Genomic DNA, 125,413 nt, shown 5'->3' on the forward strand with positions numbered 1-125,413 from the left:
ATTGAGAAGATTTTTGTTGTTTTAAAATTTTCTTTTTATTTTTTTATTATATTTATTTATTGGATAGAGACATCCAGAAGTTGAGAAGAATGGGGAGATAGAGAGGGAGAGAGACAGAGAGACACCTGAAGCCCTGTTTCACCACTTGTGAAGCTTTCCCCCTGCAGGTGGGGACCAGGCACTTGAACTCAGGTCCTTGTGCACTGTAACATGCGTGCTCAGCCAGGTGTGCCACCTCCTGGCCCGTTTTTTAATTGCTATTAGCCCTTGGAATGTTTTTCCCACCTCTGTTTGTTTATTTCTCTTATTTGATAGGACAGATAGAACTTGAGAAACGGAGAGGAGATGGAGGGGGGGGGGGAGAGAGAGCTGCAGCACTGCCTCACCAATTGTGAAGCTGGCCCTTTACAGATGGGGACTCGGTCCTTGTACATGGTAATGTGTGTGCTTAACAGGCTGCTCCACTGCCTGCTCCCCTGTTTATGAGGCTTTAAGAAGACCCTCTTCCCTTACTGTCTTTGCAGGTGAGAAGGCAGTAAGAGTAGTACATGGTGGCTAAGCTTGATTATTTAGGCAGCAGGTGTTAGAACAGGGTTGGCTTAAGAATATTGTAACATCTGGTGCCAAGGGCCTCAAAACTGGTAGATCCTCAGACCAGCAGTTCTTTGTCAGGACAAAACCTCTGATTCTGCTAGGACTGAAGGCTATACAAGTATGGCATGTGGACTGCTTAGTAAAGAACTTTGGATTATAGAGTTCACTGACTGTTATAGGTGACCATGAAGATTAGTTTCTGCAATGGAGAATAAATGCAATATAGTTCATATGCCTTAAAATTCACTCTTTCAAAGTAGATTTGGTGATTTTTAGCATGTTCACAGAGTTTGTATAACCATCTCTACTGCCTAATTCTAGTGCACATCCATCATCTCTGTAAGCAACTCTGTACCCACTAGTAGTCATTGCCAATTCTCTCTTCCCCCAGCCCCTAGACACTACTGGTTTCTATCTCTGTGATTTGCATATTTCACTTGACTGTTTTTTTCTCTTCATTTGAGCCTCTGAGTAACTCCCTTCAGTATTCCCCACCTCACCCCCCCACCAAACATATAAGTCAACTTAATTCTGAGACTTTCTACCTAGAGATAGTGTCAGATTCTAACTTTAGACAGGAATTGCTAAGCTCAGGTTGTCACTTTCGCCTCTGACAAATTAGAGACCAGAGGTTCCAATGATCCCCTCCTTGGGCTTGATTAATTTGCTAGAATTAGAAAGTCCAGAGAATTCCAGAAAACATTTCAGTCACTCTATTAATGTATTATTATATACATTTACATAGAACAACTTAAATACTATACTATATACTATATAGTACTATATAGAGTATATATTATACTCTCTATATATTATATATACTATATAGATAGTATACTATACTCTCTATATATTATATATAGTACTATATACCACAAATGATAATATATTATTATATATTACATTTATATAGGATACCTTAGAAACAAAAAGAGCTGATGGAAGAGATGCATAAGGCCAGGTGTGGAGAAGGAAGGTGTGCTCTTTCTGGGCACATCTCTCTCCCAGTGTCTCCATGTAGTCACCAACCCAGAAGCTCACCATTATGTTGTCCTTTGTGCTTTTTTAAATGGCAGTTTCACTGCACAGATTAATTAAATTATTAGGTATTGGTAATTGAACTTAATCTCTGGTCTCCAGGTGAAAGGGCTGCTGAACAAAATAACAAAAGACACCTGTATTGCTCGAGTCCAAGGATTTTAGAAGCTGTGCCAGGAATGAGGCTGAATATATATATATATTAAACCACAGCATCGTGTATGGCAATTCTATTTCAGTATCTCAGCCAGTCTGTGTCCTGCTTGTGACTCTGAGGTTATCTAATGAGGAAACATGTTCTAAGTGAAGCACATGCTTGTTAAAAACAGACATGCTTTCTTTTTCCCAGCTGGGCCTGATTTTTGATAATTTGATTATAGATAGGCTCAGAACATCAAGAAACTCAGAAAACAACCAGCAGGGCTTTTTGTTATTCATCCAAAGCCATGTTGTACATATCACCATGCTGGGCTCAGACCAGTCTGTCAGTCTGTGAGAATATTGCTATTTCTTCCATTTTGGATACCCAAGCATATCTGGAACAATTCATGCTTTTATTTTAGTGTCTGTGTTGGTGTGGGGGATAAAGTTTTTCTTCTTAGTGTCTGTTTCCAAGAGCTTCCACAGCTACCTGCAGTGAGAGCCAGGCATAATTCATTATCTAGTCTGAGGCAACTTCACTGGGGAGAGACAGCCCCCCCTCTGTGGTTTGTAAAGTGTCTGCAGCTGGCACAGGTCTGAACAGAGCAGAGCCCTCACTGGAGTCGTTCAAGTATTCATGTACCATTTTCTGCAATACTGTGAGATTTACTTTTCTGAGAAAGATATATACAGAACTGGATGTTACTTGAAAATAAAGTCATCCCTCTTCAGTTGTTTTTGTTTGTTATTTCCATCTTTTTCTAAAGATATATAAAAGAGACACTAAACATGTGAAGAATGTTAGGGGCTTGAAACCCTATACATGGGGACTCTGATCAGAAGTCTAGTGCAGCCTTCAGTGAACAAGCATTTCCCTACCGGCAGTGTACTGCACGCCGTTCTGGCTGTTCCAGAAGTCACGTTCTCATCGGCCTCTCACAGATCCACTATGTCCTAACACCTTGCCTAAGGAGTATTTTCTGCCCAATACCTCCCCACAATCCACTTGTACCTCCCAAATCTCCTTTTAAAGTTTTTAATTTTTCTATAGAGACAGAGAAATTGAGAGGGGAGGGGCAGATAGAGGAGACAAATAAAGAAGACAGCTGCAGCACTGCTTCAGCGCTAGTGAAGCTCCCCCCACCCGCCAAAGGTAACATGTGCACTCAATCCGGTGCCACCATAAAACCCTCAAACCTCTTATGCCCTCGCTCATTCATTCAGTCCCTCTGGGAGGCTAACAGACCTACAACAGACCCAGACCAAGCTGCCATTCTCTCCACCCAGGGACTGCACCCCCATACACACACACCCGCTCCCATCAGCAGCAGCCAGACCCTGCCACGCATCTGATTCTTATTTCACCAAAAACTATTTGCTTTAAGTCCCAACGGCTTCTCTAACTCCCTTCTTCCCCCATTACTCTTCACTCCCCGGCCACACTGGCCTCTCCTGCCCTCAAACACTCAGTGGCGCCCTTGCTGGGCCTGCATTTACAGTCTGTTTTCTGTGGGCCTCTGTTTCCATTTTATCTGCAGGGCTCACTCACTTTATTCAGGTTCTGCTCATTTGTTTTCTTCAGGTAGATCTTCTCTGATCACCTTTTAGCAAACAGTTCTTGGGGGCCGGGCGGTAGCGCAGCGGGTTAAGCGCACGTCGCGAGAAGCAAGGACCTGCGTAAGGATCCGGGTTCGAGCCCCCAGCTCCCCACCTACAGGGTAGTCGCTTCAAAGACGGTGAAGCAGGTCTGCAGCTGTCTTTCTCTCCCTTTATTTGTCTCCCCTCCTCTCTCGATTTCTCTCTGTCCTATCCAACAACAACGACAGCAATAATAACAACGATAAACAACAAAGGCAACAAAAGGGAAAAAATGGCCGCCAGGAGCAGGGGATTCATAGTGCAGGCACCGAGCCCCAATGATAATCCTGAAGGAAAAAAAGAAAAGAAAATAGCTCTTTCCAGTCCAAGTCAGTCTCTCTCTCTCTCTTTCCCTTCCTTCCTCCCTCAGCACCTATCATACCTGTTAACACACTGCATAATGGGTCTGTCGGTGCATTACCTGTCAGCTCGACCAAAAGTGAGCCCTTTGGCAGCAGGACCCTTCCTGTTGTTATTATTTTTCACGGCTGTGTCTTCATCCATTATTATTATTATTTTCACGGCTGTCTCCATCCCTTAGAACACAGCAGGTGCTCAAAAATATTTGTCAAAAAGGACAGACGAGTAAACATAGCATTTAACGTATCTGAATTTGTTTATTCACTTGAGGAACTCCATTGTTCTCATCTGATCATCCAGATGTCGGGGGTGATATGATGCGGCGAATACCCACCACCCTCGCGAAGTTGACAGCTTGGCTTTCAGCCATGGGAACTGGAGGACGGGTCTGGGAGGCGGAAGACTTCCGGTTCTGTGATGTCATTTCCGAGTCTGAGTGTCTCCCAGGTGTTGAGCCCCTTACTCTTGCGCCATCTGTCGGTCCGGAGGAGGAGCTGACTTTATCCGCGAGAAGAGACGGTAGAGTCCACCGGCTGAAAGACAACAGTCTGGCATCTCCACCTATGGAAAACCGAACCTTCGCGGAGGACCGGGCTTTCATAGAAGGATCCGGCGGGACTGAGGCTGCGTGGAAAGGGAGAAAGACCCCCAAGTAACAACGGAAGTGTGCTTCGTACCCACCAGCTACTTCCGTTTCATCTTACAAAGTTGAGGAATTCTTGACTAAAAGGACAGGGGACCTAAGGAGGCGTATCCTTCTCTCTCCCGTTTAATACCCTCTAGGAAACACCTAATGAAGTCACACAGAAAATCAGGGCTTTAAACAAATTGGGAAGGCCAGGGTGTTTTATATTAAAATAAGAAGGGGGCACTTATCTACAGGAATGGACAGCATGACCCAGATTTCGTTCTGACCCTGTTCTGCCTGTGCTGGCATCTAGTTATACCAGCTACTTCCTGGTGCAAGTTACTATCTATGCTATAGTTCCTGCAGCTGTGGAAGGAAAGAATTGTACCTACCTATTATCAGGGTTCTAAGGGTTAAATAAATGAACATATTTGGAGAGTTTAGAATAGCACCTGAACTATAGTAACCACGAATTAGAAAAAATGAGGTATTAGGGGGTCAAGCGGTAGCGCACCAGGTTAAGAGCACGTAGTACCAAGTGCAAGGACTCGCACAAGGATCTCAGTTCAAGCCCCCAGTTCCCCATTTGCAGGGGAGTGGCTTCACAAGTGGTGAAGCAGGTCTGCGGGTATCTTTCTCTCTCCTTCTCTGCCTTCCTGTCCTCTCTCAATTTCTCTGTTCTATGAAGAAGAAGGAGAAGGAGAATGAAGAAGAAGAAGAAGAAGAAGAAGGAGAAGGAGAAGGAGAAGGAGAAGGAGAAGGAGAAGGAGAAGGAGAAGGAGAAGGAGAAGAAGAAGAAGAAGAAGAAGAAGAAGAAGAAGAAGAAGAAGAAGAAGAAGAAGAAGAAGAAGAAGAAGAAGAAAGAAGAAGAAGAAGAAGAAGAGGAAGGAAGAATGCCGCCAGAAATTCGTAGTGCCAGCACCAAGCCCCAGCGACTGGAGGAAAAAAAAAAGGCATAAACATGGAATAGATTACATCTGGCAGATAGTTACTAGTGGAGGTAAAGTCAGGAGGCGTTTATGCCTACTTTGGAAGAACCTCTCAGTTACTATTATAGCCTCTTACTAAGAAGAATTGGGATGCATTGGATCGACCTTCCTGTGGTGCATCCCGTGAGTACCCATTCATTGGGGAAACTGACGATCCTTCCTAGCCGACTGAATCCACATGGATCCCAGTCACTTTCAAAGCCAGCAACAAGCAGACACTGTTGACTGGCTATGGAAGAAGGGCAAACGCTAGAAGAAGAACTAAGAAGAAGCCACTGGTTACCACGCTAATTTCTAGAGTAGCATATACAGTTGTTTAATAGGACTCTACTACCAAATAACTGCTCTCTGGGCTCTTAAATAATGCCATTTTTCTTCCACTTTTTCTTTCTCTCCCTCTCTCTTTTTCTCACTCTTTCTTTCTTTCTTCTTTCTGCCTCTCGCCTCCAGGGTTATCGCTGGAGCTCAGTGCCTGCACTACAAATCCACTGCTCCACTGCTCCTGGAGGCCATGTTTTCCATTTTGTTATTGTTATTGTTGTTGGGTAGGATAGAGAGGGGGAGAGAAAGATAGACACCTGCAGACCTGCTTCATCAGCTGTGAAGCGACCCCCCTGTAGGTGGGGAGCCAGGGGCTCTAACTGGGATCCTTACAGCAGGTCCTTGCTTCGTGCCATGTGCACTTAACCCACTGCGCTACTGCCTGGCCACCAGATAATGCCAGTTAAGATGTTGGTGCTCTATAACTTGACCCTCAAACCAGGCATAAGGCTTCTTGAGAGAATTTAGAATAGATGGCTTCAGCATCCATCTTTTGCTCAATTCTATTGATATAAAAACAGAAAATAACTTATCAGCATGTTAAATATGAGAATCTGTGAGCTATCCAGGTAAAAATCCTTGTGACTTGTTGTGGTAAGTGCTGTGTTTATGGAAAACATGATGACAAGGGAGGTCTGATTAAGAATTGATGTAATTATTGGCTAGGGTTAGGCAGAAGCAGCAGGCCTTGATGAATGCATGGGACTTAGGTAGAAAAGTCTGGGAAGTTTGAGGGGGTGCATTCCAAACCAGAGAAATGGCATAGTACAAAGAAACATCTTTCTTTCAAGCCACCAAGTTGCTGACACCATCCTGACTTCCTGGAACTTCACCTCCCCAAAGCCCTGCCCCACTAGGGAAAGAGAGAAACAGGATAGGGGTATGGATCAACCTGCCAACATCCATGTTCAGTGTATAAGCAATTGCAGTAGCCAGACCTTCCACCTTCTGCACCCCATAAAGAATTCTGGTCCATACCCCCAGAGGGATAAAGAATATGGAAACCTCCAATGAAGGGGATGGGATACAGAATTCTGTTGTTAGGAACTGTGTGGAATTGTACCCCTCTTATCCTATAATCTTGTTAATCATTATTAAATCACTAATCAAATTTCAAAAAGGAACAGTATTATATAAGTCAGACTCATGATTTGCAAACTGAAGCACAGTATGGAAAATGAGAATGAAATGGTGGTTAGAGCATGTAGTGATGAGTTATGCTCTGGATGTAGCAGTATGTCATCAGAAGTGTCTGAGCAACAGAAAGAAGAGGTAAGCTAGGAGGAATTAATGAAGGTGTGGTAGGTATTTCCTAAGATGTTCTCAATGATCTTGTACCATGGAGTGGGCCTATTGATTCTATTAATGAGAAGAATGTGTTGGAAGTAATGGACTATTTCTGAGATGAGTTACTAAAAGATTAGCTTCTGTCTTGGGTATCCTGTCTTTTTCTTTCACTCACTTGCTTTTAGGGAAAACATCTGACGTGAGTCATCTGATCTATGGAGAGACCCACAGCTCAAAGAACTGATGTTTCTGCCCAATAACTAACAAGGACTTGAGGACTTTTAACAATAACTTAAGTTATCTCAGAGGTGGATCCTCCCCTCTCCCCCCAAATGAAATTTGAAATGACTCTGGCCCTAGTAAATACCTGGTAGCAGGCACGCTTGACTCCGGGTCAGAGATACCCAGCTAAACCACAGTTAGATTCCTGACTTATTGATACTGTGAGATAATAAATGCTTGTGGTTTTAAGTTGTAACAAAACATTAAGGTAGTTTGTTATAGAACTACAGACAGTTAATATAATACAGCTATACTAGAAACAAAAAGAGCAAGGAGATTAGGGAGGAGACTACTATAGCCCGGGAAGAGATGAGAATATGAATTAGGGCAGTGGAAGGGTTGAGATAGAGTGGGGGTGGGTGAATAGTAGGATATGAAGATAAGCTATGTTGGAACAAATAATGAACATTTTGCAATGAAGGTGGATGTGGGAATAGGGAGAAGGCAGAGTAGAGAATATTGCCAGTGTTTTGGTAACATTGGGAATTGTATTAGCTAGGCCACTGGGGATGAGTTTAAAGAGTAGCTCCTTAAGATTTATGGCAACAACAAGATAGAACAAGCAGATGCTAGGCTAAGCAAAGAGAAAATAGCCACTGTGGTCTGGGGGAGGAAATACCATATAAAAATAGAATCAAGATAGTAATTGGAGGGAACACTTCCTTAAGTTAGATTTACTTGCCTAGGTGTGTGGAGCATGAGTCTCTTCCTCGTCCAGCCATCCATTCAGCAACTATTGTTAAGCAGCTTCTCTGACTATTTACACTGAGGCACAAAGATAAGCACAGAAGTCCTGTTCTTCTTCATACGTAGCATTCACATCTGACTGATGGGAAGAAAATATTTTTAGATTCTGACTGTCACTCTCTTCACCACTGTTTCTGTCTTACCCTCTGCTGATTACGGTAGATACAAAGATAGTCCTTCCAAAATCCTGTTCTCTCAGTTCTTGGCCTCCTTCAAAGATGTTGTCTTCTTTCCACTCAGTCACTCACTCACATGGCCATATACAACACCTTACCATGAATATAGTTCTCGAAGCAGAATGACTTTCTAGTTATTCTTCCTTCAATTCTGACTCCATCAGTCCTTTAGTGCTAGGAATTGAAATCTGTTAATCCTATATTTTGCATTCTCTCCCTGTTAATGTTTTCCTTTCCACCAATATCTGTCAGACTTATCTTCGTGGTACTGTAGTAACAAACAATACTAAGATTTCAGATCTCTATTTAAGAGTTACACTTTAAGCCTAAATACAGCAAAGATTCATTCGTTGCTTATACAACTTGAAAATTTAGGTCAGCATGGACCCTTTCACATCACAGCTAGACAGCCAGGTTGACTAAAGCCACAGTCTCTTAATAAAGCTGGTCATGGGGCCCAGGTGGTGGTGTACCCGGTTAAGCACACATATCAGCATTCACAAGAATACAGGTTCAATCTCCCACTCCCCACCTTCAAAGAAGATGCTTTATGAACAGTGAAACAGGTCTTCAGGTGTCTTTCTCTCCCCATTTCTATCTCCTCTGTCCTCTTAATTTCACTCTGTCTTATCAAATAAAAAAATAAAATAATAAAAGGAAAAAATGGCTGCAGGGAGCAGTAGATCCATAGTGCAGACACCAAGTCCCAGTGATAACCCTAGTGGGGGAAAAAAAAACTGGAGGGAAATAGAACTCTGGAAGGTCTTGTTGACAAATGCTCTAGTCAGGATCTGTTTTCCTCTGTGGCTAACACTAGTGACAAGACCACAAATAACTCCAAGTAGACATCAACCTCAAGTGCCTTTCCACTTAAGGCCAAAATGAAATGGAGAGGTGGGGTTGGAGAACTGGGGTATTTTTAAAAAATAAAATGGAAGCACTGACAAGTCCATAGGATAAGAGGGGTACAATTCCACACAATTCTCACCACCAGAACTCCATTTCCCATGCCCTCTCCTGATAGCTTTCCTATTCTTTGACCCTCTGGGAGTATGGACCCAGGATCACTATGGGGTGCAAAAGGTGGATGGTCTGACTTCTGTAGTTGCTTCCTCGCTGAACATGGGAGTTGACAGATTGATCCATACTCAAGAACTGAGGTATTTATGAACAATATTTAGATTCCCATGTCAGTCTAAATTCCATGAAGAATATAATCACTACTCCCTTCATTCACACTTAGCACCATGTACCTTTTTTTTTTTTTTTAACCAGAGCACTGATCAGCTCTGGGTTATGGTGGTCTGAGGGACTTTGGAGCCTTGGGCATGAAAGATTCTGCATAACCATTATACTATCTACTTCCACCACTCCCTTTCATTTGTTGTATTCTCATAACAGAACCACAACACTGGTTAAGTACAACTCTCCACGCTCATCTGTGCAGCTGAAAATTTTTGCTCCCCTTGAAGTTGCCAATACCACCCCAAGACAGGACCCTGTAGTACATCCTAGATTGGGGTGGGGACACTAATATTTCTGGTTTTTTATATTTCAGGATTGTGGGCTAGGTAAAGGAAGAAGCCTTCACAAGAGAAGGCTTTCTTTTTTTCTATCTCTCTCCTTCCTTCTTCCCTTCTTCCCTTCCTTCCTTCACTCCTTTCTTCCTTCACTCCTTCCTTCCTTCCGTCCCGTCCCTTATTTTATGTAGATAGAGACAAAGAAGGCTGAGAGAGTGAAAGGAACCACAGCACTGAAGCTTCCTTAAATGTGGTGGGGGCTGGGCTGGAGCCTCAGTCATGCACAGGGCAAAGTGGTGCACTATTTATGAGAAGACTCTCTTTAGAAAGAAAAGGAACATTTATTTATTGATCTACTACCATAGACTGTGGACCATGTCTTAAAAGTTGGGGATGATTTGTTTCTTTGGTCACTAATCAGAAAAAAGAAGTTAGTCAATAAATGAATGTTTTTAAAAGAAAAGGAAACTATACTTGAGGGGGGCAAAGAGAAATCTCCCCAGCTAGGGCACATGTCTTACCTCCAGGCAACACAGTTTCAAACCCTGGCACCACATGGAGGTTCTGTGGCACCAGAGAAAACCCCAGTACTATGGGGGGAGGGGTGTCTCTTTCTCTCTCTCTCTGAATTCAAAAAAAATAGTGGTGAGGAGTGGTGTAATTGTGAATATGTGAGGCACTGACTGCCACCTACCTCCTCCCATAAAAAAACATTTGGGAGTGGTGGTGATGGGAAGTGGATATACAAAGTTGCACAGATGGGAAATAGCTCCAGTGTCTGGAGGCAACAATTGTGATAAGTATGTTGCTTCTACCTTCGAAGTTATCTTCTGCACTCAACTATGGTCACTGCCTAAACCCATCACTGTTGTTTCTCAACTCTCACTTGCCTTTCTTCAACTCCTCTTAGCTGATCTCCCCAAATCTAGTCACAAATCATGTGCAGTCTATTCTTTAATAGAAGTCAAAGAAATTTTCTTCCTGAAATGAAAATGTTCTTTTTCTTTTTTTTCTCTTTTTTCTTTACTGGGGGGGGTTAATGATTTACAGTCAATAGTCCAGTAGTTGGTACATGTGTAACAACTCTGTTTTCCACATAACATTCTAACCCCCCATCTAGGTCTCCTCCACCATCATGTTCCAGGATCTGAACACTGCCCCCCCCCCAAAGTCCTTTACTTTGGTGTAACACACCATCTAGTTTGATTTTCTACTAATTTTCAGAATTAAGCCAGGATATCTAAGGGTCTAAATATACTGTCCAGATGTTAGTCTCCAGTCTTGGGTGACTGTGAGACTCTTGAAATGTGACTAGTCTGAACTGAGGTGTGATATATTGAAAGTATAGCTCAGATTCCAAGACATGGTTCAAAGAGATGTAAAACAGCCATTAACAGTTAAGGAGTGCTGACCACTCGTGGGAACAATGTTTTTATATATTCAACGAAATATATACATTACGAAAATGTATTTCACTCTTTTCTTTTTACCCTTTAAGATATGGCAACTAGGAAATGGAAAATTACATGTATGGCTCACATTATACTTATACTGGACCATGTTGACTAAACCTGTATACCCCACCAACTCTTTCTTCACTTTCTTCATTTTAGTTAAAAATATTTTTCTCAATTAAAAGTAATAGAAACTCTGGGTTTTCACACACACACACACACACACACTCATACACACACACACACACATACACACACACGAGAAACTATGAAGGGACGTGAGAAACTATGAAGGGACGTGAGAAACATTTAGGGCCCCCCCACTCCCCACCTGCCGCAGGGATGCTTCACAAGTGGTGAAGCAGGGCTACAGGTGTCTGTCTTTCTCTCTCCCTCTCCCCTCCCTTCTCAAGTTCTGTCTGTCCTATCAAATATAAATGAAAAAAAAATGGCTTCCAGGAGTAGTGAATTTGTAGTGCACCCCAAGATAATCCTAGAGAGAAAAATAAATAAATAAATATTTGGAGAACTGAATGCTCAGGTCTTCAGATTCAATACAAGTATTGATTATCAAGTCTGAGAAGGAGCAGGACAGCTCTAGGGACTTAAGCAGCTGAGGTTCACAGGCAATTATGTAACTCAGCTCCATTTCTGGGTCTTAGAATTTGCATTTCAAATTCCCAGGAAGAGAGAATCCGATAAACTCAGTTTAATTCATGTGTGTCTACTCCAGGATCAATCTACTTCACCTTGCAAATGACTCACTCTGAGCTGCCCATTACATTTCCCACCCCTTACCCTCCAGCCACTCTGTTCCTAAAAGGCAACATGAGCTCTCACATTTAGGGATCAGCAAACATTTTCTGCCAAGGGCCAGGTAGTGAATATTCAATGCTTGGCAAGTCATAACCTGTCAAAACTAGACTATCCAGCAGTGTGGAGAGCTAAAGCTGGTTCAGTAGAACTTCATTTATAAAACCAGGAAGTGAACCAGTATGCCAACTCCTATACTGAAATTTCTGTTTTCTCTGCCTAGACTATAAGATTCTAGGCATCCTGTGATGGATCCAGGAGGTGGTACAGTGGATAAAGTGCTAGACCCTCAAGTATGAGGACTTGAGTTTGATCCCCAATATTGTATGTGCTAGAGTGATGCTCTTGTTCTCTCTCTCTCATTAATAGATATGAGTGGTGCACCTGCTAGGAAGAAAACTTCACAACTGGTGAAGCAGTGCTGAAGGTCTCTCTCTCTCTTCCTTCTAGCTGATCTCTCTGTCTCTATCCAATAAGTAAAGCTAATAAATAAATAATTTCTTAATAGATCCTAGTCATTGTTTGGGTCTTGGTTTACACTACTGTAAACAAACAGAAGAGACTACATTTTAATTTTTGACTTAGCCACCATGTACTTATCACTGCTCTTCACTTGGGACCTTGCTAGTTGTTTCTACTTTGTCACAGAAGTACTCTCTAGGGAGTTGGGCGGTAGCTCAGTGTGGATTAAGCGCATGTGGCTCAAAGCACAAGGACCAGAATAACGATCCCCCAGTTCGGGCTCTGGCTCCCCACCTGCAGGGGAGTCACTTCACAGGCGGTGAAGCAGGTCTGCAGGTGTCTATCTTTCTCTTCCCTTCTCTGTCTTCCCCTCCTCTCTCCATTTCTCTCTGTCCTAACAATGACATCAATAACAACAACAATAATAACTACAACAATAATAAAAAACAAGGGCAACATGAGGGAAAATAAATATTTAAAATTTTTTAAAAAGAAGTACTCTCTAAAATTAAAAAAAAAAGTCCCCTCTATAGCCCTCTGTATATCTCTCATGTTATTTCTACTTAGCTATAGCTACTATTTAAAATTTTTCTCCCCTCTCTCTGTGTCTTAAACCAGGGTCCAGCTGTAGACAGAAAATAAACGGTAGACAATTATCCTTGATGCCCAGCCCCAAGACCCACACAGGCAAAGCTGGGGATGTGTGTTCTCGGGAGGGAAGAGAGCAGTGGATGGCCACAGTCATCCAAGATTACATTTAAAGAAGCTTCAGAATGGGCTTTCTGGACCTAAGAGAGTGGCGAATAATAGAATAATAGAATCCAGACAAGGGAAGAGAAGATTTGTGGCCACTCAGAGTGACTGTGGCCTCTGCTAGTTTTTTATTTATTTATTTATTTATTTATTTATTTATTTATTTATTTATTTATTTATTTTAAACCAGAGCACTGCTCAGCTCTGGCTTATAGTGGTGCTGGGGATTGAACCTGGGACCTTTGGTTGCTCAAGCAAGAAACTCTTTTTGCATAACCACTATGTATCTCCCCAGCACCTCTGCTAGATTTTACCCAGTTCAGTTTTCCTTGTTTTACCCTGCCCTTTGCTACATGCTTTGTTATAAGAGCTTCCCATTTTGAGTAAGTGTTAACAGTTCATACCTCTAGGCAATGCAGACTCAATGGGGCTTTTCCTTTTCCTATTGCGCCCTTTTTAAAGGACAGAGATGTTAGGGGTGGGGCAGTGGCGTACCCACTTAAGGTCACATAGTACCATGCTCATGGAACTGTTTCAAGACCCCCACAACACACACACACCTGCAAGGGGAGCCATGATGCAGATCTACCTGTGTCTTTCTTTCTCCCTCTCTATCCCCCTCTTCTCTCTCAATTTCTCTTTGTACTTGCCAATAAGATAGAAAAAAAGAAAAAGGAAAAAAATATCCTTTAGGAGCTGTGGATTCATAGTGCCCTCACCAAGCCCCAGCAATAACTCTGGTGGGAAGCCAACAGAGATGGCACACGCTGTTCTAAAGTCTTTGAGTTTCTTACCTGAGCTCCTCATGGGGATGGTGGGCTGGGGTGGGTGGCCCGAGACAGCCGGCGACATGTCTTCCAAATGATACAGCTGACAATGAGCAGGGTGCTCGAGCACAGCAGGGTGGGGATGATGATGATGGCCGAAGCCTGTAAGCCATCCACATCTGGTCAGAGAGATGGAGGCGTCAGGGCAGGGTTAGCAGAATGCTCCCAGGGGCAGGCTGTGCACCCTGCCCTCAGCAACTGTGGCCCACAAAAGACTGGGGTCCAACAAGATAAGAAAAGACTTGGGAGACCATGGAATGACTCACCCAGCGTAGTGTACATTTCACCATGAGCAAGGACCCAGTTTGAGCCCCTGGCCACTACTTAGAAACACCATGCAAAGGGGGAGTTTGATGAGTGGTAGAATGGTACTGTGATCTCTCTCCTTCTTTCTGTTTCAGTCTCTCACCCTCTATTTAGATAAAAGGATTCTTCTGGGACTGGTCATATAGGTGCAAAACCTCAGTGAAGCTCTGGCAGCATGAAAGATAGAAAAAAATAAAGAAAGAGAGAGAGAGAGAGAGAGAGAAAGAGAGAGAGAGAAAGAAGGAAAGAAAGAAACAAAGAAAGAGAAAGAAAGAAAGAAAGAAAGAAAGAAAGAAAAAGGAAGAAAGGAAGGAAGGAAGGAAGGAAGATAGAAAGGGAGAGAAAGAAAGGAAGGATGAAAGAAAGGGAGAGAGAAAGGAAGGAAGGAAGGAAGAAAAGAGGAAAGAAAATGCCTGGAGGCAAAGTTTGAGTGACCTTGGGCAAATGGCCTTCAGTTCCTTTCCTCAGTGTTTTAGTCCCTGCTCCCACCTGCAGGGGGAAATGCTTCATGAACTATGAAGCAGGCCTGAAAGTGTCTCTCTGTCTCTCTGTCTCTCTCTATCTTCCCCTCCCATCTCAATTTCTTTCTGTCCTATCAAATAAAATAAAAGGGGGAAATGGCTGCCAGGAGCAGTGGATTTGTAGTACCTCTACTGGGCCCAGAAATAACTTTGGTGGCAATAAAAACCAAATGTATTATTATTATTATTATTATCATTACCATCATCATCATTTTGCCTCCAAGGTTATTGCTGGGGCTCAGTGCCTGTACCACAAATCCACTGTTCCTGGAGGCTATTTTTTCCCTTTTGTTGCCCTTGTTGTTTTATCATTGTTGTTATTGATGTCATCATTGTTGGATAGGACCCAGAGAAATGGAGAGAGGAGGGGAGACAGAGAGGGGAGAGAAAGATAGACACCTACAGACCTGCTTCACCGCTCGAACCAGGATCCTTACGTGGGTCCTTGCGCTTTGCGCCATGTGCACTTAACCCACTGCGCTACCACCCAACCCCCCCAAATGCCTTATTTTGTCCAACCTAACAGACTATTTAGCCGATGGAGAAGTTGAGATACAAGGCTGGATCGTCCAAGGTTAAAAAGGGAGTAACAGACAGAGGTAGGATTTAAACTCAGGGCTGAGTACTGCAAGGCCTTTATGCTATCCACATGCCTCCTAACAAGCATGTCCTGAACACTCATCATGGGTCAAGGATGTGGCTCATCCTAGTAAGACAATATCTAGTACTTAATAGTCACTCAGCTGTTATTAGTTTGATCCATGTGGTTCCCATAGAAATCTACAAGGGCAGATTATTATTATCTTTATCTTACAGATGGGAAAATCGAGGCTAGCAATGCACAGTATCTAGCTTAAGGTCACCCAGCTGGTAAGTAATGAAGCCAAGATTCAAACCCAGGCCCACTCCCCTTTTTCCATATCAACAAAGGTGCTGAGTCAGCAGAGAACTCTAATACTCTCAGTTTATTCACATGAAGAACAGGAAGGTGACCTTGGTAAAAGAATACACAGAAGAACCTGTAAATGGGTGTTCCATTAGAAGGCGACACCCAGAGGACGGAGGTGGGGCTGGTTGAGATATGGACAACCTCGTAAGCGAAGATCTAACTGTGGTCCAGTCCTGGGATGGACTGATGTGCAGGACGTTCTGATATTCTACTTGTACTAGGAACAAAAGTAGGGGCTCCGAGTCTTGTTCTGCAGAACTGCCAGCTTACTGTGCCTATACTCTTTGGGGCCTCGAAAGAGGGGAGATTAGGGCCAGCAAGTTAGCCCATTTGGTTAGTTTACTGTTTGCCATGTTCATGACTGGGTTTGGACCCAGCCTGCAACCACACTGAAGGAGAGAGACAGAAAAGAAGAGAACACAGCCTTTAGTCAGCGTCGCCTCACCCATGACTCACCCTTGTGTCATCAGTATTCTCTCTTTTTTTTTTACGTTTTTACAAATTCTTTATATTTATTTATTTTCACTTTTGTTGCCCTTGTTTTTTTTTTTTCCCTTGTTTTTTCATTGTTGTTGTTATTGATGATGTTGTTAGATAGGACAGAGAGAAATGGAGAGAGGAGGGGAAGACAGAGAGGGGGAGAGACACCTGCAGGATTGCTTCACCGCCTGTGAAGCTACTTCCCTGCAGGTGGGGAGCCGGGAGCTCGAACTGGGGTCCTTAGTCTGGTCCTCGCACTTTGCGCCACGTGTGCTTAACCCGTTGCACTACCACCTGACTCCCAATTTTTATGTATGTTTATTTATTTGTTGGATTGAGAGCCAGAAATTGAGAGGCAATGGGGGGGGGGAGGGTAGAGAGGAAGAGCGACAGACACCTGCAGTACTGCTTCACAACTAATGAAGTTTTCCCCTTGCAGGTGGGGACCAGGGACTTAAACCTGGGTCCTTGAGCATTGTAACATTTGCATTCAACTAGGTGTGCCACCACCCTGCACCCCCCCCTTTTTTTTTTTTAACTTTTTAAACTTTACTTATTGCCTCCAGGGTTATCACTGGGGCTTGGTGCCGGTGCTATGAATCCACTGCTACTGGTGGTCAATTTTTCCATTTTATTGAATAGGACAGAAAGAAATTGAGAGGGAATGGGAAGATAGAAAGGGAGAGAAAGTTAGACACCTGTAGACCTGCTTCACCACATGTAAAGTGACTCTCCTGCAGGTGGGGAGCCGGGGGCTTGAACTGGGATCCTTGTGCTGGTCTTTGTGCTTCGTCCTATGTGCACTTAACCCAGTGTATCACCACCCAACCCCCTTCACTTTATTTTTTTCTTTTGGCTTCCAAAGCAAATACCCAACTTCCCAGCCCAAGGCTGAGCTCTACCTAGGAATTTACTGTAGTAGTTAAACATTGTGAATTGAAGTGTGATCTTGGGCACAACTGGGCATGTGGAGGGGGGTAGAGGGTAGAGACTGAGTGTCCTAATACTCCACATATGGCATCAAAGTTACCTTCCCAGTTTTGGGGCTTGATTACCCAATTCAAACCCATGCATATATATATATATATATATATATATATATATATATATATATATATTTTTTTTTTTTTAATGCTTTCCTTTCTCTCAGAGTCTCTGTACACCATATGATTTTCAAATTGGTTGTGCTCAACTGCTTATGAAGCTTTCCCTTGGTCCTTGCGCATTGTAGCAGGTGTACTCAACCTGATGCATCACCACCTGGCCTCACTCAGTATTTTCTGGCTCCCCAGTTTTTCTGTGTCCCATCCCTCATCTTCCACCCTAATCCTTCAGCCTTCCCAGCTTTGCAGCCTTCTCTCCGGACCCCCTGCCTCCAGCTCCTCCCCTCTCCCTTCCAAACACAACCTTACTCTTCTTGGCTCAAAACCTTGTATATTCTCAGGGGTGAGCTTGGGCTTGGGCTAGGAAGCTGGGTATTTGCTTTGGAAGCCAGGAAACTTGCAAGTGGCTCAGCCCCGCTGCTACTCACCTCCCTGCTCTTGTTTATTCTCCAGCCCCTTCAGTGCCAGGGAGAGAATGGCTGAAGCACAGGGATTGGCTGTACCCCCAACACAAACATACCTGAGTCCAGACGCCTTTGCTCCCTCAGTCAAAACCACCACACCTCCCACCACCTACCGGGGCCACTTTGCCTCTTGGGGTGGGCAGCAGGCTCAGAGGAACCCAGGGACAGACAATTAGCAGAATACTTACAGCAGCGGTAGACAGCAGTGGAGAAGTTGCAGGGGGACTGTGTGCCCATCAGATGGTGCTGGGGCTTCAGTTCAGGAGGGGGTGAAGGCTCAGGTACTCATGGTCTTCTGGGGTACCCCATTCCTGAAAGTGAGGAGGCAGTCTGAGACTATATCCTGAAACAGTGGGGTTCCAGGCAACTGTTGGAATCTCTGCTTATTCCCACTCAGGAGGAGTCAGAAAAAGCCAGTTTTGGGGAAGTGTGTGTGGGCTGGGGGTGGGGTGGGGGCGGTAGGCAGACCTTTTATTGTATTAAAGTGATGTTACAGAAGTTTATCTAACAGCACACACACACACATACACACACACACACACACACACACACTGTTATTAAGTGGTAGGAAGTGGGAACAGGTAGTTATAGAACAGTAATTGTGTGTTCTTCATTTCTTTATTACATAGAGAAAGAGAAATTGAAAGTATAGAAGATAAGAAGGGAGAGAGATAGAGAAACACCTGCAGCCCTGCTTCACCACTTGTGAAGCTTTCCCCCTGCAGGTGGAGACAGAGCGTGTGTTCTGATTGTTGTAAATAAGCATAGTCACATGAGGAAAAGACTATAAATATTATCACTAGAATCCCAGCTGTCTTTATCTCTGAACAATGACTAATGTGAGTTTTGTTTTTCACTTTGCGTGCCTTCACTGTGTTTTTCAGATTTTCTACAATAAGACTGTAATAAGAAAAAAATTATTGGGATAATGATACATTTTAAAAATTGTTACCGGGGCAGTCGGGCGGTAGCACAGCAGGTTAAGCACACATGGCGCAAATCACAAGGACCGGCGTAAATATCCTGGTTCGAGCCCCCGGCTCTCCACCTGCAGGAGAGTTGCTTCACAGGCAGTGAAGCAGGTCTGCAGGTGTCTGTCTTTCTCTCCCCCTCTCTGTCTTACTCTCCTCTCTCCATTTCTCTCTGTCCTATCCAACAACAACGACATCAATAACAACAATAAAACAACAAGGGCAACAAAAGGGAATAAATAAATATTTTTTAAAAATTAAAATTGTTACCAGGGTTATTGTTGTCTGCACAGCAAATCCACTGCTACTAGTGACCACTTTTTTTCTCTTAATCTTTAGAAAAAATTTTATAGAGGCAGAGAGAAATTGAGAGAGAAGGGAGAGAGAAAAAAAGATGCTTTCAATATTGCTTCACCATTTGTAAAGCTCCACCATTACAGGTAGGGACCCGGAGCTTGAACCCAGGTCTTTGGTAATGTGTGTTCTACCAGGTGCACCGCCACTTAGCACTTTCTTTCTTTCTTTCTTTCTTTCTTTCTTTCTTTCTTTCTTTCTTTTTTTTTTTTTTTTTGCCAGAGCACTGATCAGTTTTGGTGCAGGGGGTTGAACCTGGGACATTGGAGCCTCAAGCATGAGTCTCTTTGCATAATCATTATGCTATCTACCAGTGCCCTTAGTTTATGTTTTTTTAATTTTTTAATTTTTTTAGTCTCCAGGGTTATTGCTGGGGCTGGGTGCCTGCACCATGAATCCACTGTTCCTGGAGGCTATTTTTCTCTTTTGTTGCCATTGTTGTTTATTGTTGTTGTTATTGCTATCATTGTTGTTGGATAGGGCAGAGAGAAATCAAGAGAGGAGGGGAAGACAGAGAGGGGAAGAGAAAGATAGACACCTGCAGACCTGCTTAATCACCTGTAAAGCGACTCCCACTGCAGGTGGGGAGCTGGGGGATCGAACCAAAATCCTTACACTAGTCCTTGAGTTTTGTACCATGTGCACTTAACCTGCTGCACTATGCCCAGCCCCCAGTTTATGTTTTTAAGATAGAGATGGAGAGACAGGCAGAATGAGAGTGAGAGACCACAGCACCAAAGATTCCTTCACTGCAGTGTGGGCCAAGCTCAGACATGGGTCTTATGCATGGCAAAGCAGCATGATATCCAAGCGAGCCATTTCACTATCTCTGATATATTTTAAATAGTCAGACCTCTGGCCAACAATTTCATTATAGGGAGTTTACTCCACAGAAAGAGGATGAATGACTATATTCTTTTTAAAAATTTTTTTAAAAATATTTTTATTTATTTTCCCTTTTGTTGCCCTTGTTTGAATGAACATATTCTTTTTTTTTCCTTTTTGTTGCCCTTGTTGTTTTTTATTGTTGTTGCTGTTTTGGATGTCGTCATTGTTAGATAGGACAGAGAAGTGGGGAAAGACAGAGAGAGGGAGAGAAAGAAAGACACCTGCAGACCTGCTTCACCGCCTGTAAAGCGACTCCCCTGCAGGTGGGGAGCCGGGGTTCCAACCGGGATCCTTATGCCGGTCCTTGCGCTTCATCACATGCGCTTAACCCTCTGTGCTACCGTCTGACTCCCGAATGATCATATTCTTATAAAAGAAAATTCTTTTTTTTTTTTTTGGCTCCAAGGTTATTACTGGAGCTCAGTTGCCTGGACCACAAATCCACTGCTCCTGACAGCCATCTTTTCTTTTCTTTTCTTTTCTTTTCTTTTCTTTTCTTTTCTTTTCTTTTCCTTTTAATAGAATTTATTTATTTATTCATGAGAATGAGAGAGAGAAAGAAAAGAACCAGATATCACTCTGGTACATGTGCTGCCAACTCAGGATCCCATGGTTGAGAATCCAATGCTTTATCCACTGTGCCACCTCCCGGACCACCAGCCATATTTTCCATTTTTTGTTGGTGTATAGGACAGAGAGAAATTGGGATGGGGGGGAAGAAAGAGAGGGGGAGAGAAAGATAGACACCTGCAGACCTGCTTCGCTGCTTGTGAAGTGATGACCTCCCCCCCTCCCCCGCTCCCTGCAGTTGGGGAGCCGGGGGCTTGCACTGGGATCCTTGCGAGGACCCTCGTGCTTCTACTATGCGTGCTTAACACAGTGCTCTACTGCTCGGAACTGAATATCCTGTTTTTTTCTGTGCACAAGTAGGCATGCCAGAGGAACCTCTCTCAAACTGTTGACAGTTACTGATTTCTGGAAATTGATTGAGAGGACTTCCTGCTGTTTAATCTTACATTGATTGAATTATTTATAATGAACATAAATTATTTCATTGTTTTTAAAAAAGGCAAATAATCAAGCAGTATTCCTAGTGTTTGCCAGCTTTCCTTGATTCTCTATGTGCAGAATCTGACTGGGTGTAGGTGGGTAGTGGTGGTCCATGGACTCATCCTGAGTATCTTTAGGGGGGAGCTACTCTGGTCTCAAAGACAGTCCCAACTCGGACATGGGATGGTCTCACATTTTTAGTTATAGCACTAGTCAGGTACAACCAACAGGCACTTTCTGAGCACCTCTCTTCACCTAGAGGCCAGAATTGTGGGGCACAAACCCTGTCTCAAGACTCTCAGGCTCTAAGTATACTGGGAGACAACCAAGTACTACTGGGCACAGATCACAGTTCTGCTGGCCCTCAATAACCAAAACAACCTTGCCTTGAGTGGGAAATTAAGAGTAAGATTTCAACAGGTAGGGGCTGGGTGGTAGCACACTCGGCTGAGTACGCACATTACCATGTGCAAGGGACCCAGGTATAAGTTCCTGGTCCTCATTCAGAGGGGAATCTTCACATATAGTGAAGCAGGTCTGCAGGTGTCTCTCCTTCCCTCTATCTCCTTCTCCCCTCTCAATTTTTCCCTGCCCATAGCAAATAAAAACAAAGGGGAGAAAGGAGGAAATGGCTACCAGGAGCAGGGGATTCATCATGTAGGCACTGAGCTCCATCACCTGGTGGTGGGGCTGGGCGGTGGTGGTGGGGCTGCGCTCCAGGTTGAGTGCACATAGTGCAAAGTGTGAGGACTAGTGCAAGGGTCCCAGTTCGAGTCCCCTGCAGGGGGGAGTCACTTCACAATCAGTGAAGCAGGTCTTCAGGTGTCTATCTTTCTTTCCCCCTCTCTAGCTTCCTCTCTCAATTTCTTGCTGTCATATCCAGCAGCAAGAATAACACCAACAACAACGATGGGAAAAAGATGGCCACCAGGAGCAGTGGATTCATAGTGCAGGCACAGAGCCCCAGATAACCCTGGAGGAAAAAAAAAAGAAAATAATAATAATAACCCTGGTGGCAATGATAAAAAAAGGTTTCAGTAGAAACCAAAAGGAAGGCAAAGGCTTTCAAGGAGAAGGTCAAATACTATAGAACTGAAGTGTGAAAGATCAGAAATCTCTGGGACTCTAATACACTGACTATATTGATCCTAACATAATATGCATAGCCTCTCCTTCCTCTTAAAGAAGCCCCTGGACAAAGAATGAATGCAGTGTCTCCAGTAGCCCATATCAATGTGTTCATGAGAGGGTGAGGGCTAGTGGCTGGGGGACTGTGGAGGTGACTCAGTTGCACAGTGAGTGACTTACATATGACCCTAGGTATAATCACTGGCACCACATGAGAGAAAAAGACAAATTTGCCCTCCCTTTCTTTGGAAATAATAAAATGAAAATAGGGCCAGGGAAGTGGCTTGTTGGTAGAATGCTTGCCTTGCTTATATAAGGCTCCAGGTTTGATCCTGGGTGCTGCATTAAAAACACAATGAATAGGAACGGGGGCCATTGCTGCTTCTAGGCAGCTGCAAGTCCACATAGAAACTAGCGGTTGTTGCTGTGCTGTCGCATGGCATCACGGTCTGCTCTCCCTTCCTGTCCTCCCTATTACCTTTCCCCACCTGTTTGGTGGGCTCCTAAAGTCCCACCACTAGCTATTTTCTGGAGTTGGGTTCTTCTGTAAATGTGTATAGGGGATGGCGGTGGCACATTGGGTCGAGCACACATAGTATGAAATGCAAGACCTCGCATAAGGATTCTAGTTTGAGCCCCAGGCTTTCCACCTGCGGTATGTGAGTGGGGGGTCACTTTACAAGCTGTGAAGCAGGTCTGCCAGTGTCTGTCCTTCTCTCTCCCTCTCTATCTTCCCCTTCTCTCTCAACTTCTCTCTGTCCTATCAAAAAAAATTTTTAAAAAAATTGCCACAGGAGCAGTGGATTTATAGTGCAGACACTGAGCTCCAGCAATAACCCTGGAGGCAAAAAAAGTGTTTAAGGCAGGAAGGGATCAACATTTAGATCCAATTGGAGGAACACAGGATAGAAAACTGAAAATGTGTGTCAGCTTACCAGTGTGTCCCAAAGTCTCACCACTCCAGAGCCCTAGCCCACAATGAAAGACAGAAAAAGGCTGGGGGTGGGGGGAGTCAGGAGGTAGTGCAGTGGGTTAAGCGCAGGCGGCGCAAAGCACAAGGACCGGCACAAAGACCGACATAAGAATCCAGGTTCAAGCCCCTGGCTCCCCACCTGCAGAGGAGTCACTTCACAAGTGGTAAAGCAGGTCTGTAAGTGTCTATCTTTCTCTCCCCCTCCCTGTCTTCTCCTCCTCTCTCCATTTCTCTCTGTCCTATCTAACAATGACGACAACAACAATAATAACTACAACAATAAAAAAAAACGGAAACAAAAGAGAATAAATAAATATTTTTAAAAAAGAAAGAAAAAGGCTGGGGGTATGGATCGAACTGCCAACATTCATGTCCAGCAGAGACACAATTACAGAAGCCAGAACTCCCACCTAAAGAATTTTAGCCCATATTCCCAGAGCGATAAAGAATAGGAGAGTTTCCAATGAGGAGATGGGACATAGAACTCTGGTGGTGGGAACTGCATGGAATTGCACCCTTGTTATCTTATAATCTTGTTAATTATTATTAAACACTAATAAAAATTTTTAAAAAAAGAAAGTGTGTGTCTGAGGGTGGCCCCCAAAGAGGAAAAGGGAGGGTGATGGGGTGGCTCTATGGGGCAAAAAGTTTGTTGTCAAGCTCAAGCCTGAAAACCTGGAGCTGCCCCAAGACCCAGGGTCATTCATCCCTTTGGCTGAGCCGATGAGGAATGGACACCCTTAAAGTGGAGAAAGGGGGGTTGTTTGGAGTCCCTGGTGAGTTGGGAAGAAACTGGGTCCCAACCCAGGTTTACCCAGGTCCTGACCCACAGCCCTACCTCTGTAAGACACACACACACCCCTTTGCCAGCTTCTGCTTTTTCTAGGACATCCCAGGACCCTTGTCTGCAGACGCCTTCTCCCAGTAGCAGGAACAGAGTCAATGAACCGTGGGACCTAGTTCCTAGTTTGTTGATTTGACAACTTGATCACGGAGGGTCACTGGCCTAAGATTTGAAATGGGCAGAGGAAGCTGGTCCAAGAACTCAGCCTACTAGTAAGAGCCCCTTCTCTGGGCTCCCAATCCACCTGTGGCCCCTGGACAAAGCTGAATCTAGGGAACCCTTCAGGTCATCGCTCTGGTACCCTTACTTACCAGCTGTCTCTGCTGCGACTGGTGCTGGCTCTGGACTCTCTTTCCAGTGAGGCAGGTAACAGGTAAGGGCAGGCATCACTGGCTTTGCCCTGGAGGAGGGGCTCCTGGGATCTGAGCCAGTTCTCCTTTCTCCTTGGGGAGAGAGGCTGTGGATTGCACCCTAGTGCCTGGCACTGTGGGGGCCCTGGCCACTCCCCTCTTCTGCTCAGGCTCCAAGCTCCCAGGGGGTGGGAGGAGGTACTTGAATCCACAGGGGGAGATTAAAGGTTGTGATTAAAGACTCCAAGACTGGGGATTCGAGAGACCAGGGTGTGGGCCTGAGTTTGCCCCATGGGTTGTTCCCCCAGCCCCTCCAGCTGGGGCTCAGTGTCCTCTGTAAATGATGAAACTAGGTTCAGTGGTGTCTAAGGCACCATCTTGGAGTCTGTGACACCGTTGTGCATGGTGGAGCTGTTTCCACCCCAGAATGGACACCCCGACTGTGACCTGTTGTCCCCTCCTCCTCTCTAGAGAGCTGTTGCCCCTGACTTTGAGGGCACCCAGACTATAAGATCTTATGCTTTGAGCCTCACCCCTGCACCCATGCAGCCAGCCCCCTGGCCTCCTTTCCCTCATCCAGTCCAGGCTGCTCTCAGCTGGCCTGCTCTTCCCCATTGCTGCCTGGGGACTGCACAGCTGGGCTCTTGTCCTGCTCTGTCACATGCTGCTAGAAATAAATCATCTCTGGGCCTCAAGACTGAGCAGGGGAGGAGCCCTCAAGCACCCCATGTCAGCTTTCAGACTTGATTGCAGTCAGACTCAATTTGGGGGAGCTTACCAGGACCTGGGCTTTGTGCTTTGACTCTGGCCTCTTTAAAGTCTCTCCCTTGTGACATCAGTGTAGAAAGTCCTTGGACCTCCTGTCTAAAGGAGCGACTCTTTCCCTGCTTCAGTTTATTTTTTAGGGTGAGGAGGAGTCATTTTGTAACAGAAATATGATGCAACTGTCAGCATTCTGAGAGAAGACTAGTTTACCTAGGTTAAAAAAAAAAAAAAGGTAGTCAGGGGCCAGGCGGTAGCGCAGTGGGTTAAGTGCATGTGGTGCAAAGTGCAAGGACCGGCATAAGGATCCCGGTTTGAGCCCCCAGCTCCCCACCTGCAGGGAAGTCTCTTCACAGACAGTGAAGCAGGCCTGCAGGTGTCTATCTTTCTATCCCCCTCTCTGTCTTCCCTTCCTGTCTCCATTTCTCTCTGTCCTATCCAACAACAATAATAGTAACAACAACACCAATAAACAACAATAAAGGGCAACAAAAGGGAAAAAAATGGCCTCCAGGAGCAGTGGATTCGTAGTGCAGGCATCGAGCCCAGTAATAACCCTGGAGGCAAAAAAAAAAAAAAAAAGAAAAGAAAAGAAAGGCTGAACTAGCTGAGCATCAGACTTGCATGAAGGAGGTTCCTGGTTTGACCTTTGGCACCACACGTGCTCTCTCATCTTCTCCTCCTTCCCCTCCCCGTACCCTTCCCCTTCTCTTTCTCCTTCCCCTCCTCCTTCCCTTCTTCTCCTCCTCCTCCCCCTTTCCATTCTTCTTCTTCCTCTTCTTCTCCTCCTCCTCCTCTTCCTCCTCCTTCTCCTCCTCCCCTTTCTTCTTCTCTGTTGTATGTGAAACTCACATATTCTCTCATATGTAATAAATAATTTTTTTACTGGTGGGGGTAGACAGCATGATGGTTATGCAAAGAGACTCTCATGCCTGAGGCTCTGAAGTCCCAGGTTCTATCCCCCGCACCACCATAAGCCAGAGCTGTGCAGTGATTTGGTATTTCTCTCTCTCTGTCTGCATCTCTCTCAAAAATAAATAAAAGAAATATTTTTTTACTATACTATATATATACTATATATATACTATACTATATATATACTATATATCTCTTTGTATCTATCTGTAGCTACATCTGTGTATCTCTTTCTCCATATATATACTCATGTAATTTCATATACAGAGAAAAGAACAATGGAAAACAAGCACATTTAAAAATAAAAGTATCATCCCATGACTTATTCTGAAAGAGACCACATCTCTATTTCTGTCTTCATCTCTAGCTGTTTATACTTTGCTTCCCGCCACCCTCTCTCCCTTATGTGGTTCAGGATTCCTGGGGAGACTAGAGAGTCTAGGGTGGTCCAGAGCAGGGAGGAATAACCAGGCCCGACTGTGTTGGCACAGACCATTCAGCATTCTGTCCTGCACCACACCCCCACCCCGGCCAGCTTTTAGCCCCTTGTGCTATAATCTGCAATATGACCCTAGGCACTGACCTCCTAGTGAAGAGCTTGGGGATGGTAGACAGAGCCAGGACCTGAGCAGGAGGGGAGGAGGCCTAGAATGCTGGCCCAGGTGTGAGCAGTCAGCCTCCCGAGATGGCCTCTCTGGCAGAAGGGAAAGCCTGTCCCCTGGGCCCCTGAGTTGAGCTCTGTGCTGCCAAGAGACCTTATCTTTGTTGTTTTCTATTCCTGCTGCCACCCCAGAGAGCAGGGTCCAGAGCTATTGGTCTTGTTAGATTCAGAGCAAGCCAAGCCCTGTGACCTGTTTGAATTATCTGGATCACAGGAGCGAGGACCCTACCAATCAGTGAATGAAATCCCCACATGCTCCCCAATAGATATGGGGAAACTGAGGCTCAGGTACCTGCTCGGGGTCACACAGTGTCTTCATGAGTCCACCCCTGATGGCAGAGACACAGGTTGATTGGCACTTGAGGGCTCACCTGCAAAGATGTGGAGTCTGGGGCTAAACTCCCATAGGGACCTCAGTTCTGATGGCTGCTACCCATCACTGAAGTGGTCTCCAAAGTTGAGAAGCATTTGTAGGCAGCTCCAGTGAAGAGTTTGGCTTTAGCTTTGGATGGACCTGGGTCTGCATCCTAGCTTTACTGAGTACTGGCTCGAAAGTTCCCTGGAAAGCACCATTTCCCCACACAAACACTGAACTAGTAATACCAACTTCATGGACTCCAAAGTTAGAAAAGATGAGGGACCAGGTGGTGGCACACCTGGTTAAGCGCACACACATTACAGTGTGCAAGGAAGCAGGTTCAAGCCCCTAGTCCCCACCTGCAGGAATTGAGAGGAAAGCTTCACAAGTAGTGAAGAAGGGCTGTTGGTGTCTCTCTGTCTCTCTCCCTGTCTTCGCTTTCCTCTCAATTTCTCTCCGTCTCTACCCAATAATAAATAAAAATAAAAAGTTAGAAAAGATGTAATGGAAAAAAATGCCCTCACTGGAGCCTGGGAGGTGATACAGTGGGTAAAGTGTCGGACCCTCAAAGCATGAGGTCCTGACTGTAATCTCCAGTAATGCTCAGCTTCTCTCTGCCCCACTCTTTTTCTCACTAATAAATACATAAATTCTGGGGATCAGGCAGCGGCACACCTGGTTGAGTACATCTGTTACAATGCACAAGGACCCGATTCAAGCCCCTGGTCCCCACCGGCAGTGGGGAAACTGCTCAAGAGGTGAAGCAGTGCTGCAAGTGCCTCTCTGTCTCTCTCTCCCTTTCTATCCCACCTCCTACTTCCCCTCTGGATATCTCTGTCTCTACACAATAAATACACAAGGAATCTAAAGAATAAGAAAGAGTAATTAAAATACATAAATCTTTTAAAAATCTTATTTATTTTCCCCTTTCTTGCCCTTGTTGTTTACTGTTGTTGTAGTTATTATTGTTGTTGTTATTGATGTCGTTGTCGTTGTTGGATAGGACAGAGAGAAATGGAGAGAGGAGGGGAAGACAGAGAGGGGGAGAGAAAGACACCTGGAGACGTGCTTCGTGCTTCACCGTCTGTGAAGAGACTTCCTTGCAGGTGGGGAGCTGGGGGCTCAAAACGGGATCCTTACTCAGGTTCTTGCGCTTTGTGCCACGTGTGCTTAACCCGCTGCACTACTGCCCAACTCCCAAAATACATAAATCTTTTTAAACAAGTGCCAGTACTTTTCTTACTGACCCCAGTGAGAACTCCAGACAGGATCACTGTCATCCTCTGCATTCCTTCCTGCCCTGGGTAGGACCTTTGCTCACTCCTTCTTCCCCCAAGGAAGCCTTTGTATTCCTTTTCACTATTCTGCATAAATGTAGTTTCCTGGTATCAGTTTGACAACTCCAGACTCTGGATGCTTCATACCTCATGGAGGTGCTCTGATCTCCCAGAGCCTTCAGGTGTGCAAATTAGACCCCTACTGTTACTCCAAGACACTCAGAAACTGGGAGTGAAGTCTGGGAAATAACAGATATTTCTTGCACCTAGTGCAGAACCTAGGGGAGAAGGGCAGGAGGGACCATGGAGGGGGTGCTCTCCACCCACACCCCCAAACTCCCTACACACAGGGAGCTGAGCAAGAAGAAATACACTGAGCAAAGGAATGTGGTTTGGAGGTAGTAGCCTTGGGAATCTGAGAACATGGGGTGGGTGGGACAAGGGCTCTGAGATACTCTAACTTCAACATACTCCCGCCTGGGCTGAGGAGAGGTAGCTCACCAGGTAGGGCATGTGCCTTGCCATGCCAGCAGCCCAGCTTCTAGCCGTGGCACCACATGAAAATGTCATGGCAGGGGAAGCTTTAGAACTGTGCTCTCTAGCTCCCTGAATAGTACGTATGAATACACACACACCTTGAGGTGGTGAAGTTACACATGTGTGAGGCCCCTGATTAGCAAAAAAGGAGGAAAAAAAAAGAGAAAAGAGAAACAAAATCCTCTTTTCTGTAAACTGGGGTACTCTCCCTCTGTCCCTGTTAACACCTCCCCATCTTTGTTCACCTCCCCTTCTCCTTAGAAGCCCTAACTGATCACTGGCTGGGGTGGTTGTCTCTTCTCTACCCACTTCCCCACCTGGCGACTCAGAGATAAGTCACTCAGTAGGTGAGGAGACTGAAGGTGAGAAGGACCTTGGGGACAATATAAGTCAGTGTTTAACTAGGACGAGGTCCAGGATTCTGGTTTCCAGGGCTGCTGCACTGCACAACTGCAGAGGGGCTGGTGGTCTTCTCTGTGTGCCCTTATGTGCAGGGTCCTGACTCCTGGACAGGCTGCTTCCCTATCAGTTGGAAGTGGGATGGCCCGGCCAGGAAGGTAGCATAAAGGTTATGCAAAATAACTTTCATGCTTGAGGTTCTGAGCTCCCAGCTTCAATCCCTGGCACCATCCTAAACCAGAGCTGAGCAGTGCTCTGGTAAGAAAAAGAAGAAAAAAATGGGATGGGACCAGGCAGTGGCGCACCTGATTAAATGCACACATTATAGTGTGCAAGGACCCAGGTTCAACCCCCTGGTCCCCACCTGCAGGGGGAAAGCTTCACGAGCAGTGAAGCAGGGCTTCAGGTGTCTCTGTCTCTTGCCCTCTCTATTTCTCTCTATCTCTAGTCAATGATAAAATAAAATTAAGCAAAATTTTGAAAAATGGGATAGGTCTTGTTCTGAAAAGCAGACCTGAAGGTATTCCAGGATGTGGTTCATATTCTTCACAAGCCACTGGGAGAAAGATAAAGTCTACAGGGTCAGAGTTAGCCTGAAGACCAGAAAACTTACACAGCTCTGGATACTGATTTTAGGAGGCAGCTGGAGTGAGAGATCTCTCTGTAAGTGCATTGTGATGTGAGTACTTATTTAGAACTCGGTCCTTCTTTAAATTTTTTTTTAAAAAAATTTGTATTTATTTATTCCCTTTTGTTGTCCTTATTGTATTATTGTTGTAGTTATTATTGTTGTCATTGTTGTTGGATAGGACAGAGAGAAATGGAGAGAAGAGGGGAAGACAGAGAGGAGGAGAGAAAGATAGACACCTGCAGATCTGCTTCACCACCTGTGAAGTGACTCCCCTGCAGGTGGGGAGCCGGAGGCTCGAACTGAGATCCTTACGCCGGTCCTTGTGCTTTGCGCCACATGCGCTTAACCCGCTGCGCTACAGCCCGACTCCCCAGTCCTTCTTTTGTTCATCAGGACCTTGTGTTTGAATGATTGTTCCCAGTGGACTCTTTTTACAGGCAGAGAGGAAGAGAGAGCAGAGACACTGCAACACTGCTAAACTGTCCACGGAGCCTCCTCTTGTGCTGCGCCATTGTCTGATGCCCAGCACTAGAACCTGGGTCCTCACACATGGTAAAGTGTGCATCTAGCAGGTAAGCCATCTCATGGCCCCAGAACTCAGTTGTTAATTCAAACTCCTTCACTTACCAGCACGGGGCATAAGATTGCAGACAAGTCATACCTTTTGCCTAACATCCTTTTTCTTGCTCTGTAAAGCAGGTATACTACCTACCCAGTAGGGCTGCTTTGTCAGTTAGCCCTGATACTGTATTATATACACATTACTTGGGACCGGACTGATGGCTTTTCTAAAATGAATGAACTGACCATTGACACCCTGTAACTTTAATTTAATACAAATTCATAACTCACAAAAAATGGGGAAACATTTAAAATAAAAATGCTGCGGGGGTGGTGGTGGCCCAGATTCTAGTGGCCAAGTGACTGAGGGGTAGACTGAGGATTCCTCTTGCCTAGAGGTCCCAGAGAGCAGGCAGTTGTGATATGGGAGCCCCCCAAGTTCTTCTGCTGTTGTGGGTCCTTTGGGATAGGTGTTATCTGAGACACCAAGTTCAGGATCTTGGGCACAGGACTAGAAAGAATATTCACGGCTAGGGAGCCCTCTGGGCTCTGGCTTGTGGACCCTATGCCTGAGCTCTCGCTCCTGCTCCTGCTCCCAGGCAGGGGAGAGTCTCAGAGAATGCCTGGAAGCTGTGTAGTGTCAAAGTCAAGGTCTAGAGGTTGATTCTTGTGACAAAAACCATGGGTGGACTTGTTCAACATCCATTCTAACTTATGCATAGCATTCCCTTTTTGTATAGATGTGGCTAGAAAGAAGAAAATTACATTTCTCAGATTCCCTTGTAGCCAAAGCTCTGGGTTTGGTTTAAGTTTCCTCCAACAGAGTCCCTTGGGGAGAGATCTGGATTTGGGAATCAAACTGAATGGGAGGGAGGCCAGGCTCAGGATATCCAGTTGCTGGCACACATGGTTCTATAGCCAGTGGCTTTTCTGCAGAAGGGAGTAGCATTCTTGGTCACAGACACAATGAATCTATCTCAGTTTCCAAGCCCTTCCTGGAAATTTAGCAGTCTTCCAGTCTGTCCAATGATTTTTCAAAGCCAAAGGGACTTAGTAATAAATCCTTGTCTAATTAAACTTGTTAATGCAGATCTTCCTTCCTGCAACAGGATTCTGAGTTTGATTCCAAGCCTGGTTAAGAAGTTCCAGTCAACAGCCTATCCCAGTGCTCACCTTCTGTCTATAACAACTGTCCCCAGTAGTCTTTTCTACTCTAGCCTTGTCCCAGAGATCTGGCTGTGCCCTGATCTACAGATACTGGGGAGCTACATCATCCATGCTTGCACTAGCCCAGCTTTGGATGACTGTGTTATTCATCAGTCTTGAGGCGTGTCATTGCCCTGCTTTAGATCTGGGGGCAGAAAAGTAGTGGCACAGTGACTATGACATCCTTAAAAACCAAGTGTCATCCATAGGCTGTAGCAACACCTCTACCTAGAGATAAGTGGGAAAAGCAGGAATTATAAAGATCTCAGTATGGGGGTCAGGAAAGAGCCAACCCTATCATCAGCTACTGCCTGGGTCCACTGTGGGAGTGGTTAAAATTCTCCATCACTGACTTAGGGCATGTCTTGAACCTGGGAACTTAAAAGGGTTCTATATATTTTCTGGGTTGCTAAGCACTGCCAACACTCTGATACACCCTGACATCAGGGCATTTGGGCAGAAGGGATGCACAATGGGGGGAGTCCCTTGTCTTTGAGAGGAGGGGGATGAGGGCTGGGAAGAGGCTGTCATGAGGAGAAGCAATGCCACATCCTTAGACCAAAGCTATCTCCCCCTTCAAGGTCAGAGCTACAGAACATCAACACTGAAAGTGTGGGAATTAGGGAACACAACCTCCATCCCACAGATAGGGAAATGGAGGTTGGAAGGTAAACAATTGGCCTGATATCTCAGGGTGGCCAAGCAAGTCCAGACTCCCCTCTTCTGGGCAGGGCTCTTGCCGGTGGCCTCACTCGGCCCAGGCACCTGTAGTCTCACGGGGCCACACTAGATGCGGACGGTATTGATCCTAAGTGGCTGCACATTTTTGCCATTGGCATGGCTTTGCCCAGGGCTGAAGTACGAGCAGAGTTTGCCTGGGAACTTCTCCCGGAAGGTGTAGAGCCAGGACATGTCATCGGCATTGTAGAAGATGAGCAGGCCTTGGTCATAGTCCAGGAAGACGCCCACCTTGTCAAGCTTGTCGCGGACGTTGAGCCGCGTCCAGGGCTCAGTGCAGGCACTGTACTGGTTGCCATCGTGCATGACGATGCAGTAGAAGCCTCGGCTGGGCTGGATCTGGATGCTGCCCTTGCGGCTAGCGGCCTCATGGGCCAGCCCAATCACCCACTGGGTCTTCTCTGCTACCACCACCTCCCAGTAGTGGACACCGCTGCTGAAGGCCTCAGAGCCCAACACTGACACCTCCACGTCAAAGCGCTTTGGTGAGTCTTGCAGTGGCTGTGGGTGCAGGTTGCCGTAGGCCACAATGGTGCAGTCATCCGACAGGATGAGTCGCTGATGGGCAGTGCCCGGGTCCAGGGTCAGGGCAGCCGGCACTGCAGGGGGCGGAGGAAGGAGAGAAGATGAGTGGAGAGAAGGCTGTGCAACCCACTCTGGCAGGCTTCTGTGAAGGCTAATTTCCAGCTGTTCCTCAGGTCTGTGCGACTGCTGACTAAATACAAGCCTGCCCTTTCCAGGCCTCTGCTTCCTTCTCAGTCATATGGAAGGGTGACAGTTAAGGTCCTTCCAGATTTAAACTTGGCTGCAGGGGAAGAAGGGGCTGCCTGCTTACTGCTGATGCTTCAGACAAGGCATGTAGTGGGTAGTTTGTTAGTTGGATATGCCAGAATTAGGTCCAGTATAAGGGAATTTCAGAGCTGGGAGGGAGCTTAATGATAGGGACTAGAGAACCAGCTACAAGGTGAACTGAAAATCTGTGGGGTGGTGAGCTGTCTCAATAGATAGAATCCAGAGATGCTAATTCCACTCAGCAAAATGCAGAGGCAAGTCCTACGTCCTACCACCAGTGACTTTCAAACGACCCATTAGATATTTGTATGAATGGAAATCTTTTTCTTATAACTATCTAAAATGAAAGCTTAACTTCACTTTATGTATAAACATGAAATTATTTTTGTACAGTTTTAACCTACTTAAAATATTTTGGAATGCAACTACTGTATTAACGGGAGGAAGACTGACTTTGTATTGGAATGTTACTGGACACTGCTCACTTTGGGGGATGCAGAGCCCTAAGAACAGTGCTATTGGCCAACATAAATTACCTATTTGATACTATGCTGGGACAGGATGGTCTTACCTATTGGCACATGCAACTATTTCATTATGTTTTTTTTTTTTTTTATCTTGTCATTGGGGCTTCTCTGCTCCAAACTGACTTATTCGATTCTAGATAGAAAGAGACAGAGATGGGGAGAGAGGGAAAGATGCCACAGCACCAAAACTCCTCTGGTGTGGTGGAAGCATGGCTCAAACCTGGGTTACGTGCATGACAAGGCAGGTGCACTATCCTGGTGAGCTGTGCTCTCTGGTGTGGTTATGAGGGAGCATCTACAAATTGGCACACACAGTATTTCAATGATAAATAACTTCCTCTACATCCTAGTAGAATATGACAGACACAACTGAATTGTGAAAGGGCATATTCTCTTTGAGAGATTGCTAATTTGTTATGAAATACACAGGACTGGTCTGAAAATGTTGAAAACCACCAACTCCCTAGGTAAACTCTTATCCCAGAAGGAAATTGAGATTTTCACAGCAGACATAACTTTTTTATTATTATTATTTAATTGCCACCAGGGTTGTCGCTGAGGCTCTATGCTGGTACTACAAACCCACTGCTCCCAGTGACCATTTTTTTCTCTTCTTTTTTCTTTTTCTTTATATTATACTGATAGCACAGAAAGAAACTGAGAGGGGAGGGGAGACAGAGAGGGAAAGAGAAAGATAGACACCTTCAGGCCAGTTTCACTGCTTGTGAAGTTCTCCCCCTGCAGGTGGGGAGTAGGGTCTAGAACCCTGGTCCTTGTGCATGGTGATATGTGTGCTTAACCAAGTTTGCCACTGACTGGCCCTGAGACATGACTTTTTAAAAAATTTTAAAAAATATTTATTTATTTATTTATTCCCTTTTGTTGCCCTTGTTTTTTTAATTGTAGTTATTGATGTTGTCATTGTTGGATAGGACAGAGAGAAATGGAGAGAGGAGGGGGAGACAGAGAAGGAGAGAGAAAGATAGACACCTGCAGACCTGCTTCACCATCTGTGAAGCAACTCCCCTACAGGTGGGGAACCAGGGGCTTCAACTGGGATCCTTATGCCAGGTCATTGCGCTTTGCGCCACCTGCGCTTAACCCGCTGCGCTACAGCCCGACTCCCATCATGACTATTTTTTAAGTCACCTAGCAAACACAGTTCAGACAGGACTAACAAGACCATGAACTATCTGACCCCACCCCCTCTTCCAGCTTCTTTTTTTTTTTTTTTTTTTAAATCCAGAGTACTCTTCAGCTCAATTTATGGTAATGCTAGGGACTGAACCTGGTACCTTGGAGCCTCAGGCATGAGAGTCTGTTATATAACCACTATGCTGTCTCCCCAGCCCATCAGCCTACTTTTCATTCAACATTCCCCATCTTCTAATTCCACTCAAGTCCAAAGTCCTTTCTCAGCCTGTTCCCTCCACAGCCTCCTCGCTGATCATTATAACCATTCCCCGTGAGGTTCAATACCAGGATTCATCCTCTGGGAAGCCCTCCTGGTTGCCCAGTGAGTGAGTTCACTCTTCCCTGAGATTTCTTAGCTTTGGTCTCCTCTCTTACTATACAATATATTCTTCTGTGCCTATAGCTCACACCCTGTTGCAGCAGAAAGACATAAACATTTCTACCTAATGAGGCTCTTCCTTGTATGCCCAGTGCCCAGTGTAGAGCTTGGCATGGGGAAGGCATCCAGAAAGGTCTGCCAGGTTAAACTGACCCTATTTGGGTTGCTCTTTGGGCAGGTAGCATAGGAAGGTCACCTGGTCTGGGCTGGCCACACTGGCTCAGCAGGTCTGACTCTTAAAGGCTCATGAACTCATGTCAAGGCCTCCACTTATCCCTTCTCTCTGAGGGAGCTAACGCTAAGTCAGAGGAGGAACTGCTTCTCCTTAGCCTTGTTGACCACTGCTAGGCCAGAGCAAGATAAAAGGGAGGAGAAGGGGGTAAAAGCTACCAGCTCCTTGGAACAAGGGAAGGGTGCTTCCATCTGGCTTTCTGGCATTTTCCTTCTCTAGTGGAGAAGGAACATGATGACACTTAGCTGGGGCATTAGCTGATGCTTCAGTCATATTTGTTATTTATATACATGCACAGAAACAAAAGTGGGCACAACCTACATGTCCACTGGCGGATGACTGGATAAAGAAGTTATGGCATTTATACTCAGTGGAATACTACTCTGAAATTTAATAAGATATCGGACATAATGAATGCAACTGGAGGTGAATTATGATTAGTGAATATGTAAGGAGTTGAAGGACAACTACCAGATGATTTTACTCATGTGGAATATCGAAAAGTAAATAATATGAACTTGTGTGGAGAGAGAAAGATTGAGAGAGAGAAAACCAAAATGTTTCTAAGACTTTGTGAAAACTACGGTGGTTATTGTTGGGGGGTAGGCACAGAACTTTGGTGAGTACAATATGGAACTACAAAGCTGTAATTTTATAATCTTTTAAATCACAATTAAGTCACTAATAATTTTTTTAAAAAGCAGTCAAATGTCTCAAGCCAGGAAAATAGCATAATGGTTATATAAACAAATGTCCTGCCAGATGGCCCAAGGTTCCAGGTTTAAACCCTAGCTCCACCATAAGCCAAAGCTAAGCAGTGCTCTGGTTAAAATTATTACTATTAATAATAATAAAGTAAATGAAATGCCTTAACAAATGACTCTTCCCAACAGAGAGCAAGTGCCAGTTCCTGAGTTGTTTTCTGCGTGGATACTCACTAACAAAGCTGACCATGACATACATAGTTCCTCCCATTTCTGTTCTTAGAACTCAGAGGGTTGTAGGGAAACAATCTGCTGTGTAAACAGAAGAGTCAGTAGCTACATAATCAAGAGATCTAGAAGAGACAGAGCTATGAGAAGGATGACACTGAGTCAGTGGTAGACATCACCCCATTGTCTCGCTCTCAAAGCACAGCTCGTCAGACCCAGAAGTTCTCCTGCCACAGGAATGTGGGAATTCCCATAGTATGGTCAGAAGGAGGACGTAAAATGGGTGGTGTGTGTGTGTCTGTGTGTATGCATGCTAAGGAGAGAAGAAGAATTTAATCAGATACAGATGGGGCCACTCATCCTTAGGGAATGTGGGTTATAGTCAAGGTGTCTGTCTACAACAGAGAGAGGGGAGTAGGCACAATGGCAAGGTTCTGAGTTCACAAAGTGACTGAGGCCTTGTGGGGAGACCAGTATGGGTAGGAGGGTTCAGCTCTTGGATCTTTTTTTTTATTTATTTTTAAATTTTTCCTTTTGTTGCCCTTGTTTTTTATTGTTGCTCTAGTTCTTATTGTTGTTATTGATATTGTTGTTGTTAGATAAGACAGAGAGAAATGGAGAGAAGAGGGGAAGACAGAGAGGGGGAGAGAAAGATAGACACCTGCAGATCTGCTTCACTGCCTGTGAAGTGACTCCCCTGCAGGTGGAGAGCCGGGGGCTCAAACTAGGATCCTCATGCCGGTCCTTTGGTCCTTGTGCTTCCTGCCACGTGTGCTTAACCCACTGTGCTACCGCTACCCGACTCCCTAGCTCTTGGATCTTATACATACATACATACACACACACACACACACACACACATATACACACACACACACACACACACACACACACACACATATATACATACACACACACACACACACAGAGAAAGAGATAGATTCACTTCTGGTTCCGCAGATGAGTGGGGAGGGATGAGTTTAATAAATAGTTCTGAGGCTGGGCCCACAAAAGTGAGTCGCCTACAGGATGAAGGAAAGAAGCCCTTGCTTCTTAGCAGCAGCTCCTGAGTGTGGCTCAGTACTGTTTGAAGTCGCAGGGTCTGAAAGGTGGAAATACCATCAGCTATTTCTTCTAGTCTCTCAGGCCTCCCACCCGCTCAGGCTCTCAGTTGGACGGTATGAACATTAAAAAAAAAAAAAAAGCATTTCTATATTCTCTAGTTGAACTCTGGGACCCCAAGTGTATGGGCCTGGAGGTGGGACCTGCCCCTCATGGGACAGTGCTGGCAGTAGAGGTAAGCTGGGGCAAGGTCTGGTGTTCTTACAAAGACTTCACTATTCTGGGAGGACCTTTTCAGATAGAAAGAGGGAGCCAGAGAAAAAGAGACACCACAATACCAAAGCTTCCTCCAGTACAATGAGGGCTGGGATCAAACCTGGGGCTGCAGGTGTAGCAAAGCAGGCACCCTTGCAAGTGAGCTACTTTGCTAGCATGACCCTTAAGATTTTAGATCCCAAAGGGTCAGGATGGAACAGGGTCTGACACACTGGCTCAAGTCCCAGGGCCTCTCACTTCATCATAAACAGAGGTTTTGTTGTCTGGGGTACCCTCTTGCCTTCTGTGAGCTGACAATCTGATGGGAGTAATAGCCTTAAGACCAGAGAGAGACCCAACCCAGGGCCTGGCAACATTTTTTCCCCTTCTGAGAAGTCACTCTTAGTACAGAGACTGAAATTCCTTCACTCTCCACCCCTGCAGCCTCCCTACCCTAGGTGAGATGACAGGCTCAGGCAAACAAATCCAGAGTATTTTCTTTTTCTATTTTATAGGTCAGAGCTCTCTCCTAATTCTTTTTTTCTTTCTTTATTATGGGGGGGGGTTGTCTCCTAATTCTTAGACACTGCTTTATAAAAACATAGAGGAGGTCTTGAGACAGCCCATCTGATCTCCAGGTGTGTTCTCAGCCCATGTTTGAGGGCAAAAGATACTCAGGAAGGGACTGTCAAGACCCCAGGAAGTGTCTCTTGGGCTTCACCAACCACACACAGCAGCAGCCCAAGCAGCAGAGACCCCCCCCACCCACCCCAGCCACCAGCACCAGCACTTAGCAGCCTGTGGCATGTGCCTCTTTGTTCTCAATGAAGGCGGTAGGACCATCAGCCCTTTCCTCTGGCTGGGCCTTTACAAGACTCCCGTCCTTTAGGCCTCCCAACCCTCAAAATGAGAACATTCAAGAAAACATTTGCACCATCTCCAGTTCCTGGGACCATCATTGCCGCCTCAGGAACACAGATTACTGTGCCTGATTTTCAGAAAAGGAGACCAAGGTTCTAAGGAGACTTCTCTGAGTTGGGTGGTTTCCTTAAGCAGCCGCTTGGGCAGCAGAGTTAGAACCTCAACTGAACTCTTCTCCTACCACCTTCTTTCCTTTTTTTTTTTTTTTATTAAAATTACTTTCTTTTTTAATATTTATTTATTTTCCTTTGTGTTTCTCTTGTTTATTGTTGTTATAGTTATTACTGTTGTTATTGGTGTTATCATTGTTAGGACAGAAAGAAATGGAGAGAGGAGGGGAAGACAGAGAGGGGGAGAGAAAGACACCTGCAGACCTGCTTCACCGCCTGTGAAGCGACTCCCCTGCAGGTGGGGAGCTGGGAGCTTGAATCGGGATCCTTACACGGTCCTTGTGCTTTGTGCCACATACACTTAACCCACTGTGCTACCACCTGACTCCCCCACCTTCTTTCCTGATTCCAGAAAGCTTGTTCAGCAAGACTGAGGAACCACAGGCTGAGTCACATATGGAAGAACAAACAGATGATCAGGACAGCTAAGTCCCAGGTCTCTTATCACAAATAAATAATGATACTAAATTCTTATACCTGTCCTCGGAGGTGAGTGTAATTGTCCCTGACATGCAGATGAGGTAACAGACTCAGAGAGGGCAGTAACTTGCCGTGCTCTACACAACTAGGCAGTGAGCACACTAACCCCTAAAAGATTGGAATCAAATAATCAAGGGGGGGTGGTGAGGAACAGTCCAGCAGATGGAGGGGGTCCCAGGAGTGAGGGAGCAGCATCTGGTGTCTTTAGAACAATGAGCCACCTGTCTTGGATGGGAAGGAGGTTTGTGCCCAGGAGCTGGGAGATCAGGCCAGGCGCTGAGAGAGTTTCCTGTGTCAGCTGATCCTGTGTCAGCTGAGGGGTGGGGCAAGGGTGTGTGTGTTGAGGTGGAGAGCGGAGGTTCCATGCAGGGGAGTGACAGGTGCTAGATGGGGGTTGTTAGGTAAGCCAACAGGAAGCTAGGGGGGAGGCAGGCAGGAAGCTTGGGGAATCCCTGGGTGAGTCCTCTGTGGCACCCACCATCTGGACAGAAAGGGCCTCAGTGCCAGTAAAGGAGTCAGAGTGATTTCCCAGGCCCATAGAGAAAGGAAGGGGCCTGGCTAACCAGGTCACTGTTCTTTAAGGTCCCCTGTGGCCTATCCTTGGTGGGACACAGGCACACGCTGCCCCCTTGGCCTTCTTGTACAGCAGCTTTCCCTGAAGAAAAGCTCTCAGCGGGAGTGACATCATCTCCTGAGAGACATTGGGCATTGTCTGGTGGTCATTTTGGTTGTCACAGCTGCCTGGGAGGGCATCCAGTTGGGTAGAGGCCAGAAATGCTGCTAGACACTCTGACAGGGGGAAGGGGTGGGTATAGCTCAGTGGTAGAGCATTTGACTGCACTCTGACGCACAGGAATGCCCCTTGCACAAATGTCAACCATCCCCAAGCGTCACTAGTGCTGGGCTCGAGCAGCCTGATCAGGGGATAGCAACAAGTGCCCATATCTGTTTCCTCAATTGGGAGGGAGGGAGAAGGCAAGACTAGAAACTCAAGGATATTTTGGTTTTCGTTTTGTTTTAATTACTTTATTTATTCATTACTATTTATTTATATAATAAGAGGGCAGAGAGAAATTGAAAGGGGGAAGGAGGGAGAAAGGGAGAGAGAGAGAGAGAGAGAAAGACTTGCAGCACTGCTTCACCATTTGTGAAGCTTTCCTCCTGCAGGTGGGGACTGGGGTTTTGAACACGGCTCCTGTGCGCTGTAATATATGTGCTCAAGTAGGTGTGCCACCAGCCATCCCTCTCCCCCTTCTTTTTTACATCATCACTGGAGATTCATTCCTCCAGGCTAACTTCTTCAGGAAAAGCAGAGGGAGGCAGGCAAGGATGCCACAGTACCAGTGCAGTGGTGGTTGGGCTGGAACCTGGGTTGCATGCATGAAAAAGCAGAGGTACTATCCAGGTGTGGGTCCTGATAGTTTCTTCCTAGTTTTACTGAGGAAGAAACCAAAGCTCAGAATTAACTAACAATGTGCACCAAGTGTCTTCATTCAACCAATGTTGACAGAACACCTACTTTGTGCTAAGCACTAATGTAGTTGCAGAACTGAGGCTAGGACTCCTTTCTTTCTTCATTCATCAACATGCACTGTGGTAGCTGCTAGGAATCCACAGAAATGAATCAGACTCACCCCTGCTCCTCAGAGCTTACAGCTTAGTCAGCTGCAAGCAACACAGACATTAATAAAAGAGTGAGACCAGGATAGCTCAATGCTACCTGGGGGGACATGTAAGAAGACTTCCTAGAGGGACTGTTTATAAACCAAGATGTGGAAAAGAGTAAGAGAGCGCCACCAATGACTGGAGGTGGCACAGAGTTCTAGACAAAGGAACAGCATATGCAAAAGTATGGAAGAGGGAGAATATGACTCATTTAAGAGTGGAGATGGTTCAGAGTGACTGAAAATAATTTGGAGGGGCGAATGAGAGAATGGCAGAGCCTAGATTGGGTGAGGCCTTGAATGTCAAGAGTGATGTACCTGGAGTGCCTCTCCAAGCTGTAACAGGGACATAAATGTGGCAGTTGAGACAAGTGGAGCTCCTGAGACCACCTGCCTGCGGGGCTAGTTGGGCTTGTGTCTGAGAGGGACTAGGGTTCCTTGTTTGCTTCATTTATCCTGACTCACCCACACGTGTCTCTCCCCCCACTGGGTCCCAGTACAGCTGTTTTCCAAAGCTGGAGGCACACAAAAACCTTCACCTTAGGAGGAAAGCCCAATCTGCTGGAAAATGGTCTAGTCCTCAACTACTGTCCTTGTCAACAAGGACACACATCCAGATTTATGAGTACTAGGAGGTGGGTCCACGCTGTATCATGGACTTGATCCTCAGTGCCACATGGGGACTCTATAGACAGGACCAAGGAATTTTTTATTTCTACTAGAGCAGCACCAAGCTGTAGCCTATGGTGGTGTTGGGAATTGAACCTGGGACTTTTGTTGCCTCAGGCATGAAAGTCTTCTAGCGTCACCACTATGTTATCTCCCTGGTTGCTCAAGGGGACTTAATGGATGATGAATTGGCGCATTAGTGTCTCCTTACCATCCCCCCCAAATAAATAAATAAATAAATAAATAAAAATAAAAACAGATGGATAGCAAGGTAGTTGACCTGGGCAGTACACCTGCTTTGTCAGCCACATGACCCAGTTTTGAGCCTGGCCCCCATGGCATGGGGGAAAGCTTTGGTACTATGATCTCTTTCCCTTTCTGCCTTTGTCTCTGCCTCTTACTATCTAAAAATTTCAGCCCAGAGCAGTGAAGCCCCAGTAATGACAAAAACAACAAATCACAAAATTGGGCCTACTAGGTAGCTCAATGGAATTGTGCAAGGCCCTGGGTTCATTCCCTGCATGGAACTGCATAAAAAAAAAAAAAAAAAAAGAATACTAGGAGGTATCTCCTTGCTCCTATGGATGAGTTAAGATGTACCCAGTGAGGTCTTCAGACCTTCAGTTCCCTACAGTGGACATTGACTTTTGTGCAGCTTTCACCCACAGTGCTTGCCCTTGGTCCCTCTCCATCCATACCTAGCTGGCCCAATTGTGAAGATCCTGGGGTCATTATGTCCCTGTTCTTCATCCTGCTTTTGACTCAGCTCCTCACCCTTCTCCACTTGGCAAACCCTTCGGCCTTTAGCGCTCCACTTAACTACCATCTGTTCTGTGTTTACTGGCCACTCCCCTGGCCCACTCACAGCCTCCTGAAGCCACTTCTGGAGGCTGGGGGGAGTTATGGTACTGTGTAAATCCATTATCCCAGGACTGCCAGAGTCCACTTGTCCACCTCTCTCCCCTTGAAGTGCCTTGAGGGAACTGCAATGTCTGCAGACTAAAAGAATGACTCCTCACAGGTGGGAAGAACTCTGAATACTGTGTGACCATGGGAAAACTGTGAGTCTCTCTGACTCCTGGTCTCCCCAGCAACCTTCCTGAGTTGGTGTGAGGCCAGGGAATAGCTGGTTAATTCAGTAAGTAAGGGCACAAGCTCTGGGGTTTGAAAGATGTGAATTTACATCCTTGTTGTTGCCATTTAAAGATTGTGATCATGTTTCTCACAGCTCTGTGTCTCAGTTTCACCATAGGAAAAGTAAGGGTAACCGTCCTAACCTCTTAGAACTCTCTAGATCCATGGCCTGCCTCTAAAAGATATCACTCCTGACTCCAGACACACAAGGTTCTCTGCTGCCAACAGGCTAAAATCTGAAGCCCCTATGTGATTTGAGGAAGATACTGAACTCCCAGGGCCAGGATCGATGGACTCTACTGGAACCCACAGACCTTGTCCTCTCTTGGCACACCTCCCATTGCATTCTCTGGCCCAGCTTCGTCTCAGCTGATGATCTTGTTCCCTACTTTGCTGGGGGAGGTGGATATGACCCCCACAAACCCTTCTGCCCCAGCACTCACCTTATTTTGCTTTCTCTGGTCCCCCAAAGATGAACTCTCTGAGGTGTCAGAAGATGCAGCAGCAGATCCCGCCTTCTCTTGCCTGTCTTGCCAGCAAATCTCTTAAGCCCAACTTCTCCTTCTCCTTCTGCTACTGTTCCCTTACCACCACCCACAATCACACAGTGCTTTCTGCTGTCTTGAACAAACCACCTCTGCCACGTTCTCTCACCTCTCCTTAAATTCCCCTCCTTAAAGACCTTGTCCCCACTTGCTGACTCGATTTCCTCTTCTCATCTCTCTCGCATGGCCTCCCATCAGATTTTTCCCTCTCCCTGATTATTTACCTTCATCAGGGTTATTATCTCTGGGGCTCAGTGCCTGCAGGTTGGATCCACCACTGCCCAGTGGTCATTTTTTCCATTTATTTTCCTTTGTGATAGAGACAGAGAAACTGAAAGGAAAGGTGGAGATAGGGAAAGAGAGAGAAAGAGAGAGAGAGCTGTAGCACTGCTTTATATCTTGTGAAGCTTCTCCCCTGCAGGTGGGGACCGGGGACTTAAATCCAGATCCTTGTGCATGGTAATGTGTTCTCTCCACCAAATATGTCCCACTGCCCAGCCCTGTACTATACCCCCCCTTTTTAAAAATTGTACTTATGGGAGTCGGGCAGTAGTGCAGCGGGTTAAGCGCAGGTGGCGCAAAAGCACAAGGACTGGCATAAGAATCATGGTTCAAGCCCCCAGATCCCCAACTACAGGGGATTTACTTCAAAGGCGGTGAAGCAGGTCTGCAGGTGTCTATCTTTCTCTCCTCCTCTGTCTTCCCCTCCTCTCACCAATTCTCTCTGTCCTATTCAACAACAAGGACATCAATAACAACAACAATAAAACAACAAGGGCAACAAAAGGGAAATATTTAAAATTGTATTTATTTATTTATTTACTTACTTTTAAACAGAGTACTTTTCAGCTCTGGCTTATGGTGGTATAGGGGATTGAATCTGAGACTTTGGAGCGTCAGGCATGAGAGTCTCTTTGCATAACTATTATGCTATCTGCACCCCCCTATTTTTTTGATAGAGACAGAGAGAGTGAAATCGAGAAATACCACAGCACCAAAGCTTCCTTCAATGCCATTGGAGCCAGGCTCAAATCTGGGTCATGTACTTAACAAAGCAGTGTACTTTTTTTTTTTTTCCTTTTTTACCACAGCACTGCTCAGCTCTGGCTTGTGGTGGTGCAGGGGATTGAACCTAGGACTTCAAAGCCTCAGGCATGACAGTCTCTTTGCATAAATAACCATTATGCTATCTACCCCCACACACAGCAGTGTACTATTCAATTAGCTATTTCACTGTCCCCTCTGCCCCTTTTGCTGAAGCTCTTGTCAAGGACACTAAGCACCACCATGACGCTAAATCAGGAGAATCACCAGTTCTGGCTACTTCCACATTTAGCTTAGCAGACTTTGCTGCGACCAGCCAATCTCTTCTCCTGGAAATACTTTTTGTTTTTTTCTGCTTGACCTCCAGAACATAATCTTTCTTTCTTTCCCTCTCCCTCTCCCTCTCCCTCTCCCGTCTCTGGCTGTTCCTCCCTCCTATCCTTGGCTGAATTCCCTTCTTGTCCCTGACTTCTAAGAGTGCCCTCAGGCTCTAAATATTAAAGTGGTGCTTTCTGTCTTTACTTCCTAGTGATCTCATCTAGGTTCATTAAATATATCCATGCACTGATGATGCCAGCCCTGACCTTTCTCCTATAGTGCAGGCTTACAATCGCAACTATCTACCCCACACAAGAAATTATATACCTCATTGGCAGCGAGAACTTTACATCCAGACAACGCCATCCTTCCAGTCACCTTGGCCCAAACTCCCATAGTCTTCTTTTTTCTCACACTAGAGAGTTAGTCCTTTAGCAAATCCTGTTGGCTGTCCCTTCAACATTTATCTTGAATCTGATCACTTCTCACCAACCCTCCTGCCACCACCCTGCTCCAGGCCACCATCACCCCTTACCTGGAGCCTCCTAGCCAGTTTCCCAGCCTCCACCCTTTGTCCCTTCCAGTCTGTCCTCAATTCAGTAGCCAGGGGGATTCTTTAAAATCTTAAACCAGCTCATGCCATCTCACTGTTCCAAACTCTTCAGTGGTTCCGCTATCACAAGTTTCCACGCTGCCTACATATCCTTATAGCCTGGCCATCTCTCTGACGCCCCCCCCCCCCCATATCTCCACTCTTCCTCTCTCATTCTATGCCCTGAAAAGTATTTTTAAAAGTCATCATGAGAAATGCTGGCAAGACATCTCATCTGGGAGAATACCTGTTTTGTCATGAGCAAGACCCAAACCTAGCTCCCACAACAATGGAGTCTTTCCTACTCTGTTTCTTGATATCTGAAGAAGTTGACCCAGAGTAAATGAAGCCCCAGGGATGACCAAAAAAAAAAAAAAAGATAAATGCAAATTAAAGCCACAATGAGATGCCACCTCACACCTGTGAAAATGGACCACATCAAAAAGTGTTTGTGAGGATGTGAATGAAAAAGAACTCTGATACACTGTGGGAATACAAACTAGTGCGGCCTCGCTCGGAGATCAGTATTGAGAGTCAATAAGCAAATGAAAATGGAAATGCCTTCTGACCCACAAATACCACCCTTAGGCATACATCCAAGGGCATAAAATGCTAATTCAAAGGGACACCTGCACCCCTATGCTCACAATGGTGCACTATTCACAATAGCCAAAAGCTGGAAGCAACCTAAATATCCACTGATAAGTGACTGGATAAAGAAGTCTTGGGGGAGGGTTGGGCGGTAGTGCAGCGGGTTAAGCGCAGGTGGTGCAAAGCACAAAGACCGGTATAAGGATCCCGGTTCGAACCCCTGGCTCCCCACCTACAGGGGAGTCACTTCACAGGTGGTGAAGCAGGTCTGCAGGTGTCTTATCTTTCTCCCCCCCCCCTCTGTTTTCTCCTCCTCTCTCCATTTCTCTCTGTCCTACCAACAATATCAAGGACAATAACAATAACAAAAACAACAAGGGCAACAAAATGGGGAAAATGGCCTCCAAGAGTAGTGGATTCATAGTGCAGGCACCGAGCCTCAGCAATAACCCTGGAGGCAAAATAAAATAAAATAAAATAAAAAGACATCATGGGACATACATTTAATGAATGCTACTGTGCAATTAAGAGATGATATCATGTTTTTCAGGTCAAAGTGGATGGACCAGGAGATGATTATGATCAGTGACATAAAGAGATAAAAGACAAAGACCATATGGTTTTGTTCCTGCTTAGAAAACAGCTAACTAAAGCCAATAACTTGCAAAAGAAAAAAAATACAGTTACCGACCTGTGAGCAGCTATGAAGCGAACTATGATAGTCATCAGAGGGAATAAGGGGCACAGAAACTTTGGTGGTGTGTGCAGTGAGTTGCATATACCTGTATGGGACATTTACTTGAGAGAGTATTATGCAGCAATAAAAAGGATGATGTTGTGTCCTTTGGGATAAAGTGGATGGAACTGGAGAAGATCATGCTCAGTGAAGCAAGTAAGGAGGTGAATGACAACTACAGAATGGTTTTACTCATATGTGGAATACACACAATTGAACATACAGATGTGGGGGGAAAAAAGTCAACCTATTTTCAAGACTGTGAGAGAACTACAGTGGTTATCTGTGGGAGTGGGGATGAGGACACTGACCTTTGGTGATGAAAGTGGTGAAGTAAATGAATAAAATAAAACTACACCTCTGAAGTCTTACAATTCTGTAGGCCAATGTTAAGTCATTAATAATAGAAATTATTCATTTATGTGTCATTAAAAAGAATGAATGAATGAACAAACTACCTAGGCCCTCATTCTCTTCAGCTGGAGAATGAGTACACTAATAGAACCTATCTTGTTGGGTTGTACTAGAATTCACTGAGTTGTTTGATTGTGTAGGTATCCAGCAATCCCTGGGGCACAGCAGGTACTCAGCAAAGCACTCTGCCCCTCTCTTCCTTGCTCCCGTGTTGCCTATAGAGCAGGCCAGCTTGGGATGAGCCCTGCCAATCTGGAGATCACAACAAGCCTTGCCTCTCCTGGCCCTTCTTGGTAAGTGGGAGCCAGCCAGGGCCTTACCTGGGTGGATGTCCTGGAACAGAGACTTCCAGATGGTGTACTGCAGGGGGCCCGTGTACTTGGATGTGGGGAAGTCTTCATACGTCAGGTTGGTCTCGTGGATTTTCCCTTTGAGCCTGGAAGGAGAGAGCGGGAGAGCCACCTGCATTGGGCGCCCGATCCCTTCAAGTCCCAGAGCTCTACAGCCACCTCCAGACACGCGTATGAAGCCTGCTGGGTCCAGATTCATGTGCTTGTTTGTGCCACTCCTGCTTCTTTAGCTACTAGCTACAGTTTGTTTTAATTTTTAAAGTATTTGTTTATTTACTTATTTATTTATTTATAGAATGAGAGAACTAGAGCATCACTCTGGCACATGTGGTGCCAGGGCTGAAACTGGGACCTTATGCACACGTTTGGCATACTACCTGCTATGCCACCTCCTGGCTCTCCTCCTCTTTAAGTATTTTTAATTATTTCTTTTAAAAGATTTGCTTATTTATTGTAGAGGAGAGGAAAGAGAGAGAAAGAAACCACTGTTCCACCATCCGTAGAGTTTCCTCAGTGCTCTGTGTTACGAGGGGTGGAGCCTAGGGTTTGACATGCACTGTACATATTGAGCCATCATCTCTGGGGCTAGCAGTACATCTTTCAAATGGGCACAGTGTGTGTGTGTGTGTGTGGGGGGTCTGGGAGGTAACTTAGTAAGTAAACTTACCATGGTTGAAGTTCTAGGTTCAATCCCTGATACCATACGGGAACACCAAAGCAAACTTACGAGAACTCCATGGGTGGCACAGTGGTGTTCAAGCTTTGGTGACTCTCTCATTCTCTCCTTGCTCTCTGTCCTTCCTTTCTTTTTTGCATATATATGTATATATATTTCATTAGGAGGTTAATGGTATATAGTACAGTTCAGTATAGTTGTTGGCACATGGATACAATTTCTCATCTCACCAACATAGGTATCTGCAAAACACTCTCACCCTCAAATTAGATCTATCATCATGTTCCAGGACCTAAAAGCCCCCATCTCTCCACCCCTCTCCCTCTCCTCCTTCTCTTCTATATATCTCTCTTTTCTCTTTCCATCTCTCTTCCTCTCTAAGGATGTAGACTAAAAAAACTGGGCCAGAGAATATGTTCAGCAACGCTGTGTGTATGCAAGGCCCTCAGTTCATTTCCCAGTTATATATTACAAACAACAAAAATAGCCAGCAGGGGACTCATCCAGTAGAGTACATGTTAGAACGTGTAAGGGCCCGGGTTCCAACCCCAGGCTACCACATGGGAGTCATGGGGGGGGACCTTTACAAGTGGCAGAGTGGTGCTATGGTGTCTCTCTTTCTCTCTCACATACACACTCTAAAGAAAAAAAAAGAAAAAGAAAAATAGCTGCTGGGAGTGGTGCAATTGTGGAGGCATCAAGACCCAGATATAAACCTGGTGGCAATAATAATAAAATAATAATAATAGCAACAACAAAACAAAGTGGGGACTGTGGTAGCACCTGCCTTCCAGGATTTCTGTGAGGATTACATGGTGTGATGGCTGTATCCTCTTAGCATAGCACTTGACTCTTAGTCAGCATATGATACATGAGAATCAACAAACCAATAAAAGTGTTATTAGTATTGTTAAAATGGGCCTGGGACTAGAAAGACCTGAGATTGAATCCTGGCTCCTTCGCATATGGGATGAAGGGCCAGGACAAGTAGAACTCAGTACCTCAGTTTCCACATCTGTCATGGGTTTGACCATGGTAACTACCTCTAAGGATAGCAATAGGGTAGCAATAACATAAACATGATTATTTATCATTTATAATATCAGCTATAATATAATACCATGCATGCATTTTTACTACTTAAACATTGTATTATTTATTTACTTTTACTAGAGCACTGCTCAGCTCTGGCTTATAGTGGTGCTGGGGATTGAACCTCAGGCATGAAAGTCTTTTGCATAACCACAATGCTATCTCCCAGCCCCATGCATTTCTAATATAAGTAACATTGCAACACAACTAATATGTGATTATAACTATTATATATATATATATATATATAGTTATGTATAGTTATATAAGTACTTTAGCCCAGGTTGTGGTACATAGCAGCTAAGCGTATGTTTGATGAAGATGTGACTGACTGAATTCTCTGCTAACCATTCCATCTGCTTCCACTCCCATGACACCACATGAGCTGAGAAGATGCCTCCAGTCAGGTAAGTAGGTGGACACTTACCTCTCAGAGAGTGAAGCCACCCCAGCCAGGAAAGTGTGCCGGTCGGTTTCAGCCAGCCGCTCCTGCAGGATCTGGGCCCCCTCCTGCACCTTGCGCAGCTGCTGGCTGTAGCGCTGCACTTTCTGCTCGATGTCAGTCAGCGTGCGGGCCGTGTCAGCCTCCAGCTCCTCCAGCATGGCCTTCTGCCGCTCACGTAGCAGCCGGTGCAGGCGCTCGAAGGCCTCCCCGATGGTGGTCCGCAGGCTTTTGGTGGAAGACTATAGGGAGAGACATGTGGGCTTAAGTCAGAGAGAGGAGATGGGTGATGCCTAGGTCAGAGAAGGAGCCCCCTGGCATGCTGAGAGAACAGGCACAACAGATGGGGAGAAAGGCATATGCAAAAATCACAGTGGCCTGAAAGGACTAGCATGACTAGGAACGGGAAATGATTCTATGTGGCCCATTCAGAAGCTAATAAAATGGCCCAGGTGATAAAAGCAGGTTTGAACCAGAGGAGCAATAGATGCTACCTGAAAGACATTTAAGGGTGATCCCTCTCCAGCCCTGGTGACTGACTGTAGGGGTGCAGGAGATAGAGCTATTGAGGAAGATGCCAAATTTCTGGGAGAAGAAGTGATAGGGATGGGAGTCAGGGAGAAAATTTTAAGCTCAGTCTGGATACAGTTGCAGTCTTTATCGTAAAAAAAACAGTCATGTGGGACCAACCAAGCAGGGAAGCATTCAGTAGACTACATACACTACCATGTGAAAGGACCCAGGTTCAAGTCCCAAGTCCCCACTCCCTACCTCTGGGGAACAGTGGAGGTAATCTCATAAGTGGTGCTGCAGGTGTCTCTCTTTCTCTCTCCTTCTATCTCCCCCTTCCTTCTCAATCTCTCTGGGACACTATTAAAAAAAAAAACCACTCACAGGACTTAAATGAAAATGACTAGATAGAAACCACAGATATAGAAGGGCTTTTACAAACTGCCATGTGTTAGGCAGATCCTGACAGCCACTTGCCTTGCCTCACCATTATCACAGGAGGCAGGCAGGACTTTGGGGAGTTGTTCCTTGCCCTGAGGGCACTATCAGACTCAGGAGGAAGCTCAGGGGTGAAGACCACAGGCACCTGGCACTCAAAGACTAAGAATCCTGGCTCTAGGAGCTCTAGCTGTGGCAACCTCAGTCACCTACCATCTCTCCACTTGAGTTTCTTTTTTCTCTTTGCTTACTTTTCATTTTATGAAAGTAAGAGAGACCACTTGGTCATGAACTCAGGGCATTGTGTATGCAAGACCAGTGCTCTATCTCTGTTCCACCTACTCGACAGCTCTTAAACTTGAATTTTTTAAAAGTAATTTATTTATTTGTTTATTTATTTTGTACAGAGAGGTTGAAAGGAAAAGGGAGACAGACGGGAAGAGACACCTACAGCCTGCTTCACCAATCATGAATTCCCCTCCCCCCAGCAGGTGGGGACTGGGAGCTTGAACTCGCTCCTTATACACTGTAATGCATGCACTTAACTAGGTGCACCACTACCTGGTTTTATGACATGTGAGAAGGGTAACATAATTCCATTGCAAGGTTATAATTCAATAAGGGAGAATTCACAAAAACATCAGGCAGGCATTGTTCAAGGACAATTGTTCAAGGAAACAGTCAGCCTACTGCAAGCAAAGACACCAATTCTCACAAGCATGTCCTACAGTCTTTGCTGAGATATGATTTCTGAACTGTGGGCCCAAAGCATAGGCAGGGTGTCAACTTCGGATGCAGGGAATAGACCAGAACAAGAGAATCAGAACAACGGGTACTGAAGTGCGGCTGCAGCCACGTGTGGGGCCTGCCTTTGCAATTTAACTTTGTGGGATTTGGCTGGGAGTTCACGGAGTCAGGGACCCTGCTGTGTTCAGTGTCCAGGACTCTGTGGGAGGCTTTGACAAAGGCTCAATTAGGGCCTGTTCCCTTTCCATCAGCTGCTGGACTGCAGGAAGAGCTGCTGGCAGTGGGCCAGCCTCCCAGCGCATGCCCACCCAGCACGGCAGGCAGACAAAGGGGGTGGATAGGCTGGGGACGAGCAACTAAGCTGCCTGGGCTTCCCTGAGCCCCCTCACTGGGGAGGGCCCCGATGTCTGCAGACGAGGATCACAGGTGGGACAAATGTGGCCTGTCTTCCCTGAATCATCTGCTGCTGTCCTCCCCAAAGCCCCCAAGTCCCACAGTCAGCCCTGCTGCTTCAACCTTGACCACCCTGCTGCAGCTTTTGGCTCACTGGCCACCTCCTACCATCTGCAAGCTCAGGCCTGCTTCCTGCCTATATGGCTGCTGGCTCTCTACCACCTGCGGCACCCATGATGCCCCAGCGCTCTGTTAGGGGAACCCTTTCATTCTCCCCCTGCACAACTTCTCTCCTCTCCAACTCTCACTGCTTTGAGAATAGCCCCCAAGTTCATACTCAAAGCCTTGCAAGACCCCTGAGCACCACACTGGTCTTCCCAACTGCCTATTCCACATGTCCCCCTGGACTCCCCTCCAACTCACTTTGGTACACAAGTCAATTCTGTGCTTGGCCCACAAACTTATCACCTGAGTGATCCTTCTAATGTGTAAATCGAGTCATTGTGAATCCTGAGTTTAGACACATTTCTTGGTTCCTTGATGACTTGTAAAATGCTAAATCCCTTAACCTGGCAGTTCAAACTTTTCAATTGGATCCCAGTTTATTCCCTAGTGCCACTGTATTATAATCTACCTGCCTAAAATGACCCCTCCTGCCGGCACTAATCAATCCTTTATTCAACTGGCAGACTCTTGCTCATCCTAGAAGACCTAGTCTGAAACCTTCCTTCTCTGCAACACATTCCCTGACTTTTGTAGACACTTAAATGTCCCACATCTTAGGTACTTCCTGGCTTGCAAAGGAGAGTCTGTCCCAGGTAGGAGTGGCATTTCCTTGGCCCTGCATGTTCTTAGGGTCTGGCATAGGCTGAGAGGCAAAGGGAAAGGTCAAGACCAAGATTGCTCTGCAGAGGTGGGAGCCCTCTAGCTTTCTTTGTGACACCAGGATTATCAGCAAACCTACTGTTTCTGGAGGCTTTTCCCCCTTTCTTCCTTCCCTCCCTCCCTTCCTTACTTTCCTGATAGAGAAAGAGATACATTGAGAGGAGGGGGGTATCTAGATAAGGAGAGAGACAGAGACACTTGCAGACTTGCTTCACCTCTTGTGAAGCTTTCCCTCTGCAGGTGTGGACCAGGGGCTTGAACTTGGGTCCTTGCGCACTGGCAATGTGTGTATTCTGCCAGGTGTACTACAGCCTGCTCTGTGCTTTATCTTCTTTTTTTATATAAGCTTTTAAAATTATCTTTATTTATTTATTAGGTAGAGACATCCAGAAATTGAGAGGGAAGGGATTGATAAGAGAAGGGAGAGAGACAAAGATACCTGCAGCACTACTTCACCCCTGGCAAAGCTTTCCCCTTGCCAGTGGGGATAGGGCTCGAACCCAGGTTCAAACCCAGGTTCTTGCGCTTTGCAACAGATGCGCCCAACCAGGTGCACCACCACCCGACCCCCTATCTTCTTTCTAGTTGGGAGTCTAGTGGCCTTAGGACAAGGAAAGACAGGCAAGAACAGGAGAAAAAGCAGCTCAGAAAGTGAGCATCAGGGTAACAGTCACCCAAGAGCTCCATGTATGTTCTCAATGGGTCCCCCGGACCTGCCTGTCCACAAAATTAGAGACTGTGCTGAGGACACTCAGCTAAGGCTCAAACACACAAAGTTGGGCCACACGCTCTCAATAGGATTCTTACAAGCTGAGGGTCCACAGGTCAGTCCCTCAAGCTCCATGTGCCTCAGCTTCATAGATGATAAAATAGAGTTCCCACCTCAAAAAATAGTCCCCCCAGGGGGTCAGGTGGTTAAGCGCACATGGTGTGAAGTACAAGGACTGTGTAAGGAATCCAGGTTCGAGCCCTGGGCTCCCCACCTGCGGGGGGGTGGCTTCACAGGCAGTGAAACAGGTCTTCAGGTGTCTGTCTTTCCCTCCCCCTCTCTGTCTCCCCTTCTCTCTCTCTTTCTCTCTGTCCTGTCCAACAACAACAACAGCAATGACAATAATAACAACAAGGGCAACAAAATGGGGAAAATGGTCTCCAGGAGCAGTGGATTTGTATTGCAGGTACCAAGCCCCAGCAATAGCTCTAGAGGCAATAAATGAAATAAAATAAAATAAAATAAAATGTAGTCCCCCCCCCCCCATGTAGTCTACAAGTATTGATAATGTGGTAGCACAGTTCTGGGTTCAAGGAATCTCTGCCACCACAGAGAGACAATCAATGGGAGACTCAGTTCCCATCACAGAGAAAGAGTCAGCCCCATTTACTGTAGTCCTTTCTAGGGCAGAGACACCCCCTCCCCCAATCCCAATCCCTCTGGTTCTGGAGCTGGAAAAGCAGTTCCTCCACCTTCTCAGCCCCCCTCCCCCCCCCCCCAGCTCACCCCGATGTCCCTGGGAACATGCTGGAGCTTAGAGGAGCTGGGACCATTTCAGAAAAACTCTGCCAAGAATGCATCACTCCACAGGGTCGACCAAGGAAAACACTGGGCCTGGGGAGGGAGATCAGACAGGCGAGTTGGCTGGCCCTGCTGGAGGGGCAGGCACTACAGGAAAGTGAGTCAGGCACCAGGTGAAATATGACCTCCAAAGCATCCATAGGCATTTCTTGTATAAACACCCCAGTCCCGACAGGAAGTGGAGCTGGGGGGCTTGGAGGGGAAAGGTGGCCCCATAGGACCCCCCCACCCCCACCCCCAGAAGTAGACAGATGGACAGGAAAGCAGGGGAAGGAGAGGTCAGTGGAGATAAACAATGAGGGGGTGGTTAGGAATGCTGAGGAGAAGAAACAGACCATAATATCTTTCTCGCATTCCGCTAGACATCTCTATTTGCTTCTCTTCACCTGAGAGGAGCAGGATTAGAAGGCAGATAGGGAAACTGAGGCTGTGAGAAACACACAGGCCAGAGTCTAGAGACTGTTTCTCAGCTGTTGCCTGCTGAGGGCTCTGCCTAGAGTCACTCAGGAATGTTTTCTCAAGAAATGCTTGCCAGGACCTTCCTGAGAGGCAACAGCAGGGTTAGTGGCCAAGCTGGGACGCAGATATGGACCCCTGATGGCTGGTTACAGGCCCCAGGGTAATCTCCAGAGAACAGAGCATTCCAAAGGCCTGATTCCAGCTACTTCTGGCAGTGCCATCCTTGCTAATATCATGCCAGAGTTTAGCAGCCAGGCCTGGATCCCTAGTTCTTGGTCCCAGAAAGACAGGGCAGACACTGAAGCAAGCCTTCCAGTTAATGAGGTATCTATCTGGTGATGGTGGGGTGGGGACAGGAGTAGGGAAGCGGAGACTGAGAGGGAGCTTCTTGGAAGGATTCTTGGATCCAGAAGACCTAGAAAGAGGCCTGGCAGTCTCTACTATCTCAATGTAAATATTAGGGGCCCACTTTGAATATTAAAGTATTTAATTTACTCAGTCACACAGCAAGTCAGTGGCTGGATCAGAACCCACAACTGTGAACCCAGAGCTTCCTCTCTGATCAAGAAACAAGACTTTCAGCCCTACTCTGATGTATCTTTCCAAAGAACACAAATTCCCTCATTTGAAAAGAAAAATGCACACCTATGTTCACAGCAGTGTTATTCAAAACAGCCAAGATATGTAAACAAGTCAAGTGTCCAGTGACAGCTGAGTAGAGAAAGCAGATGTGGTGTATTTACACAAGGGAAAACTACTCAGTGATACAAACAGATGAAATCTTGCCTTTTGCTACACAGAGAAAGAACTGGGGGGGGGGGGTATCTAACCAAAATAAGCCAGAATGATAAATACCAGATGATCTCACTTATATGAGATATGAAGAAACAAAGTCAAACAAAAATAGACTGAGGGTTTTTTTTTTTTTCTTTGTGCCAGACCTCATCAGTCCTCATCAAAGTTCCAGCTTATAATGGTGCTAGGGATTGAACCTAAGATCTTTGTTGCCTCAGGCATGAACAATATTTAACATAATCACTATATTAACTCTTCCCATCTATGATTCTGGGGGTGGATATTGAATGTGCAGTGCAAGAGAGAAATTGCAGCCTTGGTGGTGTACATGTGGTCTGGTATCATAAATATTTATTTTTAGCATTTACTTATTTACTTACTTATGATAGAGAAGAAGAGAAGTGCATCATTCTGGCACAGGCAATGTCAGGAAATAAAACCCAGAACTTCACATTTAGGGCACACAGTAATATACAATTTAATGCATATAGTCTTGCACACCTCAATAAATGGCCAACTAAATGAAACAGGAAACCCAAACCCCTTCTAATTATTGCAGGGTTGTACTCCCAGAGGCCCTTTCTACCTGGCCTGAGCTTCAGAAGGGAGATGTGGTCAAGGGTGAGGCCACAGTCATTCACAGGGCTGAGAGGCAACAAGTTCAAAGTGAGCTCCTTAGGCAAGACCCCATTAAACAAAAGGCTTCTCCCTCCCTAATTTGAGGTCAGATCCCATAAACCCATTACTGGTTTGGATACAACAAATGACATTCAATGATGTAACAACTGGGAGAAAGTCTAACCTCACTGGATAAACAAAGGACTACAAAGCTAGATAAGAGCAAGAGATTCCCTCACTTTAATGATGGCCTTTTTGGTTAATACCAAGCCACACCATTATCTGGAGTTCTAGGCAGGGAATCCTTGGATTCCCACATAGATATGATGGGCCTGGTCCTCTAATAGATCATTCTCACCACCATCACTGGTCACTTCCATCAGGAACATCATCATAAGCCCTCTTGTGGGCCTCTCCAGAACCTTGTCCTAAATGTAGAGCAGCAATGGTAGGGATGGCCTATTCTCTGAAGGGAGGCTGGTTAGCCTGCTCTGCCACTTGAAGAAGACTGGTCTTGAAATCAGTGCAGCCTAGAATGTTCCCATCTGTGACCATGGACTGTGAGCTCAAACTGACATGGAATCAGAGGTTACACAGGCTCCTGTGCTAAATATGAATATATATATAGTGTCCTAGGTCAGATCAGTGGGGTTAAGTTAATGGTATTTATATAGTTTCCTCATGTTTGGGAGCTACTCTCTGCCCTAATCCAGCTTTCTAGCCCTATTCTCAATTCTGACACCATCTAACCAGACAATATTCTTAGTCCACCTGTGTGTTAACTATCAGGCTCAGGTAAAAATGACTAAAGTCATGGCCCCCTGAAACATACCTAAAGTAGACTTTCTAGCTTCTTCCCACTCAAAGACCCTTACTTTCATCTGTTCTATTCCTACCTTCCTGCTTATTAAACAATTTGTCCTGCTTTATATCTTACTGCCTTCAACCACCATGTTGCAGCTGCTACTATGATTCCATCCTGAACTCCCTGGGCAGACAATGGGCAGACAACCTCACAATATGTTTTGAAGTCTCCCCTCTCCAGAGCCCTACCCCACTGAGGGGGGGGGGTCTTCTGAGAGAGCCCAGTTCTCACCTCAGCTTCTATCCAAAGTAGGAAGGGAAAAGGTGGAATGACAATGAACCCAAATCTTCACCCCCATCCACCTTTGAATGGAACCTACCCCATCTGCCTTTCACAGAACCCCATGTCAGTCTGGGCTCTTGACACCCTGCCCCCACAGCAGGACTGCAGCCTAGTCCCTCTTACCCAGATAGGTGTTTTCCCCCTCCCCCTCCCCCCACCCCCCACCGCGCACAGACACATACATGCACCGGCTCACCTTGGTCTCCGCCAGCTGTCTCTTGAGCAGCTGCAGTGCCTCGGTGTGCTCCCGCTCGCTGTCTTGCAGAGCTTGAAGCTGCTCCTTCAGCTCCCTCTGGAACACACAAGGCTGGGGTGGAGACAGGCCAGCACCAGGCCAGGCCTGATCACAGCTGGTGCTGGGCACCCTCCAGTCTATCCTCATCCCTACCTTCACCCCTGTCTCCATCTTTCACAGCTCAAAACCCACTGAGTCCTGTGGAGTCTCCTAAGTATCTTCAGGATCTGTTACCATCTTCTCACCATTTTTTACATTACTTACTTACTTTTAAAATATTTCTTTCATTTTGAATATAGACAGAGAGATCGAGAAGGAAAGAGGAGAGAAAGGAGCTAGAGAAAGAGAGACACCTATAGCACTGCATCACCACCTGTGAAGTTCCCTCCATGCAGGCAGTGAGGGACCAGGGGCCTGAACTGGGTCCTTGTACCTGGTAAGATGAGCGCTCTTTCAAGTAAGCTACCACTAGCCCCTGAAGGCTACATCCCACTGTTGTTGTTGCTTTAACTTTTTTATTTTCCCATTTTATTGGGGTGGTATTAGCTTTATAGTATAGTTGTTGACACATAGGTACAACCTCTCATCTCCCCAATGATAGATGTATACAAGATACTCTCTCTCCCAATCTAAGTTCTTTTTCATCTTTCTGCCTTTTGCTGGGAGTTTTCCAACAGTCTCCTCTCTGGTCATTCAAGGAGTTTGCCCTAGGCTGACCTGTCCTAGGCTTCTGCTTTTCTAGACTCAAGCTTCTGAAGGAAACCAAGGTTGTAACCCCCACTGTCGCTATGACCAACAACCAGTATTCTCTGGGCAGTTCCCATGGGCTTGGTGCAGCTCCCAGCCCTTTCTTTGCTTACATGGGTTCATTTCACCCTTTCAACCACCTTATCATTTCAGCCTTTCAACCACGGCTATCATCATCTCCATTTTCCAGTGGAGAAATCAAAGTCAAGATGCTGGCCCCACCGCTGAGCTGAGCTTGTGAATGCACAGCAGCATCAGAACTCTGGCTGGTGGTGGAGGCCATGATGTTCACTGCAGATGACACACTTTCTGCCGTGACGGTGTCCACAGTAAACAGCAACAAGAGTCCAGGGAAGACAGCATCTCAACATTTCAAACAAGATCAGGATTCCCGATTTGCCCTTTGCCTCAGGCCTCTGCCTATGGCTCAGCACATCCCTGCAGGTGATCCTGTCTTTATTTAAAAGGCTGATATTTAGTTTATCATGGAGGGTAGTTTGAAGAACTGGATTAATACTACTCATCTTCATTCCTGGGTGTGGGGACCCCTGCTGCTATCCTGTGCCTAAACAAGTGTCTCAGTCCCCTCATGCTGAGTCTCCTAAGCCTCTGCCTTTTCTCTCACTCCCTCCCTCCTAGCCAGAGCAGCCTTCTTCCTGAGCCTTCATCATTCTTTGCTTGTTTCTGCCCTATGGCTTCACACTTGCTGCTTCCTCTGGCTGGTGTGCTCCACTCTTGGATTCCTCCCCACCAGGTGATGCGTTTATATCAATACAGCAACTCAGCTGCTGCCTCTGCAGAGAAGCCGTGTCTACTCTCTCACTGTAGAGTGGCATTCCTTACACATATTGTCATAATCCTGTTTCACAGTCTTCGTAGCACCTTCTGCTGTCTGGGATGATTCTGCTTATTTATTTGATACTTATCAGTTATGCTGTTGATTGTACATCTCCTCCACTGGAATGTGAGTATCAGGAGGGCAGGAATCTCATCTGACTTGTTCACTGTCCATTCCCCAGCACTTAGAATGGTGCCTAGCACATACTAGGGCCTCAGTAAGAACCTGTCAAACAAACCCATGGTATGTGAAGTAAGGTCAAGTGCATAAGCACTTTTGGGCATTTAGCCTGTTGTACCACAGATAGTTGCTTTTCTGTCTGCCCTTCCTCTACCCCTTTACTAGCCTATGAGCCCTGCTGGATAAGGGTCTATATTCCTTCTCTATGTTCTCTGCACCCACCAATGGTATGAGTACTGAAATGAAGCTTAAGGAAGTCCGATTTGTTGTTACTTTTCAAGAAACAGGATCTGAGTTCCCTATTCAGCCTGGGCTGTGAGGGATTCTAGGGAGTAAATTTTCCTCTTCACACTCACTCCCACTCATTCACTCATCTTGTCAGAGCAGCAAGGACCCTCAGAAAACATCGAGTCCAACTTATTTTACAGGCTAGGCAGCAATATAGGGAAATGGTAATGATGATACATTAAGGGAAGAATGTCTGAAACACAGTTATCTTTGCTCACTAATCTTTATTCACTATAACCCAAATATTTAGCTACTATGTAGCAGACACTGCTGAATTCAGCACTTGGGTATAGCAGAGATCCTGGTAGTCACTATCCCTGCCTATAGGTAATCTACTCTACTGGATAAGACAAATAATAAGCAGAGGGAATAAAAGAAGAATCAGATAACTGATGGGTTATTGTCTGTGCTCCAGAGAAAGTAAACTCATGTGGGAGGCGGGGATGGTACATTTAGGTAGGATGATCAGAGGAGGCTTCTTTGACAAGACGACAGCTCAAGGATGAGAAGGAGCCAGTTACAAAATATGAATTAAAAAATAAGAAGGTGGCAGCAGTGGCACACCTGGCTGAGCACAGATGTTGTTATGTACAGGGCCTGTGCTCAAGCCTCTAGTTCCCACCTGCAGGTGGAAACTCCACGAGCAGTGACATAAAGCTACAAGTGTCTCTATCTCTACCTCCCTCTTCCTTCTCAATTTTTCTGCCTCTATCCAAAAAGAAAAATATATGGCCACCAGAAGCAGTGGGTTTATTTTGTGCAGGCACCAAGCCCCAGCAACAACCCTGGTCGAAAAAATGAAGGAAGGAAAGAAAGGAAGGAAAGAAAAAAAAGGAAGGAAGGAGGGAAGGAAGAAAAGAAGGCAGGATATAAAGAGCTTGCTTTGTGAACATGGAAAGCCTGCGCAGACATGATGACTGCAACTCCAGTAGCCGCCAAGGACCAAAGACAACTATCAAGATGAAAGTCGCAAGCGGAAACCAGAGAAGTAGAAGGAGGATGGAACACAGATGCCTGATGTCTATGGGTGAGTCACACCACCATCATAGGACTTAGTGACATGCTAGGGAGCTGGCCCTCTGACCAAAAAAAAAAAAAAAAAAATCACTACAAGCTCTAGTATTTTCCGTTTTTTTTTTTTGGTCTTACCAAAACCAATCTCAAGCTACCAGTGTGAAGTGACTGGGCAGAGTTAAGAAGAGATCTGAACACTCAGCTCTCAGGAGTCATCCAATCTGCCTCTGACATCCCAATGCCAAGGGTCCCTTCCTATAGACTGCATTTTCCCCCCTGCACTTGATAGGGCAGAGAGATTTTGAGAGGGGTGGAGGAGAGAAGGAGAGAGAAAGAAAGACACCTGCCGATCTGCTTCACCACTTGTGAAGCTTGCCCCCTGCAGGTGGGTACCAGGGGCTTATACTCAGGTCCTTGTGCATGGCGACATGTGCACTCAACTAAAGATGCTACTGTCCAGTGCCCCCCCCCACACACACACTGTTTTTCTTAAAGTATTTTTTTCTATTTATTTTATTGGGTTGTTGGAAAAATCAAAACATATATTTTGCATAGGAAACCATAGAAGAATACATTACAACTTTAAAAAAAATTTTTTTTTTATTTAAGAAAGGATTAATTAACAAAACCATAGGCCCAATATCTGACTGGACAGAGAGAAAATGAGAGGGAAAGGGGGAAAGAAAGAGAGCACTGCTTCATCACTTGTGAAGCTTCCCACCTGCAGGCAGAGACTGGGGACTTTAACCAAGGTCCTTGCACATGGTAACGTGTGTTCTACCAGGTGTGCTCTGCCCAGCCCTGGCTAAAGATTGATTTTACACGAGGAAGAAATATGCCCTATCTAATTGCAGCTAAGTCAGCCAGCTCTCTGTGTCTGAGAGCTGAAAGTCACTCCTAATGGATTCATGTGCACAGAGGGTGGCTCCCCTCACCTAAGAGATAGAATGATTGTTCCTGGGGCTCTTCCTCTCTGACAGGCTCCGGACAGTCTGAGAAGCAGATGTCTGAGGAGAGTGTGGCAAATCTTCCTTTCTCAGTTGTCCTCATGCGTCTACAATATACCCAGGCACCCAGGCTGCTTTTCAGACTCTGTGAGCAAACAGATCTGGTAACTGCATACCTCACATTGCTGGGGTACTGGCGAGACCTGGACAGATTCCTCCCAGCTTTCACAGCTGGGGAACAAGAAGGGTGGGCCCCTGGAGCAATGGAACACTAACCCACCCATACTTCAAACAAGTACCCAACTCCCTCTGGACTCTGCATAGTGCTGTGTCAACCACAGGGAGATGGCCCATGATTCCCAGGGGGTGTGCAGAACAGTTAGGGGAAGATGGGGTACAGTTGTTCACAACAGTGAATGCTTGATTTGTTTTATGGGACCTCAGATTTCCCCCTAAATGTTCCTCATCTCTGTGGAGGGCATCCCTGGCCCCTGCCATCCAAGTGAGAGATCTGGCAGTCATTCCTGACACTGCCCACCACCAATCCTAAAAGTCACCAGCTTTGTTCTAAAATCTACCCTCTCCCCTTCTCTCCACACCCACTGCCCAAGTTTACTTTCATTACTGATTCCCTAGATTGTGTCTTGGCTCCCCCCACCCCATCAGTCTCTAACTCCCCGCACCAAGCAGATGAAGTGATTGTGTGTGTGTGTGTGTGTGTGTGTGTGTGTGTGTGACCACCACAGTTATCACTGGGGTTCGATGCAACTTCATCATTCCCAGAAGTCATTTTCTTCATTTATTTATTTATTTATTTTATTTATTGCCTCCAGGGTTATCAGTGGGACTCAGTGCCTACACATATGAATCCACTGCTCCTGGAAGCTATTCTTTCCCTTTTGTTTCCCTTGTTGTTTATCATTGTTGTTATTGTTGTTGTTGCTGTCATTGTTGTTGGATAGGACAGACAGAAATTGAAAGAGGAGGGGAAGAGAGAGAAGAGAAAGATAGACATCTGCAGACCTGCTTCACTGCCTGTGAAGCAACCCCCCTGAAGGTGGGGAGCCAGGGGCTCAAACCAGGATCCTTACGACGCCCTTGGGCTTTGCACCATGTGCACTTAACCGGCTGTGTCACTGCCCAGTCCCCTGTCACTTCTCTTTTTATAGAGACAGACAGAAAAAGAAAGGAAGATGTGGAGAAGAAAGACACCTGCAGCACAGTAATGTGTGCTCTCCCCTGTGTGCCAAAGCCTGGCCCCCAGAGTGGGAATTCTAAGGGTTAGATACGCCCATGCTTCCTTCCCACAGACCATCTCCCCCTTTTCCCACCACCTGTGACCATCTTCAGCACTTCCAGACTGGCTGGGGAGAAAGGCAGAAAGCCTGAGGATGGCATTCAAGACGCTTTGCCACTAGACCCAAACTTCTGTAGTCTTATCTCTTGGTGCAGACTTTTCCTGTCCTATACATCAGTCACTATTCACCACTGACTATATGAAATGAAATTAATTCAAATTAAAATAAATTGAAATTGCATTTCCCAGTTGCACTGGTTGTACCCAGATGAACATCTCAAGGGTTCAATTGCCACGCATAAGTAATGCCTACTTTATCAGGCAGCACAGATGGAGAACATGTCCATCATTCCAGAAAGCCCTACTGGATAATGTTGCTCTAGACGCCCTAAGCATCTGGCAATACTCTCCTCCAGGCCTTTTCAAATGCCACTCCTTCCATCATGAATGCTCCTCCACATGTAACACTCACACTTATCTCTTAAGACCTAGGTCAAATATCACCTGCTCTAAGAACCCATGGTGTCCTCGGACTCTTCTATGTGTACCATATCCTTGACTAATACCACTAGCGTACACACTCCTTTTGGGGGGAGGGTGGGGTGCCAAGGATCAAAGCCAGGACCTCAATATGTGAAGCACTGTGCTTTACCACTGAGCTACATCTCCAGCCCCAACACACTGCATTTTACTTGCAAGGCCACCTGTCAATCTTCCCACGATGTCATGGGTTCTTGAGGGCAGAGACAGTATCTGGTAGATTTCCAGGTGTTGGTAAGAGTTTGCAGAATGAGTATGGTCACTATAAGAGGCTGAGTTGGGTCAGAACCCATCTCTGAAAGACTAGGCAGAAGGGGGGGGGTAGCACAGTGGGCTAAGCGCATGTGGTGCAAAGCGCAAGGACCTGGCATAAGGATCCTGGTTCTAGCCCCCAGCTCCCCACCTGCAGGGGAGTCGCTTCACAGGCCATGAAGCAGGTCTGCAGGTGTCTATATTTCTCTCCCTCTCTCTGTCTTCCCCTCCTCTCTCCATTTCTCTCTGTTCTATCCAACAACAAATGACATAAACAACAATAATAATAACCACAACAAGGCTACAACAATAAGGGCAACAAAAGGGGGGAAAATGGCCTCCAGGAGCAGTGGATTCATGGTACAGGCACTGAGTCCCAGCAATAATCCTGGAGGCCAAAAAAAAGAAGAAGAGTTGCAGGCAGGCATTCCTCCCAGGTGGGGTGCAGAGTCTGGAGGAAGAGCTAATTTAAGGAAACAAGCCCTGGACTCATTGGGTAGGAACAGGGTGGAGGACTGAGCTCTGTCTCCCCTAGCCCTCCAGGTCCTTTTCAGGTCTGGCATTAGGTCTGGAATAGGCATCTGCTTCTTCCTCACACTAGTTGTATAAACTTGAATATGTATCCTAGCCTCTCTCTGTCCGGCCCCTTGCTTGTAAAGTAGGAATAACACCTCCTAGGGCAGGGAGGGTAAATAAAATACTAGTAAGGAGTGTCTCACTTCGCAGAACAGAGCCTAGCATATACTGGGTGCTTGGGGGACACAGCAGTAACTATGTCCCATATGAGACTCCTTGATCACCTCTCCAAGTCCTCATCCTTCATTGTGCCCAGGCTCCTTCCTGCTTCTTCAGACAGTCTGAGCAGCAAGGAACTCTAGGACCATTGGATCCACACCCCTGGATCTCTGGGACAGGAATCTTAAGATTTAGGAAAAGGAATTGGCTGCTCCATCACCACACAGTATGACAGAAGAGAACCAACTGGAAAAGGTACTCCCAGCAGAGTCAGATAGGAAACAGGAAGAAGGAGTGGGGGTAGATAACATAATGATTATGAAAACAGACTCTCTTCCTGAGGCTCCAAAGTCTCAGGTTCAATCCCTCACACCAGTATAAGCCAGAGTTGAGCAGTGTTCCGGTAAAAAAAAAGGAAGCAGGAAGAAGTTCTTTTTTTAAAAAAAGTTTTTCTTGGGAGTCGGGCGGTAGCACAGCAGGTTAAGCACACGTGGCGCAAAGCACAAGGACCTGCATAAGGATCCCGGTTCAAGCCCTGGGCTCCCCACCTGCAGGGGAGTCGCTTTACAGGCGGTGAAGCAGGTCTATAGGTGTCTATCTTTCTCTCCCTCTCTCTGTCTTCCCCTCTTCTCTCAATTTCTCTCTGTCCTATCCAGCAACAACGACATCAATAACAACAATAATAACCACAACAATAAAAAAACAAGGGTGACAAAAGGGAATAAATATTAAGAAAAATTTTTTAAAGTTTTTCTTTATTGGGGGATTAATGGTTTACAGTCAACAGTAAATACAATAGTTTGTGTCTGCATAACATTTCCCAGTTTCCACATAACACTACAGCCCCCACTAGATCCTCCTCTGCCATCATGTTCCAGAACCTGAACCCCACCCACCCACCCACACCAAAGTCTTTTACTTTGGTGCAATACACAAACTCCAGTCCAAGTTCTGTTTAGTGTTTTCCCTTCTGATCTTGTTTTTCAACTTCTGCCTGAGAGTGAGATCATTCTATATTCATCCTTTTGTTTCTTTTTCTTTTTTTTTTTCATCCTTTTGTTTCTGACTTATCTCACTTAACATGATTCCTTCAAGCTCTATCCAAGATGGGCTGAAAACAGTGAAATCACCATTTTTAATAGCTGAGTAGTATTCCATTGTGTATATAGATCACAACTTGCTCAGCCACTCATCTGTTGTTAAGACATCTGCATTGCTTCCAGGTTTTGGCTATTACAAATTGTGCTGCTATGAACATAGGTGTACACATATCTTTTCGGATGGGTGTGTTTGTTTCCTTAGGATATACTCCCAGGAAAGGAATTGCAGGGTCATAGGGTAAGTCCACTTCTAGCCTTCTGAAAGTTCCCCAGACTGTTCTCCACAGGGGTTGGAACAATTGACATTCCCACCAGCAGTGCAGGAGAGTTCCCTTGTCCCCACAACCTCTCCAGCATTTCTTGCTGCTACTTTTTCCCTCTTTTTTCTTTAATATTTTTATTTATTTATTAGTAGATAGAGACAAAATTGAGAGGGGAGGAGGAGACAGGGAGCAAGACAGAGAGACATCTGCAGCCCTGCTTCACCACTCATGAAGCTTTTCCCCTGTAGGTGGGGATTAGGGGCTTGAACCCAGGTCCTTGCACACTATAATGGGTGTACTCAACCAGGTATACCACCACCTAACTCCAGATTGGGTATCTTTAAGGTATTCAGGTGAGCAGAAGAGATAGAAACAAACATAAATAAATAGCAGGCAGATAATACATGAAACATTCAGAGACTATAGAGGCAGCACTAAGCCAGGGCAGCAATTCCCCAGAGGGAAGGTGCCCACAGAGTACAGCCTGCATCACTGTTCATGGCAGCCGAGGGCCCCAGCCAGCGAGGCAGAATGGAGCTGACAAAGAGCCTGGCATGCCAAACTCTGGAGTTTGGACTTTACCTGCGGTTAATTATTATGGGCTACTTATTTATTTTGCCACCAGGGTTATCGTTGGGGCTCGATGCCTGTATACCCCACTGCTCCTAGAAGCCATTTTTTGATGGAGGGTGAGGAAGAGATAGAGAGAGAGAGAGGACACTCCAGCACCATTCATGAAGCCTTCCTTCTGCAAGTGCTCCTTGGGGGATGGAGGGGGGAGCTGGGCTCTAACCCAGGGCCTTGCATGTGACTTGGCAGCAAATATTACCTGCTGGCCCCTGGCTGCTATTTTTTTTTAATTGCCTCCAGGGTTATCACTGGGGCTCAGGGCCGACACTACAAATCCACTGCTCCTGGCAGCCAGCCATCTCTCTCTCTCTCTCCTTCTCTTCCTTCTTTTCCTTCTCTCTCTCTCTTAACCAGAGTACTGCTCAGCTCTGGCTTACGGTGGTGTGGGGAATTGAACCTAGGACTTACGGGCCCCAGGCATGAGAGTCTCCTTGCATAACCATTATGCTATCTAACCCCCACACCATTTTTTTTCTTTCTAATTTTTATTAGATAGGACAGAGAGAAATTGAGAGGATGGGGGAAATAGAGAGGGAGAAAGAAAGACACCACACCTACAGACCCATTTCACAGCTCATGAAGTGTCCCTGTTAAAGACAGGGAGCAGGGGCTCAAACCCAGGTCCTTACACTTGGTAACATGTTCATTTAACCGGATGCACCACTGCCTTCCCCCTGGCTGCTATTTTTGAAATTACTAGTTAATTAATTAATTAATTTTTATTTGCTAGGACAGATAGAAATTGAGATGAGTGGGGAAGATAGAGGCAGAGAAACAGAGAGACACCTGCAGACCTCCTTCACCACTTATGAGCTGCTACTTTTCTGATGTATGTATGACATTCTCACAGGAGTGAAGTGGTATCTCCTTGTCTTTATTTGCATTTCTCTGACAATCAATGACTTGGGGCATTTTTTCATATGTTTGTTGACCTTTTGGATCTCTTCTATGGAATATTCTGTTCATATCCTTTCCACATTTTTGGATAGGGTCATTTGTTTTCTTGTTGTTGAGTTTGGAGAGCTCTTTATATATTTTGGTTATTAGCCTCTTGTCTGATGTACAGCATGTAAAGATTTTCCCCCACTCTGTGGGAGTTCTTTTTATTTGGGTGGTAGTTTCTTTTGCAGTGCAGAAGCTTTTTAATTTGATGTAGTCCCACTGGTTTACTCTTACCTTAGTCTTCTTCATAATCTGATTCATATCATTGAAGATGCCTTTAAAATTTATATGGAAAAGAGTTCTGCCAATATTTTCCTCTAAGTATCTGATAGTTTGTGGTCTAACATCCAAGTCCTTGATCCACTTGGAATTTACTTTTGTGTTTGGTGAAATATAGTGGTTCAGTTTCATTTTCCTGCACATCTCAACCCATTTTTTCCAACACCATTTGTTGAAGAGACTCCCCTTTCTCCATTTAATGGTCTGGGTACCTTTGTCAAAGATTAGATGTCCATAGGTATGGGGGCTTACTCTTGGGCTCTAAATTCTATTCCACTGGCCAGTGTGTCAATTCATGTCCCAATACCAAGCAGTTCTGATTACAATGCCATATAATACAACTTGAGATCTCAGAGTGTGATGCCTCTAGTTCTGTTCCTTCTTCTCAAGATAGTTTTGGTAATTCTAGGTCTTTTCTGATTCCAGATAAACATTTGTAGCTTGTGTTCTATTCTCTTAAGTAAATTGGGTGAGATTTTGATGGAGATTGCATTAAATTTTTATATGTCTCTGGGTACAATATTCATTTTAATAATGTTAATTCTGAAAACAGGAAAAAGTTCTTGCTAAACTCCAAATGATAGTGGCCATGTGGGAGGCTCGGGACCATGTGGGGCTGGAGTTAGGATATGGAAGTGGTGTAGTTTCACAGGCATCCTGTTACTTCATTCTCACAACTTCACAAGGTCTTTATAGTGTCTTTATAATCTCCCTCTCCCACAGGGGGATATGGAGACTCAAGAGAGTCAGGCAATTTGCCTAAGATCACACAGCTCCTCAGAAGCAGAGGTGGGGCTCTGAGTGACTCCAAAATTCATGTTGGAGATAATCCCAGTCACTCTGTCTCCTGCTCAGCCCAGTACAACAATCACATCTAGGCACCCAAAGGCAAGCTTTGTGCTGGCTGATCCTGGGGCTGCAGACATGGGCTTTGCCTAAAAGGAGTTTTGAGGCTGGGGAGACAGAAACCAAACCCAGGTGGACTACAAGAAGAACAGAAAGAACTTGGAGGGAGTCAACTCAGCAGTCACACTCCTTCCACCCCAGTCTTCCAGTCTATAAAGTGAGACTAAGAACAGCACCTTCTCTATGTTGTTATGAGGGCTACATGACTTCATTCACAGACCAACAGGGTGTACAGGATGTTCTTAGTCTTAGCTGCTGTCATGGCATCATGAGAATTATAATTATCTGTGAAATAGGGACTCAGAACTGGGGAAGCTTCAAGGGGAGGGTCTACATCTCATGACTGGGACAGGAAAGACAGATGTGCAGAGCTCTCTCAAGTGTCCAGGGTGGGGTAACAGCATTCCACTTAGAGAAAACTAGCAGGGAAGGGACATACCTGCAGGAAGTGGGGGGCAGCTGGGGATGCCAGGAAGCAGGCATGTGAGAAGTGGGTGGAGTCACAAGCTGGAAAGGCCAGTGGGCTTGGATGTGGTGAGGGCAGGGGTTGGAAAAGGCCTTGAAGGTCAGCCTGGACTTTGCAGGTCCTCATGTGGGACAGGGAAGGGACACACCAGAAGGCAGAGCCACATGCTTCACATCTTCTTCTAAGGAAGAGGCAGCGCCAAAGCAGATGCAGATCAAAGTGCAGCAGCACACAAATCTGCCAGCTAGGAGGGAGGCTCTGAGACTCCCACAGGCCTCAACAGGCCAGTACTGGGGTGGCAGATGGACAGAGCTAGGCTCACACGCCCCAAGGTTGAACCTCTATCCTCTTCCCTGGGCCTGAGAACAAAGCTGCTGGATCCTCAGGATCAAGCCTGAGTTCTAGGGCTGGGGGTGGTGTAGTCTAGACTCTTCCTGAGCTGATGGAGTCTTGCTTCCCCTTCCCTCTCTCACACCCAAGCCCTCCACTCAGCGACAGCCAACCACAGGGAGATACTCACTTCCATGCCAATTCCCAGACAGACTCAGATGACCTGAGTCTAAGTTCCCACTCAGAGGACATTTAGTGGTTGTGTGGCCTTAGGCATAGTTTCTGAGCCCTAGTTTCCTCATCTGCAAAAGGCAGGGATGAGCCCTACCTCCAGAAGCTGCTGTGAGGATGAGATGAGAGGGAGAGAGCACCCCCACCCTGCATTCTACACCCAGCAATAATGGCTGGGCCACTCTCCAGACCTTTTCACTCCTCTCAGAACTCAGCTTAGTTGTCTGACTCCAGGGAGGACTAGACAGCCAGAGGAGCCCAGAACACATCCCTGTGGGTTACAAGCCTGTCTCCTAGAACCACAGCATGACCAGACCTTGTACGGTGATTCGCTAGGCAAAGCACAGGGCCTGGCCCCTCAGTAGCCACAGCAGGACTGAAGGAATTAATGAATAAACCCCTGTATTCTTGGTGGAGCTCACATCTGAATCCTCTGCACCCACCCCTCATGTCCACAAAAGGGTCCAGGTCTGGAAGGAAACAATGTTTTGGCAGCTCACTGGACTGCAAGTCTGATGAGCTGAGCCCTGGCCCAAGTTTGGCCAGTCAGAAAGTGGAACTGGATGGTTCTGAGGTCCATTCCTATTGGAATGCTCCCTGTGGTAGAGTGTTGGTGAGGAGGGTGGGTCTGAGTCCCAGCTCTATTTCTTTTTTCCTTCCTTCCTTCCTTCCTTCCTTCCTTCCTTCCTTCCTTCCTTCCTTTCTTTCTTTGCCTCCAGGGTTATCGCTCGGGTTTGGTGCCTGCACTACAAATCCACTGCTTCTAGAGGCCATTTCCTCCATTTTTTTTGATGCCCTTGTTATTATTGTTATTGTTGCTGGATAGGACAGAGAGAAATCAAGAGACTATGAAGACGGGGGGGGGGGTACACACGACATAGAAATCTGCAGGTGGGGAGCTGGGGGCTCAAACTGGGATCCTTGCACTGCCCACCCACCACTAATATTTTTCAGAGATTATTATTTTTTTTAAAAAAATGACTTATTTATAAATGAGAAAGAGAGGGAGTGGGAAGGGAACCAGAATATCACTTTGGCATATGGATTGCCAGGGATTGAACTCAGGACCTCAGACTTAAGAGTCAACACTTTGTCTACTGTGCCATATCCCAGGTGTTATTATTTCTGTTGCTGTCACTACCAGATCTTCTTCTTTCTTTCTTTGTTATTTTTTATTAGTGATTTAATAATGATTGACAGATTGTGGGATAAGAGGGGTACAATTTCACACAGTTCCCACCATTAGAGTTTCAACATCCCTCCCCTCCATTGGAAGCTTTCCTATTCTTTATCTCTCTGAGAGTATGGACCAAAGATTTTTATGGGGTGCAGAAGATGGGAGTTCTGGCTTCTGTAATTGTTTCTCCACTGGATATGGGCATTGACAGGTCAATCCATACCCTCAGCCTGTTTCTCTACCAGATCTTTTTCTCTCTACAAAATAAACATTCTTCCCTGCCCCCTTTTTTACCCCCCACCCCATCCTCAACTCTAAGTTTCTACTCTGTGACCAACCCTTAGCCAAGATGTCTTGGTTGACTGAACTGGGAGCTCCTGGCTGCTCACAGACACCTGTGGAAGGAGAAGTGGGGAGGCCAGCTGCCAGCTGCCAACCCTGGATTTGACCCACAGCCAGCCCAGCTCTCAGGGAGGCTGCTCTGCACAACAGGCAAAGTCAAGTGCCTCCCCGCGTTTTCTCATAGGGTTGGCAGCAACACGCTCTCCCTCTTTGCATATGAAAGTGGGCAGTCTTGCTCTGACTCCTGAGTCTGAATTGGGAAGGGGTGCAGAGAAGGCAGAACCACCCACTCACTCATCTGGGAGAAGCCCCAGTCAGGATTTGAACTCAGTCTTATGAAAGCGTAGGGTTACACAACTGTGTGTCTTTCTTTTTTTCTAACATTTTTAAAACTATTTATTTATTTGCCCTAGTTTTTTATTGTTGTTGTAGTTATTATTGTTATTGATGACATTCTTGTTAGATAGAACAGAGAGAAATGGAGAGAAGAGGGGAAGACAGATAGGAGGGAGAAAGATAGACACCTGCAGACCTGCTTCACTACCCGTGAAGCGACTCCCCTCAGGTAGGGAGCCAGTGGCTCGAGCCGACATCCTTACGCCGGTCCTTGTGCTTTGCACCATGTGTGCTTAACCCACTGCGCTAAAGACTGTGTGTCTTTAGATCAGGGCTCCCATCCAAAGTTGAGTCACCACCACTGTCTCTGCTGGCATGAGGAAGGCCTTGGGAAGGCTCCAGGGGTCACATAAGGTCTGGAGCAGGTGGCTGGAGTTAAATCCCACCCCTCCTCTGGAGGTTAGGAGACTGTGCTACCAAAGAGCCGGATGCCATGCTGGCACTCAATGCCAGTCAGCCACCTGTGCACAGTGCAGCCGCTGGCACACACTCTATGTCCTTAGCCTGACCCTGAGCTGTGCACTTGACATGCAAAGGCAGGCAGGGCAGGTGGGCAACAAGTACCCGGCACTCAGAGACTGCAAGTGTTCTCATCAGACTGCCTTCAAATCCTGCTCCTGCCATCAACTGCTGAGAGATTGAACAAGTCATTTAATTCCTTGTAGCATGTTTCCTCTGCAATAAAAGCAATTATAGTGCCTACTCAATGGAGTGCTAGAAAGGTTAAATGAGATACTATAAGAAACGGACGCAGCACAGTCCCAGGCACTTGGGCTAGGTAGGGTTCAAAAATGTTTTAGCTGAACAGCCTCAGTTTCTTCTGAGATGATATTCCCTTTCTCCACTTTGTTCTGTAGCCCAGGTCCTCAGCAATGAGAAAAAAGAAGGAGGAGGAGGAGGAGAAGGAGGAGGAGGAGAAGGAGGAGGATGGGGAGGAGGAGGAGGAGAAGAAGAGGAAGAAGAAGAAACAAAACAAAGTCTTGCATTTGTGCACACTGGGATGCTATTTACATAACAAAAATTCTAAGGAACTTGGAGCCAGATACAACTTACCCAGTAGAATGCACACCTTGTCAGGAGTCGGGCAATAGCACAGCAGGTTAAGCACACATGGCACAAAGTGCAAGGACCGGCTTAAAGATCCTGGTTCAAGCCTCTGGCTCCCCACCTGCAGGAGACTTGCTTCACAGGTGGTGAAGCAGGTCTGCAGGTGACTATCTTTCTCTCCCCCTCTGTCTTATCCTCCTCTCTCCATTTCTCTCTGTAGTATACAACAACAATGACATCAATAGTAACTATAACAGTAAAACAAGGGCAACAAAAGGGAATAAATAAATATTAAAAAATATTTTTTTTAAAAAAGAATGCACACCTTGTCAATGTGCAAGGACCTAGATTTGAACCCCAGCACCACCTAGGAGCACCATGGACAGGGAAGCCCCATGTGCGATGGAGTTCTTGGTAACTCTCCTCTGTCTCTGTCTCTGTTTCTCTCTCTGTCTCTATCTAAAGTACAAAGAATAAAAAAATTCTACAGAATTATGAAGCAATTATAAGCATGTTTTGCTATGGGCTAGGATTGTGGGGGACTTTAATTTTTCACATTACATAGCTCTTCTTATTATGTTGATTTTATAATCAGAAAAAGTAAGGATATTTAAAAATTGTTATGTGCTACCATGACAGACACAATATTAGGCACTTAAAATTATTTATTGAGGGGATGGTGGCATACCTGGTTGAGCAGACATGTTACAGTGCTCAAGGACCTGGGTTTGAGCCACTTGCAAGGGGAAAGCTTTGCAAGTGGTGAAACAGTGCTGCAGGTGTCTCTCTGTCTCTCTTCCTTTTTACCCCCTTCCCTCTCTCTCTTTTAAAAAATATTTATCTATTTATTAGAGGGAGAGGAGGAGAGAAAGAGAGAAAGAACCAGACATCATTCTGGCACATGTGGTGCTGGGGATTGACCTTCATGCTTGAGAATCCAACACTTTTTAAAATATAATTTTTGTTTATAGAAAAAGAAAATTTTTGTTTATAGAAAAGAACCATAGGATAAAAAGGGTACAACTTCACACAAATCCCACCACCAGAACTCTATATCCCACCCCCTCCCCTGATAGCTTTCCTGTTCTTTATCCCTCTGGGAATATGGACCCAAGGTCATTGTGGAATGCAGAAGGTGGAAGGTCTGGCTTCCCTTTATCCACTACACCACCTCCCAGACCACTCTTGATTTCTCACTATCTCTATCTAGTAAATAAATAAAGATAAAAAATTATTTATCAAGTCTACTTCTGTGGCTACCAGAGATTTTACTGGGCCTCTGTGCTTGTATTATTGCACTGCTCCCAGATTGTACTGCCCCCATGATTGCACTGTTCCTCTTTTTTTCTTTTTCTAGATAAAGAGTGAGAGACAGAGAAGAGAGAAGTAGAAAAGGAGAGACATCTCATCATTGCTTTACAACTCATGAAGCTTCCCCTGTGCAGGTGCTCCAATGTGGCATCCAGAGGCATGAACTCAGGTCCTCATGCAAGGTAAAATGTACACTCCACCCACAGAGCTATCTCCTGGCCCTGTATCAGGCATTTCTGATAACAACATCCCAAAGTCTTACATCATCCTTTACAGGAAAGCCAATTATTTCCCCACACCCCCCCCCCCCACACACACACACACACCGTACAGATGAGCAGGTAGAGATTTAGACAAGTGAAGTGATCTAGCCAAGGACACATAGTTCTTCCCTAATGATGCCAGGATCTGATTCCCCACTATTGGAATCCGGAGCACAGAGTAATTCTGCTTGGCAGAGCAGGGAAAATTTCACAGAAGGAGTGATATATGAGCTGAGGCTCCAAATCTGAGTAGCACTTCTCTAGGTGAGAGTTCTCAACCAGGGGTGATTTTGATCCCAGGAAACATCTGATGAAGTCTGGAGATATTGTCAATGGTCACAGCTTGAAGTAGGGTGGTGGGGAGTGGGGATGAGGGGTTGTTACTGGCATCTTGTGGGTAAAGGCCAGAGATATTATAAGACCTTTCCAATGCACAGGTGTTTTGTTGTTGTTGTCCAACAAAGACTTGTCTATTAGTAAGTGTCAAAAGTTCAGAGTATGATGTGATGTATTAGAGCTATCAGTTAGTGAGTGCAGCACTAAATACTAAGTGACAAGTATAGTACTAAGTTCCTGAAAGTGTCACCATACTTATTTCCATCTCATTCCTCCCAGGCTATCAACATGGAACCTGAAGTCAGAGATAGTAGGAAACACTTACCTAAGGTCAGAGAAGAAAATGGCAGGGTCAGGATTGGTGCTGCCTGAGTACAAAGCCAGAGCATTTGGCCTTTTGCTCTGCTGGCCACAGGATTTATAATAAACATGAAAGCTCCAGACCAACTGTTAGGCAGGGTGTGGGTAGACTTTGGCAGAGCCTAGGCCCAGCCTCCTTTGGCTTTGAGAGCAAGGTGCCCTCCCTCCCTTCTGCCTTTTCCCCCATCTGTCAAGTGAAGGTTGTATGGGGAAGATCTCCAAGGTAATGCCAGCTCTGAGTCTGTTACTCTCCAGGTGAGTGGCCCAAGTCCAGGATCCTGGAGCCCTGAGGACAGAACCACCAGCTGCTGGAAGAGGAGGGGGTGTGATAGGCAGGCTCAACCTTCTCCCAGTGCATAAATAGCTAATGCGTTCCACTTCCCCACAAGGGGAAGGGGGGCAGGTGGTGGTGGCTTGAACCTTAGCCAGGAGTTTACCTCTATCTGGGAGGTAGTTTCTCTGCCACCTTCTTGCCCAATCCAAAGGGGGGCATAAGAACCAGGCCTCCTTCTCAGACAAGAGAGAGACATCTGGGCACTTGCCCATCTGGGCACATGAGTCCTCACAGAGAGAGAGAAAGAAAGAATGGAGTGTGTGCTGATCAGCCTGGACCATGTGCCAGGCATCTCAAATAGCAGGTTCATCCAGGTCAGCCTCATGAAAATGCTGGTAGGAAAGAATCATCCTGACCCAGTTTATGGGAGAGTGCACCATGGCTTACATGAAGTGACTTGCCTAGTTACACAGACAGTGTTGAAGGAAGGCTTAGAACCCAAGTGTGTCTGACCCCTAGACTAGTGCACCAGAGGGTAAGTGAAGGGAGCCTTCTTGTTCTTTTTACACAAGTAAGGAAGTGTTTCAATAATGTTTGGAGGAAACGTATGTTCCATTTCTCCCAGGTTACTCAGGACATAGAATAGACTGAAACACACACACACACACACACACACACACACACCAAAACACAGTATTTCTGAAGTCCTGGTTCACAGATGGGAACCAAAGTTCAGAGAAGACAGACCCCTTTTCAGCTAGAAAGTCAGGCCCAGAGAAGGGCTGAGCAGCAGGGGAGAGGTCTGACTAGCTGGAATGAGAGGGGAGGAGGGGTGCTATGCTTTCTAAGCAGGCTGTCATTGCCTGTTCCTGTGGCTCTGGATAAGTCACATCACCTCTCCAGACCTCAGTCACCATATCTATATACAGATGGTTAAGACAGAGTTCCTTCAAACTCTTATAGCCAGTACCCAATCCCATCAAAGATTTTCTTCTTTCCTGTTGATGTGACTTTACAAATGGGGAGATTGGGATGTGGGTACCTGGCAGAAGAGCCTCTAGGGGTGCATGGCTGGTGCTAGTGCAAGTTCCCAGAGCCCTAATCCTTGCTCTCCATCATCAGAGAGAGTCAGGGTTTGAGGATCAAAGAAACAGGGAAGGGGAGATGAACATGAGGGTATTTCTCCTGGGGCCAGTGGTGATTTCTATGGCCATCTGTTAGTTACAGGCTGATTCAGAGTCTCATGTAAACTGTAGGGAGTAACTACAGCACAAGGAAAAGTAGGCATTTAGTTGTTGCTTCAATATCTTGAGGATCAGAGAGCTCACTAGTCCCTGGAGTTAGATCATTGTATTTTCATAATGTGTCTGAGTCAAAACACTTCTATTTCCAAACACTTCATAGCCTGGGTCAGTTCAGGCCCAGGTTGGTCTTTTATTCATTCATTGATTCATTCATTCAACCTTTACTGTTGTACAGTGGGCCAGGCTCTGTGCCAGGCTTTGAGGCATTGATATAATGAGTAAGAGACTATTTTGCTCTTAAAAAACAATGTGCTGAACTGGTATTCCAAGACCAGAGTCACAGGGTACTAGATGAGATGATGTAGCTTAAGAAAAAGATTTCAAGCTCAAATAAACTGGGAACTCTTTTTATTAAACACAGAAAAATGAGTTTCTTTGTTGTAAGATTTTTCCAAGCCTTTAATATGCAAATGTATACTGAGAACACTCCAAAGGGTATAGAGAATATACCACATTTTCCAAATATAGCTGATCTTAGAATGCTTCTCTTTAAGACAACCTATTTATTAATAGAGACCATTTAGAAAAAATGCACCTGTGGCTTTCTTTCTTTTTTTTTTTTTTTTTTTTTGCCTGTGGAGTATGGAGAAGGGTTCAGAAAGGATATTTGAACAGAGCCTGACAGTTAAGCAAGAGTTACTTGGTGCAGATGGAAAGGCTTGGGAGACCCACTGTCATCCTAGGCTGACTATGCCTGTGTCACCCTCCATGGACTTTTGCATTTAGTCACAGAGTCAACAGAGCCCATCAAGATCCCACATCTCCCTACCTTTTCTTAACCCTCCTCATTTTTGGGATGTTAGTCTCCATATGTTGATTCTTGAAGTCCTGGTCCCACTTGCAAGTCAGCCTCTATCCTAAATTAATTAATTTATTAATCTATAATTGCAAGGAAGAGAACCAAAGCATCACTCTGGTACATTCACTGCTGGGGACTGGATTTGGGACCTCATACTTGAGAGTCCAACACTCTCTCCACTTCCCAGACTGACCTACTCTAATTTGAACCCCAAAATTGTTCTTAAGAGTGTCTGGACTTGATTCCATTCTAAATCATTCATACTCCTCATCTTGGCCTTCGGCACCAAACCCACTCTGGAGGCAAATTTGCTTAGACCTTCTTTCATATTTAGCCCTGCTGTGCCCAGTACAGTCTGGTCATGGTAGTGTCCTCCTCATCGTGTCCGCAACCAATATTGGGGTTCAGCTACTCCACTTGTCCCCACTCCGGTCTATCCCAGACTGTGTTCCCTTCCCCATCATTACCTTTGTCCCCAATTACATACATACTGAGCCAATCTAGGCGGGTCCAAGCCCCGCCATACCTGACAGTGGACCTGCCCTTGCCCAGCTCTGCTTCAACCCCAAGTCCAATGCTCCTGGTCCGCCCCACATCATACTCACAATCGCTGCCCACCCCTGGTCTCTCTCAGCCCCCGCAGGAACCGCAGTCCCAGGCCCCTCCTCCAACACCACGCCTCTCGCTGGAGCCCCGCCTCCGCCCGCCCATCCTAACTCCGCCAGGGCCCCCGCCCCGGCCCGGCCCGCCCCGCCCCCGCCCCCGGCAGCCGCGACGCGCACCTGCAGCTCCTCGAAGGCGTCGTCGATGCCGGTGACCTGGTGCTGCTCGTGCAGCGCAGGCTCGTCGCAGAAGAAGCAGAGCAGCGCGCGGTCCGTGAGGCAGAAGAGCTTGACCTTGTCGTGCGCCTGGCAGGGGCGCGCGGCGCGGCGCGCGCTGAGGATGGCGTCCAGCGGGAAAGCGCTGTAGCGCTCCACGATGTTGGCCAGCTTGAGGCTGGGCGCCAGCGCGGGCTCGGCGAACGTGCGCCGGCACTCGGGGCAGTCGCGGGCGCCCTGCGCCTCCTGCCGCACCCAGTGCTCGGTGATGCAGCGGCGGCAGAAGTAGTGCTCGCAGCCCAGGCTCACCGGGTCCTGGTAGATGCTCAGGCAGATGGAGCAGAGCAGCTCGTCCTTGAGGCTGCACGCCATGGCGCCGGATGCGCCGGAGAGGGGGGCCCGAGATGCAGGGGGGCGGCTGCGAGAGCGCGGCGCTGTCAGGGCTAGCACCGAGGGATGGGGTCGGGAAGCAGGCCGGGAGAGACGGGGGTGGCAGCTACTGGAGAAGGGAGCAGAGCTGCCCCGTTGGGGGGTAACGGGAGGAGGCAAGGGGGGGTAGACGCTGCCCGCGATGCGAGCCCGGGTGAATGGTTGTCTCGAGGTAGTGTGCGACCCGGGGCGCTGGGTGTTGGAGATGGGGGATCTTGGGTGTTTGAGTGAAGGGGCGCCTGTCATGGAGGTTCTAGGGGAAGAGACAGTCCGAAGGGATAGGTGCTGGGGAAAGGGGCTACAAGAGGAAGGAGAAGGTCTTGGGGGCGTCGAAATTTCAGGAGGGGTGCGGTGGGGGGATGGGGGAGCTTGGGAGGGGCAATGCTGAAGGAGCCACACCGCAGCAGTGCCTGGCAGAGGAGAGGAGGGGTGCAAGTACACTCAGCAGCCCAATTCCAGCCCCAAGACCCGGCCCGGCACGGCCCGGCACGGCCCCTTACCCGCCCGGGTTCAGCAGCCACAGCTCAGCTCCTAGCGCAGCCTCTCAACCCGGAACCAGCCGAGCACCGCAGCCCGCGGCCTTGGCTCCGTCCCCGCCCCCGCGGGCGGGACCCGAATGGCTCCGCCCCTGCAGCGGGCGGGGGAGTGCCGCGGCCAGGCCCCGCTTCCAGTCTGCAGACCCCTTCCCCGCCCCCCACCGCTCCCAGGTCTCGAGGGAGCTAAACCCAGCTGTTCTTTCTGGCTATGCTCACTGAACAACTTCGGAGTCTCGCTGAAGGTACTTGCGGCGGGTGGGCGTGGAGAGAGAGTTAATTTGAGAGGGTAACAAGCAAGCAAGGAACGTCTTTTTGGACAATCAATATAAAGATGTGCAAAAAATAATCGTTGGCACTAAAGCAACTTAAGGACAAGCAATCTATCGGCCTGATAGAGAACTTGCGCATAAAATACAAAAATGGCACTGGAAAACTGCCCCCACTGGATTGAATAAACTCAAGACTCTTACCCTCCTAAACTCTGGAGGGAGTCCCATTTCTTCTTTATTTTCTTAAAGAGTGTTCGGAAACACTGGCTCGGCCTACTGACTCAAGATGTTTCTTCCATTCAGCAAACATTTCTGGAGTGCTATATTGAAGGAGGGGGTGGAGGAGGAGAGAGGGAAGAAGAGTAATAGGATACTTTGTCTTGTATGCCAGATGGAGAGGGGATAAGGGATTTCTAGGCTGAGGGGAGAGCCTGTGCAGAAGCAGAGAGGTGTGAAAGCAGAGAGCACTTTGGGGGAAGTGCAAGGGATCTATGCTACTGGGGTAAGGGGGGACTCCAGTGAGATGGGGGATGTTGAGGGTCATGGTAAAGGATTTTCTGAAGGCATTAGACTTTCAAGCAGAATGACTGGTATGGGTCTTCAGAAGGCAGGGAGATGCTCCTTATGCCACCAGTAAGGCAAAATCAGATGAGTCTGCACAGCCCTGATACTCAATGGCAGAAAGTGTGTTAGCTGAATTCCAGCAGGAAAAAATGTGGGTTTCAGGAAGAGAGAGTGGGCATTAGGTAGGCTGCTATTGCCATTGAAGCTATAGGAGGTGACACCTGAAGTGGGGTCATGACAGTGGGTTAGGAGAGAAGATGGGGTTATTGAAAGTATAGACATGGACCTACAGGGATGTAGAGGTTACATAGGCTCTCATGCTAAATGTGGGCCCCAGATCAAATTGATGGGGTTTACAGTCAATGATATTTATACACTTTTCCCATATTTGGTAGCTACTCTCTTCCCCGATCCAGCTTTCTATCCCTTTTTCCAACCATGACATCATCTCCCCAGACAATAATCTGGGTCTACCTGCATATCAGATGTCAGGCTCAGGCAAAAACTAATAAAGTCATGAGCCCTTTGGAATATACCTAAACTAGCTATTTCCAAAACAGAGACCCCAAATCTTCATCTGCAGTATTCCAGCCTTTAGGTTCATGATTAATCAAATCCTTTTTTCAGCCACCAGGTTCCAGATGCTAACATGATGCCAACTGGACTTCCCTGGACAGATGACCCCACTAATGTGTCCTGGAGCCCTGCTTCCCCAGAACCCTGCCCCACTAGGGGGAGAGAGAGAGAAGCTGGGAGTATGGATCGACCTGTCAATGCCCATGTTCAGCAGAGAAGCAATTACAGAAGCCAGACCTTTCACCTTCTGCACCCCATAATGACCCTGGATCCATACTCCCAGGGGGTTAAAGAATAGGAAAGCTATCAGGGGAGGGGATGGGATATGGAGTTCTGGTGGTGGGAATAATACTCCTCTTATCCTATGGTCTTGTCAGTGTTTCCATTTTATTTAATTTATTTATTTATTTATTTTAATTATTTATTTTGCCTCCAGGGTTACCGCCTGCACCACAAATCCACTGCTCCTGGAGGCTATTTTCCCCCTTTTGTTGCCCTTGTTGTTTTATCGTTGTTATTCTGATAGTTATTATTGTCATTATTGTTGGATAGGACAGAAAGAAACTGAGAGAGGAAGGGAAGACAGGGGGAGAGAAAGATAGACAGACACCTGCAGACCTGCTTCACCAGTTGTGAAGAGACCCCCCCTGCAGGTGGGGAGCTGGGGGCTCAAACTGGGATCTTTAAGCTGTTCCTTGTGCTTTGCGCCATATGCGTCTAACCCGCTGTGCTACCACCCGATCCAAGTGTTTCCATTTTATAAATAAATTAACATAAAAAATAAAGTATAGACATTATGGAATTTGTCTATAAATTAAAGGGTTGATTGTGGGGGTGGAAAAGAAAAGCATCCATGATAGCAGCCCAGTTTCTGTCTTCTCCAGAAATGTTTTCACTGGAGTTCAACTTAATTGTTGCGATATGTACTTTCCACCTGTCACTAAAACTGAGTATGAGTTTATGATCAAGTCCTGTTCCAATAGAATGCACTAGAGATAGTTCTAAGGCATTGGGATTTTGCTTTTCCATGCTATTTCCTCTTACCTTGAGTTGAAAGACAGATGTACCAAGGACCTAGCCTCAGTGATGCTTCAAAGGAGGCTAATAACAAAGATAAGGAAGCTGAGTGTCTGAGTGACTACATGGAGTATAAACCTACCAATGTAAACTAGAGCAAGAAATAAAGGCCTATTTTCTACAAACCCTTTAATTTTTCCTCTTTCTCTCTCTTTTCTCTTTATAGCAACTTTACCTACCTTAAGTTGCTTTTAGAAGAAGCTCTAGGGGCTAGAGAGATTACACAGTGATTTGTACAACTTTCATGCCTGAGTTCCCAGAGGTCCCAGATTCACCCAGCACCACCAAAAGCCAGAGCTGAGCAGCCTCTCTCTCTCTCTCTCTCTCCTTTACCCTCTCCCTCCTTCTCCCTCCCCCCTCCCTCTCCCTCTCTCATTGAAATAATTTAATAAGATACATTTTTAGAAGAAGTTCTGATGTTATTTCATGATATTCTCTAAAAGATAAATTCCTCTATCTAAATTCATTCTCTTCCAAAGTTTGTCCCTTCTTTCCTTCCTTGCTGCTGCTCTTCCTCCTCCTTCTTTTTCTTCTTCTTCTTTCTCTCTCTCTTCTGGTTAAAAATTAGTCTCTGATATCCACAGTAGTTTCCAACTTTTAGTCTTCTTACCCTTAGAACCATTCTGTCCTTCCTCCATCTCATTTAAGATGAAGAACACTTGTGACTGGACAGTGGTATACTTAGTAGAACGCATGTTACAGTGTGCCAGGAGCCCCCAGCCCCCACTTGCAGGGGGTAGCTTCATGAGTAGTGAAGCAGTGCTGCAGGTATCTCTCCCTCTCTATCTCCAACTTCCCTATTGATTTTCCTGTTCAATAAATAAATAAAAGATATTTTTTAAAAGATGCACAACACTCAAATTGTCAATAAGTTTGGCGAGTTATTGCTCTTTCTAGACCTGTTTCGCAACCTGATGGAATAAAGGAGTCTGAACTAAGACTTGAAAGATCCTGACTGTAATGCATGACACCCACTTTTATTGATTCTCTAAGATAAAACAACATTAAGGATTTGTAGCTTTTGCCAGGAGCTTTCTGGGATTTCGAGCCTGTGAAATTCCACAGCTCCCAATGGGATTATTTTTTTCTTTGCTTTTTCCCCAGAAAGAAAATGAGAGAGGGAAAGAGATAGAAGAGATACCACACCACTAGAGAAACTTTCCCTTGGCATGATGGTAAAGTGTGCACTGTACTGGTGAGCTATCCCTGACACACCACCACCCCCAAGAGATTATTTTATTCCTGAGTCTTGTGTATGAGTGATACCATGCATAGGCTATCTGGCCTAATTTTTAAAGAGAAGAGGAGAAGAGATGGAGAGAGAAAATGAGGAGGAAAGAGAGAGAGACCAAGGCACTATCAAACCATTCATAGAGATTCTCTGGTGCCATCCAAGGTGTTCCTAGTGGTGCCAGGGTTCAAGCCTAAGGCCTCCCTCCTGATCTAGCTCTTAAGCCATGACTTCTTCAGTAAGACATATTGTTGAGTTAAAAAGGGGAGGACACAGATATCCTGGTTGAGTGTACCCTTTACCACGAGAAAAGCCCTGAGTTTGAGTTCCACTAGCACATGGGAGCTCTACAGTGCCGGGGGAAGCTCCACAAATGGTGGGGGCAGTGCTTTGGTGTTTCTCCTTCCCTCTCAGCACCCCAGGAAAGAAAAAGAAAAGGAAAACTCAAGCACACATAGACCAAAATCACACAGTTATATGCATCTGTAGAACTCTATAGCAATTGTCTATAGCCTAGGGTTATGTGTGTGTATGTGTGGGGGGGTGGGAGACTGCAACTCTCACACTGAATACTTCTGCTTATGATTTAAACTTTAAAAGATTTATTTCTTTATGAGTGAAAGGGTGACAAAAAGAGAGACTCCAAGCACTTTGGCACATACAATGCCAGGTATGAAACTTAGGACCTCATTCTTGAGAGTCCAGTGCTTATCCACGTCGTCACATCCAAGACCTCTATTATTTAACTTTATAACAATTTCAGAAAATGATAAAAGGCAGGAGCAATTCTCATTACTTATGGATTCTGTATTTGAAAATTCACTTAGTTTAAAGCTTTCTTTGGAAACCTCAAATCAATACTTGGAGCACTTCTATATCTATTTGTGAACATACATATGCCATAAATTTTTATGTACATTCAAAATATTCAAAGACAAGGTGAAATTTTAGAATTGCCTGACATACATGTTGCCAAATGAGGTTGGACAAAGTGACAGCCTTCTTGTTTTAGCTCTCTCAGTAAGTAAGTATCTTTTTACTATCTTACTCAGTGCCACATTTTTATCATACTAGCTGGAGATTTTGCCACTTAAAATGACCTCAAAGACTGTAATGTACTTTAGGGAGGAAATATGCGTGTTGGATAAGTTTCACTCAGCCACGAGTTATAGTACTGCTGGGGGTGAATTGAGAGCTAATGAATAACAGTATGAATTAAATGACTTGTTTTAAACAGAGACATATATAAAATCAGGTCATGTATTGATTAGCTGGTGAAAATGTGGCCAGAAGCTAGCAGTAACCTAACATCGTACTTCTTCAAAGTGCAATAATTGAGTACTAGCTATTTTAGTCTATGCAGTAACTTTATAGAAAATAGCTTCCTGGGCCCTTTGGAATATACCTGAAATAGACCTACTAGCTATTTCCAAAAGAGAGACCCCAGATCTTCATCTGCAATATTCCAGCCTTTAGGTTCATGATTGTTCAACAATTTGTATGACTTTATATGTTAATTCTTTTTTCAGCCACCAGGTTCTAGATGCTAACATGATGCCAAACAGACTTCCCTAGGCAGACAACCCCACCAATGTGTCCTGGAGCCCTGCTTCCCCAGAACCCTGCCCTACTAGGGAAAGAGAGAGACAGGCTGGGAGTATGGATCGACCTGTCAATGCCCATGTTCAGCAGGGAAGCAATTACAGAAGCCCCTTCTGCATCCCATAATGACCCTGGGTCCATACTCCCAGAGGGTTAAAGAATAGGAAAGTTATCAGGGGTGGGGGTGGGATACAGAGCTCTGGTGGTGGGAGTTGTACCCCTCTTATCCTATAGTCTTGCCAGTGTTTCCATTTTCTAAATAAAAATTAAAAATAAAATAAAAGGACTTGAAGAGAGAAAAAAAAAAAAGAAAATTGCTTCCACGAAGTAGGGTGAGTTGACTGTATTTAAAACCAGTATTTTGGGCTAGGTGGTGGTGCACCTGGTTAAGTGCACATGTTACCATGTTCCAGGACCTGGGTTCAAGCCCCCAGTTCTCACCTACAGGAGGAAAGCTTCACAAGCAATGAAATAGTGCTATAGGTCTCTCTCTCTCTTTCTCTCTTCCTCTCTGTTTCTATTCAATAAAATAAAAGTAAACAGATAAAATATTTTAAATAAATAAAATAAGAGCAGTGTTTCCTTTTATTTATTTTTAAAATCAAAACTGCAGTATATAACTTTTTAATTTTTTTGTCAATGGGGCTTCACCACTGTGACACACCTGTTGGAAATATGTTACCTTGTACAACAACTCTGGTCCAAGCCCCCAGTCCCCACCAGCAGAAGGAATGCTTGATTGGATGGTCAAGCAGTGCTGCAGGTGTCTCTCCTTTTGTCTCTCTCCCTCCCTCCCTCCCTCTCTCTCTCTCTCTCTCCACCATCTCTCTTTACCTCCCTCACTCTCAATCAGAAAGAAAAAATGTTCGGTCACTGAGAGACTGAGAAAGAGACAGATCAAAAGACAGCACAACCCTGAAGCTTCCTCCAGTGCAGTGGTGACTGGGCTTTAACCTGGTCACATGCATGGCAAAGCAGGCACACTATCAAGATGAGCTAGCAATATTTTGCCAACCCTATGCAGACTTTTAAAAAAAAGATTTAGTTTTCACTTTAAAAAAAATTAAACCAGAGCACTGTCCAGCTCTGGCTTATGGTGGTGCTGGGGATTGAACCTGGGACCTTATAGCCTCAGGCAAGCCTTTCTGCATAACCGGTGTACTCTATCCTCAGTCCCTTACGCAGCCCTGCTTTTTCTTTTTTTTTCTCTCTCTCCATTCCTTCCTTCCATTCCTTCTTTCCTTCTTTCACAAAGACAAGTGTTTATTGAAACAAAGCAAGAATAAGAAAGAGAGTGATACACTGATAGACATATGTAGGCCCTCAAGAATGAGAGAGAGAGGGCTCTGCAGCTTTGTCAATCAATATTTTTGTTTACTGCTTTATGTCACCACCAAAATTCTGTTTTTCATTCATCACCAAACAACTGATTCCTTTTACCCTCGTTGGCTACTCTTCTTCTTCCTTCCCTTTTGGTTACTGCAAATTTGTTCTTATAGTTAGAGGGCTTTTGTATTCTTTAGTTCATCATTCACTTTGTTTCTTTATGCAACACAGTTGGTGAAAGTCTACTGTTTGTCTTTCCACTTGACTTCTTTCACTTAGTATTAATACCTTCTAAGTCAATTCTTGTTGCAAATGGCAGGATTCTGGGGTTTTTGTTTGTTTGTTTGTTCTTTTTTTTTTTTTAATATAAATGATACATAGCCCAGTATGTCACATCAGGTGAATGCCAGACTTACATGTATAAATTCCCAAATTCAATTCCTAGCATTGTATGTGCCAGAGTGATGCTCTGGTTCTCCATAAATAAATACATTCATTAATTATTTAACTTTAGTGAAATAACTAAATAGTCGTGATGTCCATATGTACTATATCTTCTTCAGCTTCTAACCTGTTCATGACCATTGTTTTATTTATTCCTCACATAGTCCACCAGAATCGAGACTTTTCTTCCCACTTTCAGATGAGGAAACTACAGTTTAGAGGGAAGAAATGAGTTTCCCTGAGGCCAGAGCAAATAAGAGGCACAGGCTTCTTCACCCCAAGCTGCTAGTGAAGATTCCACAGCAGTAGAGCCTAGGGCAGGGGTAAAACTCAGCTCTCAGCTCCAGTCAATGGTCTTATAAATGTCCAGGTGGACGCTCCTCTTTCAGCCCCTCCTCCACCATTGTTTGTCCCCCCACTCCCCAAGCCCTGTAAACACACTCCTACTCCTTTCTGGGTAGGGAAACTTGCCTCCCCCTCTTCCTGGGGGACTTCATTGACACCCCGCCCCCCAGCCTCTCCATGGACCTAGTGAAACCCTCTGTGAAATGAGGCAGTAAATGCTTTTATTCATCCTCACCTTTTTTCCTCTAAGATGAGGAGAAGAAGAAGAACTGAGGTGAATTATTTGTTTGGTAAGTACAGGTCACTACTGGGGAAGTTGGGGAAGTGATACTGGGGAGGAAGGGCAGCCCCTCAGGATGCTCTAGTGAGGTAGCCAGCACAGAGGACAAACCTGGCTGTCTACTACAGGAAAGCCCTAAAAAGTGGCACAGGACCCAGGCCTCAAATTGATTCCATCAAAGGACAAGGGAGCCGGAGCAGGTATTTAAATACACTATCTTGGAGTGGAGGCTGCTGCCCTTGGCCTGTGGCTTGTGTGGTCAGCTTTCTGCAGTTCTAGGAAGAAGATCCCTCTACTTTTATGGCAGTTGAAAGTCTTGGGGACACAATGACAGGTTAGAGACATAGGGCCAGGGCAATGACAGTATCTGCTGGAGCCCACCCTTGATGACTGCTCAGGCCAGTTTGCATATCACCTTAAATTTTGTGTGCTGCTACGGGGGCCACATCCATGGTTCCAGATCTCTGTGTCCTACTGATCAGGGATATACCACATTCTTTTTGTTGTTGGTTTTATTGTCTCCGGGCTTCACTACTCAGATCCAACTTTTTTTTTCAGATAAAGAAAGAGAGGGAGAAAGATAAAGATATCACAAGACCAAAGTGTCCTCCTGTGCAATAGAGGCCAGGCTTGAACTTGGATCATGCACATAACCCATAAGGTACACTGCCAGGTAAGCTACTTTGCTGACCCATATTCTTTTTTTTTTTTTTTCCTCCTCCAGGGTTATTGCTGGGCTCGGTGCCTGCACCATGAATCCACCGCTCCTGGAGGCCATTTTTTCCCCCTTTTGTTGCCCTTGTTGTAGCTTCGTTGTGGCTATTATTATTGCCCTTGTTGACGCAATTCGTTGTTGGATAGGACAGAGAGAAATGGAGAGAGGAGGGGAAGACAGAGAAGGGGAGAGAAAGATAGACACCTGCAGACCTGCTTCACCGCCTGTGAAGAGATGCCCCTGCAGGTGGGGAGCCGGGGGCTCGAACCGGGATCTTTACGCCGGTCCCTGCGCTTTGCACCACATGCGCTTAACCCACTGCGCCACCGCCCAACCCCCACTGACCCATATTCTTAGTGGCTGTTTGTCTCAAGGAATATAAATGCATCTTAAGTACTACACCTCAATCCTTACTTTAAGCTGATGCTTTAGTTATGTCATTAAATGATTATTCTGAAAATTTCAAAAGATGGCAATATGGTCAGACCAGCATATAAGATAGTTAAGTGCCCACTTGCTCCATGGTTATACTAGATAGGAATCTCATGATTATAAATTAGATACTTTGGGAGTCCTGAGATAGTATTGCAAACCAAGACATTGTAAACTAAAGTGTTAAGCTTATACCAATCCCATGAAGTCAAGAAAAATCAGGACCTCTTTGGGATGGTTGGGTTCATTGTAAGCAACCTGTCACTGTGTGGGAAGGTGTTCTTTGGAATGATACCCTGTGAAGAGATGGCATCAGGTTTGCTCTGGACACTTCATAGTACTTAGAACACGCAGATCAGCCTTGGTGAAGAGAGCCTTGCTATTGGTCCATGTATAGCTTCCATCCTGGTTGCTATGGTTACTCACTTTTGGATCCATTGCACTCTAAGGTGACTGGGAGAGAGATTGGCTCACTTCAGTTAGATGACTCATCCAACTTACTATTCAGCACCTTCTCTGCAACCGGCACTCTCTGGTAGCCGCTGAGATGAGACAGGGAGCTATATTATTTTGTGAATTCATAAGCTTCTTCTTTTTTTCTCTAGACCTCCTTAACTCTAGTTTTTCAATGTTGCTCTTACAGGCTCCTTGTCAACCAATCAGACCACTCTCCATTGCCTAGGAATCCTTTTTTTCCAAGTCCATTCTGCTTTTATTGCACCAAGTTAAGGATTCAAATCACTGCTTGCAGTTCTGTCTCCTGGGAGAATTTCCCCTTCCCATTGTCCTGCAGAGCACCCCTAAGTAGGGTGGCAGTGCAACAGAGTGCATTTGCAGGTCTTCCAGTAATCTATGTCTAATGTGTCCATAAATCAGAGCCAAGCTTTGTCATGCTCTGTCATAAGTTAGTCTTATGAGTCCTTCATGTATTCATAAGTCTGAGGCAAGGGAAGATCTCCAGTATAAATAGGGGTAGGATCTTTTTTTTTTAATTTCTTTATTGGGGAGTTAATGTTTTACATTCAACAGCAAATACAATAGTTTGTACATGCATAACATTTCCCAGTTTCCCATATAACAATACAACCCCCACTAGGTCCTCTGTCATCCTTTTTGGACCTGTATTCTCCCCACCCACCCACCCCAGAGTCTTTTACTTTGGTGCAATATGCCAATTCCAGTTCAGGTTCTACTTGGCAACACAGGATCTTACCTTGTATAATTATCACACCTCCTATTTGGACTTGTTTTTGGTTGCCCCATTTCTTCTTTCTTTCTTTCTAATCTGTATTTCTATTTATTCACTTTTCAATAAGTTAAAATCTTTATTTCTATTTATTCCTTTTCAATAAGTTAAAGTCATTGCGTTAAAATCCTTGATATACCATCAAACAGAGTCTGTATCCAGTGATCTTATCAGGGAGATTGCTTTGGCAATTGACTCTAATCATGCCACCGTTTCCATAGGTACATGTTACTTCCCCCCCCCCCCCAGATCACTCTGGTTTTGTTTAGTTTGCCACCAGGAGTCACTGTGTTGTTACACAGAAGGACAACTCTTGCCTATGTAGAATTCAGTTTTAATTCAAGCATTAACACTTTAAGGAGAGTCAGTGTCATAGAAGCCTACCATATAGCCAACAAAAATGGCTTTAAACCACAGCCATCCAGCTATATTTTCCCTTTCACAAGTCCTAAAATGATGGGGAAAGTTAGATTGTCCCATTTCAATCTGATGTTGGCTTGTAATTGCACTGGTCTCACTTTGTGACTCGGTGGACAGTGCAGAACATATGATGGTCAGCTCTGGCCCAGTGATCAGTTGATTTTTCCATAGTCACTTACTCAGGCTCTGCTAAGACCCAGCCAGACATTAGCTTTCAAATATTGAGGGACCAGGCAGTGGCACACCCAGTTGAATACATACATTACCATGCACAAGGAGCCAGGTTCAAGCCCCAGGTCCTCACCGGCAGGGGGGTAAGCTTCACAAGTAGTGAAGCAGCTCTCTCTCTCCCTTTCCTATTAATTCCTCTTTGTATGTCTCTATCCAATAAATAAGTGAAGCAGCTAGTTCTCTCTCTCTTTTTCCTATTAATTTCTCTTTGTCTGTATCCAATAAATAAATAAACTATCAAATATTGAATGTTTACTTCTGTGGAGAGTATTTCCTTGCTTCAGAGTCCGAGAGGTCTACTGGGGTTCTCCAAAGTTTCCATGTATATTCATATTAGCCATGAATATAACACCGTGACACCTAACAAATGAAGTGGAGCAATACGACATATATGCTACCTCCAAAATCCAGAGGCCTGTTGAGTGCTTCTTTCCTGATGGTAAGAGATACAAGGCACAGTCTAGGGATGCAGTGTTAAACCCTCAAGCATAAGGTCCTGGGTTCTACCTCTGGCAGTGAGTATGCCCCCATAGGATCTTGCCCTCAACTTGGATCAACAATGATAGAGAATGTTCCATCCTCTGAAGGGCTCTATGCTACACATAAGGAAGATGGATCCTGATATTGGGGTAGCTTGGAATGTTCCTACTTATGATCACAGAATGTGAGCTCAGATCTACAGGGATGCAGAGGTCACATAGGCTCCTAAGCTGAATATGGGCCCAGACCAAATCAAATAGATGGGATTTACAATCAATAATATTTATACACATTTCCCATATTTGGGAGCTACTCTCTTCTGCGATCCAGCTTTCTGGTCATTCTGCCAGCCATGACATCATCTCCCCAGACAATAATTAGGATCCACCTGCATATCAGATTTCAGGCTCAGGTTAAAAACAAACAAAAAAAAAACACTAGTATAGCCCCAGGCCCCTTGGAATATAACTAAAATATGCCTACTAGCTATCTACAAAACAGAGACCCACCCCAACTCTTCACCTGCACTATTCCAGCCTTTAGGTCCATGATTGGTCAACAATTTGTTTGGCTTTGTATGTTAACTCTCTTTTCAACCACCAGGTGCCAGATGCTAGTATGATGCCAACCAGACTTCCCTGGACAGACAACCCCACCAATGTGTCCTGGAGCTCCGCTTCCCCAGTGCCCTTACCCACTAGGGAAAGAGAGAGGCAGACTGGGAGTATGGATCAACCTGTCAATACCCATGTTCAGCAGGAAAGCAATTACAGAAGCCAGACCTTCAACCTTCTGCACCCCACAATGACCTTGGGTCCATACTCCCAGAGGGACAAAGAATAGGAAAGTTGTCAGGGGAGGGAATGAGATAATGGAGGTCTGGTGGTGGGAATTGTGTGAAGTTGTACCCTTTTATCCTATGGTTTTGTCAGTGTTTCCTTTTTATAAATAAAAATTAAAAATAAAACAAAGAAAAGTTAAAAAAAAAACTTTAACCAAGATCCCACATGTTACTTTGCCTCCATATACCCACTGGTGGGCAAGAGTGACATTTTTGAACGCTGTAGTGTCAGTCAAACACAGAAACATCTGGATAGTCTTCACTCCCCAGCACACATTTATGTTGGTTAAGTGCTTTGATTCTTTTAGGGGAAAGACTGGGGAAAAACCAATTCTGCATAAACTTGCTGTATTGTTGCATGATCCCTTCTCAAAGAAATCTAGTTTTTCTTTTCAAACAGTGTGTTCTAGGTTTAAGGATTAACTCTGACCTGGAAAATGAGTGAGAAAGGATTTTTCATTATTCACATCAATCTTTAGATCATATATATATGGTGGTCTGGGAGGTGGTATAGGGGATAAAGCACTGGATTCTCAAGCATGAGGTCCTGAGTTAAGTCCCTGGAAGCACAAGCATCAGAGTGATGTCTAGTTCTTTCTCTCTCTCTCTTCTCCTATCTTTCTCATTAATAAATAAAATCTTTTTTTAAATCATGTATATGTATACATATAATTTACTTATTATTTTTTAAATTTTTTTTTAGTATTTATTCATTTTCCTTTGTTCTTGCCCTTGTTGTTTTATTGTTGAAGTTACTATTGTTGTTATTGATGTCTTCGTTGTTGGATAGGACAGAAAGAAATGGAGGGAGGAGGGGGAGACAGAGAAAGGGAGAGAAAGGTAGACACCTGTAGACCTCCTTCACTGCTTGTGAAGCGACTCCCCTGCAGGTGGGGAGCCTGGGGCTTGAACCAGGATCCTCTTGCCTGTCCTTGTGCTTTGCACCACCTGGGCTTAACTGCTGTGCTACCACCCGACTCCCTTACTTATTATTTTTTTCTGGTATCTATAATTTATTGTTTGTTATATAACTTTTAATTGAAATTGTGTCAAGAAGATTGTTAACATTAATTCACATTTTCAAATAGAAGTAGTGATCAACTATTTTTATTTATTTATTTATTTATAAAAAGGAAACATTGACAAAACCATAGGATAAGAGGGGTACAACTCCACATAATTCCCACCATCAGAACTCTGTATCCCATCCCCTCCCCTGATAGCTTTCCTATTCTTTATCTCTCTGGGAGTATGGACCCAGGGTCATTATAGGGTGCAGAAGGTGGAAGGTCTGGCTTCTGTAATTGCTTCCCTGCTGAACATAGGTGTTGACAGCTCGATCCATACTCCCAGCCTGCCTCTCTCTTCCTCTAGTAAGCTCTGGGGAAGCAGAGCTCCAGGACACATTGGTGGGGTTGTCTGTCCAGGGAAGTCTGGTTGGTATCATGCTAACATCTGGAACCTGGTGGCTGAAAAGAGAGTTAACATACAAAGCCAAACAAATTGTTGATCAATCATGAACTTAAAGGCTGGATAGTGTAGATGAAGAGTTGGGGGGTGCTCCATTTTGTAGATAGCTAGTAGGCATATTTTAGTTATATTCCAAAGGGCCTGTGGCTATACTATTTTTTTTCTCTCTCTGATCCTGAAATCTGATGTGCAGGTGGATCCAAGTTATTGTCTGGGGAGATGATGTCAAGGCTGGAAAAGGAACAGAAAGTTGGATCAGGGAAGATAGTAGCTCCATAATATGGGAAAGGTGTATAAATATTTTTGATTGTAAACCCTATCTATTTGATTTGGTTTGGGGTCCATATTCAGCTTAGAAGCCTATGTGACCTCTGCATCCCTGTAGATCTGAGCTCACATTCTGTGGTCATGAGTGGAAACATTCCAAGCTGCCCCAATATCGACCCATCTTCCTCAAGTGTAGCATAGAGTATGTTGTCCATCCTCCCTTCAGAAGATGGAACATTCTCTACCGGTGTTGATCCAAGTTGAGGGCAAGGTCCTATGGGGGGCCCACAAAGGGGTCTATTTTGTTGTTCCTGATAGAGATGACCGGCAACACGGCAAGAGGTATTTATTTGAGGTCTAGGCCCATCATGTCTGTTCAGGAATCTCAGGACTCTCCGAATAGGTCCCTAGCTGATGAGGTGGCCTGATAGTGACAAAAGAGTCGTCATTAAAATATGCCAGTCTCTTGCCCTTATTCAGCTTGTGCAGTCCTTGCTTTGATAAGGTTAGCTTTGGAGTGAGTGAGATAACTGTAATAGGAAGTAGGTGAGGAGGGTATCTAAGTCTAATTAGATACTATTTCATTATGAACTTGATACTGACCCACTGCAGACTATAGTGTACTTTTGCTTTTAGGTATATATTTTGTCCTAATTTATGTATACATGTGGACATATGCTCTATCTCAGGGGACCTGGTCTATATCTAGGTTTTGGGACTTTGTTAGGAAGTGAACCACCTAGAATGGAATTAGAGAATCCTATGAAAGGAAAGGTCTCACCCAAGTAATGAAGCTGAAAGGCTGGCATTCCACACCTGACGTCTTTGGACACAGTCTGAAGTGAAGCATGCTGAGGTGGTACTCGTTGTGTTGATTAAGTTGGGATCAGTGGATATGATATCATTTGGTATGACTTGAGAGAAGCATGCAGGAAAGTTAGCCCCACCCTAGAGGTTCCAGGACTGGGGGAAATATAGGCTCTAATGAGGAAGTGGGAGGTTCCTCCTGTTTTAGGATTAAGAAGACAATAGACAGTTATTGCTATAATTACATTGTTTGGCAATTGAGTTAACTTTGAAAAATCCCTTTGTTAGCATTTGCTGTATCATACACAACATCACCATAATTTATGTCCTTTGACATAATTTGTATATAGCTGTGCCACCAGTTGCTTCTGTTCTCCCTGGACTAGGCTTTTGAGTGAGTTAACATATCAAATACTCAGCCTATGTATTAAAAAGACTCTGTATGGGGAGTCGGGCGGTAGAGCAGCGGGTTAAATGCAGGTGGTGCAAAGCACAAGGACTGGCATAAGATCCTGGTTCAAGACCCCGGCTCCCCACCTGCAGGGGAGTCACTTCACATGCGGTGAAGCAGGTCTGCAGGTGTCTGTCTTTCTCTCCCCCTCTGTCTTCCCCTCCTCTCCCCATTTCTCTCTGTCTTATCCAACAACAACAACATCAATAATAACTTCAACAATAAAACAACAAGGGCAACAAAAGGGAATAAATAAATAAGTTAAAAAAATAAGACTCCCTATGTGCTTTAAAAAGTTTGAGACATACAATCAATTTTCCCCTCTCATATTAATTAAATAGTGATTTATATGACTACAGATTAATAGGAGTGTACATAAACACCATTCCCACCACCAAAAGACTGTGTCTTATCCCATCCACCACCCCATTCCTGCCCTGGGAAGCCGAACATCCACACTCACTCTCACCCTCACCCCAGGGTTTTTACTTTGGTGCCCTACTCCAATTATTTTTTATTAGAGGACTGTTCAGCTCTGGCATATGGCAATACTGGAGACTGAACCTTGAACCTTGGAGCCTCAGGAATGAGTCTATTTTGCATAACCATTACGCTAGCTCCCCAGCCTAGATCCTATGTTCTTAATCTGCTTTGATTATACTGATCTGTAACACACTCGTTGGTTGTGCATTGATTTTTTGTCCCTAGAAACTCGGGTCAATTAGCTATTTCTTAGATGCCTATAGGTAAATGCCCCTTGACTGAATTTCTATCTGCCTTGCCTTTCATGGTTAAGTGCTGCTGCCTGACCTTGGCTGCTATGGAATCCTGTTACCACTATTAACAAACATTAGACAATCCAGTCCCATAGCAGCTATTGTTCACCTAGTTTAAAAAAAAAAAAACTGGGGTTGGGCGGTGGGTTAAGCGCACGTGGGGCAAAGCGCAAGGACCCGCGTAAGGATTCCGGTTCTAGCCCCCCCCCCCAACTGCAGGGGAGTCGCTTCACAGGCGGTGAAGCAGGTCTTGAAGCAGGTCTGCAGGTGTCTATCTTTCTCTCCCCCTCTCTGTCTTCCCCTCCTCTCTCCATTTCTCTCTGTCCTATTCAACAACGAACAACATCAACAATGGTAATAATAATAACCACAATGAGGCTACAACAACAAGGGCAACAAAAGGGGGGGGGAAATGGCCTCCAGGAGCGGTGGATTCATGGTGCAGGCACCGATTCCAGCAATAACCCTGGAGGAAAAAAAACAAAAAAAAAACTAAGGGGAGTTGGGAGGTAGCACAGCAGCTTAAGCGCACGTGGCACGAAGCTCAAGGACCGGTGTAAGGATCCTGGTTTGAGCCCCTGGCTCCCCACCTGCAAGGGATTTGCTTCAAAGGCAGTGAAGCAGGTCTGCAGATGTCTGTCTTTCTCTCCCCCTCTCTGTCTTCCCCTCTTCTCTCCATTTTTCTCTGTCCTATCCAACAACAACAACATCAATTACAACAATAATAAAAAAACAAGGGCAATAAAAGGAAAAAGAAATAAATAAATATAAAAAAATTAAAAATAAAACAAAAAAAAACTAGGGAATCGGGTGGTAGCACAGCAGGTTAAGCATGTGGGGCAAAGTGCAAGGACCAGTGTAAGGGTGTAAGGATCCTGGTTCAATGTAAGACCCCCAGCTCCCCACCTGTAGGGGAGTCACTTCACAGGCAGTGAAGCAGGTCTGCAGGTGTCTATCTTTGTCTTCCCCTCCTCTCTTGATTTCTCTCTGTCCTATCCAACAACAATGAAATCAATAACAACAACAATAAAACAACAAGGGCAACAAAAGGGAATAAAAAAATAGTATAGCCACAGGCCCTTTGGAATATAACTAAAATATGCCTACTAGCTATCTACAAAATGGAGCACCCCCCAACTCTTCATCTGCACTATTCCAGTATTTAGGTTCATGATTGTTCAACAATTTGTTTGGCTTTGTATGTTAACTCTCTTTTCAGCCACCAGGTTCCAGATGCTAGCATGATACCAACCAGACTTCCCTGGACAGACAACCCCACCAATGTGTCCTGGAGCTCTGCTTCCCCCGAGCTTACTAGGGGAAGAGAGAGGCAGGCTGGGAGTATGGATCGACCTGTCAACACCCATGTTCGGTGGGGAAGCAATTACAGAAACCAGACCTTCCATCTTCTGCACCCTTTAATCACCCTGGGTCCATACTCCCAGAGAGATAAAGAATAGGAAAGCTATCAGGGGAGGGGATGGGATACAGAGTTCTGGTGGTGGGAATTATGTGGAGTTGTACCCCTCTTATCCTATGTTTTTGTCAATGTTTCCTTTTAAGAAAGAAGGAAAGAAGGAAGGAAGGAAAGAACGAGAGAAAGAAAGAGAGAGAAAGAGAGAAAGAGAGAAAGAGAGAAAGAGAGAAAGAAAGAAAGAAAGAAAGAAAGAAAGAAAGAAAGAAAGGAAGGAAGGAAGAACAGCTACCTCTATACTACCACTCGGTACCAGCACTCCCTTCACCAGCTTCTTTCTTACTGCTCCAGTGAAGAGAGAATGTGGGGAATATACTCAACTGGAGTAGATTTTGGTTTTAGATAATACACATCTAGCAAGGAAACCTTCTCAAGCCTTTTGACTCCTTCTTCCATTTCTGGTAGTGTGCATTTCTACACCATTTATTGTAGCTGTTCTTTCAGTGGTTTAGCTATTGACTCTTAGCACTAATGTATCCTATCCTCTGTTGTTTAAGGATAGAGCCAGGACTCAAGAAATCACATTGGCAGTACTGCCAGTTGCTCTGACTTATGTATTCCTGGCAATAGGAAGTGCAGGAGGAAGTTGTACTGGGTAAGCAGGGAAGAGGGACTTGCTTCTATCAGTTGGCTTCCTGTTCCTGTGAGTATCAGCCTAGCCAAGTCTCTTCACAGCCACTGTGCTTTCCCTAAACAATATTGAATCTAGTTTGCAGTTTGCAAACTTTGTTGCCCCTTCTCAGAGGTCCGAGTCTCAGTTTGTTTAAAATCCCTCCTCTAAGTAAGTGGTTCTGTTTTAGTAATTCTGTCTTGCCTATTTCACCATCCCTGGCCATGGGACTTGCTCTGGCAATTGCTACCTTTGTAATAACTTCCTGCTCCATGTTTACTTTGTCATTTACCTGCTTGTAATGTTATACATACTTATTTACTTTACAGCAGGTCCTATTTAAATCAGAGCTGTTTCTTGTCTCCTGATTGAACCCTTCTCTATTCTCCCCCTAGTTTGAATGAGCCATTCTAGCAGCCAGTATCCTTCTAAGAAGTTAAATTCGGAATTGAGAAGACTTCCTCCTTAACAAGAAATCCTCTAAGTCAGCTCCATGTTCCAACCCCCCATCCCAACCCAACACCCTCAATATCTATTCCTGTTCAAGCTCTCCACCTTTCTGTTGGTGTGTATTAACTAGAACCTGCAGGTCTTTTTTGTAAAAATTCCATTTCTCTGGTATAGATAGTGCTTCCTCAGTGGTGCCATGCTGAAACTTAATGCTCGGGATTGGCCTAAACTGACAAGGTGAAGTAGAAGCAGTGGGAGCAGAGGACAAACAAGTACTCTCTTGCAAGGTACCAGCCTTAGGTGAGGAAGGGGGCCTACTGTCCTCTAGCAGATAGGAGCAGGGTACTTTTGTCCCTCCTCATCAGACTCTGGACCAGGCTTTCAGTCCTATCTCTCCTTTATCATAAAAGTTTTCTGACTTTCAAGCCGTACTCCAACTGGTAGTTGGCTGGTTTGAGTTCTCAGGTTTTTTGAGGGGGGGTGTGTTCATCAGGGCTTCACTGAGCCTTTATACCTGCATGATCCCACCACTCCCAGAGGGCTCTTTTCGCTGTCTTCTCCTTCTTCTTTTAATTTTTAAAAGATTAATTAATTAATTAATTTTAATATATGTTTATTTATTTTTACCAAAGCACTACTCAGTTCTGGCTTATGGTGGTGCTGGGGACTGAACCTGGGACTTTGAAGCCTCAGGCATGAGAGACTTTTTGCATAGCAATTGTACTATTTACCCCCTACTCCAACTCCTGGGTTGCTTAATATTTTATTTTAATTAGAAAAAAATTTTGCCACCTGGGTTATTGCTGGGGCTCAGTGCCTATATTTCTTTACTGATGGTCATTTTTTAATAGTGGGTAAGAAACAGAGAGGGAAAAGGAGAAAGAGAAGGAGAGGGAGAGGGAGGGAGAGGGAGAGGGAGAGGGAGAGGGAGAGGGAGAGGGAGAGGGAGAGGGAGAGGGAGAGGGAGAGGGAGAGGGAGAGGGAGAGAGAGAGAGAGAGAGAGAAGAAACACTCTCAATACTGTTTCATCACTTAAGAAACTTCCCCCTTGTAGATGAAGACCAGGGGCTTGAACCTGGATGCTCAAACATGGTAACGTGTGTTTTACTTGGTGAGCTCCCACCCGACCACCTTTTTTTTTTTCCCTAGATATTAGGTGAAAAGCAGAGCTGGAGACACAAGAAAATAAGGAGAAACACCACAGCACTACTTCACCAATAGTAAAACTTCCCTTTTGCATGTGGTGGCCCAGAGCTTAAATCTCAGTACTCGGCAAGTACTGTGTGCACCCTACCAAGTGAGTTTTCTCCTATCCGTACTTTTAACAGCCACTACCACCTTATTTCTCAAATGCTGTTGAGCTATGAGCCATTATATATCCTCATACACACATTAAGTACCCATGTGTCCTAGCCTCCAATTTGCCACAAGCCATGAGTGTGAGCCCCTATAAAGGGGCCACAAAATGCCAAGGACCACCAACATGGGAACTTGTTGTCATTGATGAACAAGTGATCCAGTTCTAGAATTCCATCCTAAGAAATATACTTCTGGTAGAAGCTGTCCTAGCAAATAGTCTGGAATCAGACCCCATGACAGAGATTTGAGTTAAATTAGCTTATCTGGGAAGTGCCAGTTATACTGGTAAAGAAGTGGAGAGCGAGTCAGGAAAGGAAGGCAGCTGAAAAGAGAACTATTAACCCAACTACCACAGATGGCTATTGAAACTTAGTCGAGGAAATGCACATGCTTCAGAAACAAGCCATGGGGGGAGCTGGGGCATTTATAGACCAACTCAGAGAGTCTTTGTTTAGGGGTGAACAATAGCTGTGGGAAGTTGGCAAGAAGGTCCAGGGGGTCTGGGTGGGACTGCCAACATCTGTGACAATTTGTGTTACCTCTGAGTCATCTGATTACTTGCTTGAGCCACAAACAACTTCTTGAGAATCTGTAATTATTTCAAATAAAGAAGGATGACCCAGGAAACCAATCATATGGAAATGCAGAGGACAGAGCATACATATTTAATGTGGATTCTGGGGTTTGCTCTCTGTAAATACAGGCTATTGTAGTAAGGAAGGACAGAAGCTCCATTTGTCTCCTACACTGAATAAAGAGAAATGATGGGTGAGTTATGTTCTAAAATATACGACTGAGCTCCAAGGCTGTAGGTAGAAAAAAGTCACCTAGGAGAGTCTAATCACAGATTTCACTGGTGTGGGTGTGAGGCTTAGGCTAGCACTAATAATGCAGTGGTGGTGGCTGGGGGAAACTTTAGTCAAGCAATTTAAATAAAACCTATCTGGGAGCTGGTTAGTGGCACTCCTCCACAATGTAGGACACTCAGGGCTTCTAGAGAAAAATCACTCCCACTAGTCCAAACGTTACAAAGTGGGAGAGGAGAAAGACTTCTGGGAGACTACAAGTTAGATCATGAAACAACATGGATAACTACAATGCTGTGTGAGTTGCATCCTCCAGAAAGTCAATGTAAGGGTAGAGATAAGAGTACAAGGGAGGGAGTCGGGCAGTAGTGCAGCAGATTAAGCACGTGGCGCAAAGCACAAGGACCCGTGTGAGGATCCCGGTTTGAGCCCCCGGCTCCCCACCTGCAGGGGAATTGCTTCACAGGTGGTGAAGCAGGTCTGCAGGTGTCTATCTTTCTCTCCCCCTCTCTGTCTTCTCTCTGTCCTATCCAACAACGACGACAACAATAATAACTACAACAATAAAACAACAAGGGCAACAAAAGGGAATAAGTAAATAAAAAAAAAAGTACAAGGGAAGGAGCTGGGTGGTAGTGCACCCAGTTGGGCTTACCTGCTGTCATCCTTTAGCACCCGGGTTCAAGTCCCCAGTCCCCATCTGCAGGGGGAAAAGTACCAAAGGTGTCTCTCTCTCTCTCCCTCTCTATTTCCCTTTCCCCTTGCAGTTTATCTCTTTTGTATCAAATAAAATAAGTATTTAAAAAAAGGGGGGCAGGCTGTGGCACACCTGGTTGAGTACACATATTACAATGCACAAGGACCCACTTTCAAGCCCCCAACCCCCACTACAGGGTGAAGCTTTACAAGTGGTGAAACAGTGCTACAGATCTCTCTCTCGTTCTCTTTCTCTCTTGCCTCCAGGGTTATTGCTGGGGCTTGGTGGTGCTGGCACTACAAATCCACTGCTCCTGAAGGTCTTTTTTTTTTCTTTCTTTCTTATTTTATTGGAGGTCTTTTTTTTTCTTCTCATTTTATTGGCTAGGACAGAGAGAAATTGAGAGAGGAGGGCGAGAGAAGTGGGGGAGAGAAAGAGAGACACCTGCAGACCTGCTTCACCACTTGTGAAGCAGTACCCTGCAGGGCTCCAACCTCGATTCTTACACTTTGTACTATGTGTAGGTGTCTCTATCTTTTCCTTCCCTCTTGATTTCTCTCTGTTTCTATCCAATAAAAAATAAACAAAATATTTATTTAAAAAAAGAGTTCAAGGGATTTATGGAGAGATAATGCATGTGAAAGTGGAAAAGGAAGAAAGTGGAATTGGACAGGGAGAGCCTGAAGCATGATGCAGATTTGACTATGTCTTGATTAATCAAAAGGACAAAACAGAGGAATTCTATGCTGAGCAGAAATGACAAGATTCCATTGTCTTGTTCATAAGTCAGGCATGTTTCGGAACTGTCAGGAAGAGCATGGTTACAGTTTAGAAGCTGAGGCAGATTTGAAGTTATAATCAATAACAGCTTGAGGTTGCCAGCTCACTGCACTGCTCCTAGCAAGTTTTTATTGTACAGACATCAGAGTGGTGGATATGTCAAAATGCAGGATAATAAAGCAATCTGAATGATCGGAAGCATATTTAAAAGAGATAGAATTAGGAATAAAAACATAATGCACAAGTGGTTATGGGGAGGCGGGGCTACGGAGTAGCAGCAGTTTTTATCTCCTCTCCTCTCCTCTACTCTTCTCTTCTCTCCTCTCCTGGGTCAACTAGGAATCCCAAAGAAGACCATCTGGGACTGCAACAAGGCAGGACTAGAACGACTTCAAGAACCCACCAAACCACCAGTGAGTGCAAACACATGTGGCTCATGGACAGGGAGGAGCCTAGGGAGAAATTGAGCAGCTGGTAACAGTCTGGCAGTTTACCAGTTGAGGCACCACCTCTAGTCTGTTTCACCAACAAAAAGACTGCTGAAGGGAGGAAAGGATTTCCCTAAGACTCACTAAATACAACTGTGAGTCTCCACTGCTGCTGCCCTCAGAGGCTGGAGCAGCAGGGGTGAGGCCCTGTGCTGACATCTGGGAACAGAGAACTGACCAGGAAACACAGGAGAAGAGCTATACCTCGGTGGCCTAGGAATGGGGCTGTGTAGTGGGAACCTTTCCACATTGTTCTACTGATGAGAACATGGTGAGTAATTGCCTCAAAACCTACAGACTATAAGTGGGACTTGTTTAGAAACTCACAGGGCCTAGCAGTGCTGCCCGGCTTGGCAGAGAATCTGAATTAAGCTTGGCGCTTTGGATCCTTGGGGTGTGAGAGTCTCTTTGCATAACCACTGTGCTATCTCTCCCCCACCCTACTTTATCTCTTGGTCAGGAGTCAGTGATTAAGCTAAGAAGCCTACTTATAATTTAAAAGACCTCAGGCTCCCATACCCTATAGGGAAGAAGAAGAACAAAGGAAGATTTTAACAGCCTCTGTGCTCCAACTCAGGGATTGAAATAATATTGAACTATTAATTTCCACAACTGTGAACCCTTTAACCACCTTACTTAGACACAAGTAAATCCAGGCAAAAGTGATCAGTAATTTGAAGAGAACTGAGAGAGGGACCTCATAACATACTATATAGAATGGCTAAATGAAGAAGAAATATTGAAGAAATGAACCAGGACAAGAGTCCGGCTAAAAGCCCCCCAAAATAGTGAAATCAACATCCAAAGAATAGTTAAGGAAATAGTCACAGGAATGAGTAGAGAGTTTGAGAGAATTATCATCAGAAATACAGAAACAACAAATGAGACTCTGGAAGAAAACACTATCTCAAGGTTGTTAGAGAGCTGAAAGTGAAATAGCTGAGCTAAGAACACAGCTAGCTGAACAAGCTAAAACAGTATCAGAACAGGGTAAGAAAATAGATTAAACTCCAGAAAACAGTAGAGGGGAGAGAGAATAGAATAAATGAGGCTGAAGTCAGAATTAGCAAGATCAAGGACAAATTAGAGACAATTGAAAAAGAAGTAAGAGATCTTAAAAAGAGACTAAGAGATACTGAAAACAACAACAGAGACCTATGGGATGACTTCAAAAGAAATAATATATGCATTATTTGCTTACTAGAGGAAGAAAGAGAAGGAGGGGAAGAAAGCATTCTTTAGGACATAATAGCTGAGAACTTCTGTAGTCTAGACAACATAAAAGACATAAAAGTTCATGAACCTACAGCCAACATCATACTCAATGGTGAAAAACTGGAAGCATTTCCACTCAGATCAGGTACTAAACAGGGCTGCCCACTATCACCATTACTATTCAATATAGTGTTTGAAGTTCTTGCCATTGCAATCAGGCAGAATCAAGGAATTAAAAGCATACAGATTGGAAGAGAAGAAGTCAAATTCTCCCTATTTGCAGATGACATTATAGTATACATAGAAAAACCTAAGGAATCTAGCAAGAAGCTTTTGGAAATCATCAGGCAATACAGTAAGGTGTCAGGCTACAAAATTAACATACAAAAGTCAGTGACATTCCTCTATGCAAACACTAAGTTAGAAGATAAAATCCAAAAATCAATTCCTTTTACTATAGCAACAAAAACAATAAAATATCTAGGAATAAACCTAACCAAAGAAGTGAAAGACTTGTATACTGAAAATTATGAGTCACTCCTCAAGGAAATTGAAAAAGACACAAAGAAGTGGAAAGATACTCCATGTTCATGGGTTAAAAGAATTAACATCATCAGAATGAATATACTACCCAGAGCTATATACAAATTTAATGCTATTCCCATCAAGATCCCAAACACATTTTTTAGGAGAATAGAACAAATGCTACAAATATTTATCTGGAACCAGAAAAGACCTAGAATTGCCAATATAATCTTGAGAAGAACGACAGAATTGGAGGCATCACACTCCCAGATCTCAAATTGTATTATAGGTTCATTGACATCAAAACTGCTTGGTACTGGACCATGAATAGTCACACTAACCAGTGGAATAGAATTGAGAGCCCAGAAGTAAGCCCCCACACCTATGGATATCTAATCTTTGACAAAAGTGCCCAGACTATTAAATGGGGAAAATGAGTCTCTTCAACAAATGGTGCTGGAAAAAATGGGTTGAAATGTGCAGGAAAATGAAAGTGAACCACTATATTTCACCAAACACAAAAGTAAATTCTAAGTGGATCAAAGACTTCAATGTTAGACCAGAAATTATCAGATACTTAGAGGAAATATTGGCAGAACTCTTTTCCGCACAAATTTCAAAGACATCTTCAATGAAACAAATCCAATTACAAAGAAGACTAAGGCAAGAATAAAGCAATGAGATTACATCAAATTAAAAAAGCTTCTGCACAGCAAAAGAAACCACTACCCAAACAAAGAGACCCCTCACAGAATGAAAGATTTTGACATCAGACAAGAGTTTAATACCCAAAATATATAAAGAGCTTGCCAAACTCAACAACAAGAAAACAAACGACCCTATCCAAAAACGAGGAGAGGACATGGACAGAATATTCCCCACAGAAGAGATCCAAAAGGCTGGAACCATGAAAAATGCTCCAAGTCTTTGATTGTAAGAGAAATGCAAATAAAGACAATGAGATACCATTTCACTCCTGTGAAAATGTCATACATCAGAAAAGGTAGCAGCAGCAAATGCTGGAGAGGTTATGGGGTCAAAGGAACCTTCCTACACTGCTGGTGGGAATGTAAATTGGTCCAACCACTGTGGAGAGCAGTCTGGAGAACTCTCAGAAGGCTAGAAATGGACCTACCCTATGATGCTGCAATTCCTCTCCTGGGGATATATCCTAAGGAACCAGACATATCCATCCAAAAAGATTTGTGTACACATATGTTCATAGCAGCACAATTTGTGATAGCCAAAACCTGGAAGCAACCCAGGCTTCCAACAACAACAGATGAGTGGCTGAGCACGTTATGGTCTATATACACAATGGAATATGACTCAGCTATTAAAAATGGTGACTTCACCATTTTCAGCCCATCTTGGATGGAGCTTAAAGAAATCATGTAGTTAACCCTATCACCAAATAATGTGACGATAACAATAACTACCCATTGTCTTCTTGAACCCTAAGACAACAGGAACCTCACATTTCCACTATAGATGCTATATTTCTCCCAGTCCTGGATCCTTAGGATGGGGCCCACTTTTCATCCCCCAATAAAGAAATTTTAAAAGGGGGGGCTTATGCTTAGGAGGTGATACACTGGATAAAGTAGTGGACTCTCAAGCATGAGGTCCTGAATTTGATCTCCAGCATTACATGTGCCAAAGTGATGCTCTGGTTCTCTTTCTCATAAATCAATAAATAAACATTTTAAAACAGTTAAATTTTTTAAAGATTTCTTTCATTTATTACATATGAGTGGGAGTTTCATATGAGGCAGAGAAAAGGAGAGAGTGAGATAAGCCAGAGCATCACTAGTAAATGAGATGCCAGGGCTCAAACTGGGACCTGCAGGCATGAAAATCCAAAATTCTACCAGTTAAGCTAAGCTACTTCTCTGTCACTAAAAAAGCATTAAAGAAGGAAAGAAAGAAAGAAATTAAAGAAAGAAAGAGAAAGAGAGAAAGAGAGAAAGAGAGAAAGAAAGAAAGAAAGAAAGAAAGAAAGAAAGAAAGAAAGAAAGAAAGAAAGAAAGGAAAGATAGACGAGCAGGCCAGGCAGTAGTGCACTGGGTTAAGCACACATGGTTGGAAGCTCAAGGACTGGAGTGAGGATCCTGCTTCAATCCACCCCCCCCCCATTCACCACCTGCAGGGAATCGCTTCACAAGTGGTGAAGCAGGTCTACAGGTGTCTATCTTTTTCTCCTCCTCTCTGTCTCCCCTCCTCTTTCAATTTCTCTCTGTCCTATCCAACAATAACAATAATAACAATAACAAAAATGGAAAGCAAAAAAAAAAAGAAATAAAAAAGAGGATTGGGGAGATATCATAATGGTCATGAAAATCATTCCCATGCATGAGGCTCTGAGGTTCCAGGTTCAATCCCCAGTACCACTATAAGCCAGCATTGCGCAGTGCTCTGGTATCTGTGTATCTCTCTCATTAAAATGAATAAATAAATAAGTAAACAAACAAATAAATCTTACTTAAAAAGAACCAAAGGGGGGGTGTTTTGCTAGTGTACCCAGTTGAGTACACACATTACCATGTGCAAGGACCCAGGCCCAAGCCCCCAGTCCCCACCTGCAGAGGGAAAGCTTTGAGAGTGGTGAAGCAGAGCTACAGGTGTCTCTCTGTCCTTCTCCCTCTTTATCTTCCCCTTCCCTCTCGATTTCTGGCTGTCTCTCTCCAATAAATAAATAAAGACAATTAAAAATTTTTTTTCTAAAAGGGATTGAACCTCATGCTTTTAAGTCCAGTGCTTTAGCCACTTTGCTACCTCCTAGGCCACCCAGATATGTTTTGTTTTTTTCATTTGGTGCTATAATAATAGTTTAAAGATTAAAAGACTATAGCAGTATAGTGTCACACCACACCCACTACCAAAGTTCTGTGCCTTTCACCCCCACTCCAATATTAACCATCATAGTTTTCAAAAATCTTAATGATATTTTGGGAGACTGGTCGCTAAGGCATTGCGTATCAGGCTACAAAGATTAGTGATCTCTGAGAGACAGGAAACAAGCAAGATGAATCCTACAGTTACCTCAGCTTACTTCTAGAGAATGTTCCAGGCCTCAGTGCAGCAGGGCAGAACTCAGGCAGAATCAAGAGGCTGTACTGAGCTAAGTAATAAGAACTAAGAGTCCAAAGAAGCTAGAATCTGTGGGATAATGTATTGGAGAGAGAACTGCCACTGTACTTAGAGATGATTAGTGCATGCATGTGAGGAAATGAGCAAAGCCTGGGGAAAGGACTTTCATAGTCAGAAATAGTGTTGTTCTCATCAGCTAGAATTTAAAAAATCATGATTTTCAAGCATTTAGTAGAGTTCCTAGAAATATTTGACCTCAGTAATGAGGAAAATATCTCTAAATACTACTTTAGTCCTGACAAAAATATTTAAAAACAAGACCTGAAAGAATCAAATTATTTCCAAGTAACCTAATTATATCCAGAACAAATTGAAATAATATTTACAGAAATACCACTATTTAACACTCAACAAAGTAAAATTCACAATGTCTGACATTTAATAAAAAGCTTTCAGGCAGGTAAATATTACTTATGAGGAAGAAGAATAAAAAAAAAATACCCATAGGCAAAAAAACAAAACCAAAAATAAAACCCTAAATGAATCATAGACAAATATACAAACAAAAAACTTCTAGGAGATAAAATAAAAGAAATTCATTGTGGCCTTTGAATTAGACAAAGATTTCTTGGTTACAACAATGAGATTGAAAAATAGGATACAGCACACAAAAAACCTTAATAAATTGTGTTTCATTAAAACTAATAACTTTTTTGGATAGAAACTATTGCAAAAGTGGAAAGATAAGCCACAGACTGATAGAAAATATTTGCAAATCATATATCTGATAAAAGACTTCTATCTAGACTACAATGAAGTATGAAAACTCAATAATAACAAAATACACAACTGCCCCCAAAATGAGTAAAAAACAAAATTGCACAGGTATATACCAGAAATTATGTGGATGACAAATAATCATATAAAAAGATGTTTGTCCTCTTTAATTATCATTGAAGTACATCTTAAAATCACAGTTTGAGAGGCCAGGTGGTGGTGCACCCAGCCAAGCACAGATAGTACAAAGATCCAGGTTCAGCCCCTGGCTCCCCACCTGCAGGGGGGACACTTCACAAGCAGTGAAGCAGGTCTTCAGATGTCTATCTTTCTCTGCCTCCCCTCTTCTCTATTTATCTAGGTCCTATCCAATAAAATGGAAAAAATGGCCACCAGAAGCAGTGGATTTGTAGTGCCGGCACCAAGCCCCGCCGATAACCCTTCCTTCCCTTCCTTCCTTCCTCCCTCTCTCTCTCTCTCTCTCTCTCTCTCTCTCTCTCTCTTTCTTTCTTTCTTTCTTTCTTTCTTTCTTTCTTTCTTTCTTTCTTTCTCTTTTTCAGAGAGAGAAAGAGAGAGAGAGAAATGTATGAGACCACAGCACTGAAGCTCCCTTCAACACTTACGGGTTGGGCTCAAAGCTGGGTTGTGCACATGGCAAATCAGTATGCTATCCAAGTAAGCTATTTCACCAGCCTTCTGTTGCAGTGTCTAAGGCCACAGCAAATATCGGTGAAAATGTCATATGTACAATAATTTTGGAAGACAGTTTACCAGTTTCTTTAAAAGTTAAACATAGTGGGGGTCAGGCAGTATCACAGCGGGTTAAGCGCAAGTGGCGCAAAGCGCAAGAACCAGCTTAGAGATACCAGTCCGAACTCCGGGCTCCACACCTGCAGGGGAGTCGCTTCACAGGCGGTGAAGCAGGTCTGCAGGTGTCTGTCTTTCTCTCCCCCTCTCTGTCTTCGCCTCTCTCCATTTCTCTGTCTTATCTAACAAAGATGATGTCAACAACAACAATAATAACCACAACAAGGCTACAACAACAAGGGCAACAAAAGAGGGAAGAAAAAAAAAAAAGGCCTCCAGGAGCAGTGGATTCATGGTGCAGGCACTGAGCCCCAGCAATAACACTGGAGGCAAAAAAAAAAAAAAAAAAAAGTTAAACATATGGAGTCCGGCGGTAGCGCAGCGGGTTAAGTCCACGTGGCGCTAAGCACAAGGGCGGGCGAAATGATCCCGGTTCGAGCCCCTGGCTCCCCACCTGCAGGAGGTCTCTTAGCAATCAGTGAAGCAGATCTGAAGGTGTTTATCTTTCTCTCCTCCTCTCTGTCTTCCCCTCCTCTCTCCATTCTCTCTGTCCTATCCAACAACAACAACATCTAAGACAACAATAACAACTACAACAAGCACAACAACAAGGGCAACAAAATGGAAAAAATAGCTTCCAGGAGCAGTGGATTTGTAGTGCAGGCACCGAGCCCCAGCAATAACCCTGGAGGCAAAAAAAAAAAAAAATTAAACATATAATTACTATATAATCTAACCATTCCCCCAAGAGACAAAAAGCAGCTATTATAAACAGTGTATCATATACAGAAAAAGTGTTCTTTAGGTCATGAATATAGCATTTTGATTATGCAAAAGACTTTCATGCCTGAGGCTATGAAATCCTGGTTCAATCCTCAGCACCACCGTAAGCCAGACTTGAACAGTGCTCTGGTAAAAAAAATAATAATAAAATAAGATATTTTATTTATTTTTAAAATATGTACTTTTTAATCTTATTTATTTGTTCTACACATCTTTTTTTGTTATCAATCATAGGTTACAAGATTGTAAGATACAACAGATAGCCCCATACCACACCCACCACCAAAGCTCTGTATCCCCACCCTCAAACCTCCAAAAGAACCACCATAGTTCTCACAAATCTTGGAAACACTTACCTTGCATCTGTTTGTTTCAAGTTCATACTGCCAGTTCTCTATATTCCACATATGAGTGAAACCATGTAATAGTTGTCTTTCATCTCTTTAATTGTCTCACTAAGCATAATCTCCTCCAGTTCCATCCATTTCATCCCAAAGGACACAATATAATCTTTTGTTGATTATTTCTTTATTGGGAGATTAATGCTTTACAGTCAACAGTAAATACAATGGTTTGTACATGCATAACATTTCTTAGTTTTACACATAACAATAAAACCCCCACTGGGTCCTTTGCCATCCTGTTCCAGGACCTGAACTCTCTCCCCGACCACCCCAGAGTCTTTTACTTTGGTACAGTGCACCAGTCCAAGTTCTGTTTAGTGTTTTCCCTTATGATCTTGTTTTTCAACTTCTGCCCATGAGTGAGATCACTCCATATTCATCTTTCTGTTTCTGACTTATTTCACTTAACATGATTTCTTCAGACTCCATCCAAGATGGGCTGAAAATGGTGAAGTCACCATTTTTAATAGCTGAGTAGTATTCCATTGTGTATATAGACCACAACTTGCTCAGTCACTCATTTGTTGTTGTTGGATGCCTGGGTTGCTTCCAGGTTTGGGCTATTACAAATTGTGCTGCTATGAACATAGTTATACACAAATCTTTTTGGATGGATATGTCTGGTTCCTTAGGATATATCCCCAGGAGAAGAATTGCAGGATCATAGGGTAGGTCCACTTCTAGCCTTTTTAAAATTTTTTTTAATTTCTTTATTGGGGAATTAATGTTTTATATTCAACAGTAAATACAATAGTTTGTACATGCATAACATTTCCCAGTTTTCCATATAACAATACAACCCCCACTAGGTCCTCTGTCATCCTTTTTGGACCTGTGTTCTCCCCCTCACCCAACCCAGTCTTTTACTTTGGTGCAATACGCCAATTCCAGTTCATGTTCTACTTGTGTTTTCTCTTCTAATATTGTTTTTCAACTTCTGCCCATGAGTGAGATCATCCCATAGTCATCCTTCTGTTTCTGACTTATTTATGACATGATTTCTTCAAGCTCCATCCAAGATGGGCTGAAAACAGTGATGTCATCATTTTAAATAGCTGAGTAGTATTCCATTGTATATGTATACTACAACTTGCTCAGCCACTCATCTGTTGTTGTTGGATGCCTGGGTTGCTTCCAGGTTTTGGCTATTACAAATTGTGCTACTAAGAACATATGTGTACACAGATCTTTTTGGATGGGTGTGTTGGGTTGTCTTTATTTGCATTTCACTGACAATGACTTGGAGCATTTTTTAAAAATTTATTTCTTTATTGGAGAATGGGGAATTAATGTTTTACATTCAACAGTAAATACAATAGTTTGTTCATGCATAACATTCCCCAGTTTCCCATTTAACAATACAATCCCCACTATGTCATTTATCATCCTTCATGGACCTGTATTCTCCCCACCCACCCACCCCAGAGTCTTGTACTTTGGTGCAATATGCCAATTACATTTCAGGTTCTACTTGTGTTTCGTTTCTGATCTTGTTTTTCAACTACTGCCTGAGAGTGAGATCATCCCATATTCATCCTTCTCTTTCTGACTTATTTCACATAACATGAATTTTTCAAGGTCCATCCAAGATCGGCTGAAAACAGTGAAGTCACCATTATTTAAGCTGAGTAGTATTCCATTGTGTATATATACCACAGCTTGCTCAGCCACTCATCTGTTGTTGGACACCTGGGTTGCTTCCAGGTTTTGGATATTACAAATTGTGCTACCAAGAACATATGTGTACACAGATCTTTTTGAATGGATGTGTTGGGTTCCTTAGGATATATCCCCAGGAGAGGAATTGCAGCATCATAGGGTAGGTCCATTTCTAGCCTTCTGAGAGTTCTCCAGACTGTTCTCCACAGAGGTTGGACCAATTTACATTCCCACTAGCAGTGTAGGAAGGTTCCTTTGACCCCACACCCTCTCCAGCATTTGCTGCTGTTACCTTTTATGATGTATGACATTCTCACAGGAGTGAAGTGATATCTCATTGTTGTCTTGATTTGCATTTCTCTGACAATCAGAGACTTGGAGCATTTTTTCATGTGTTTCTCAGCCTTTTGGATCTCTTTGTGGTGAATATTCTGTCCATATCCTCCCCCCATTTTGGGATGGGATTATTTGTTGTCTTGTTGTTGAGTCTGGCAAGCTCTTTATATATGTTGCTTATTAAACTCTTATCTGATGTATGGCATGTAAAGATCTTCTCCCATTCTGTGAGGGGTCTCTTTGTTTGGGTAGTGGTTTCTTTTGCTGTGAAGAAGCTTTTTAATTTGATGTAGTCTCATAGGTTTATACTTGCCTTAGTCTTCTTTGTAATTGGATTCGTTTCATTGAAGATGTCTTTAAAATTTATGTGGAAAAGAGTTCTGCCAATATTTTCCTCTAAGTATTTGATAGTTTCTGGTCTAACATCCAGTCCTTGATCCACTTGGAATTTACTTTTGTATTTGGTGAAATACAGTGATTCAGTTTCATTCTTCTTCATGTTTCAACCCATTGTTTCCAACACCATTTGTTGAAGAGACTCTGCTTTCCCCATTTAATAGCCTGGGCCCCTTTGTCAAAGATTAGATGTCCATAGGTGTGGGGCCTCACTTCTGGGCTCTCAATTCTATTCCACTGGTCAGTGTGTCTATTCATGTTCCAGTACCAAGCAGTTTTGATGACCATGGCCCTATAATACAGTTTGAGATCTGGGAGTGTGATGCCTCTGGTTCTGTTCTTTTTTCTCAAGATTGTTTTGGCAATTCTAGGTCTTTTCTGGTTCCAGATAAACATTTGTAGCATTTGTTCTATTCTCCTGAAAAATGTGCTTGGGATCTTGATGGGGATAGCATTAAATTTGTAGATGGCTCTGGGTAATATATTCATTTTGATGATGTTAATTCTTCCAACCCATGAACATGGAATATCTTTCCACTTTTTGTGTCTTTTTCAATTTCCTTGAGGAGTGACTCATAATTTTCAGTATATAAGTCTTTCACTTCTTTGGTTAGATTTACTCCTAGATATTTTATTGTTTTTGTTGCTATAGTAAAAGGAATTGATTTCTGAATCTCAATTTCTTCTAACTTAGTGTTTGCATAGAGGAATGCCACTGACTTTTTTGAATGTTAAGCCTGACACCTTACTGTATTGCCTGATGATTTCCAAAAGCTTCTTGCTGGATTCCTTAGGTTTTGCCAGGTATACTATCATATCATCTGCAAATAAGGCGAGTTTGACTTCTTCTCTTCCAATCTGTATCCCTTTAATTCCTTGCTCCTGCCTGATTGCTATGGCAAGAACTTCCAACACTGTGTTAAACAGTAATGGTGATAGTGGGCATCCCTGTGTAGTACCTGATCTAAGTGGAAATGCTTCCAGTTTTTCACCATTGAGTATGATGTTGGCTGTAGGTTTGCTATATATAGACTCCACTATCTTCAGGAATTTTCCATCTATTCCCATTGTTTGTAGTGTTTTGATCATAAAGGGATGTTGTATTTTGTCAAAGGCTTTCTCTGCATCTATTGATATGACCATGTGGTTTTTGTTCTTGCTTTTGTTGATGTGGTGGATCACATTGATTGATTTACATATATTAAACCAACCTTGCATGCCTGGGATAAACCCCACTTGGTCATGATGAACAATCTTTTTAATATACTGCTGTATCCAGTTGGCTAGAATTTTGTTCAATATTTTCGCAACTATGTTCATCAGAGATATTGGTCTGTAGTTTTCTTTTTTGGTTGTGTCCCTGTCTGCTTTTGGTATCAGGGTGATGTTGGCTTCATAGAAGCTGGCAGGGAGTATTCCAGTGTCTTCAATCTTCTGGAAGACTTTTAAACGTAGAGGTATTAGTTCTTCTTTGAAGGTTTTGTAGAATTCATTTGTAAAACCATCTGGTCCAGGACTTTAATTTTTGGGGAGATTTTTGATAACTGATTCAGTTTCATTAGCTGTGATGGGCCTGTTCATGTTATCCACTTCCTCTTTACTTAATTTTGGAAGTTGGTAGATATCTAGGAAATCGTCCATTTCTTCCAGGTTCTCTAGCTTGGTGGCATATAGTTGTTCATAGAAGCCTCGCATAATATGTTGAATTTCTTCAGTGTCTGTTGTGATAACTCCTCTTTCATTTACTATCTGATTTATTTGGGTCTTCTCCCTTTTTTGTTTTTTGGGTCTGGCATAGGTTTGTTGATTTTGTTTACTCTTTCGAAGAACCAACATTAACTTTCGTTGGTCTTTTGTATGGTTTTCTTATTCTCAATGTTATTTATTTCTGCCCTAACTTTAGTGATTTCTGTCCTTCTGGTTGCTTTTGGGTTCCTTTGTTCTTCTTCTTCTAGGTCTTTTAGATGTGCAATCAGGATGTTTATTTGTGCTTTTTCTTGTTTCCTAATGTGTGCTTGTATAGCTATGAACTTCCCTCTTGGCACTGCTTTAGCTGTGTCCCAAATATTTTGATAGCTTGTGTCTTCATTTTCATTGAAGTCTCGAAACATTTTGATTTCTTCCTTTATTTCCTCTTTGACCCAGAAGTTGTTAAGAAGTGTACTGTTGAGCTTCCACATTTTGGGACTGTTCCTAATCTTTTGTTGATTGTTAAGTGTTAGTTTAATTCCACTGTGGTCTGAGAAGATGCTTGGGATGATTTCAATGCTCTTGAATTGGCTGATGCTGTCTTTGTGGCCTAATATATGGTCTATCCTTGAGAATGACCCATGTGGACTTGAGTAAAATGTGTATTCCAGTTTCTTGGGATGAATGACTCTGAAAATGTCCAATAGTTCCAGTTTATCTATCTCTTCATTTAGCTCCCTTATGTCTTTATCGATTTTCTGCGTGGATGATCTGTCAAGTTGAGAGAGTGTGGTGTTGAAGTCCCCTACTATGATTGTGTTACTGTTAATATATTGCTGTAGCTCTTTCAGTAGAAGTTTGATGTATTTAGATGGATTCTCATTGGGTGCATAGATGTTAATAATTGTTAAGTCCTCTTGATTGACTGATCCTCTGAGCATTAAGTAGTGTCCATTCCTATTTTTTTTAATCTTATCTATTTTAAAGTCTATCATGTCAGATATGAGAATAGCTGTTCCTGCCCTTTTTTGTGGGCCATTGGCTTGAATGATAGTTTTCCATCCTTTCACTTTAAGTCTGTGTTTGTCTTGTTGAGTTAAGTGGGTTTCCTGTAGACAGCATATTGTTGGGTTGTGTTTTCTGATCCATCTTCCTACTCTGTGTCTTTTAATAGCTGAATTCAGGCCTTTGACATTTATTGATATCAAAAATTGAAGATATTTTAAATGCCATTCTTGTAGAGTTTTAGAGTGTTTTGATATATGTCCTATTTGTGGTGGTCTCGTTGTTTATAGGAGACCTTTCAGAACTTCTTTCAGGGCAGGCTTGGTGATGGTTGCTTCCTTCAACTGTTGCTTGTCTGAGAAGGTTTTGATGCCTCCATCTAGTCTGAATGACAGTCTAGCAGGATATAGTATTCTTGGCTGAAAGCCTTTCTCATTGAGCACTCGATAGATATCTTGCCATTCTCTTCTGGCCTGTAGTGTTTGTATGGAGAAGTCTGCTGCTAATCTTATGGGTTTTCCTTTGTAGGTGACTCTTTGCTTTTCTCTTTGCAGCCTTCAGGATCCTTTCTTTATCCTTATTCCTTTCCATTCTAAGTATGATATGTCTTGGTGTCTTTAGGTCTGGGTTAATTCTGTTTGGGACCCTCTGGGCTTCTTGAATCTTTATGTCTTTGATGTTGTCTAGACTAGAGAAATTTTCAGCTATTATGGCCTGGAAAATCCTTTCTTCCTCTCCTTCTCTTTCTTCCTCTGGTATGCCAATAATGTGTATATTGTTTCTTTTGAAGTCATCCCATAGGACTCTGTTGTTGTTTTCAGCACCTATTAATCTCTTTTTGAGATCTCTTACTTCTTTTTTAGTTGTCTCTAATTCATCCTCAATCTTGGTAATTCTGTCTTCAGCCTCATTGATTCTATTCTCTCTGCCCTCTACTGTTTTCTGGAGTTCATCTGTTTTGTTGCCCTGTTCTGATACTGTTTTAGCTTGTTCAGCTAGTTGCATTCTTAGCTCAGCAATTTCAGCTTTAAGCTCTCTAATAACCATGAGATAATTAGTATTTTCTTCCATAGTCTCATTTGTTGTTCCTGTATCTGATTACAATTTTTTCATATTCTTTACTCACTCCTGTTATTATTTCCTTAGCTAATGTTTGGATGTTGAACTCGTTATTTTGTGCTTATATATTATGTTATGAGTTCCCTTTGTCAGTACTTTTCAAATTACTGATCACTATTGCCTGGATTGACTTGTGTCTAAGTAAGTTAATTAAAGGGTTCACAGTGGTGGATGTTAACAGTTGTTTCAATAGTATTTAAATCCCTGAGTTGGAGCTCAGTGGTTTAAAAGCCTCTTTTTTTTTTTTCTTCCCTGTAGGATATGGGAGCCTGAGGGCTTTTAAACTATCAATAGGCTTCAGCTTAATCAGTGACTCCTGACCAAGAGATAAAGCAGGGTGTGGCAGAGATAATCCAGTGGTTATGCAAAGAGACTTTCACAGCCCCTCAGCTATGCCACCGAGGTATAGGTCTTCTCCTGAGTTTCCTGGTTAGATCTCTGTCCCCTGGTGTCCCTCCCTGTTGCTGCTCCAGATTCTGAGGGCAGTAGCAATGGAGACTCAGAGTTGCACTTGGTGAGTCTCTGGGGAGTCCTCTCCTCCCTTCAGCTGTCCCCTTGTTGGTGGAAGAGACTGGAGGTGGTGTCTCAACTGATAAACTGCTGGACTGTTAGCAGTCACTTAATCTCTCATTATTCTCCTTACACTCCTCTCTCCTCTCTGTCACCAGCCACACGTGTTTGTACTCAAACACGTGTGATTTAGTGGGTTCCTATGGTCATTCAAGTCCTGTCTTGTTTCGGTCCCGGGTGGTCTCCTTTGGTATTCCTAGTTGATCCAGGAGAGGAGAGGAGAGGAGAAGAGAGGAGAGGAGAGGAGAGGAGAGGAGAGGAGAGGAGAGGAGAGGAGAGGAGAGAAAGCGATCTGCTCGACTTGGAGCATTTTTTCGTATGGCCTTTTGCATCACTTCTTTTTTTATAATAATGCACAGAACCTGTGCTATTCTGGTTTTTTTAAAATAATCTTTTTATTTATTTATTTGGATAGAGACAGACAGAAGTTGAGAGGGAAAGGAGTGATAGAGAGGGAGAGAGGCAGATAGATACCTGCAGCCCTGCTTCACCACTTATGAAGCTTACCTCTGTAGATGGGGTAGGATCTCTTCTATGGTGAATATTCTGTTCATATCCTTTCCCCATTTTTGGATAGAGTTATTTGTTTTCTTGTTGTTGAGTTTGGCAAAGTCCTTATATATTTTGGTTATTAGCTTCTTGTCTGATGTATGGCATATCAAGATCTTTCATTCTGTGAGGGGTCTCTTTGTTTGGGTAGTGGTTTCTTTTGCTGTGCAGAAGATTTTTAATTTGATGTAGTCCCATTGCTTTATTCTTGCTTTAGTCTTCTTTGTAATTGGATTTGTTTCACTGACGATGTCTTTAAAATTTATGCGGAAAAGAGTTCTGCCAATATTTTCCTCTAAGTATCTGATAGTTTCTGGTCTAACATCGAAGTCTTTGATCCACTTGGAATTTACTTTTGTGTTTGGTGAAATATAGTGGTTCAGTTTCACTTTCCTGCACATTTCAACCCATTTTTTCCAACACCATTTTTTAAAGACTATGTATTTATTAATGAGAAAGATAGGAGGAGAAAGAAACAGACATCACTCTGGCACATGTGCTGCTGGGAATCGAACTCAGGACCTCATGCTTGAGAGTCCAAAGCTTTATCACTGTGCCACCTCCTGGACCACCCAACACCATTTTTTGAAGAGACTCATCATTCTCCATTTAATAGTCTGTCCTCATCTTTTTTTAAATTGTGGAGTAGTATTCCATGGAATATATATTCCATAACTTCTTTAACCAGTCATCTGATGATGGGCATTTAGGCTGTTTCCACTCTTTGACTATTGTGAATAATGCAACTATAAACATAGGGGTGGTCTATGGCCATACCACCCTGAATATGCCCAATCTCATCTACAAACATAGGGATGCATATCTTCCTTCAAATTAGTGTTTCAGTGACCTTTGGATAAATGCTTATAGTGGTATCGCTAAGTCATAAGGTAAGTTCATTGTTATTTGTTTAAGGACTTACCATATAGTCTTCCAAAGGGGCTACACCAAATTGCATTCCCACCAGCAGTGTAGCAGAGTTCCTTTTTCTCCATCATCTCTACAACACATGTCATTTCCTGGTTTACTGATGTAAGCCATTTTCTCAGGTGTGAGATGATTTCTCAGTGTAGTTTTAATTTGCATTTTCTAATGATAAGTGAAGTGGAACAATTCTTCTTGTGTCTATATCTCTTCTTTAGAAAACTGTTGGAGCCAGATGGTGGCATGCTTGGTTAATTGCACACATTATAGTGCTCAAGAACCAGGTTCAAGCCCCTGGTCTCCACCTGCAGGTGGAAAAGCTTCAAGAGTAGTGAAGTAGGGTTGTAGGTATCTCTCTGTCTCTTTTCCTCTCTCTCTCTCCTCCTCCCTTCTCAATTTGTCTCTGTCCAATAATTAATTAATTAATTAATTAATTAATTACAAAAGAGAGAACACTATCTAGTTCTTTAGCCCACTTTCTTATTGGGTTATTTTTCTTTTGTGGATCTGTACAAATTTTGTATAGATGTTTGATAATCTGTCACTTGTTGGATGTCTGATGTATAAGTATTTTTCCCCATTTATTGGGTTGTCAGCTTATCCTTGTGTAGTTAGCTTTCCATGCGGAGAAGTCTTTGTTTATTTTAGACCAAACTGGAAATATGGAAATAGCCTAAATATCTCAAATCAATAGGAAAATGGATAAACAAAATGCCCAGAGACACATGAAAAAATGTTCTATTTCACTTATCATTAGAAAATGCAAATTAAAACTACACTGAGAAATCATCTCACACCTGAGAAAATGGCTTACATCAGTAAATCAGGAAATGACATGTGTTGGAGAGATTATGGAGAAAAAGGAACTCTGCTACACTGCTGGTGGGAATGCAATTTGGTGTAGCCCCTTTGGAAGACTATATGGAAAGTCCTTAAATAATATTACAATTTAGCTGTTACTGAACAGTAAAAAGAATGACTTATATGTGAGACAAGATGGCTAAATTTCAGAATTATTGTGCTGAGTGAAAGAAGATAAAAGTAGATACTGTGTGGTTCCATTCACATAAAGTTCTAGAAAATGAAAAGTAATGCAGACTTGACAGAAAGCTGATTGGTAGTTCCCTGTGGATAGGGTGGATCCAGGAGGAGAGAGAGGGAGGGCAATAGCACACAGAGCCACAAGCAATCCTTTTCAAGTGGTATTCATTATCTTGCTGGTGTCACAATTTTACATATGTCAAAACATTGAAACTGTTCGCTTTAAATGTGTGCAGTTTATTGTATGCCAATTATACTTCAATAGAGCTGTTAGGGGGGAAAAAATCCCAGAAAGGAAGTGTGGGAAGCAAGACATAATGATGAACAAAGAACCTGGCAAATGTGTTGATAAATCAGAATAATCAGGGGTTACTCATAATAATAATAACAACAATAATAATTACAAAATAGAATGAAAACATCTGATTATGTATTTGTTGAGAGAAAGAAGGTGAAGGATTTTACTCAACTCCAGATTTCTACAGTATATTTTGCTTAATTTACATACTAGCTGAGGGAACAAAGGGAAGGATTGTGAAAAATCAGTTCATTGGAAGATGTCAAATATGAAAAAAGAAGCAAAGAAAAAGCTATCTGTAACTGAAGTTTCTGTAAAGTAGGTAGGACTAGTTTAATGACTCCATTAAAAAAAATTCTATTTGAGTCAAGGAAAGCTTCCTAGAGGAGGAAACATTTAAAATTGTTTTAGAGAATGAACAGAAGAGGCCCATCTAGAGTAGAGGGAATATTATAACGATTGGGGGTGTGTGGGTGCATGGATAAATGTAAAGGTAAAAAAAGACATGCTGGAGTCAGCACACAGAAGGGGGCCTCCAGACTTGACAGGAAGTTGAAAATGTTACATCACAGAAACCCTTGAATGATGGCAATGGGGAACCAAGAAATACTTTTCCAAGCAGAAATGACAAAGTCAGAGCTGCGTTTGTTCGGGGAAGCACCCCATGAGGTCAGTATAGAGTGTGGAGGCAATAGTTGGAAGCAGGGAGAGTGGTAAAGAGGCTTGAGGGAAGGTCAGGAGAGGTCACCTCCACTAGTTTCCCTATAAATCAAGCTTCCTGGTCAGTGTCAGGCCTTTGGGTTATTTCTGGAGAATTGTGACTTCCTAACTCATAGACTACTGAGTTGGAGAGAATTGCTTACATGACAGATCAAAGGCAGCACTTTATCTGTGGAAATAATGCAGTTTAAAAGTGACCTAGGGAGCCAGGCGGTGGTGCATCCAGTTATAAACTCATATATTACAATGTGCAAGGACACTGATTCAAGCCCCTGCTCCCCACCTGTGAGGGGCACGGGAAGGGTAGCTTCACAAGCTGGTAAAGCAGTGCTACAAGTGTCAGTCTCTCTTCCCTCTAAAATTCTGTTTCTATGAAACAAATAAAAATAAATAAATAAAAATTTTTTTTGAAAAGTGACCTAACTTCAAAGGACCTGCTGGTGGCTCACCCAGTAGAGTGCACATGCTACTGTGCTTGAGGACCTAAGCTCAAACCCCTGGTTCCCACCTGCAGGGGGGAAGCTTCACAAGTGGAGAAGCAGTGCTGCTCTCCTTTCTGTATCTCTTTTCCTTTCTATCTTTCTGTCTTTCATCTTCTAGCAAAAGAAAAATGACCATTAGGAATAGTGGAGTTGTACAGGTACCAAGCCCCAGCAATAACAACAAACAAAACCTATAACATCTTCAGGTCTGTCTTATGAAGTGAGATCAGCTAGGAAAGAGTTTGGGATTTGTCAGTGCCTAATTCAGCCCTGGTCCACTGTGCAACTTCCACAAGTCCCTTGCCTTCTCTAGACCACCACTGAATATGGATCACTGGCATCATGCTCATGAGCAGGTGTCTGTCTCTACAGCCCATGTCTCACTCCAGAATAATTCACAATATGCCCAGTACCAGCTCCAGCTCTCTTCCCCAGCTCCCTTAATGCTCCAACCTGCTAGCATGTCCTCCAGATAATACCACTTTCATTCTCATTGTTGGGCTCCATCACCCAGAGAGGCAAGACCATCTGGTTGCTTTCCTTGCTCAAAATGAAGATAGTTTTGTGTTTATTATAAAATAATACAGAGCTCAGAGATAGCTCACTTAGTAGAATGGGTGTTTACCATGAAAGATGCCCTGTGTTCAAATCTCTGTGCCACATTAGAGCATCATGGACAGCACCAAGGAACTACATGGGTGTTGGGCAATGATATAGTATAGCTCCTCTCCCTCTCAAATACCATAAAAGAATGAAAAATTGGATTAGATTGGGGAGACCACTCTTTGGTATCACACTCTGTTATCACAGGAGACCATGAGTTCACTCATTCCTTAGAATATTTTAAAGGAGGTGGTACAGTAGATAAAGCACTGGACTCTCAAGCATAAAGTCCCAAGTTCAATCCCCAACATCTCAGAGTGGTACTCTGGTTCTCTCTCTCTCTCTCTCTCTTTTACTTTCTCTCTCTCTAATCCTACTCTGACTATCTCCCTACTATATCAATGTATTTAAAAACTTATAGTATAGTTAAAAATTAAACTGTGAATATAAATAAGAAAGTACAATTCAAGTGTAGCCTTTTTTAAATTTAATTTACAAAAAGGAAACATTGACAAAACCATAGGATAAGAGGGGTACAACTCCATACAATTCCCACCACCATAACTCTGTATCCCATCGCCTCCCCTGACAGTTTTCTTATTCTTTAACCCTCTGGGAGTATGGACCCAAGGTCACTGTGGGATACAGAAGGTGGAAGGTCTGGCTTCTGTACTGCTTCCCTGCTGAACATGGGCATTGACAGGTCGATCCATACTACCGGCCTGTCTCTCTCTTTCACTGTGGGGAAGGGCTCTGGGGAAGCAGAGCTCCAGGATACATTGGTGGGGTTGTCTGTCCAGGGAATTCTGGTTGGTATCATGCTAGCATCTGGAACCTGGTGGCTGAAAAGAGAGTTAACATACACAGCCAAACAAACCATTGACCAATTATGGACTTAAGGGCTGAAATAGTGCAGATGAAGAGGTGGGGGGGTCCTCCATTTTGTAGATATTAGTAGGCATATTTTAGTTATATTCCAAAGGGCCTGTAGCTATACTAGTTTTTTTTTTTTTTTTCTTTTTTCCCCTGAGCCTGAAATCTGATATGCAGGTGGGTCCAAGTTATTGTCTGGGGAGATGATGTTGTGGCTGGAAAAAGGACCAGAAAGCTGGATCAGGGAAGAGAGTAGCTTTCTAATATGGGGAAGGGGTAGTCATTATCAGGCCACTCCATCAGCTGGGGCCCTAATCGGGGAGTCCTGAGATTCCCAAACAGACTTGATGGGCCTAGACCTCAAATAAATCCCTCTCTCCATTGTTACCGGTCATCTCTATCAGGAACAACACAATAGACCCCTTTGTGGGCCTCCAAAGGACCTTGCCCTCAACTTAGATCAGTAATGGTAGAGAATGTTCCATCCTCCGAAGGGAGGATGGACAACATACTCTATGCTACACTTGAGGAAGATGGGTCGATATTGGGGCAGCTTGGAATGTTCCGACTCATGACCACAGAATGTGAGCTCAGATCTACAGGGATTCAGAGGTCTCATAGGCTCCTAAGTTTAATATGGGCCCCAGATCACATCAAATCGATGGGGTTTATAGTCAATAATATTTATACCCCTTTCCCTTTCCCATATTTATTTATTTTTTCCAGAGCACTGAAAAGCTCTGGCTTATGGTAATGAAGGTGATTGAACCTGGGACGTTGGAGCCTCAAGTATGAAAATATTTTTTATAACCATTATACTAGCTCTCCCACCCCCTTCTTATTGTTTTTTTAATTTTTTATTAGTGATTTAATTAACAAGATTGCAATTAACTCTGACACCGTGATTTAATTAACAAGGCTGTAGGGTAACACGGGTGCACCCACCACCAGAGCTCCATGTCTCATCTTCTCCATTGGAAGCTTCTCTATTCCTTATCCCTGTGGGAGTATGAAACAAAATTCTTTATGGGGTGCAGAGGGTGGAAAGTCTGTCTTCTATAATTGCTTCTCCACAGGACAGGAACATTGGCAAGTCAATCGATACTCCCAGCCTGTTTTTACATTTCCATAGTGGGGTAGGGCTCTGGAGAGGTGAGACTTCACGACACATTAGTGAGGTTGTCTGCTCAGGGAAGTCAGGATGGCATCATAGTACTGTCTGCAACTTGGTGGTTGAAAGGCAGTACAGGGGAGTTGGGTGGTAGCGCAGTGGGTTAAGCGCATGTGGCGCAAAGCACAAGGACCGGCATAAGGATCCCGGCTCAAGCCCCCAGCTCCCCATCTGCAGGGGAGTCGCTTCACAAGCAATGAAGCAGGTCTGCAGGTGTCTATCTTTTTCTCCCCCTCTCTGTCTCCCCCTCCTCTCTCCATTTCTCTCTGTCCTATCCAACAATGACATCAATAACAACAACAATAATAACTACAACAACAATGAAAAACAACAAGGGCAACAAAAAGGAAAAAATAAATAAATATATATTAAACAAATAAAGGCAGTAAGATTTTTTTAAATAAAGCAATGAAAATAAACAGGAACCCAAGATGAGTATGGGATTATCCAACTCATAAACAGGAGTTGAGAAGGAAGAACAGACAGGGAAAAGCATACCAGAATTTGACTGTGTTTGAAATATTTCACCAAAGTACAAAACTCTGGGTGGAGGGTGAGGGTATATTTCGGCCTCACTATAGGGGGAGTGGGGGTAGGGACACAAACCTTTGGTTGTAGGAATGGTGTTAATATACACTCATATTAACTTATAATCTTATAAATCGCTATTTAATCAATATGAGAGGGGGGAAATAGATTGAAAGTCTCAAACTTTTTGATGCATAGATTCAAGTTCTGAGTATATATTCCTTCAATCTAAGCACTTAAGGTTTCAAACTGATAGCCTGATTGAAATTTAACAGTGGGCTTAAATTGTTTATACATTTCTAAAAATGCCTATTCATTTGAAATATTAAATCACCTATATATAGTCTTAGACCAGGGAGACCAAAAACAACTGGTTGTGTCACTATATAAGATACAGCTATATATAAATAACATTAAATGGCATAGATTATGGTAATGTCTAGTATGATACAGCAAATCCTAAACATGGGATTTTCAAAGTAAACTAAGTTCCCCAATAACTTGGTTACAATAATAACTATTTATTGCCTTCTCAAACTCTAAGACAGAAAGAACCTTCCCCATTCTCTATAATACACATACTTTTCCCAGTCCTGGAACCTCAGGAGCAAGTCTTATTTTCCTGCAGGCTTCTCTTGATCCATGGCATTTGATGCTGCATCTGCTGAGCTCCAATCAATGAAACCAGTACTACCTCGACACGTTTCACCTCAGATGTGTCCAGAAATGTCAGGCGTGGAATGTCAATCCTTCAGCTCCAGTCCTCTGCCACCAAGTTGCAGATGCTACCATGATGCCAACCTGACTTCACTGGGTGGATGACCTCACCAATGTGCCCTGGAACACCACCTGTCCAGAGCCCTGCCCCACTAGGGGAAGATAGAGACAGTCTGGGAGTATAGATTGACCTGCCAACGCCCATGTCCAGTGGAGAAGCAATTACAGAAGCCAGACCTTCCACATTTTGTACCCCATAATGATCCTGGGTCCATGTTCCCAGAGGGATAAGGAACAGGAAATCTTCCAAAGGAGGGGATGAGATATGGAACTCTGGTGGTGGGAATTGTGGGAACTATACCCCTCTTATCCTATGGTACTCTTGATCTTATTAAACCAATAAAAAGCAAATAAATAAACAGGAACCTAAAGGTAGAAAAAGAGCAGATGGAAACCTTCCTGTTCTTTATCCCTCTGGGAACATGGACTCAGGATCAATATGGGCCTAGACCTCAAGTAGATCCCTATCTCCACCATCACTGTTCACTTCCATCAGGAACATCATCATAAGCCTCATATCTTTGTGGGATCCAAGGATTCCCATGACCAGAGTCCCCAGATGATGAGATGACCTGATACTGACCAAAAAGGCCATCATTAAAGTGTGTCGGTCTCTTGCCCTTATGTAGCTTTAGTAGTCCTTACTTTATCTGATGAGGTTAGACTTAAAGTGATTGAGGGAAGTGGAGTAGGAGGTAGGAGAGGAGGGTGTCTAGGCATAAGTAGTAAATATTTGATTAGGTACTTTATGGTGTCTTCTTTGGGTCTTTCTACTTGCTTGCTGAACTTATTGAGTCTAAGTCTCCTCACAGCAGACTATTGAGCACTTTTACTTTGATATATATTTTTCCCTTGACTTACAGATACATGTGCACATATACCCTTAGGCCCTGGACTATATATATAGGGTCTGTAACTTTTTTAGGGAATGTGCCATATGATTCTTACTGTTTTTTATAACTCTTTATATATTAAGAAGTTAAGATAAATGCAAATAAAGACAACAATGAGATACCACTGCACTCCTGTGAGAATGTCATACATCAGAAAAGACAGCAGCAACAAATGCTGGAAAGGTTGCGGGGTCAAAGGAAGCCTCCTTCACTGCTGGTGGGAATGTAAATTGGTCCAACCACTGTGGAGAACAGTCTGGAGAGCTCTCAGAAGGCTAGAAATGGACCTACCCTATGATCCTGCAATTCCTCTCCTGGGGATATATCCTTAGGAACCCAACACACCCATCCAAATAGATTTGTGTATACCTATGTTCATAGCAGCACAATTTGTAATAGCCAAAACCTGGAAGCAACCCAGGTGTCCAACAACAGATGAGTGGCTGAGCAAGCTGTGGTCTATATACACAATGGAATACTACTCAGCTATAAAAAAAACCCGTGACTTCACCATTTTCAGCCCATCTTGGATGGAGCTTGAAGAAATCATGTTAAGTGAAATAAGTCAGAAAGAGAAGGATGAATATGGAATGATCTCACTCATCGGCAGAAGTTGAAAAACAAGATCAGAAGAGAAAACACAAGTAGAACCTGAACTGGAGTTAGTGTATCACACCAAAGTAAAATATTCTGGTGGGGGGAGAGTACAGGTCCTGGAAAAGGATGACAGAGGACCTAGTGGGGGATGTATTGTTATGTGGAAAACTGAGAAATGTTATGCATGTACAAACTATTGTATTTACTGTTGAATATAAATCATTAAT

General features: G+C 44.3%; 1 protein-coding gene and 1 long non-coding RNA gene across 4 annotated transcripts; both read right to left on the minus strand.

Moving 5' to 3' along the window:
* Window positions 1–7,985: 7,985 nt before the first annotated feature.
* LOC132542520 (uncharacterized) lies at window positions 7,986–18,218 on the minus strand. The gene is made up of 3 exons (XR_009553526.1): window positions 18,042–18,218; window positions 13,998–14,149; window positions 7,986–8,104 (listed from the first exon to the last, which is right to left on the minus strand). It is a non-coding gene; the product is annotated as an uncharacterized LOC132542520 (long non-coding RNA).
* A 12,542-nt stretch (window positions 18,219–30,760) lies between these two features.
* On the minus strand, window positions 30,761–79,153 carry TRIM62 (tripartite motif containing 62). Of its 3 annotated transcripts, XM_060205818.1 has the most exons (6): window positions 78,806–79,153; window positions 77,841–78,294; window positions 57,426–57,521; window positions 49,653–49,909; window positions 47,428–47,543; window positions 30,761–33,055 (listed from the first exon to the last, which is right to left on the minus strand). In XM_060205818.1, the coding sequence occupies exons 2-6, from the start codon at window positions 78,246–78,248 to the stop codon at window positions 32,505–32,507; spliced, it is 1,428 nt and encodes a 475-aa protein (XP_060061801.1). In that variant the 5' UTR covers window positions 78,249–78,294; window positions 78,806–79,153; the 3' UTR covers window positions 30,761–32,504. The 3 variants fall into 3 exon arrangements, with proteins under 3 accessions (XP_060061801.1, XP_007523304.2, XP_060061800.1); XM_007523242.3 differs by having other exon boundaries at window positions 77,841–79,153; XM_060205817.1 differs by lacking the exon at window positions 57,426–57,521 and having other exon boundaries at window positions 77,841–79,153.
* Between the last annotated feature and the right edge of the window lie 46,260 nt (window positions 79,154–125,413).

This window comes from Erinaceus europaeus, chromosome 13 (genome assembly GCF_950295315.1).
Source record: "Erinaceus europaeus chromosome 13, mEriEur2.1, whole genome shotgun sequence".
Taxonomy (NCBI): Eukaryota; Metazoa; Chordata; class Mammalia; order Eulipotyphla; family Erinaceidae; genus Erinaceus; species Erinaceus europaeus.

Bases quoted from the DNA above. Each gene is read 5' to 3' on its own strand.
- TRIM62 (XM_007523242.3), bottom strand. From the start codon at position 78,551: ATGACAGGCGCCCCTTCACTCAAACACCCAAGATCCCCCATCTCCAAC. The intron at 49,910-57,425 runs GTGAGCCGGTGC...CTCTCCCTATAG, and splicing joins GACAGCTGGCGGAGACCAAG to TCTTCCACCAAAAGCCTGCG. The intron at 47,544-49,652 runs GTAAGTGTCCAC...CTCTCCTTCCAG, and splicing joins GTGGCTTCACTCTCTGAGAG to GCTCAAAGGGAAAATCCACG.